This window comes from Dendrobates tinctorius, unplaced genomic scaffold (genome assembly GCF_039654945.1).
Source record: "Dendrobates tinctorius isolate UK_male_01 unplaced genomic scaffold, ASM3965494v1 ptg000016l, whole genome shotgun sequence".
Taxonomy (NCBI): domain Eukaryota; kingdom Metazoa; phylum Chordata; class Amphibia; order Anura; family Dendrobatidae; genus Dendrobates; species Dendrobates tinctorius.
This window is the reverse complement of record NW_027361684.1, coordinates 82,402,801-82,546,979: the sequence shown is the minus strand read 5'-3', so window position 1 is coordinate 82,546,979 and position 144,179 is coordinate 82,402,801. Positions and strand designations below refer to the sequence as shown.

Sequence of the window (144,179 nt, the reverse complement as noted above, 5' to 3'; positions counted from 1 at the left end):
CTCATATCCAGCCTATATTACTGTGAGAGACACTTCCGCAAGGGTAAAGTCTGACACTTGGAATAGGCTGCAATCTGAAAATAAAGGAATGAAGACTGCAGGCTGATTTGGGATTTTTGGGCTGATCAGCGACTGACATCTATATCTGCATGTACACTTACACATAGATAGCTGTCAGTCACTGATAGCACCGCCCACTGGACCCAAAGTCCCAGAAGGAGCAGAGGAATGAAAACAGGTTATACTGAATCATTCTGCTCAGCTCCCCCTCCTCTATAACATGGGGCCGGCAGATTGGGCGGCATTTACCTAGGGAACCAGTTTTTTTCTACTCCTCTTCTGATCTTTTGCTCGTTTACCTTTCCTCTCCACTTTAGCTCTTTTCTTTCTTCCACTGTAGTCAGGTAATTGACGGCCGCGTACTCAATAATGGATAGGAAGACGAATAGAAAGCTGATCCACAAGTAGACGTCTATGGCTTTAATGTAAGACACCTGAGGCATTGAGGCACTGACTCCCGTGATGATTGTGGACATGGTCAGTACAGTGCTGATACCTGTTCATTGGAAAGAATCAACACCAGGAATTCATTGTGGCAAGAAAACTGTGCTTTGTGTTCTGCTGACAAGCTGAATATATAATGGGAACCAGGCAGCCCCCATTGTGGTCGATAGGGCCCATCTGCTTCCATTATATAGCGGATCTGTATTCTTCTTGAGTTTTATTTCTCTGTTCTTGGAACAGAAGAGATAAACTAAATTAAAATACGCAAGTGTGACTAAAGCCTTATCCAGATCCATTTGTAGCATAGCACTATCCTACTTTGTATTAATAAATGTTATATATTTATTGTAAACTGCAATATTGATATTTTCTTGTGCAATCGTCCTACAAGGTGATCAATAATTTTATTAAAATAGAATTCAGTGTCAGTTATATTCATAGCATAATGTCCAGTAGATGGCCAACTTGTACTACAGAATTCAGTCACGGTTAGCGCCTGCAGTGCTATAATACTGGTTCTATGTATTTTTTTATGACGCTAAGAAAGTTGCCAATATTTAAGAAATTTTTTTTAATTTAAATGCAAGTATCATTTTTGTAAATGGGTTTTATTAAAAATTTTGCACCGTTTTACTTTTTTACTATTTTACTTTAGTTTCCCTGCACATTCACCATTGATGTTGTCTGTAGTCATCAATCAGTTAAAAGGAGTTCAGAAAAAAAGACAGAGTTCAAAACTGCCTGTGAGATAGACAAGGCAGGCTGACTGATGGTTTCTCAGTTACCTCCTTCTGCAGCCAGTAATAGACAATGCAACATCGAGGCTATAAAAAGTAAATGGTGCAACATTTTTAATCAAACCCAATTGCAGAAATGTTTTGTTTTTAAAAGCCTCAATTACAAGCATTTAAATAAGAAAATAAATTGTCCCCAGGGGTGAATAACCCCAAGGTGCTTTTCTGGGGAGTCACGCTTACCTAGTGATCCTCTGGCAGGTACAGCTCTCCTGTCAATCCAGAAAGAAACCCATGACAGCATCACCATGAGCATCGCTGGGAAATAGGTCTGAAGCAGGAAGAAGAATATGTGCCGTCTCAGGATGAAGTTGATGAAGAGTCTGTTGTACCATCCTATTAAACAGACGACATTTGTGAAATATTCATCCTGCCGGTTACAGGAGCATGATACAGGATTACTTGTTCTATGGGAAGAATCTTTAGGCTAAGTTCACACTGGGCATTTTTTCAGCATTTTTTTATGGAAATTTTCATCTGCGTTTTAAAGCACCAGCAAAGTCTATGAGGTTTCAGAAATCTCATACACACATTGGGGTTTTCATTACCATTATTTTGTGCTTTTCATGTTTCTTTGGACATAGAGCATGTCACTTCTTTCAGCGTTTTTCACCCATTAACTTGAATGGGTGGTGAAAAATGCTGCAAAAATGCAGGTATCAGGTTTTGATGCGTTTTTTTGTGCCAAAACCTGATTCTATGGAAAAGGACTTTTTTTTCAACACCAAAGTTTAATCAGTATCAGGGGCTGGCTGGCAAATTTTAGCCTGGGGGGAAAGCATAATGCAGTGGCCCACTGTGACGCGGGCAACGGCCCTTCTGTCACCCCTTTTTTCGAATATGAGCTGCCGGCACCGACATCAGGGGCTTATCTACAGCATTCTGTAATGCTGTAGATAAGCCCCCGATGTAACCTGAAAGACAAGAAAAATGAGTTAGATTATACTCACCCAGGGGCGGTCCGGGTCCGGACCGATGGGTGTCGCAGTCCTGTCCAGCGCCTCCCATCTTCTAACGGTGACATCCTCTTCTTTTCTTCGTGTCGTGGCTCCTGCACAGGCGCACTGCTCTGCCCTGTTGAGGGCAGAGCAGAGTCCTGCAGTGCGCAGGCGCTGGGAGAGGTCCGGTGCTTGCGCACCGCAGTATTCTGCTCTGCTCTGCCCTCAGCAGGGCAGAGCAGTGCGCCTGCGTCGGAGCCACGACAAGAAGGAAAGAAGAGGACGGCATAGCATGAAGATGGTAGGCGCCGGACTGCAACACCAATCGGACCAAGACCGGACCGCCCACCGGTAAGTATAATGTAACGTGTTTTTCTTCTCTTTCAGGTTACATCGGGGGCTTCTCTACAGCATTACAGATAAGCCCCTGATGTTGGTGCCGGCAGCTCAAATTCGGGGTGACAGATTCCCTTTAAGGCTTCGGTCTCCTGTAGTAGCACTTGAGTATAGCACATGTGTGACAGAAGTACACCTTCTAACAACCCATTTCTTAAAAATGGTTGAGGAACAATAAATACTTATCAATAGAAAAAAGGCTCTGTTAGGCTACTTTCACACATCAGTTTTTTGCCGTCAGGCATGATCCGGCTTTTTTTAGAAAAAACGGATCCGGCATAAATTTTGGAGAACTGTAGAAACGGATCCGTTTTTTTGCTGGATCCGTCTCTGTTCCTGGCGGCTGGCCAATTGGATCTGAGCATGCGCAGACTTAAAAAAACCGGATCCGGTTGCTGGATCCGTCTTTTTCTGGATCCGGCGCATTCCGGCGCCCATAGACTTTCATTGTAGCAAAAAGCTGGAAGCGCCGGATCCGGCGCTTCCGGCTTTTTCGCCGGAGACAAAAAACGTTACAGTAGACGTTTTTTCAAGACGCCGGAATGAGACAAGTTGCCGGATCCGGCAAAAAACGGATGAAACGCAATGCCATCCGGCACGATCCGGCGCTAATGCAAGTCAATGGGGAAAAACCGGATCCGGCATTGCATTTTGCCGGTTCCGTTTTTTCCAAAAAAAGCCGGATCGCGCCTGAAGGCAAAAAACTGATGTGTGAAAGAGGCCTTAGTGTATCACCACCGAAAACATAAGTATGTGCCCAATTAACAAATTTATTTCTCTCATTTGCTTCATATCAGCGTGTTAGCCAGGGGTCCACAGCATACCATATATTGATATCAGCACAAATCCTGCCATGCTTCAGGTCCAGCTCTCTGAACCCTTGGCACATTATACCACCACCGTCAGCGCATGGCAATAGTACCGTAATTTTACTAAATTATTGGTAGTGGTTGTAGTAGTGCCTATACAACCAGCCGATAATTAAAAGACCACCACATCAAATCCCTGTCCTGGGCAGCCCATTCTCCAGACCTGAACCTCACTGAAAACCTCTGGAATGTAATCAAGAGGAAGACGGATAGTCACAAGTAGTGTTGAGCTTTCCGATACCGCAAGTATCGAGTATCGGCCGATATTTGCCGTATCGGAATTCCGATACCGAGTACCGATACTTTTTTCGTATCGGATACCGGAATCGGAAGTCCAAAATGCAATGAGCCACTTTTGTGGCTCTGATTGGCTGCCGAAATGACGTCATCATGATGCGCTGTCTGTGCGCATCATGATGCGCCGTCAGTTCGGGCCTTCGGGGGGGCTGTGCCGACTGTCCGGGGGTCTGTGCCGGCCTGCCGGTGGTCTGTGCAGGCCTGCCGGTGGTCTGTGCAGGCTCCGGGGGTCTGTGCCGGCCTGCCGGTGGTCTGTGCAGGCTTCGGGGGTCTGTGCCGGCCTGCCGGGGGAGCTGTGCCGGCCTGCCGGTGGGCTGTGCAGGCTCCGGGGGTCTATGCCGGCCTGCCGGGGGAGCTGTGCCGGCCTGCCGGTGGGCTGTGCAGGCTCCGGGGGTCTGTGCCGGCCTGCCGGGGAGCTGTGCCGGCCTGCCGGTGGTCTGTGCAGGCTCCGGGGGTCTGTGCAGGCATCGTCCGATGCCTGCTACCATGACAGTGATTGACACATTAGCCAATGATGGGACAGTAGTAGTCCCATCATCCGGCTAATGTGTTGAATGTAAAAAAAAAAAAAATTTACATGCTACATACATGCTACATACATACAACATGCATACTACATATATACTACATGTAACATACATACTACATGCAACATGCATACTACATACATGCTACATACTACATGCATGCTACATACATGCTACATACTACATACATGCTACATACTACATATATACTACATGTAACATACATACTACATGCAACATGCATACTACATACATGCTACATACTACATGCATGCTACATACATGCTACATACTACATGCATGCTACATACATACTACATACATACTACATATATACTACATGTAACATACATACCACATGCAACATGCATACTACATACATGCTACATACTACATGCATGCTACATACATGCTACATACTACATACATGCTACATACATGCTACATACATGCTACATACATACTACATACATACTACATATATACTACATGTAACATACATACTACATGCAACATGCATACTACATACATGCTACATACTACATGCATGCTACATACATGCTACATACTACATACATGCTACATACATACTACATATATACTACATGCATGCAACATACATACAACATATATACTACATGCATGCAACATGCATACTACATATATACTATATATACTACATGTAACATACATACTACATATATACTACATGCTACATACATGCTACATACATGCTACATACATGCTACATAATACATATATACTACATGCATGCAACATACATACAACATATATACTACATGCATGCAACATGCATACTACATATATACTATATATACTACATGTAACATACATACTACATATATACTACATGCTACATACATGCTACATACATGCTACATACTACATACATAATACATATATACTACATGCATGCAACATACATACAACATATATACTACATGCATACTACATATATACTATATATACTACATGCATACTACATATATACTATATATATACTACATGTAACATACATACTACATATATACTACATGCTACATACATGCAACATATATACTACATGCATGCAACATGCATACTACATATATACTACATGTAACATACATACTACATGCTACATACATGCAACATACACACTACATGCTACATACATGCAACATACACACTACATACATGCTACATACATACACACTACATGCTACATACATGCAACATACATACATGCTACATACTACATACATGCTACATACCACATGCATGCAACTTGCATACTACATATATACTGCATATATACTACATGCATGCAACATACATATATACTACATACAATACATACATATAGACATACAGTACATATAACATAGAGTACATACTCACCGTCACTTGTCACTTTGATCCCCGAAGCCATTGTCCCCTTGAGGAATAAATATCAAAATAAAAAAACACCAATATACTTACCCCGATCCGCAGAAGTCCACGAGGGTCCCACGTCCATCTTGCGTGGAGAACAGCAGCATCAGCTGATGCTACCGTTCTCTACCAGCTCCAGGAATACAATGACGGAAGGTAGGTATCCTTCCGCACTGTATTCCTCCACCACTTAAAAAAAAAAAAAAAAGTCCCTAGTCTCACTTTATGCCATTGCTGCGTGGGAAATTCCCACGAAGCAATGGCATAAAGTGAGACTAGGGACTTTTTTTTTTACAGTGGTGGAGGAATACAGTGCGGAAGGAAGTCTATATGTATGTATTGTATGTAGTATATATGTATGTTGCATGCATGTAGTATATATGCAGTATATATGTAGTATGCATGTTGCATGCATGTGGTATGTAGCATGTATGTAGTATGTAGCATGTATGTATGTTGCATGTATGTAGCATGTAGTGTGTATGTATGTAGCATGTATGTAGTGTGTATGTTGCATGTATGTAGCATGTAGTGTGTATGTTGCATGTATGTAGCATGTAGTATGTATGTTACATGTAGTATATATAGTATATATGTAGTATGCATGTTGCATGCATGTAGTATATATGTTGTATGCATGTTGCATGCATGTAGTATATATGTATTATGTATGTAGTATGTATGTAGCATGTATGTAGTATGTATGTTGCATGTATGTAGCATGTAGTATATATGTAGTATGTATGTTGCATGTAGTATATATAGTATATATGTAGTATGCATGTAGTATATATAGTATATATGTAGTATGCATGTAGTATATATGTATTATGTATGTAGTATGTAGCATGTATGTAGCATGTATGTAGCATGTAGTATATATGTAGTATGTATGTTACATGTAGTATATATAGTATATATGTAGTATGCATGTTGCATGCATGTAGTATATATGTTGTATGCATGTTGCATGCATGTAGTATATATGTATTATGTATGTAGTATGTATGTAGCATGTATGTAGTATGTATGTTGCATGTATGTAGCATGTAGTATATATGTAGTATGTATGTTGCATGTAGTATATATAGTATATATGTAGTATGCATGTAGTATATATAGTATATATGTAGTATGCATGTAGTATATATGTATTATGTATGTAGTATGTAGCATGTATGTAGCATGTATGTAGCATGTAGTATATATGTAGTATGTATGTTACATGTAGTATATATAGTATATATGTAGTATGCATGTTGCATGCATGTAGTATATATGTTGTATGTATGTTGCATGCATGTAGTATATATGTATTATGTAGCATGTATGCAGCATGTATGTAGCATGTATGTAGCATGTAGTATATATGTAGTATGTATGTTACATGTAGTATATATAGTATATATGTAGTATGCATGTAGTATATATAGTATATATGTAGTATGCATGTAGTATATATGTTGTATGTATGTTGCATGCATGTAGTATATATGTATTATGTATGTAGTATGTAGCATGTATGTAGCATGTATGTAGCATGTATGTAGCATGTAGTATATATGTAGTATGTATGTTACATGTAGTATATATAGTATATATGTAGTATGCATGTAGAATATATGTTGTATGTATGTTGCATGCATGTAGTATATATGTATTATGTATGTAGTATGTAGCATGTATGTAGTATGTAGCATGTATGTAGCATGTAGTATATATGTAGTATGTAGTATATATAGTATATATGTAGTATGCATGTAGTATATATGTTGTATGTATGTTGCATGCATGTAGTATATATGTATTATGTATGTAGTATGTAGCATGTATGTAGTATGTATGTAGCATGTATGTAGCATGTAGTATATATGTAGTATGTATGTTACATGTAGTATATATAGTATATATGTAGTATGCATGTTGCATGCATGTAGTATATATGTTGTATGTATGTTGCATGCATGTAGTATATATGTATTATGTATGTAGTATGCATGTAGTATGTAGCATGTATGTAGTATGTATGTTACATGTATGTATATATGTAGCATGTATGTAGCATGTATGTAGCATGTATGTAGCATGTAAATTTTTTTTTTTACATTTAACACATTAGCCGGATGATGGGACTACTACTGTCCCATCATTGGCTAATGTGTCAATCATTGTCATGGTAGCAGGCACAGCCCGATGGGACTTGTAGTCCCATCGGACGATGCCTGCACAGACTCCCGGAGCCTGCACAGCCCACCGGCAGGCCGGCACAGCCCCCCGGCAGGCCGGCACAGACCACCGGAGCCTGCACAGCCCACCGGCAGGCCGGCACAGCCCCCCGGCAGGCCGGCACAGACCACCGGAGCCTGCACAGCCCACCGGCAGGCCGGCACAGACCACCGGAGCCTGCACAGACCACCGGCAGACCGGCACAGACCACCGGAGCCTGCACAGACCCCCCGGCAGGCCGGCACAGCCCCCCGAAAGGCCCGTACAGACCCCAGAGAGGCTGTACAAGGCAAAAATAGGGTTTTTCTTATTCCGATACCGGAAGTCCCGTAGACTTGAATGGAACTTCCGGTATCGGAATCGGCGATACACGATATTTTTTTTAGATCGGCCGATACCATCCGATACGATACTTTTAAGTATCAGACGGTATCACTCAACACTAGTCACAAGCCATCAAACAAAGAACTGCTTACATTTTTGTACCAGAAGAGGCATAAGTTCACCCAAAAGCAGTGTGACAAACTGGGGGAAAGCAGCCAAGACGCATGAAAGCTGTGATTAAAAATCATGGTTATTCCACAAAATATTGATTTCTGAACTCTTCCTCAGTTAAAACATTAGTATTGTTATTTTGAAATGATTATGAACTTGTTTTCTTCACATTATTTGAGGTCTGAAAGCACGCGAACCGGAGGCAGGGAGAGAAGCACAGTGACAGGGAACAGGATGAAGAGAGTATGTGGTGTTTTTTTCTTATGTGTATGGGCCATTTGGGTGGGCATGGGAATGCTATGGGGGTGACGACATGGTGCTGCACACATGGAGTGGGTGACGACATGATGCTGCACACCTGGGGTGGGTGACGACATAGTGCTGTACACCTGGGGTGGGTGACGACATGGTGCTGCACACCTGGGGTGGGTGATGACATGATGCTGCACACCTGGGGTGGGTGACGACATGGTGCTGCACACCTGGGGTGACATGAAGGGGTGATATGGTGCTGCTGCTGCACATGGTGTATATAGGGAGGGTGTGTGGGGCTCATGCAGTATATAAATGGGGAGGCTGTGTGGGGGCTCATGCAGTATATATATGGGGAGGCTGTGTGGGGCTCATGCAGTATAAGGGAAGGCTGTGTGGGTCTCATGCTGTATATGGGGAGGCTGTGTTGGGCTCACGCTGTATATAGGGAGGCTGTATGGGGCTCATGCAGTATATGGGGAGTCTGTGTGGGGCTCATGCAGTATATGGGGAGGCTATGCGTGTCTCATGCAGTATATGGGGAGGCTGTGTGGGGCTCATGCAGTACATGGGGACGCTGTGTGGGGATCATTCAGTATATGGGGAGGCTGTGTGGGGCTCATGCAGTATATAGGGAGGCTGTGTGGGGCTCATGCAGTATATGGGGAGGCTGTTTGGGGCTCATGATTTATATGGGGAGGCTGTGTGGGGTTCATGCAGTATATGGAGAGGCTGTGTGGGGCTCATGCAGTATATAGGGAGGCTATGTGGGGCTCATGCAGTATATGGGGAGGCTGTGTGGGGCTCATGCAGTATATAGGGAGGCTATGTGGGGCTCATGCAGTATATGGGGAGGCTGTGTGGGTCTCATGCAGTATATGGGGAGGCTGTGTGGTTCTCATGCAGTATATGGGGAGGCTGTGTGGGGCTCATGCTGTATATATAGGGAGGCTGTGTGGGTCTCATGCCGCATATAAGGGGCTGTTGGGGGCGCTCATACAATATACTGAAGGGGCTGTGCTCGGGTTCAAACGATATATAGGGGGGTGTTGGCATTCTTAACTCTGCTCAATATACAATTCTGATACAATTTATATTAATAAAATTATCAATAATATAATAATTATAAAATATCAATGCTAATATTGAGAAGAATTAATTTTGGCCTATTGGTTCGGCCCTCCACGACAGTCATGGTCTCTCATGTGGCCCCTCAGGAAAATTAATTGCCCACCCCTGTTATAGAGGGTCACATCCACAATACAGAGGGTCACATCCACAATGCAGAGGGTCACAAACATTATAGACGGTCACATCCACATTGTAGAGAGTACACACAGGGCTCCACACAGTACATTTCGGAGCAGAGATGCGTTTGTACGTACACCTCGTACACACGTGGCTCTGCTCCATACACCCCGTACACACGGCTCCACTCTGTACACCTCGTACACATATGGCTCCGCTCCATACACCTCGTACACACGTGGCTCCGCTCCATACACACGTGGCCCCTCTCCGTACTCCTTGTACATATATGGCTCCGCTCCGTACACCTTGTACACACAGGGCTCCGTTCAATACACTTCGTACAAACGGCTCCACTCCATACACCTTGTACACATATGGCTCCGCACGCCTCGTACACACACGGGCTCTGCTCCATACACATATGGCTCCGCTCCGTACACCTCATACACATATGGCTCCGCTCCGTACACCTCGGAAACATATGCTTCCGCACACCTCGCACACACGCGGCTCTGCTCCATACACCTTGTACACACGCGGCTCAGCTCCGTGCACCCCACACACATGCGGCTCCATACACCCTGTACACACGCAGCTCCGCTCCGTACACCCTGTACACATGCGGCTCAGCTCCGTACACCCTGTACACACGTGGCTCCGCTCCGTACACCCTGTACACACGCGGCTCCTCTCCGTACACCATGTACACACGTGGCTTCTCTCCGTACACCTCATACACACACGGCTCTGCTACATCCACCCTGTAAACCTCTCCTCACCCCACACATAAACTTTACCTCATTCAGCAGGATGACAAGCAGCACAGCAGTGTCCTGCAGTAACTGAAGGCCCTCATCATGTGACCCCCGACTCCTCCCCTCCTGTGACCTCATCACAGGTCCTGTGCACACAGGAGAAGAGATTAGAGAGCTACACTACTGCTCCAATCCCAGCGTGCCGCCGGCTGCCACGGCAACGCGGTCTCAGCCTGCAGTCAGTGCAGTGACTGAGTCCTGCCCCGCGCTGTGTCTGCTCTGTGTGTGGCCGACCGCTCACTCTCCTCTCCACTACCGTGGGCCGCGGTCATGCTTTTTTTCAATCATGTATGTACACGCTGCGGCTGCTGGGCGGGCGGGCAAGCGGCGCGGCCCTGTCTGATACTAATTAACTGGCCCGGGGGGCAAATGCCTCTCTGCCACCCGGCCCAGCCCGCCCTGCTCGAAGGCTCACTTTTCTGGGAGCAGGTAAACCGCTTTTAAAGCCGGAAATTCAGGAACAAGTTTTGGCTTACATTGCTGACTCAGTCTCCAGCTGTATTGCCTCCTCTTCTGAAATTTCAAAAAGTAAAAGCACTGAGTCGTCAGTGGAGGCTCCTGGTCAGGAACAACACCTTTCCTTGTGTCCTTCACCCCTACCAAAAGTGAAGGATGCGGCAGGCCACACTACAGATTACTCCATGGAGCTCTTTTCACATACCATGCCTTGGTTATCAAGTCAAATCGTGAATTCCCCAGACCAAGATGAATCTGACATGGAGTGTGGGTCTCCAGCCAGGGCAGTGGGGTTAATCAGCACCGGGCCGGTGTCTCAGAGGGATGTGTCACGATGGTGCTGACCCGGTCTGTGGGCCTGGGCGTCCATCCAAAGGGGTGAATAACGTTTATAGGTGAATGATACGTGACGCCACCTGTGGTTTCTGATCAGATTGACCAGCGCTGCAGTGTCGCTTCTCTGGGACAGATGTGGTGCAGCTAAGATGTAGATGACCTGCACAGGAAGGGCCGTAGTCACAGGGCAGATGAAAGAGTTGGTAGATGGTGTGCAGTGCAGGATGTAGCAGAGCCGTGCGCCAGGCGCAGGAGAAAGATGACAGACACAGTCGTGCAGTTCCTTTACCTGTACTTGGTAAGTGCCGTCCAGGACCCAGAGTACAGATGGAGAAGGAGTTGGTCAGACTGGAAGCAAATTAGGAATTCTCTCTCTGCAGATAGGTAGTGTGGCCTCTGTTCTAGCTCTTATCTGAGGTACTCGCAGTACTGAGTTCACTGAAGTGCCCCCTGTTGACTCTTTTGGAAATTTCTCGTATGGCAGGCAGCCGTAGCCTTTTCCTTCTGGCTCACACTGCTGGGGCCTCCGAGCCTTAGTTGGGAACAGAGCATTTACAGCTGCTACTTCCTCCAGTTTCTGCTGCAGGACCGTCAATGTCCCTACAAACTCGGAGACTGGAATCTGGACCATGCGCTCCAGCTAGGTGTGAGCCTTAACTCTGCTCATCCTCCAGCTCCCCTTCTCATGTCCACACACTTCCCCTTCCCTTCACAGACTGCCCTAACTTCCCTCCTCCCGACCACAGAGAGCAGCTCCTCAGCAGTCAGGTTCAGAGCTCTCCCTGCTGGCCTGGAGTGGGAACTGTGTTGTGTGTTGGTTTAACTGCTAGAGAGATCCTTCATTGCTCCCAAGTATGACATCACACTCCGTAGGAGGAAGGTAATGCCACTGTGGTGACCGTACTCCTGGGGGCGCCACAAGTGCACTGATGCCCAGCCACTGCTAGATGATTCTGCTGGTACATTGACCCAGACCACCACATTCCCCTCGCACTCTACACAGCCAGAATCTGACCCTGATGAAACTCAGGTTCCCCTTCCCGCATACTATATCACCTTACACGGTGACAAAGATTAAGGTGCAGATGAAAGTGCAGGTTCCTTGAGCAGGTGGGGCGGCATACTCATGGGCGACGGCACTGGGACAGGGCCTCTCATAGTACGCAAAAGTGTCTCTGCGGGAGGGCCCATCCGCTGTCAGACACACCGCCGTACTATGAGGGGCCCTGTGCCAGTGCCGTCGCCAATGAGTGGGCCCCCCCTGCTTGCTCAGGATCACAGCACTTGCAAAGTTGAAATACTTACCTCTCACTGCTCCACCGCCGTGACGTCTTCCGCGTTTCCTAACAGTGACATTCTGGTCAGAGATCGCGATGACATCATGTCTGTACGCCACAGTCCAAGTGCAGAGAGATGGAAGATGGGGACGACGAGGAGTCAGAGTACAGGGATTCCTTAGCGAGGAGACTTATTTAATAGCTTTAAAGGTTGGGAGCAATTTTTGGGGAGCACTATACTCTGGAGAATGATATATGGGGCCCACCATACACTGGAGCATTCAAAAGGTGGACATCAGACACTGGAGCAGCATTTACAGGGCCCATTATACACTGGAGCATTAGAAATGGGGACCATCATATACTGTAGCATTATGTGGAGCTCATCATATACTGTATCGAACATTATATGGGACCAATGATTCTGTATGGAGAAATATATGGGCCTCATTACTCTGTATGGCGCACGATGCGGTGGCCATAATACTGTATGGAGTAATATACTGTCCGTTTTTGGAGCTATTGGAGAATTTAAAATGGATATCAGTCATGTGATGTAAGAACTGAAGTATTTTTCATTGTACTATACCGCTATTTCTATGCCGCATCAGAGGATCATGAATTGTGGCATGTGTTAAAGGAGCCCAGTGACACTCTTTGGCCCTGGGCCTACGAAAATCTGGAGCCAGCCCTACCCCCCCCACAACTTTTGTCAAATAGCCCCCAGTTTTCAATGCCTATTATTATAAAGTAAATTAAGGTTGACAAGCAGAATTGATGTTTTTGGCATTAAAATGGGCACTGTAGGTGTGTTTCCTGTCCTCCACTCACTGCCGACTTTTCTTCCCCATTGACTTGCATTGGGCTTCGTGTTTCAGTCGGCCTTCGACTTTTCACGATAATCGGCCGATGGCGTTCGACCCGACTTTTGCGAAAGTCGGTTTTCATGAAACCCGACTCGTCTCGAAAAAAGGCAAAGTTGCTCATCTCTATCAGGCAGTCCTCCTAATCGAATAGTAGGGGAGTGTAAAGGTCTTCTGACTGAGCACTGTGCTATATATGTGTGTGACTTGTCCCCTATTGTAAGCTTCAACTGTGTGCAAATCTAATGCTAGGCAATCACCCCCTCTGTTATGATGAGTCACCGAAGGAGGAAAAAACAAAATACCAGCTAAGTCCAGAAAAACCAGTAAGGTTGGCAGCTATCGGATTGCAGACCCCTGAACCTATCCACAACAACTAGCAGTAGCCGTGGGGGGTTCCTACGGTGCCCTAGACCCCTCGATCACAGCAGGAGAACTATATAGTCTAAAGACAGAAAGGGGAAAAACTAAACTGCCCCAGAGCAGACTCCAAAGCAAAAGGCAGCCCCCAACATATAATGACGGTGAAGCAAGATAAAAACACTAACACAGATAGAAAGATAGGTTGAGCAAATGATGGGGCCCAAGCTAACTACATAGGACAGGATAGGAAAGCTGCTGTCTGCCATCCGCAAAAACCCTATCAAAATGAGCCAACCGACTGATAGGAAAAACAGGCCCTGAAGTCGCTAGGCTTCAAAAGACTATATCAGCACACAGGTATATTGTGAAGACAGAGCAAAATATCAACAGATCAGAGACAAAAATGGAGTTCAGCTCACCCCCGGCCGGGGATGGCAGAACTCCCAAAAAACAAGGCAAAACAAAAACAAAACTGAAGAGTACAAAGCAGAGCAGAAAAACTTAGCTTTGAGATGCAGGAATCAGACTGGTCTCTGTTATGATTGAGTCACAGTAGGAGGCAGACACAAAAATAGAAGCTACGTCCAGAAAACCAGAGAAGTTGGCAACTATCAGATTGCAGACCCCTGAAACTATCAACACAACTAGCAGTAGCCGTGGGGGGTTCCTACGGTGCCCTAGACCCCTCGATCACAGCCGGAGAGCTAAATAGCCTAAAGACAGAAAAGGAAATCTAAACTGCCCCAGAGCAGACCCCAAAGTAAAAGACAGCCCCAACATATAATGACGGTGAAGCAAGATGAAAAAACACACACACAGATAGAAAGATAGGCTGAGCAAACGATGGGGCCCAAGCTAACTTAACAGAACAGGAAAGGAAGGTTGCTGTCTGCAATCTGCCAAAACCCTATCAAAAACATAAGCCAACAAGCTGATATGGAAAAAGACCCTGAAGCAGCTAGGCTTCAAAAACTAAATCAGCACTCAGGTATTTTCAGAAGACAGAGCTAAAGAAATTCAGCTCACCCCAGCAGGGAATGGCAGAAATCCAGAAAAACAAAGCACAACAAAGTCAAAGCACAAATGCAAAAAGCCGAGCAGAAAACTTAGCTTTAGAAGAGCAGGAATTCAGACTGGTCTCCAAGGATCCCACAGCGAAATCACCCGAGGACAGAAGGGCGTCGGCGGCCTTATATCCAGTCAGTAACTCCACTCAGCCAGTCATCGTCCTTAGGCTCAGGTGTTTGATAATCAGGCTCACTACCTTTCTTTCCCAGAAGAGGGAGTTCATCGGGCCTCAGTAGTGAAGGGGAAAATGAACTCACAACAGTACCTCCCCCTTGAGGAGGGGTCACCGAACCCTCATCCATGCCACCAGGGCGATCCGGGTGAGCCCGATGAAAGGCACGCACCAATCTTTTGGCATGAATATCAGAGGCAGAGACCCAGGAATTATCCTCCTGACCATAACCCTTCCATTTAACCAAATACTGAAGTCTCCGTCTAGCCAGACAGGAATCCAGTACTTTCTCTACCTCATATTTCATGTTACCTTCAACCAATACAGGGTCTGGAGGTGCCACCCCCGGAACAACAGGTTCAACAAACCTCTTCAACAAAGATTTATGGAACACATTATGGATTTTAAATGTGACAGGAAGAGCCAAACGAAAAGAGACCAGATTAATAATCTCCAAAATCTTGTAAGGTCCAATAAATCTAGGCTTAAACTTAGGAGAAGCCACCTTCATAGCAATATTTTTTGATGATAACCACACCATATCACCAACCTTAAACTGGGGACCAATGGTCCTATGTCAGTTGGAAAACCGCTGGGCCTTTTCCTGGGAGAGAGATAACTTATCCACCACTTGGTCCCAGATCTGGTGCATTCTCTCCACCACAGTGTAAACACCTGGGCAGGCAGAGGGCTCCACCTGCCCTGAAGAAAATCGAGGATGAAACCCAAAGTTACAAAAAAAAGGTGACATCAAAGTGGCAGAACTAGCTCTATTATTTAAAGCAAATTCGGCCAAGGGCAAAAATGAAACCCAATCATCCTGATCAGCAGAAATAAAACATCTCAAATATGACTCCAAGGTCTGGTTTGTTCTCTCTGTCTGCCCATTGGTCTGAGGGTGAAAAGCAGAGGAGAAGGACAACTGAATTCCCAGCTTGGAACAGAAAGTTCTCCAAAATCTAGACACAAACTGAACTCCTCTGTCAGATACAATGTTCTCAGGAATCCCGTGCAAGCGAACCACCTGTTGCAAAAACAGGGGCACCAACTCAGAGGAAGACGGCAACTTAGGGAGTGGTACAAGATGAACCATCTTAGAGAACCTATCACAAATCACCCAAATAACAGTCATCCTTTGAGAGACAGGCATATCAGAGATGAAATCCATTGAAATATGGGTCCATGGCCTCTTGGGGACAGGCAAAGGCATCAACAACCCGCTAGAGCGAGAACACGATTTAGACCGGGAGCACTTCCCACAGGACTGCACAAAATTTCTGACATCACGAGACAAGGAGGGCCACCAAAAAGACCGACTAACCAGATCTCTAGTACCAAAAATACCTGGATGACCAGCCAAAGCAGAGCAATGAACTTCAGACATCACTCTCTTCTTCCACTGGTCAGGAACATACAACTTTCCACTGGGACAACGCTCAGGTTTGTCCTCCTGGAACTCTTCCAGAGCACGTCTCAAATCGGGCGAGATGGCAGAAAGAACTACCCCTTCGCCTAAGATGGTAGCAGGCTTGGTCACCACAGGAGAATCAGCAAAGAAGCTCCTAGAGAGGGCGTCTGCCTTAACATTCTTAGTTCCAGGAAGAAAAGAAACCACAAAATCAAAACGTGTAAAAAACAAGGCCCACCTAGCCTGTCTAGGGTTCAAGCGCTTAGCCGACTCTAGGTAAATCAAATTCTTGTGGTCAGTGAGGACCACGACTTGATGCTTAGCTCCCTCCAACCAATGTCTCCACTCCTCAAATGCCCATTTCATGGCCAACAGTTTCCGATTCCCCACATCATAGTTACGTTCAGATGGAGAGAACTTTCGGGAAAAGAAAGCACAGGGATTCATTTTAGATGTTACAGGATCCTTTTGGGACAAAACAGCTCCTGCACCAATCTCAGAAGCATCCACCTCTACCTGGAACGGAAGTGAGACATCAGGTTGCCGCAAAACCGGGGCGGAGGTGAATCTTCGCTTCAGCTCCTGAAAGGAAGAAACAGCCTCCGGAGACCAATTTAACACATCAGCACCCTTCTTAGTCAAATCAGTCAATGGCTTGGCAATACTAGAAAATTTTGCTATAAATTTCCGATAAAAATTAGCAAAACCCAAAAACTTCTGGAGGGCCTTCAAAGAAGTGGGCTGAACCCAATCGTAAATGGCCTGTACCTTGGCCGGGTCCATTTCAATAGTTGACGGGGACAAAATAAATCCCAAAAAAGAAATCCTCTGTACTCCAAAAAGGCATTTAGATCCTTTGACATACAGGGAATTCTCCCTCAAGATCTGGAACACAGTCCGAATATGTTCCACATGAGAATCCCAATCCTTGGAGAAGATCAAAATATCATCCAGATAGATAATCAAAAATTTATCGACAAAATCTCGGAAAATATCGTTCATGAAGCACTGGAAGACAGAAGGGGCATTAGTGAGCCCAAAAGGCATCACCAGGTACTCAAAATGTCCCTCTGGAGTATTAAACGCCGTCTTCCATTCATCCCCATGCTTAATGCGAATAAGATTATACGCCCCCCTGAGGTCAAGCTTGGTAAACCAGCAAGCACCTTTAACTCTGGAAAATAGATCAGAAATCAGGGGTAACGGATACTGATATTTAACAGTAATTTTGTTGAGGGCACGATAATCAATAAAAGGTCTTAATGATCCATCCTTTTTGGCTACAAAAAAAAAAACGGCACCTAAGGGTGACGAGGATGGTCTAATATGACCCTTCTCCAATGCCTCCTTAATATAGGATCGCATAGCCTCGTGCTCGGGTACAGATAAATTGAAGAGCCGACCCTTGGGAAATTTACACCCCGGGCTCAGTTCAATTGCACAGTCATAACTCCTATGAGGAGGCAGAGACGCAGACTCATTCTCACTAAATACATCATAAAAGTCCGCCAAATAATCAGGAACATCATGCGACTGAGGAGAGGTGGAAAACACTGGAGCCTCACTAAAGGCACACCGACAACCCCAACTCACCACAGACACAGATTTCCAATCCAAAACTGGATTATGAATTTGTAACCAGGGAAACCCCAGAACAATAGTATCATGCAGATTATGCAACACCAAAAATCTGCAATTTTCTTGATGGTCTGGGGCGACCCGCATTACCACCTGGGTCCAAAACTGAGGTTTATTTTTAGCCAAAGGAGTAGCATCAATACCCCTCAAAGGGATAGGCGTCTGCAGAGGTGTCATCGGAAATCCACAACGTTTAGCAAAATCCAAGTCCATTAGGTTTAGAGCTGCTCCCGAATCCACAAAAGCCTTGGCGGAAAATGTGGACAGGGAGCAGATCAGAGTAATAGCCAGAAGAAACTTAGGTTGAACACCACCAAAAGAAAACGTGTGTGCAAAGCGTTTCTCTCGTTTAGGACAGACAGAAATAATATGCGAGGCATCTCCACAGAAAAAACACAACTTATTACGCCTTCTGAACTGACGCTGCTCTCGGGACAAAACTCTATCACATTGCATAGGTTCAGACATTTGTTCAACAGGTGGCAACACCTCTCGTGCAGTTTTGCGTTCGCGCAAACGCCGATCAACCTGAATAGCTAATGACATAGAATCGTCAAGACCAGAGGGAACATGAAATCCCACCATAGTATCTTTTGCGGCTTCTGACAACCCCTTCCGAAATAGAACAGCCAAGGCATTATCATTCAAGGTAGTAAGTACTGCCCATTTTCGGAATTTTTGACAGTACAATTCTGCAGAATCTCGACCCTGGTTCAATGCCAGCAGGGTCTTTTCAGCCTGATCAATGGCATTAGGTTCGTCATACAACAACCCCAAGGCTTGAAAAAATGCGTTAACATTAGTCAGAATAGGATCATCTGGTTTCCAAGAAAACGCCCAATCCTGGGGATCGCCTCGCAGCAAAGAGATGACAATTTTAACCTGCAGCGCGGAGTTCCCCGACGAGTTAGGCTTCAAGGCAAAAAATAATTTACAATTATTTTTGAAATTCAAAAATTTAGACCGACCCACAAAAAATACATCAGGTGTAGGAATCTTTGGTTCAGCAGCATGTGAATGAGCAAGGTAGGCGGAAATTCCCCGCACTTCCGCAGCGAGCTGCTCCACACGATCAGACAATTGCTTTATCTCCACTGAGAGAAAAAAAAAATTCCCCCTACGGCCTCAGAGATATAGAGGAAAAAATATACACACTTTTTTTTTTTTTTAACAATTCTTTCCTACTATTGAGTACCCTAGGATCTGCGGTATGGCGGGTGATTCTGTTATGATTGAATCACCGTAGGAGGCAGACACAAAAATAGAAGCTACGTCCAGAAAACCAGAGAAGTTGGCAACTATCAGATTGCAGACCCCTGAACCTATCAACACAACTAGCAGTAGCCATGGGGGGTTCCTACAGTGCCCTAGACCCCTCGATCACAGCCGGAGAGCTAAATAGCCTAAAGACAGAAAAGGAAATCTAAACTGCCCCAGAGCAGACCCCAAAGTAAAAGACAGCCCCCAACATATAATGACGGTGAACCAAGATGAAAAAACACTCACACAGATAGAAAGATAGGCTGAGCAAACGATGGGGCCCAAGCTAACTTAACAGAACAGGAAAGGAAGGTTGCTGTCTGCAATCTGCCAAAACCCTATCAAAAACATAAGCCAACAAGCTGATATGGAAAAAGACCCTGAAGCAGCTAGGTTTCAAAAACTAAATCAGCACTCAGGTATTTTCAGAAGACAGAGCTAAAGGAATTCAGCTCACCCCAGCAGGGAATGGCAGAAATCCAGAAAAACAAAGCAAAACAAAGTCAAAGCACAAATGCAAAAAGACGAGCAGAAAACTTAGCTTTAGAAGAGCAGGAATTCAGACTGGTCTCCAAGGATCCCACAGAGAAATCACCCGCAGGGCAGAAGGGCGTCGGCGGCCTTATATCCAGTCAGTAACTCCACTCAGCCAGTCATCATCATTAGGCTCAGGTGTTTGATAATCAGGCTCACTACCTTTCTTTACCAGAAGAGGGAGTTCATCGGGCCTCAGTAGTGAAGGGGAAAATGAACTCACAACAGGTCTCCAAGAATCCAGCAGGAAAATCACCAGCCAGGAAGAAGGTAGAACCCGTTTGAAGGAATTCAGCATTTATTTATTACTTTGTTTTTCCCAACTTACATAACTTTTCCTTAGGTAATGTACTTAGCCATTCCCCTTTGTTTTGTGGTTGTAATAAACATGTGACTTGGCATCTGAGAGCACTTATTTTTGTGCTAGCCCTGGTAAATTTGTCACCAACCCTCACAAATTTGCAAAAATTACAGTTACCACATTTAAAGGTGCCATTTTTTCTGTGATCAAACCATGCGCACACCTTCTTTTTCGGAGTATAGATGCTGTGCACAAGTTGATCTCTAATGGACCTGCCCCTTCTAAAAGTAATAGTTGTGGTAACTGCAAGAAAATAAGCAATATCAGTGTCTGCCGTTAGAATACTCCTACTTGTCTTTCGAGAAATCTTTCTTTCAGTTGCCTAGCTTGGGTATGGAAAGTTTCAGGACGAACAACTCCTCCAGACTCTTACATATTGTCTGAAGGGATGATCACTATCTCATCTCAATAAGTTATTAGTTAACGTTGGTTTTTGAAGACTTTTGTCTGATGTCATCCATCCTCGTTAATGTCCAGGAAGTCTATTGCATTCGGATGTAAATCTTAAGCCTATTTCATTGATATTAAGCTCCGGAATGAAGTTGTCAAAGGAGGTCACATCACCGGTCCATAGTATGATAATATTGTCTATGTAGCACCCCCAGAATAATATCTGCAACACTAGAATGACCACTCATCTCCAAACACCATCTTGTCCTCCCACCAGCACAGGAGCAAGCTTGCATATGTGGGAGCACATGGGATCCCCATGGCTGTGCCCCTGACCTTTTACTAAAACCTGTGGTCAAATACAAAGCAGTTGTGTGTTATGAATTTCAATAGTCTACAGACAAATTCACTGTGTGGAGTTAGGTTTTACTCCTCTGGATCTCAAGTAAAACTCTGTAGCCCAAATTCCAACCTCGTGTGGAATGCTTCCACATAGATAGAAGCCAATTGTACATTGTTGTCTACTATCAGATCCTCTATCTTCAACAACAGGTCTGCTGTATCATGTATGTAGGAGAGTAATGATGTTACAAACTGTCTCAGTAGCCTATCGATGTAGTTCCCACAATTCTGAGTAATAGAGTCATTCCCAGACACTAAGAGTCAGCCTTTCAGGGGGTCCAGCCCGTGGGCGGACATACTGTCGGTTCAACCGGTGCGACTGCATCGGGGCCCAGAGGCTCCAGGGGGCCCCTGCAGGGAAGCTAATGAGGGCAATCTGGCCGGTTTCTCTGGGCCCGAGGCTCCGGAGGGCCCCTGGCCAGATTGCCCTCATGTGCGGTGGGCAGGAAGCGATCCCAGCAGCTCCGCTGCCTGCAAGAGAAAATAGCATGAGCGGAGCTGCAAGGGTCCTTCCTGCCTGGCGCTAGCGCTTCCTGTCTCTGACACAGAGAGCAGTCCCGCTGAATGACGTCATCATTCAGTGGTGCCACAGGTGTGCCAGAGCGAGGAAGCAGCCGGAGGGCGGAGGCGGTGATGCTGCAGACTCAGACAGGTGAGGTGCTGTCACTGCTGTGTGTGTATGTGTGTATGTATGTATGTGTGTATGTAGTGTGTGTATGTGTGTGTGTATGTATGTAGGTGTATGTAGTATGTGTGTGGATGTGTGTGTGGATGTGTGTGTATGTATGTATGTATGTGTGTAGGTGGAGGAGAAGGCCATGATGGGGTGATGGGGAGAAGGCCATGATGGGGGTGATGGGGAGAAGGCAGTGATGGGGTGATGGAGAAGGCAATAATGGGAGTGATGGTGAGAAGGCAATGATGGGGTGATGGAGAAGGCAATGATGGGGAGAAGGCAATGATGGGGTAATGGAGAAGGCAATGATGGGGTGATGGGAAGAAGGCAATAATGGGGTGGTGGGGAGAAGGCAAAGATGGAGGTGGTGGAAAGGGCAATGATGGGGTGGGGGGGAGAAATGATGATGGGGAGAATGCAATGATGGTGGTGGTGGAAAGGGCAATAATCGGGGTGGTGGAGGAGGAGGAAATGATGGAGGTGGGGAAATGGGCAATGATGGGAGTGGTGGAGGAGAAAGCATAGGTAGTGGTGGAAGAGAACAGAATGATGGAGGTTGTGAAGAGGGTAATGATGGGGTGGAGGAGAGGACAATAATGGGATCTGGGGGAGGAGGACAATGAGGGGTGTGGGGGATTGAGATGGGAAGAGGGGGGACTTACAATGGCCTTAGGAACAGGGGGAGGAAGACATTATAGCTTATTATGTCTTACACAGTTCCTTAGTATATAGTATACACACTTATTATGTATAACACAGTCCCTTAGCATATAGTGCACATACTTATTATGTATAACACAGTCCCTTAGCATATAGTGTACTCACTAATTCTGTATAACACCATCCTTAGTTACATAGTTTCCTCTTTTATTATGTATAACACCGTCCCTTATTACGTACCATCCTCTCTAGTTATATATGGTGCCGTCCCTTATTATATAGCTTCCTCTGCTGTTATGTATTGCTGTCTCTTACATAGTGTATTCTTGTTAATTTTGTTATTCACAGCACCTTTTTTTATTACATAGTCCCCTCTCTTTTTAGATATAAAATGACTGCTGATCGAGGAGCCGGTGACCAGACTACCAGTCCATCAGCTTCTCCATTAGAAAGGACGCTTTCCATGCTCCATCAGCCATCATTGCATTATACAGCTAACAAGACAGGACGGTATGTAATAAAAAACAGAAAACAGGCTCTATATAATCTAATATGTATGGGACGGTACTGTACATAACAAGAGGGGGCACTGTGTAAGGGACAGCAATATACATAATAAAGGAGACTATGTAATATATATACATGCATGTGTGTGTGGTAATATATATATATATATATATATATATATATGTGTAACTTTGACGCCACAAAAGGGGGGCCCAGACACATTTCTTGCACAGGGGCCCCAAGCTGTCAGTGTCCGCCCCTGGTCCAGCCACTCATGAATTTTAGGGATTGCGTAAAAGACTGGGATTGTGGGAGTCCGTTGGAACATGATGTCTTTCTCATTCTTGGAGATAAGTTTAAATTCCTGAGCTGAGGTCAGAAGGGAATGTAGTTTGACCTTTAAAGCATCGGTTGAATATCTGCGTAAAATGCCATAGGTCAGTTAAAGTAATAGCCCCTTCCATTAGTAGAGGAAATTAGGATCAGAAAATTCTTCAGCCTAAGAGATTAAACAGTTACAGTTCGGATGTTATGTGTAACCTCATTTCCCATGAAAACTTACCCTGATGAATTACCTTACCACGACACATTGACCCTAAGGCCTGTTTCACACTTCCATTTTTTGACGTTAGTCAAAATTCGCCAATTTTGGAAAAAAACGGATCCGCCCCTTTTCTGATGGATCCGTTTTTTTCCCCCATAGACTTATATCAGCGGCGGATCTTCACTGACGGTCGTCCGTCTCACCCGTTTTTTGACGGATCCGTCAAAATTTTAGCAGCTCCCGGGCGGATGAAACGGAGTCTGAAACTTTTTTTCAGAGTGACGGTCCACTATTTTGTATTGCGCATACAGGGCAGATTCGCTCTGGCAGGGATTTTAACCCCTCAATAGCATTCCGGAAAAGCCGTGCAAAGCAAAAATTCTCTCTCTCTCCTTTTCCAGGACACGGTTCCTTTAATTTACCCTCTCCTTTTCCAGGTTCCTTTAATTTACCAACTTCAGCAGATCCGCAAAACAACGGTCCGGTGGCATAAGTTGGTGTCACAACGGAAACGGATCCGTTTTTAGCATCTTTCACGGATTGCAACTGACCAAAAAAAATGGAAGTGTGAAACAGGCCTAATGGGTATGAGTGTCTTGTGATAACTTATTTACTCTTATCTAGGAGTTATATCTGTTAAGAATATGAAAGACTTTACCAATATTGTCACATCCCTTTAGTATAACTCTTTTGTTCAGATTTTTAGCCCCACATTGTTGACATATACCTGTTTTTCTGTCACAATAACTTTTCTATATATCACACATAGTGTCTTTTGAACTAAACGCCACTTGAAAATTGAGGGTGTACTGCACGTCCCTTGGTGGGAAGGAGTTCATCTTGAGCTCTGGTAATGCCCTCTGGTATCTGGCCTGATGCACCTCCAGCCATATGGAAGATGTGGCGCTTCCATTGGTGCTTCATCTGATGGGGTTTGGACACATGATCCACCGAATTGAAGTGGAACGCAGAGACGCACAACTTGACGCACTTCCAGCTGTGTGGAACGCATGGTGGCACACATAGACGTTTAGTATGACTCAATTACGGGCATGCGCTTTAATAGCTGGAGCACACAATGACACACAGACCGGTGGTAGCCCTATTAGCAGTGTGTCTCAAGCCTCTCTATGATGGCACACACAATGGTAGACTGCATGAATAATTGGAATGCCTACTATTTAGGTGAGTTTATATAAAGGTATTCGAATTAATCTAGCAGCATGCAGATCATCCTGAGGATACACATTCTCTCCAACTGGAGAAGCCTTACCAAATGGTGTCTCTATATACGATATCATCATCTGGTTAACTAGTTAAGGGTCTTCATGCTCTGAATGTATTACCTGAAGCATCACTCCTGATGAACCTTGAGAAAAGGGGAAGAGTGTTGAGTTCCATGTAGGATAATAAGCTTTATAGTTATGGTAATGAGCTTCATTTAAAACTATATATGAAGAAGCTTTCTGTGTAACTGGCCCATTATACTGTACATGACTCCTGAACACGATGGAGTTTTGTATTTGTTTTTGCATTTTTTTTATTTATGAAGTCCTATAAAGACTGAATTCAAACTATTATCCTAGGTTTAGCTGGCCAAATTGGGTCTGTGGAGGTCTGATGTACTATGTGTATCACTTCATTAATTGTTTTATCCAGAGAGATAATGGAGAATGAGTATGTTTTCCAGTACAAGGAGGTGCAAGCACTTGCTGTCCAAAACCAAGGACATGAGCCAGCATATTTGTTAGTATAAGTGCAATGCATAAGAGCACATTCATGCTGTAGTCATTAACAAGGCAAAACTAGAATATCACCAACAAGTAGATACCATTCACTAAGTACATAAATAATAATACATGTAAATAACATAGGGTACAAAGTTGATACTATTTTGATAAAAAGAGCGTAAAAGCCATACTACCGCAACAAAGTGTACCCAATCAGGATGGTCCCTAACATTAGCATCTGCCCTCACTATGCGCCAGCAGGCCTCAAAATAGACAAAGTGCAGAGGAGGACCTACACTACACCATTTCTTTCCAGCCCGTGGACAGCTAAGTAGAGAAGGGCCTGCAAGTTCATAGAGAGGTGAGATACTATAGTTAAGGATCATTCTCAATGTTTACACCATGTGGTGGCTTGGGTTTTACGCTTTTTTGATCAAAATAGTTTCAGCTAAGTACCCTATGTTATTTATATGTACTTTTACTATGTATTTATTTACTGCAGGGTACTTGTTCATTGTTTTTATTCTCGGTTTTGTTGTTAACATACAGTGTAAGTAGAGGAATATTATTATCATGGAAAAGGAAAAGCCCAATTTTAAATGCCATTGATAAACCTGTAACCATCCTGATTACAAACTGAATTTTCCTCCAATAGTGTTCTAAATTTCTGCAAGACCTAAAGATATGCAGGAAATCTTCTATTTCCACACCACATCTACAGCATAGCATACTAACAGAGGGTATTAGGGTATGTAGACGGGATGGCACGGTGGCTCAGTGGTTAGCGCAGCGCTGGGGTCCTGGGTTCACATTCCCACCAAGGACAACATCTGCAACGAGTTTGTATGTTCTCCCCGTGTTTGCGTGGGTTTCCTCCAACATACTGTTAGGGAATTTAGATTGTGAGCCCCATTGGGGACAGCGATGATAATGTGTGCAAACTGTAAAGCGCTGCGGAATATGTTAGCGCTAAATAAAGATTATTATTATTATGGCACCCTGTTCTTTCTGGAGAGTAATTTGTACCACAATATGTATTTTTTGTACATCATAAACCTGCCTGTTGAAATCTTGAATAGATGGAGATTTTGTGTCAATGTGAGACATGAGACAACTGTTCAGAAGATAAGGTCATACCCAAATTTCTCTCATATTCTGAGATGTATTTTGGGGATTCTTAGCTTGGGGTGTTTTGTAACAGAGTATATACAGTTGTTAAACTTGTACTTTAAGAAAGTACTTCGGGGTGCCAGCGTATTGAGAAAATGGGACATCTGTCTTATTCTCCCCGTCCCTAAAGGAGCGAGATCAGACATAGCAAGCAATGTAAGTGAGGATGGCCAAGTCGAGGATTCTCCAAAATTAAAGGCTCATAATTTATTTGAGCAAAGCCAGAAGTTAAAATATGATGCAATGTCCAAACCAAGTGAGGGTTCTCTTTGGCCAGTGGTCCTCAACCTTTCTGACCTTGAGAGCCACATTCAGCTCTGAGGGCCCCGTCACACATAGCGATGCACCAGCTATCCCGACAACGATATGACCTTGTCAGGATCGCTGGTGTGTCGCTACATGATCGCTAATGAGTTGCCAAACAGGCAGATCTCAGCAGTGATCAGGACAGCGACGACGCGGGTAACAGGCGCACACGTCGCGATGCATGCTGGTCGGCGGGAGACCAACGATCAAAAAAAGGTCCAGGGCATTCAAGCACGATCAGCGATACTCGGCGGGGGGGGTGGTCGCTGATCCCCGTCACACACAGCGATATCGCTGGTGAGATCGCTGTTGCATCACAAAACTTGTGACTCAGCAGCGATCTCGCTGTGTGTGACGGGGGCTTGAGACAGGCTGCCGCCACTCTCACAATAGTAACACCCAGAGCCCCCATTAACAGCTACAATGATGGCCAAAGCTTTTACACAGAAATCACACAGAGCATACCTAGATCCAGGGTTTCCAACTTTACCCTTTCAGGTTCCTCATATCATGCACTCCCAGCACACTGTCGCATCCAGCTTCAAGTACCTTTTTTGACAGGTAGTATCATTCTGTCTCCGCTTACCTTACTAAATTTATGTCTCCAAACCCATGACCAGTATATGAGTATCGAGATCTTCTCTTCTGTGCAGGACTAATCACAAAAGCGACCATCTGGAAACTAGGAGCTGTTTGCTAGATTTGGTGCTAATGCACTAAACTGGCAGACAGTAGCTAGCCACACATCCGGGGCTCATGAGCCACAGGTTGGGGACCCCTGTCTTAGACCATCTTGCTGCAGTCATCTTACATAGATTTAAGTAGAGAGGAAGTGTTTTGTTGGGAGATGGAAGATGGATCTTTGGGAAACCATAATCAAAGTTATTTTAGTGCAGTGGAGGTCCAGTTAAAATTAAATGGCTCTCTGAAGATATTTACCAGTGTTTTTGATAGATTATGATTCATTGCTTTTTATTTACAGAAGTTGATTTTAAAGTTGAACAGCTTTGTAAGGGTGTGTGCACACGTAAGCTTTTTTTGCGTTTTTACAGGCAAAAACGCTTAAAAAAAACGCTTACAAGAAGCATCCCATTCATTTTAATGAATTCTGCACTTTTTGTGCATATTGAAGCATTTTTTTCCGCGAAAAAATGCATCGTGGTAAAAAACGCAGCATGCTCATTAATTTCGCTGAAAAATCCACATTTCTAACTATTTTCTATGAGACTGGGGACGCTCCGGAAAAAAACGCGCAAAAAACGCGAGGAAAAAAACGTGCGTTTTCTGGGAAGGAGTCCGGTATTCAGTCAGGAATTTTCTGCATACGTGGGTACATAAAAGATTAGGCAAGAAGACCGTTCGATTGGTTATAAAAAATAGTAGGTTATCAGCATAGGCTACAACCCATTATGTGGGGGACTTGACTTGAGATGCCAGAAATGTCTTCTTTGGCTCTGATGTAGTGGATGAAGGGTTCTAGTGAAATAACAAAAATCATTGGAGAGAGGGGACAAACTTGACGTGTCATGTTAAGAATTCTTATCTCAAATGTGAGATGGAATATAGACCTTGACTTCAATGCGGGTACTGCAGACAAGGTTAAGTCATTCTGTTGACTGTCATTAGACACTACCCAGCCAACCGATTAAGGACACTGGGCCATCAATCACATCACACATTGAGTAAGTGCTCTCAAAATGTGGATCACTTTCTCCGTTGGACTAAGCTTAATATAAGATGATAAGTGCAGTGTTGCAGGGTGGCATGCAGACTACAGCAACTGCTTTGAAAAATTTTTTGGCAAAATCACAAATTATATGTTTTTAAGCCATGGTTTCTGGGTGATAGTCTTCTTTTGAATCAAATAATTTTTATTAAACAATAGATGGAGGCCCGATGCTATCGCATCGGGAGGGCACAGTGCTCTGCACGCGGGATTTCCGATACAAACAGAGAGATATACTCACCTTCCGATGACCCACGATCTCCTCTTCATGCTCCCAGCATCTTCTGGTCCCAGTAATGCTTAGCGTGAAGGACCGGATATGACGTCACTCTCGTGAGAGCGCGACGTCATCAGCGGTCTTTCGCGCAAAGCATTACTGGGACCAAAAGATGCAGGTAGCGTGAAGAGGAGGGAAAGCGTTCGGGGGCCATTGGAAGGTGAGTATATCACTATTTTTTATTTTCATTCTATTTTTTACAGGTTTATGGTACCCAGGGCCTGGAGGAGAGTCTCCTCTCCTCCGGACCCTGGGTACCATCCGCACATTGAGCGCTGCACGGGTCATCTCCCAGCTGCATCGCCGCTGACCTCCGTGCGGCAGATGACCCGCAGCAACCATTGGGAGATCTGAAGCGCTAGCCGCTGATCTCCCGACGGTTGCGCGGGTCATGCGGTAGCGGTGGCATGCGTCGTTCGAATGCCGTGCCAATTCGCGGCCGGACTGCGCCTGTCGCTGATGGCCGGCCGCAACCAATCAGCGATGCGGGATTTCCATTACAGACAGAATTAGACAATTATATAGTAGATTTTCAGAAACAGAAAAAGTAGTGATAAAATACAAACTTAACTTTCAAAACCCTATCCCAACCCTTTTCATCCCACTCTCAGATTCAGGAAAAAGTCTTTCAGTTGGTTATTCGATATTCCTTCAATGGGATGTCCAAATATCCTTCATTTGTTGTATTGAAAAAAACAAAGCAGATGAGAGGGCGGTCCAAGTGAAGAAAGTCATAACACATAAGCGGTGGGAGAAGAGGTATTCAACTCACCTCTGGTAGTTTCTTTTCCGGTCCGCTCTGTGGACGGCATGGGACTTATGAGGTTATTCTGATTGATAACCGGATCCCAGGTGCCTAACAGGGCTAGCCAGCTGTCAATCAGAATGACCTCGGAAGTTCCAGCCCGTAGCATCAGCAGAGACAGCTGAATCCCCGACAGGAGCATCTGTGACCACTCTGTGCCGGGTGAGAATGGTGCCATACACAACAGGCAGGTAAGTGGCAATTACCTTCTTGTTAGTACTTGGTTACATTTTTTGTTTTTTTGTAAAGTTACAGATACCCTCTTTAAGTGGAGTTTATCTCTAATGAAAACCAAATCTCTCAAGAAAGAGCATACAGTTAATATTTGGAATGTATTCTTGTATATTATGAGGATTAGCATCCTTTTCATGAAGAGCAATTAGCTTTCTGGCCTGGTGAAGCAGATATAGAATAGATAGTTGATGGGCCTCCTCATAACCAACATATCCCAGTAGGCAAACGATAGGATCTAATGAAACTTCACATTCAAACACATTGGATATGAGATCTAGGAATGTCTTCCAGAAGTTGTTAAGTCTAGGGCAACGTCACATGGGATCGCAGTTGCTAACTCAAACCAATGAAATAAAGATTTAAATACCACTCAGAATTTAATAGGAAAAGGCCAAGGTGTTTATTCTGGGTTAACAAATAATTTCATTAAATACTTTATAAACCTTCAATTAAAATCAACCAATAAATTACTCATTGAACAAAATGTCCATGGCTGGGTGACCACCCATAAATAAGCACTGCAACAAACATATATATTTACAAAAAACAGGGGAGGGACGACGGGATGATGCTCCTCTTCACTATCCTGAGGTACCACTGTGCAGCTCGCTAAATACCTGCGCTGGGCCCACCAAAATCCCCACTTCCAGTGGGAATCATGCTGCCAAGCAAAGATTATTCTTGTGACCTGCAAAGCAATCTTTTATAATTAATAATAAAACTAACTAACACCTTAAAGAGACAGTAAGAGTGTGAAGGGGGAAAGAAGGAGATAACTACCAACCAAAAGAAGGGATTGGAAGTAAGAAGTGTACAATAAAGCAGAATGAGATGAAGGAGAAGAAAGAGGGCAGCAACGTGATCCCATGGGCCCCTTTTACTAGGCTCTACAGGGACTTTTCATTACATGATATACTGTATGTCAGTGTTAGTGGTAACATATCTATAACATTGTGAGTCTGCTTTATTGCCAATGGTATGTAACCGAGGGGGGTTTTGGGTGAAAGTCTAAATAGCTCATACTATAATCCGCCAGCAATCGTGGTTGTTGGTTATGGGCAGCATAGATTTTGTGCCCTCTTATATAATAGTTGGAATAATAGTAGATTGCCTTATTGTTCTTTATTGTCCCCCCGCTATTCCCCAGCTTCTCCCCTCTGTCAATCCCTTCACTGGCTCCCAATTGCCCAGAGACTCCATTACAAAACCCTAACCATGACATACAAAGCCATCCACAACCTGTCTCCTCCATACATCTGTGACCTCGTCTCCCGGTACTTTCCCGCACGCAACCTCCGATCCTCACAAGATCTCCTTCTCTACTCCCCTCTTATCTCCTCTTCCCACAATCGCATACAAGATTTCTCTCGCGCATCACCCCTACTCTGGAACTCTCTACCACAACATATCAGACTCTCACCTACCATCGAAACCTTCAAAAGAGCCTGAAGACCCACCTCTTCCGACAAGCCTACAACCTGCAGTAACCACCGATCGACCAAACCGCTGCACGACCAGCTCTACCCTCGCCTACTGTATTATCACCCATCCCTTGAAGATTGTGAGCCCTCGCGGGCAGGGTCCTCTCTCCTCCTGTACCAGTTATGACTTGTATTGTCTAAGATTATTGTACTTGTTTTTATGTATACTCCTCCTTACATGTAAAGCGCCATGGAATAAATGGCGCTATAACAATAAATAATAATAATAATAATTGTTCTTGGAAAAAACAGCTTAGAATATATCAATCAAATATAAACAGAAACAATTTAGCAGTTAAACAAAATATAATCTTTATTACAAAAAAAAAATCACAGTGAGACGAAACAGTACAAGAAAGTAGCCCCTTAAAAAAACCCTTAAAAACAGTTTTATGACTAGCATATACAAATATGATATAAGTTAGTACATCTAATATACATAATAGAAAAATGCACAGCCATATTTAGAGTAATTACAGGCAATGGTATGTGAATAAAGAAAGGTTTTTGCTGCTAGATATTAATAATCTGCAAAGAGCATTGTCAAAAAAGCCAATATGGGGCAGCAAAACTTTATCAACCAGGTATAACAAAAAACACAGACCATGTGCCATTATGACAGTTTGAACCACAGTGCCCAGCACCCCAAATCTATTTTGCTTCCTCCCCTGCCCAGGAGCTGTGGTATGATCAGACCATGGTCCTGTATGGTCAGACACAGCCATTACACAGTACACAGCAGGGACTCATGTATAAGATTATCTCAGCACAGGAACATACAGTATTTTTAACACATCTAATTTTGTATGTACATAGACAGCTGTCGCTGTAACCGGGACCCTGGCACTGATTGACAGTCGGATCAGCATTAGAGCTGACTGTCAGTTAGTAACTGCTATGCTCTATACACAGAGCGGTGACTGAAACTGTGCCTGTGCCACCCCCATAACTGAAACCTGAACCCCATATCTGCAGGTTAAGTCTATGTGCACATGTTGAGTAAAATGTCTGCACCATTTCTGCAGCTCTTGGCAGGAAAAAACGCAGCTGAAAAAAAACGTTTGTTTTTTGCCTGCATTTTTGACTGATTTGGCTATGTGCCCACGTTCTGGGACTGGCAGAGCTTTGGATGCAGCATATGTTCACTGTGTTCAAAGTGCTGTCATCTGTAGAACGCAGTTGCACAGTTGAAACCGCATATGTTCACTGAACCGTGCGAATTCACTGAGTCCAATGAATTGTATGGGTGACATTTCTCTTGTGGAGATTCATGACGTGCCGCGCCGCATGTCCTTCTCTGTACCACAGGACTAGTGTATAGCAAATGTGGTGCCAATATTCAAAAAGGGGACAAAAACTGAACTTAGAAATTATAGGCCAGTGAGCGTAACCTCTACTGTGGGTAAAATTCTGGAGGGTTTTCTAAGAGATGCTATGCTGGAGTATCCAAAGAAGAATAACCTCAGGACCCAATATCAACATGGGTTTAAGAGGAACCATTCCTGTCAGACTAATCTGATAAGATTTTATGAAGAGGTAACTTCTGGATTGGACCAAGGAAACGCAGTGGACGTGGTGTATATGGACTTTTCAAAAGCTTTTGATACGGTGCCACAGAAAAGGTTGATACATAAAATGAGAACAATAGGGATAGGGGAAAATATGTGTAAGTGTGTTAAGATCTGGTTCAGGGATAGGAAACAAAGGGTGGTTATTAATGGCGCACACTTGGACTGGGTCGCGGTTAGCAGTGAGGTACCACACGGGTCAGTATTGGGCCTGCTTCTTTTTAACATATTTATTAATGACCTTGTAGGTGGCATAGAGAGTAGAATTTCAATATTTGCAGATGACACTAAACTCTGCAGGGTAATCAATACAGAGGAGGACAATTTTATATTAAAGTAGGATTTATGTAAACTAGAAGCTTGGGCTGATAAATGGCGAATGAGCTTTAATGGGGATAAATGTAAGGTCATGCACTTGGGTAGAACAAACAAGATGTATAATTATGTGCTTAATTGTAAAACACTGGGCAAAACTGTCACCGAAAAAGACCTGGGTGTATGGGTGGACGACAAACTCACATTTAGTGGCCAGTGTCAGGCAGCTGCTGCAAAGGCAAATAAAATAATGGGATGCATTAAAAGAGGCATAGATGCTCATGAGGAGAACATAATTTTACCTCTATACAAGTCACTAGTGCGACCACACTTAGAATACTGTGTACAGTTCTGGTCTTCGATGTATAAGAAAGACATAGCTGAACTGGAGCGGGTGCAGCGAAGAGCGACCAAGGTTATTAGGGAACTGGGGGGAGTCTGCAGTGCCAAGACAGGTTATTACACTTGGGGTTATTTAGTTTGGAAAAACGAAGGCTTAGGGGTGATCTTATTACAATGTATAAATATATGCGGGGACAGTACAAAGACCTTTCTAATGATCTTTTTTTACTCTTAGACCTGTGGGGGGACAAGGGGGCATCCTCTATGTCTGGAGGAAAGAAGGTTTAAGCATACTCACAGACGCAGATTCTTTACTGTAAGAGCAGTGAGACTATGGAACTCTCTGCCATATGATGTTGTAATGAATGATTCCCTACTAAAATTTAAGAAGGGAATGGATGCCTTTCTTGAAAAGTATAATATTACAGGGTATATACACTAGTTTCCTTAATATTGCTTTGATCCAGGGAGCTAGTATGATTGCCGTATGTGGAGTCGGGAAGGAATTTTTTCCCCAATGTGAAGCTTACTGTTTGCCACATGGTTTTTTTTTTGCCTTTCTCTGGATCAACATGTTAGGGCAAGTTAGGATAGGATATGGGTTGAACTAGATGGACTTAAAGTCTTCCTACAACCTTAATAACTATGTTACTATGATCCGCAGGCATCTGTGGACGCATAGTGGACATGGGATTTCTTAAAATCCCATCCACTATGTTATAAAAGCTCGTCGCTGCACAAGTACATAGCTTCCAACCTGCAGCGTTTACTGATTGTGGTACATATTGTAAAAGTTAAGTTAATAGTGAAAAACGCAGGGCAAAAACTCACAGAGAATTGACATGCAGCAGATTATTTTCTGTATGAAATCTGCAAGTCAAAAATACTCAACCTGAGCATGACACTTCAGGTTTGTCATTCACTTTGCTGGCATCACGATTGCTTCAGGTTTATCTAGAAAGTCTGAGATCAATATCAACCGAACAATCAATATTATATAACAATGTATTAAGGCATCATGGCCAATTGGCCAAAGATTGGAAAATCTATATATCTAATATATAAAGCTCAAAGTGTGTATGTATGTGTGTGTGTGTGTGTATGTGTGTGTGTATGTGTGTATGTCCAGGATAGGCATCCGCACCGTCGCAACTACAGCCACAAAATTTGGCACAGTCACACGTCTGGACCCCGAGAGCGTCCTAAGCTATGTTGTGAGGCGAAATTTTAAACCCGCGCGTTCCAATTCACCAAACAATTTTGCCCCCATCTACATACTGGGGAAAAAGTGTGTGCGCGTCAAGCCCCGCCCCTCATTATGATGTCACAATGCCCCTATTTGCATACTGGGGAAGCAGTGTGTGCGTATCAAGCCCCACCCCTCATGATGTCACAATGGTTGCCATGGCGACGCTGATGTCATCAAAGGTTGCAAGCCCTGCCGCCGCTCATTATGTCATAATGGTTGACTATGAGATGGAGGATGTGTGATGGGTATATGGGCACTGGACTATGGGATGGAGGATATGTATGATGGGTATATGGGCTCGGGACTATGGTATGGCGGATGTGTATGACGGGTATATGGGCACTGGACTATGGGATGGAGGATATGTATGACGGGTATATGGGCACGGGACTATGGGATGGAGGATATGTATGATGGGTATATGGGCACGGGACTATGGTATGGAGGATATGCATGATGGGTATATGGGCACGGGACTATGGTATGGAGGATATGTATGACGGGTATATGGGCACGGGACTATGGGATGGAGGATATGTATGATGGGTATATGGGCACGGGACTGTGGTCTTGGAGGATATGTATGACGGGTATATGGGCACGGGACTATGGGATGGAGGATATGTATGATGGGTATATGGGCATGGGACTATGAGATGAAGGATGTGTGATGGGTATATGGGCACTCGACTATGGCATGGCGAATATGTATGATGGGTATATGGGCATGGGACTATGGGATGGAGAATATGTATGATGGGTATATGGGCATGGGACTATGGGATCGTGGATATGTATGATGGGTATATGGGCACGGGACTATGGGATGGAGGATAATTATAATTTTCTATAACTAACCACAGTTAGTTACTATGCCCGGGCAGCGCCGGGCTCTTCAGCTAGTACAGTATATAGTTCTAGTGGACAATCTCAAACATATATCTCCTAAAAGAGATGCCGAGTCAAAGTCCACCAATAAAAATAAGTAGCACAATACATTTATTAAGAAAACAGTACAAAAGCAAAAATCAAATGACATAATTAAAAAAGTCAATAGTAACGACATAGGTGTTAGTAGCAACTGATCCACAAAAATATGGCTGTTAAATGTAATGCAGGTAACCTAGACACATACAGTGGGGAAAAAAAGTATTTAGTCAGTCAGCAATAGTGCAAGTTCCACCACTTAAAAAGATGAGAGGCGTCTGTAATTTACATCATAGGTAGACCTCAACTATGGGAGACAAACTGAGAAAAAAAAATCCAGAAAATCACATTGTCTGTTTTTTTTTCATTTTATTTGCATATTATGGTGGAAAATAAGTATTTGGTCAGAAACAAGCAATCAAGATTTCTGGCTCTCACAGACCTGTAACTTCTTCTTTAAGAGTCTCCTCTTTCCTCCACTCATTACCTGTAGTAATGGCACCTGTTTAAACTTGTTATCAGTATAAAAAGACACCTGTGCACACCCTCAAACAGTCTGACTCCAAACTCCACTATGGTGAAGACCAAAGAGCTGTCAAAGGACACCAGAAACAAAATTGTAGCCCTGCACCAGGCTGGGAAGACTAAATCTGCAATAGCCAACCAGCTTGGAGTGAAGAAATCAACTGTGGGAGCAATAATTAGAAAATGGAAGACATACAAGACCACTGATAATCTCCCTCGATCTGGTGCTCCACGCAAAATCCCACCCCGTGGGGTCAGAATGATCACAAGAACGGTGAGCAAAAATCCCAGAACCACGCGGGGGGACCTAGTGAATGAACTGCAGAGAGCTGGGACCAATGTAACAAGGCCTACCATAAGTAACACACTACGCCACCATGGACTCAGATCCTGCAGTGCCAGACGTGTCCCACTGATAAGCCTGTACATGTCCGGGCCCATCTGAAGTTTGCTAGAGAGCATTTGGATGATCCAGAGGAGTTTTGGGAGAATGTCCTATGGTCTGATGAAACCAAACTGGAACTGTTTGGTAGAAACACAACTTGTCGTGTTTGGAGGAAAAAGAATACTGAGTTGCATCCATCAAACACCATACCTACTGTAAAGCATGGTGGTGGAAACATCATGCTTTGGGGCTGTTTCTCTGCAAAGCGGCCAGGACGACTGATCCGGGTACATGAAAGAATGAATGGGGCCATGTATCGTGAGATTTTGAGTGCAAACCTCCTTCCATCAGCAAGGGCATTGAAGATGAAACGTGGCTGGGTCTTTCAACATGACAATGATCCAAAGCACACCGCCAGGGCAACGAAGGAGTGGCTTCGTAAGAAGCATTTCAAGGTCCTGGAGTGGCCTAGCCAGTCTCCAGATCTCTACCCTATAGAAAACCTTTGGAGGGAGTTGAAAGTCCGTGTTGCCAAGCGAAAAGCCAAAAACATCACTGCTCTAGAGGAGATCTGCATGGAGGAATGGGCCAACATACCAACAACAGTGTGTGGCAACCTTGTGAAGACTTACAGAAAACGTTTGACCTCTGTCATTGCCAACAAAGGATATATCACAAAGTATTGAGATGAAATTTTGTTTCTGACCAAATACTTATTTTCCACCATAATATGCAAATAAAATGAAAAAAAAAACAGACAATGTGATTTTCTGGATTTTTTTTTCTCAGTTTGTCTCCCATAGTTGAGGTCTACCTATGATGTAAATTACAGAGGCCTCTCATCTTTTTAAGTGGTGCAACTTGCACTATTGCTGACTGACTAAATACTTTTTTTCCCCACTGTATACCTTAGATAACAATATACTCATATCCATTAATGGCACATCTGATTGGGAGACGATATGATGGATCACTCACAACTATATTTGTTATACATCAAGTATTAAAGTGCTATTGCATAAATTCTAAATCCCTTATACTATGTGAGTGGGTTAGATCTAACAAATCAAATGTGGATGCATAGAAACCACTATACCTCTAAATATAGATGGTTTTAGATATTATAATCACTACAGTGTTATAATTGCACAAAGTGGAGGAGATACATAAAACGGGATCATCTTACCAATCAAAAGCTGTGTGGATCAGAACAAATAGCATCCCCAATGTGTATTTCGTGTGGGATTCCTCAGGGGCTTATCTGAAAAGTTTACAAGGAAAAAATCGCACCAAAAAAATACTAAATCTGCAACGTGTGTGCACATAGCCTAAGGCTACTTTCAGACATCAGTTTTTTAGCATCAGGCGCGATGCGGCGAAAAATGTAAAAGCCGGATCCGGCGCCGGTTGTCACCGGATCCGGCTTTTATCCCATAAACTAGCATTATCGCCGCATTGCGCCTGATGGATATGCGGTGTGTCCGGCTTTTGCCGGATACGGCAAAAAATGCCTGTCTGGCGTCTGCAAAAAACGTTCCCTGCAACGTTTTTTTGCAACGCCGGAATGGTTTTTTACACAGCGCATGCCGGGACACTGTGAGTGTTAACCCAACAAGTGCCCGGAAAGAGAGAGATCTCTCTCTCTGACGCCCGGACACTGAGTGTTAACCCCACATGTGTCTCTCTTTTTCTAACCGCCACCCCTTCCCCCATACCCTTCGGTGGCTGTCTCTCTCGTCCCCGATGTATCTTCCTCCTGCGGCTCCTTTAAATCCTGTCCGAGCTGTATCAGACGCCGCATACACATCCGGTGTCACCGCTGCAGGCCGGATCCGGCAGCTTGGTTTTTCGCCGCACGCCGTCGGACCCCACACACCGGATGTCTGAAAGTAGCCTAATAATGTTTTTTTATGTGAAAGGTTCCCTTTAAGTTTGGACAATATAATTGTTAGTAGGCTTTTCTATAGAGATTATTTGTTAGCATTCATGTCAATATTATCACAGGCTGGAAAAACAACAGATATATACATTAGATAACACATCATTCAAGTTAGGTGATTTTACAGCTCATCTCCTCCTCCTCCCAGCACAATGACCTCTGCACAGGTCACAGAGGATGGCCACATCACTCTCCCATAAAAGTCAGCTAACATCTCCAGTCTACAGTTTCATATGGTCCATTTCGCTACTGTAAAACATATCTCTCAATGCTGATAACTCCAGTGCAGGCAGAACTGATCTCTTCATAATCATGTACAGAAAAATAAAATACAAAAAATCTACATTCCAATTAGGGAAAATAAAACAAATATGTATACACATCCAGTTTTAAATAGTAAAAATATACACATTTTTTTATTAAAAACTATGGCTTTAACACCTTTTTTTTCAAGCTTTTCGATGCCTTTTTTATTTTTTAACAATGAAAACGTCTGTGTGCAGACTGTGCAATAATTCACTAGGATCTTTAAAGTAACACTTGGCCTAGTGATTTTGTCCTAAAGAAATTTCCGTAATAACACCAACAAAATCATGCCGAAAAAAGGTGCAAAACGCTGTATGTAAATCCAACCTTAAAAAAAGAAAAAAAAAACATGTTAAAAGCTGGCCAAATTTTTAGTGTTTTTGTAATTTTATTATTATTTTATTATTTTTTAATTTATTTTAACAATCTGCATATTACAATACAGAAGGTCAAACCTTCATTATATATACACATTGTGGCTTGTCAGCATGAAAACTATCCTAAAAATACAGTGCCAATGTAGTCTAATCAGATTATGGCTTTCTTTTATTTAAAGCTTGTTTGAAGGTGAGGGTAATTATCTTCTAGGTGTAAGACCTTTGGTTAAAACATTTTGTAGATGATCCCCAATGTGTTAACTGACGAGGGGCAGTACCCCGAAACACAGTGTCTGCAAATTGAGATTCTGGCTTGGCTTTTATTCTTAGTCATGTAACAAGGCTCGTTAAAGGGTCGACACTGACTTTTAGGATTGCTACTTCCAATAGGTGGCACTAGAGCTCTAGTCCTCTTCCACTCTGGAGACAATTTGCATAATTAGCATATTTCCCAGAGGAGCATTTCGGCTTTAATTCTCCTCATCTCGACATGTTTAGCATGTCATTCTCCGCAAGGAGAAATTATACTTCTTGGATATCGGTCAGACGCCTCTCTCACAGCCAAAGCAGATCTCACACTTTGCACTGACGAGGGGCAGTACCCCGAAACACAGTGTCTGCAAATTGAGATTCTGGCTTGGCTTTTATTCTTAGTCATGTAACAAGGCTCGTTAAAGGGTCGACATTGCCTTTTAGGATTGCTACTTCCAATAGGTGGCACTAGAGTTCTAGTCCTCTTCCTCTCTGGAGACAATTTGCATAGTTAGAATATAAAAAACAACTCTTTCCTCAATTATCATACTATATTTTTCAGACTATAAGATGCACCTCCATATACAGTAGGGCGCGACCCATATTTTACCAAGAAAAAATAAAGAAAACATATTTTGTACTCTAGTAACCTAAGGAAGTGGAGGAGCCAATGGCACTAAGTATTGCATACTGAAAGAGGCCGGCCCTCCCTCCTTCATATTACATACCATTCAGCCAATGACCGAAAAAGCCTTTTATGCTTTCTACCTAATAAACTGCTTTTGCATAGTTCATCCTGCTAAAGATGAAACAATCTGCAATGCACTTAAAGAGTGACTGCAAACTTATCATTCTGGACAGGACAACCCCTTTAAGTATTTTGCCCAACATATCAATTTGACGTGATGCTTTTTTCATCTTTGGAGGGTGCAGCCAGGCCCTGTAGTATTGGTGTTGGGAATTAGGTTGTCTGTCCTTGTGGAGTGCATGTACTTAATGCATGTTAATCCACCTCTAACAGTATGGGCATGTCCATGATAATAAATGGGAAATGTTTAAGAACATCCTAAATAGGCACTGTAAATGGTTTATACTTTGTGGGAATAAAAGGACAAGAAATAGGAAAAACCCAATGTGACTAAGGAATAAAAGGACAAGAAATAGGAAAAACCCAATGTGACTAAACAAAGACGTAAGAGGGGCAATTAACAGTATAAAGAAAGCATTTAAGCTTCTAAAGCAGGATGGCACTGGTGAAGCTCTAAAAAACTATAGGGATAAAAATACTTTATCTAAAAAACTAATTAAAGCTGCCAAAAAGGAAACAGAGCAGCACATTGCTAAGGAGAGTAAAACTAATCCCAAACTGTTTTTCATCTATATCAATAGTAAAAGAATCAAAAGTGAAAGTGTAGGCCCCTTAAAAAATTGTGAGGAAAGAATGGTTGTAGATGACAAAGAAAAACCTAATATATTAAACACCTTCTTCTCCACAGTATTCACGGTGGAAAATGAAATGCTAGGTGAAATGCCGAGAGACAAATAAAACCCTATATTAAGGGTCACCAATCTAACACTAGAAGAGGTGCGAAAATGGCTAAATAAGATTAAAATAGATAAATCTCCGGTTCCGGATGGTATACACCCATGAGTACTAAGAGAAATAAGTAATGTAATAGACAAACCATTATTTTTTATATTTAGGGACTCTATAGTGACGGGATCTGTTCCACAGGACTGGCGCATAGCAAATGTGGTGCCAATATTCAAAAAGGGCTCTAAAAGTTAACCTGGAAATTATAGGCCAGTAAGTCTAACCTCTATTGTTAGGAAAATATTTGAAGGGATTCTGAGGGATGTTATTCTGGATTATCTCAATGAGAATAACTGTTTAACTCCATATCAGCATTGTTTTATGAGGAATCGCTCCTGTCAAACCAATCTAATCAGTTTTTATGAAGACGTAAGCTATAGACTGGACCAAGATGAGTCATTGGACGTGGTATATCTTGATTTTTCCAAAGCGCTTGATACCGTGCCACACAAAAGGTTGGTACACAAAATGAGATTGCTGGGTCTGGGGGAAAATGTGTGTAAATGGGTAACTGGCTTTGTGATAGAAAGCAGAGGGTGGTTATAAATGGTATATTCTCTAACTGGGTCGCTGTGACCAGTGGGTTACCGTAGGGGTCGGTGTTGGGACCTATTCTCTTCAACGTATTTATTAACGATCTGATAGAAGGTTTACACAGTAAAATATCGATATTTGCAAATGATACAAAACTATGTAAAGCAGTCAATACAAGAGAAGATAGTATTCTACTACATATGGATCTGGATGAGTTGGAAACATCGGAAGAAGGAATCAATATCACCATTACACACTGAACGGGAAACCACTGGGTAAATCTGGCATGGAGAAGGACTTGGGGATCCTAGTTAATGATAAACTTACCTGTAGCAGCCAGTGCCAGGCAGTGACTGCCAAGGCAAACAGGATCATTGGATGCATTAAAAGAGGTCTGGATACACATGATGAGAGCATTATACTGCCTCTGCAAAAATCCCTGGTTAGGCCACACATGGAGTACTGTGTAAAGTTTTGTGCACCGATGCTCAGGAAAGATATAATGGAACTAGAGTGAGTACAAAGGAGGGCAACAAAATTAATAAAGCGGATAAGGGGGAACTGCAATACCCAGAGAGATTAGCAAAATTAGGATTATTTAGTCTAGAAAAAAGATGACTGGGGGGCGATCTAATAACCATGTATAAGTATATAAGGCGACAATACAAATTTCTCTCCGAGGATCTGTTTATACCAAGGAAGGTGTCGGTCACAAGGTGGCATTCTCTACGTCTGGAGGAGAGAAGGTTTTTCCACCAATGTAGAAGAGGATTCTTTACTGTTTGGACAGTGAGAATCCGGAATTCCTTGCCTGAGGAGGTGGTGATAGCGAACTCAGTCAAGGGGTTTAAGTTTGGCCTGGATGTCCTCCTGGAGCGTAACAATATTGTATCTTACAGTTATTAGGTTCTTTAGAAGGACATAGATCTGGGGATTTATTCTGACGGAATATAGGCTGAACTGGATGGACAAATGTCTTTTTTCGGCCTTGCTAACTATGTTACTATGTCACCAATAGGCTGTAAGGAGGCATGGTGCACTACACGTGTCTATTTGACTAGTGCCTTTTACAAGACTTGTGCATGTGTAATACCAATCAACCGCCTCCCTTTCCCCATGGATGGTAGGTGTCTGAGCAGTTGATCATTAGAATTTTGTACCTATACTACCTGCACCATTATCATGTTGATCTATTGCATCCTGCAGACCATTAGTAATGCGACCAGTTATAGGTAAATATGGCTGTTTTTTTGTGATGATTTGCTAATCTAGTAATACAACCTACATAAGGATTTATCAGTATACAGTATATTTGAGACTTCCTACAGGCAGCATACAACCAGCCAATATGCATGCTCCTGGCGGTCTCAAAGTTGCAGGATTATGTTCACATCCATAGCAGATCTTTAGGCCAATGTTAGGCTCCCAACTGCCTTGTCAATTCAATGGTACTACACAATTAATTTTTTGTGATTCCAATGGGCTTAAAAAGGGTACCCATCTGCAAGGAATTTGTATGTTCTCCCCGTGTTTGCGTGGGTTTCCTCCAGGTTTTCCAGTTTCCTCCCACATTCCAAAGACATACTGATAGGGAATTTATATTGTGAGCACCATTGGGAACAGTGATGATAATGTATGTAAAGCGCTGCGGAATAAAATAGTGCTATATAAGCAAAAACATAATATCAACTGAAGTCAGCTGCAGAAAAGCATCACAAAGGAAGAAACACAGTATTTGGTGACTTCCAGACTTCAGACATTCATTGCCTGCAAAGGATTCTCTACAAAAATATTAAGGCTGAGTTCACACGTCGGTTTTTTTCGCATTTTCGCGGCAGTTTTAAATGCGCGATTTTGCTGCGAAAACGCGAAAAATAAGCATCCCATGCATCCCTATGGGATTCCGCAATGCTGTGCTAATGCTGCGGTTTTTACCGCGGCTGAATCGCTTCGCGGTAAAAAACGCAGCATGCTCATTAATATAGCGGAATCGCTGCGATCCCGCACCCATAGGAATGCATTGTTCTGCTTATTTTCCGCATGTGGCTGTGAACACCATGTGAAAAGTAAGCAGAACATTTGCGGATGGTACCCACGGTCCGGAGGAGAGGAGATTGTCCTCCGGGCTCTGGGTACCATATCCCTGTAAAAAAATAGAATTTAAAATAAAAAATATTGTTATTCTCACCTTCCGGCGTCCCTTCCCGCCTCTCTCCATGCTCCCGGTCCCAGTAATCCTTTGCAAGAATGACCGCGATGACGTCCGTTCTCGCGGGATCGTGAAGTCTCGAGATCATTCGCGTGACGTCTTCGCGAATGACCACGAGACGTCGCGATCCCGCGAGAACGGACATCATCGCGGTCATTCTCGCAAAGGATTACTGGGATCGGGAGCGTGGAGAGAGGCGGGAAGGCTGCGCGGGACGCCGGAGGGTAAGAATACCAATATTTTTTATTTTTTTTATTATTTTTTGCATCCTATCTTTTACTATTGATGCCGCATAGGCAGCCTCAATAGTAAAAAGTTGTTCACACTAGTCAAACACTATGTTTGACAAGTGTGACCAACCTGTCAAGCAGTTCTCCAAGCGATGCTACAGAAGCTAATTACGCTTGCAAAACGCTAGTTTTTCCGAGGGAAAATCGCGGGAATTTAAAATGTGATTTTCCCGCGGAATGGAATCCGGAATTCTCGCAGTAATTTCCACGAGAGTTCTGCTAAGTGTGAATGTAGCCTTAATATGAATATTTTTTTTATGGTAAAGTTCATTTGTCCAATTACTTTTGAGCCCCTGAAATGAGAAGGGAGGCTTTGTAGAAAAATGTTTGCAATTCCTAAATGTTTCACAAGATATTTTTGTTCAACACCTTTTAAATAACCTGAAAATCTACATTTCAATTGCATCTCATTTGTTTAATTCTAATAAAGTGGCACACAGAACCCAAATCGCGAAGATTCAGTCACTGTCCAAATATTTCTGGACTTAACTGTATATTCACTTTTAAGAAACTAATATTCTTTTCTTCTAATTATCCTGGTATGATTAGCAGAAACTAACCTTCTTCATTAAATGGAAAAGGAGTCTCCTCCAATCTTTCAAGCTTCTTTATGTCTCCTTGTCCAAACATGTTGAGATCTTTATTTTGGCATTCAAAGTTCTTATTATTGCCAACCTCTTCCTGAAGGAGAATATAGATTTCTGAATCAGTCATTTTCTTCTATCTGTAAGTGTTCATGCAGTCTTGCCTACTTTGTGTCTTGCTCACCTTTTTAGTCGATGCTGAACCTTTCCCCTCTATCTCTAGATATAGTTCTTGAATCAGCTGCTGTATCATTAGTCTCTGAACTGTACATTGGGATAAAAAGTCATCTTTAGTCCTTGAAGACCTTTGAGGAGCTATGATCTTTGATTGTAAAACTTCTGCCACTGGTTCATCAACAGTCCAGTCCAACAAGAGAACCTGAAATGTTTGTAAAGGCGGAAATGATCATACAATTACTGTACTGTTACTGCTAGTGTCATGTTTTCCATACTTGATTGCATCCATCACATAAAATAATTTTCTATTTTACACTCAACCAGTGATATCTTGGCTGCGGTGAAGCGGTGTCCCAGGGTCGCTGCTGGAGGAGGCAGGAGTGGGGTGATGCTGCAGGTCACATGCTGGGATGAGGGGGTGTCTGATGTGCAGTCCGCCGCTGCAGGTGTCCGATGCTGCGGAGTGTCCGATGCTGCGGGGGCTCTGTCGACATTTTGTGAAAGTCAGCGCTGAAACCTCATTTCCCGAGATCTTGATGCCAAGATCTCCATCTGCGCATGCGCCGTCATCCGGTGGCCATTTTCCCGGAGTCCACTGCACAGGAAATCACGGAACTGCCGGGGGCTTTGGCTTTTCACAAAATGTTGGCAGAGCCCCCCGCAGCACCAGAGACCCCAGCAGCACCGCCGGAGACCCCAGAAGCACTGCCGGAGACCCCAGAAGCACCGTTGGACACCCCAGCACCACTGCCGGACAATCCCTCATCCCAGCCTGCAGCAATGGTACCGGTAAGGTATATACGCATTATAAGACGCACCCCCATTTCTCCCCCACATTTAGGGGAAAAAAGTGCGTCTTATAATCCGTAAAACAAGGTATCTTCAAACTGGGCCCCATTTACCAAAGTCTATGATCTATTTGTATGAAAGGCTAACTTGTTGTGAGTCAATTACTAGCATTGAAAGTGTGACACAACATCTTAGGCACGCTGCCACTGAAATGGAAGGCTGTTTGCTTAGAATGTGTATTCTGTCAAACATTACAATGAAATTATTTGACTGTTTCCATATTTCATGTTGACTATAGTGATTGGGGAAATGCAGAAGAGCAGCAATAGGTCACTGTAACGAAGGTTAGAAACGGGGTTAAGTAGAGTTAAAGAATTTATTCAATAGTTTTTTTGCATGTTAAAATGTGCAAATAGTGGTTTTAAAATTGAAAAAGATATTTTATGATACTTCTCCACTTCACTGCTCCTGTCGTCCATTGAATTCCCTGCTCCCTCTTCCGGCATGGAATGTCAAGTGACCATTGATGCAGTTTTGCACCATCAGAGCCGGAAAAGAGAGGTAGACTATCTCACTGACTGGCTGCAGCAGTTACGCAAAAGTCTCTTGTTGGAAGAAGTAAGTTGAATAAAAGTATTGAAAGTAGTGTGGAGGAGTGATGAAGGTTTAATATGTGAATATCTTTCTTTGGTTTGTTTTTCACTTTAGACTGCGATCAGCCCAAGGATGTATTTTAACTGCAAATTGACCTTGGATAAAATATTGAAGAAAGAAATAAGATGTTCCAGAGAGCTAGTAAAAGGGAAGTTTAGTAGATGGAGGGATTTTGTTTAAGAAACAAAAAAGGCTCTATTTAGCAGAAAAAATAAGGGGATGGTTTTTCCGGTAGTCAAAAGAGGGTGAATCAGTTGTAGTTTTTGTTTTACCTGGAACCCTTGAAAAGTACTCTCACATTTATACAGATAGAAACAACTTGGCAAACATCAAATTGTTGCAGCTGACTGGTGACAACTTGCTGGCTTGGTGATGGTGGAAAAGTGGGATAATGCTAGTGAGCTCTACGTTTTAGTGGTGGACCCTTCACCTAAGGCCATGATGGATTTATGAGACTAAAGTTAGGGCAGTTAGGAAACCTTTGATGCAGCATGACACCTGTCAGTGAGGAGGACACAATTGTTGGTCCTAAATTTCATTCTACGATGACCGATGGATCAACCAGTTGCAAGTATGGCCTAGTATGTGTGGTGTCATTAACCCCTTTCCTACAATGGACATAATATTCCATCCATGTGACCTGGGACCTAAGTCCCATGGACGGAATATTACGTCATAGTGATCAGCGGCGCCCGCCCACGTGGTGAGCGCCGCTGATCGTGGCTGGGTGTCAGCTGATTATCACAGCTGACACCTGGCACAATGTGTCAGGGGCGGTCACGGACCGCCCCCGACATGATAACCCCTGGCACACCGCGATCAAACACGATCGTGGTGTACCGGGGGTTAAAGGGAAGCATCAGCAGGGAGGGGGCTCCCTCCATGCTTCCCTGAGCCCCTCACAGCAGCGTAATGTGCAGCGCTGCTGCGGGGGGCTCCTTCCCTACAGGTCCCTGAATCCAAGATGGCGACGGGGATCTTCGGGGGCCTGCAGGGAACTGGCTTCCTCATGCCTGCAAAGCGCAGGCAAGGTGGAAGCCTGCAGCACTGCCTGTGACAGATTGCTGATCTGTCACAGTGATCTGTGATGTGACAGATCAGCGATCTGTCACAGGACAGTGATGTCCCACCTGGGACAATGTAATAAAGTTAAAAAAAAGAAAAAAAAAGGGTAAAAATAATTTTAAAAAAATCGCTAAATAAATTGGAAAAAAAAAATATTCCCTAATAAATTCATTTTTTGGAAATAAAAAAAAAAACAATAAAAGTACACATATTTGGTATCGCCGTGTCCGTAACGACCCGCCCTATAAAACTGTCCCATTAGTTAACCCCTTTAGCGAACCCCTTAAAAAATAAAAATAAAAAACGAAGCAAAAAATAATGATTTATTATCATACCGCCGAACAAAAAGTGCAATAACGCACGATCAAAAAGACGCATATAAATATCCATGGTACCGCTGAAAATGTCATCTTGTCCTGCAAAAAACGAGCCATGACACAGTGTCATCAGCAAAAAATAAAAAAGTTATAACTCGCAGAATAAAGCGAAGCAAAAATAATTATTTTTTATATAAAATTGTTTTCATTGCATAAAAGCGCTAAAACATAAAAAAAGGCACAAATGAGGTATCGCTGTAACCGTACTGACCCGAAGAATAAAACTGTTTTATCAATTTTACCGCACGCGGAACGGTGTAAACGCACCCCCCAAAAGAAATTCATGAAACGCTGGTTTTTGTTCATTCTGCGTCCCAAAAATCGGAATAAAAAGCGATCAAAAGATGTCACGTGCCTGAAAATGATACCAATAAAAATGTCAACTCGTCCCACAAAAATTAAGACCTCATATGACTCAGTGGGTCAAAATATGGAAAAATTATAGCTCTCAATATGTGGTGATGCAAAAACTATTTTTACAATAAAAAGCGTCTTTTAGCGTGTGACAGCTGCCAAAAATAAAAACCTGCTATAAATAGTAAATCAAACCCCCCGTTATCACCCCCTTAGTTAGGGAAAAATAATAAAATTAAAAAAATGTATTTATTTCCATTTTCCCATTAGGGTTAGGGCTAAGGCTAGGGCTAGGGTTAGGGCTGAGATTAGGGTTAGGGGTGTGTTGGGGTTAGGGTTGGAGTTAGAATTGGGGGGTTTCCACTGTTTGGGCACATCAGGTGCTCTCCAAACGCATCATGGCATCTGATCTCAATTCCAGCCAATTCTGCGTTGAAAAAGTCAAATGGTGCTCCTTCCCTTCCAAACTCTGCCATGCGCCAAAACAGTGTTTTACCCCCACATATGGGGTATCAGCCTACTCAGGACAAATTGCAAAACAACTTTTGGGCTCCAATTTCTCCTGTTACCCTTAAGAAAATAAAAAATTGGGGGCAAAAATATCATTTTTGTGGAAAAAAATGTTTTTTTTATTTTCACGCCCGGGCGTTATAAGCTTCTGTGATGCGCTTGGGGGTTCAAAGTGCTCACCACACATCTAGATAAGTTCCGTGGGGTGTCTAGTTTCCAAAATGGGGTCACTTGTGGGGAATTTGAATAGTTTAGGCACATCAGAGGCTCTCCAAACGCACATGACACCCGCAGACCATTCCATCAAAGTCTGCATTCCAAAACGTCACTACTTCCCTTCCAAGCCCGACGTGTGCTCATACAGTAGTTTTCTCCCACATATGAGGTATCAGTGTACTCAGGACAAATTGGACAACAATTTTTGGGGTCCAATTTTTCCTGGTACCCTTGGGAAAATAAAAAAATTGGGGACTAAATGATCATGTTTGTGGAAAAAATACAATTGTTTTATTTTCACGCCCGGGCATTATAAACTTCTGTGAAGCCCTTGGGGGTTCAACGTGTTCACCACACATCTAGATAAGTTCCTCGGGGGTATCTAGTTTCCAAAATGGTGTGATTTGTGGGGGTTTCCACTGTTTTGGTACATCAGCGGCTTTCCAAACACGACATGGTGTCCGATCTCAATTCCAGCCAAAAAAGTAAAATGGCGCTGCTTCCCTTCCGAGCTCTGCCATGCGCCCAAATAGTCATTTACACCCACATATGGGGTATCAGCGTACTCAGGGCAAATTGCACAATAACTTTTAAGATCCTGTTACCTTTGGGAAAATAAAAATTGAGGGTGAAAAGATCATTTTTGTGGAAAAAATATGATTTTTTAATTGTACTGCTGTACGTTATAAACTTCTGTGAAGCCCTTGTGGGTTCAAAGTTCTCACCACATATCTAGATAAGTTCCTTGGGGGGGTCTAGTTTCCAAAATGGGGTCACTTGTGGGGGGTTTCCACTGTTTAGGTACATCAGGGGCTCTCCAAACTTGACATGGCGTCCGATCTGAATTCCAGCCAATTTTGCATTGAAAAAGTCAAACGGCGCTCCTTCCCTTCTGAGCTCTGCCATGCACCGAAACAGTGGTTCCCCCCTACATATCAGGTATCAGCGTACTCAGGACAAATTGCACAATAACTTTTGCAGTCCAATTTCTCCTGTTACCCTTGGTAAAATAAAAAAAATTGAATCTGAATTATTTTTTATGTGAAAAAAAGTTAAATGTTCATTTTTTTTAAATATTCAAAAAACTCCTGTGAAGCACCTGAAGGGTTAATAAACTTCTTGAATGTGGTTTTGAGCACCTTGAGGGGTGCAGTTTTTAGAATGGTGTCACTTTTGCGTATTTTCTATCATATAGACCCCTCAAAGTGGCTTCAAATGTGATGTCGTCCGTAAAAATAAAATGGTGTTGCAAAAATGAGAAATCGCTGGTCAACTTTTAACCCTTATAACTTCCTAACAAAAAAAAAATTTTGGTTCCAAAATTGTGCTGATGTAAAGTAAACATGTGGGAAATGTTACTTATTAAGTTTTTTGTGTACCGTATGTCTGTGATTTAAGGACATAAAAATTCAAAGTTGGAAAATTTTCACAATTTTTGCCAAATTTCTGTTTTTTTTCACAAATAAACACAAGTTATTTGAATGAAATTTTACCACTATCATGAAGTACAATATGTCACTTGAAAACAATGTCAGAATCACCGGGATACATGGAAGCATTTCAGAGTTATTACCTCATAAAGGGACAGTGGTCAGAATTGTAAAAATTGGCCCGGGAGTTAACGTGCAAACCACCCTTGGTAGTGAAGGGGTTAACAGACATAGCCCTACTGACCATGGGGTGAAATGTAGGTGCTTGACTTATGTTTAACATTTTCTAATGCTTAATAAAATCAGGGTGTAAGCTACAAAAATTATTGCATGAAAAATAATGATGTTTGTAGTTACAGATTGGGGGGCCAACGGGAGTAGCATGTTTCTTCTTTATGGACACTGACCATGCATGCATTTCACAAATCGTGTATTGGCATCCCCTTTTTTGGATCAGATACATCAATCTTTCATTTATGTTATATCCGGGTGATATTTTATAAAAGTCTTTTATAGAGCACTCCCTTTATGAAATAGCAAGAAAATATCAATTATATAGCAGACTATTACCTCTTTCATTTTTTGTCCTTCCCTTACAAGGCCAGGCACATGTGAAAAATCGGTAATTAGATCATGCATCTTTTCTCCAAAAGCTTTCAACCACGAAAATGAGACCTTCATATCAAAAGAGTGCATGAACTCATTTCGGCACTTTATTACCTCCAAAGAGAAATAATAAATACAAAATTAAAAAAAGGGTTCAGTTTTCTTAAATGGGCAGTAATTAAAGTGTGAGTAAATTGTCAAATCCATTATGTAGCCCTTCAGCAAGTAACACCAAACTACAGAGCCACTGTGAGAAGAAAGAAAGAAAGAAAGAAAGAAAGAAAGAAAGAAAGAAAGAAAGAAAGAAAGAAAGAAAGAAAGAAAAAAGGAAAGAGAATGAAGCAGCACTCTGAGGTTTCCAAAAAAATATTGACATTATTCACCCATCATTCAGTGACCGGAATGATACAGCGCCTTGACTGAGCCATTTACATTTATCAAGATATATAAAGAACCCCACATATTTCAATTATTTGATCAATTATTCAGGATGGCAAGTTTTTAATTGTGTTAATGTATACAAATGCTGATGTTTTGGATCTGAATTTCATCAGTGTTTGGTCAGTGTCCATTTTAACATCAGTATGTCATTAATGTTTTTCACATATGGATAAAGTAAATAAATTACAAAGCTTATCCTATCCATCCATTCCGATGTTAATCAAAGACAACAGACAGATTGCACATGGATGCCATGCATGTGCTGTCCACGACTTTCATGAACCCATAGATTTGTATTAGTAATTTTGATCTGTGAATATGAAAAAATATACATATATCTGTGATTTCTTAGTGGACACAAACACTGTAGAAAAATACAGACATGTGAATAGTACCATAGACTTTAATAGGTATGTTTTCTAGTTGTGAAAATCATAGACAGAACAAATACATGATTCAAAGACGTCTGAATGAGGCCTTAAAGAGCTTTTTATTTGCCTTCACAAGACAGGGATATCTACATCGACTTTTCATACAGTTCCCTTAACCAGTTCACAACATTTGACGTAAGTTTACATCATGGTTGGGAAAAGGTTCCTGCAAAATGAAGTAAGCTTAAGTCATTGCAATAATGACACTGCCCAGAGCCATTTAATCCCTTAAATACCACGGTCAAGAGTGATCACAACATTTAGAAGGCTGGGAGAGGGAGGGGGATCCCTCTCCCGCCCAATTGGCACCTCCACGACGTGACACAGTAGTTGTGACAACCGGACAACCACAACATGTTCGTGGTAGTTGTGACAACTAAAGGTTACAACATGATCTCTACATCTGCTAGCTACGGTGGCCTGTTAGACCATGCCGGCAGCATAATCTAAGAGGCGTTCTGTCAGTGCAGCAGTGACAGGTATAATGCATTGCAGTACATTATATCAGTGATCAGAGTAGTAAAAGTTAAAGTCCCACTAAGTAAAAAGTGAAACAAAAAAGAAAGCGAAGCCGCACTCTGGTTCTCAAAGAAAATTTTGACTTTATTTACTCATCAATCAGTGACAGCAACGATTCAGCCCCTCCATGGAGATATATTTATAACAGCAGTGATACGGTGTTACAAGATTTAAAAACATTACCATATATATATAACTACATCAATGTAAGGCTGGTTTCACACTTGCATTGGGCAGAGCTGCGGAGGGCTGAGTAGTCCATTAAGCCCCGCCCACTGCTGGACCTCTTCCATTCAGCTCCGCCTATGTCTGCCTGCGTCCTGAGTACCTATCTTTACAATTGTGTATGCAGGCCATGTGGATGTATGCAGATGCCTCCGCTTGCGTCGTTTTGACGCTGCGCCGAACCGTGTCGAACGCAACATGTTGCATTTTGTTACAGTCAGTGCAGCGTCAAAACGACGCCAGCAGAGGCATCCGCATACATCAAAATGGCCTGCGTACCCAATGTTAAAGATAGGTACGCAGGACGGAGCTAAATAGAAGGGGTCCGGCAGTGGGCGGGGCTTAACGGAGGACGTCCACAACCCTCCGCAACTCTGCCCAACGCAAGTGTGAAACCAGCCTAAATAAAGCACCTACGGAAGAAGCAGTGCGAAACGCGTGTCGGGGCAGAAGGGATGCCCGGAGATTTCCCTCCAGCAGACATTTAAGGTAATTACTGATATCTTATTCACCCTGTGTTTGAGGCTAGCGCTGTTTTTTTAGGATACATTCAAGGAGGCAATGCTGGGTATTATTAGTTCAGCAATATATGTCTGGTTAGACAATTTGCATATTTAACATATACTGTTTTGGTGGGGTCATATATCCCCTCTTTTTTGTTTGTATCTTTAAAATTAAATATGGGTATACCTTAATTGTCCAAGACAGTGGCTGTTATGGGTGTTTTCCCATGGATTTTTGCAGTCCCTTTTTAATGGTGTGACACCTTTCGATGTACTAATGTGTCTTTTGTATTTTATGTCAATAAAGATGTGTTTTTATTAATTTATACCATTGTGTGGTACCTGAAAAAATCTTTTCTTAAATTGTGGTTACCATAAAAGTGATTATCATTGTTTGGTGGTATATAACCTTAAATGGGGATTGGTGATTTTTGGGCAATTTATGTGATTACCTAAATAATGGCATCAAAGTCTAATTTACAAAATTAATCACTAAATATAAATAAAGTGTAATAATTACTTATACTAATTAATGTAATAAGGAGGGCAGCACTAACCCAAACATAAAAGCTAGAAATAAGTTAAAATAAGATATTATCTGCATACTGTATATCCTTAGTCACAAAGTATCATCAGATGTAGATGATCGTCTATCACACTCTATAATTCTCTTATATATAAATTGAAAATAGAGAACATTTAGTAGTAGTAACCTTTTTAAAGAATTATCAGGTTTTTTTTTCTATATTTTTATGAGCATTGAGAAATGTAAATGTTACCTCTTTAACTCTCAATATGTTTGATACTCTGAAATGATCACAATTATTTATCAAGTTGAGAAGAGATGCTGCATCACATTGCTGGGGTCCATTCATTGCTTGTCCACAGGGCATATACACCTACAAAACAACCACAAATCACTGCATAAACTGCTTGTGAATTTAGAAGCTATTATAGACTGATACTGCCACAGTTATCTTCGCACATTTTCGGTGCAGATTAGGCATAAGTTTTCAAAATCTCAATTCGAATGTGCTTTACATGATCAAATCATTATTGTGCCCTATCTGTTGTGAATTTCAAATAAATTGTTACACAAATTTTAGACATGGTTGTTCATAGATTGGTGAACCTCTGACTATCTTTGCATCTGAGAGACTCTGCCTCTCTAACATTCTCTTTTTACACTCATGTGACTTAGATTAAAATTTATATTATAGCTGTTTTTCATTAGTAAGAGATTTCCAAATGATTTAATTCTTGTTTTCATTACCTTTTACACAGTCACAACTTTTTTGGGGGTTGTAAGCTACACAGTGTTATCCGTCTGTTCTGACCCTTGTCCAGTTATAAAAAAAAAAAAAACATACAGAGCACTAGATGACTCATAGACATCTAAAAGAGGCCTTATGTATTCACACTGTCAAGGTATGCTGACTGGATAGAAAAACTGATTTGTTAGCTGCTGACATGGATCTGTCAGAAATAATGTTGTGTTACACAGTGAGATAAAGACATAGGACCTGATTCCTCAAGGTGACAAAATTCTGGAGCATAACACCTTGAAATGTCACAACATTCTTGCGCTACTCGAAGTTTTGAAAATGTTTAGCAAATTTGGTCATTTCTACAGCAGTCTCGGCCAACTTAGCCAAAGTGAGCCGAGTTGGAACATGACAAAGCCCACCAGGCAAATACATCAAAACTTATTCCACTTTAGTGACTGAAGTACATTTCTAGTGGAGGTGCAAGCCAGTCATAGGATGAGCCTAATTCTTATAGGATGAGCCTAATTCACTAATTGGTGTATGCGTTTTAACGAATTAGGTGAATCTTAATCCATTGGTCTCTTCACTAAAGGGAACCCATCACCATGAAAATGCAATCCATTCTGCTGTCATCATGTTATAGAGCAGGGGGAGCTGAACAGATTTATATATTGTTTTATGAGAAAACATTCAGTGTGACCTTTGTTTTAATAACTTAAACCTCTTCTCTTTCTGGGGTCTTTGGTCCAGTGGGCGGTCCTATCACTGACTGACAGCTTTCTCTATATAAGTGTGCATACAGAAGCAGGTATCAGTCACTGATCGGACCGTCACTGGACCAAAGACCCCAGAAAGAGCAGAGGTTTAAATGATTAAAACAAAGGTTATACTGATATTTTTCTCATAAAACTATATATCAATCTGCTCAGCTCCTTCTGCTCTATAACATGGTTGCTGCAGATTGGATGGTATTTTCAAGGTGACAAGTTCCCCTTAAGACTCGTATAAAAAACGATAATGCCTTGGGCCCATACAATGGCTATAATCATTGCATTCTCTCTGTCATACTATAAAGTCCCCATGAATATGGCACAAAAGCAATCAAAACCCGCCAACTTTGGCTGTATCGGCCGACTATTGTGTTTGGAGGCCTCACAACGCTCTCCGACAGATGATAACAAGGAAGATAAGGATCAGGTGGACAGGTAGAATTTAATTGCAAAATTCTGTTGTTCTGCAAGCAGATAAGCCACTGACAAATGATACTGGCAGTAGCTTACTCTAGTCTTCCCACAAAGTAGAACTGTGCTTTCATGTCCATGAAGTGGAGTCAGAAAACTAGCTGTCACCCAAACAACAGTTATCTAAAGTGCATGGCCGGCTTTTCCCTTAAAGAAGCACTCCCGTCAAAGTTTTTATCCTCTTACTATATTGCAATCATTATATAGCACTGTGCACTTACAATTTTACATGTTGCTCCTTAACCAGATAACTATTTTCTCCAGTCTATGTAGAAACAGAAAGTCTCTTGTCCCTGCATTTATCATTGTCCTCTTCAACTCTTGACCAAGCTGCTCCACTCGTCCCCCCTGCCAGGGACTTTTGCAGTGACTTATGGCTGATACAGGGAATATTGATCTCCTGGTTATACATAGAGCTTAGAGGGATTTAGCTAGTTAGTTTTTAATCCAATGAAGTCATAGACCTAAAGGAAAAAAGAAGAATTAAATGGGTAGAAAGGCAAAATGGGCAATTATAAGTATAAAGTGCTGTATAATGTGAAGGCTGTGATATATTAAGAGTATTAAAATGTTGATGGAAGGAGTGCTCCTTTAAGGCTGTGTGCCCAAGTTGCATTTTTTAAGCATTTTTGATGTGTTTGTCGGGGTCAAACTGCATCAAAAATGCTTAAAAGAAGCATCCCATTCATTTTAATGCATTTTGGCCTTTTTGTGCCAATGGATGCGTTTTTTACCGCTAAGGAAAAGCTTAGCGGTAAAAAACGCAGCATGTTCATTAATTTCTGCTTAGGTCCGCGTTTTTGGCTATTTCCTATAGTCCAAAAGACGCGCGGGGAAAAAAAACGCATAAAAAACGCACTTTTTTTGCGCAAAAAACACGCAACAATCGCGGGAAAAAAACGCGCGTTTTCTGGGAAGGAGACCCATTTCCTGAGCGTTTAAAAATGCTACTGTGGGCACATAGCCTAATAGTTAGAGCTATATATGTATCACATTGTGTAAATTAAAGGGTACAATCTTGTATACAGTATACAGTTCACATTGCAGTATTGCATGCAGGTTACATGAGTTTATCAGAATATGTTACAATTATATAACATCAGTATGCAATTCACTCCTTGATGACAAGACACATTACCTTAGCTACTTCCCAGTAGTGCGTAGCCCACAATGACGGATCGCTGTTTCCCCAGTATATATCTCCATTTTTGTTGTTATGATGAGACAGAATGAGTTCTTGCCATTCTGTACAAACAGGACATTTGGGCTCAAACTTGTAAGATAAAAAAAACAACAGTTTAGGTAAACTTCTGAAAGAAAATGATGGTGCGGCCATTTCTGTAAATCTAAGGCTGCATGCACACGTGGTGGATTTGTTTGCTGGCAAACCTGTTGCAGATTTATTTGATCGATTGTGGCAAATTGGCAGCAAAATCTGCATTCGTTAATAAATTTTGTTGTGGAATTATTGTAAACTTCACCCTTTGCATAAGAGGAAGAGTGGAAACCTGCAATGAATTCGTCAAAAAGAATAGATACAGTTAGGTCCATATATATTTGGACAGAGACAACATTTTTCTAATTTTGGTTCTAGACATTACCACAATGAATTTTAAACAAAACAATTCAGGTGCAGCTGAAGTTCAGACTTTCAGCTTTCATTTGAGGGTATCCACATTAAAATTGGATGAAGAGTTTAGGAGTTTCAGCTCCTTAACATGTGCCACCCTGTTTTTAAAGGGACCAAAAGTAATTGGACGATTGATTGACACCATGGACCGGTGTGGGCAATCCCTTCCTTATATCATTCTCAATTAAGCAGGTAAAAGGCCTGGAGTTGATTTGAGGTGTGGTGCTTGCATTTGGAAGGTTTTGCTGTAAAGGAAACATGCGGTCAAAGGAGCTCTCCATGCAGGTGAAACAAGCCATCTTTAACCTGCAAAAACAGAAAAAACCCATCCGAGAAATTGCCACAACATTAGGAGTGGCAAAATCTACAGTTTGGTACATCCTGAGAAAGAAAGAAAGCACTGGTGAACTCATCAATACAAAAAGACCTGGGTACCCACGGAAGACAACAGTGGTGGATGATTGCAGAATAGTCTCCATGGTGAAGAGAAACCCCTTCACAACAGCCAACCAAGTGAACAACACTCTCCAGGAGGTAGGCGTATCAATATCCAAATCTACCATAAAGAGAAGACTGCATGAAAATACAGAGGGTTCACTGCACGGTGCAAGCCACTCATAAGCATCAAGAATAAAAAGGCTAGACTGGACTTTGCTAAAAAAACATCTAAAAAAGCCAGCACAGTTCAGGAAGAACATTCTTTGGACAGATGAAACCAAGATCAACCTCTACCAGAATGATGGAAAGAGAAAAGTATGGCGAAGGCGTGGTACAGCTCATGATCCAAAGCATACCACATCCTCTGTAAAACACGGCGGAGGCAGTGTGATGGCTTGGGCATGCATGGCTGCCAGTGGCACTGGGTCATATTTGTCTCTGTCCAAATATATATGGACCTATTATTATTTCAATTTACTTTGGGTAACCCAAAAATAAACACCGCGGCCTTTACGCCAACTTCTGTTGTGTCTCAGATTTCTTTATTTACATGATATTTAGACTGTAATTTATAGGCAAATATGAGCCCATGAAAGCTCTGTAATGCGCAGGCGCTGGGCCTCTGTGACCTTTCCAGATGCCTGTGTACTGCAGGAATTTGCTCTGCCCTCAACAGGGCAGATAAGTACGTCTGCAGAGGAGCGCGATGCCGAGAAGCCATGAAGCAAGCAGGAGGGCGGCATCGAAAGATGATGGGAGGTGCCGGACCAAGACCTGCGACACACATCGGACCGGACCACCCCACATGTGAGTATAAGGCTGTATGCACACGTTGCGGATTCCGCTGCGCTTTTTTCCGCGCGGAAAAGCAGGTAAAACCGCAGGTAAAGTGACCTGCGGTTTTCCTGTGGTTTGGTCTGTGGTTTTGCCCTGCGGTTTCACACCTCTACTATGTTAAAGGTGTGAAACCGCAACGGAAACCGCCCAAACAATTGACATGCTGCGGTTTGTAAACCGCAGCAAAACCGCTCAGAAAAAAACGCACCGTCAGCACAGCGTTTTTGAAACCCCATAGGGTTTCATTGTACTGTGCTTTGTCAGCGGAACTGCTGCGTTTCCACAGGGGCAAAACCGCTGCGGAAACGCAGCAGAATCCGCACCGTGTGCACACAGCCTAATTAAAGTTGTTTTTCTTCACTTTCAGGTCAGATCGGGGGCTTGTCTACAACATTATAGAATGCTGCAGATAAAGCCTTAAAGACGGTGGCCGTAACTCGTATCGGCCAAACCTAGTGACAGGTTCGCTTTAAATACGAAGACCATGGTTGGCAAGTGTGTGGGTATTTGAAGGTCTTGTGCATGCTGCTCGGGCAACAACCTGGGTATACCAAATACCCTTGTTTTCTGTGTCTGTAGGACAGTCAAGACCGAGAAAATCACTGGACAAAGAAGAGTTGGCAGCTGAGGGTGCTCACAGTTGGTGAAAAAAAAGGTCCTCCAAGAAACTTTGGTACCTCCCTATACTGTTCTTCTACCACCTCTCCACATAACATTGGGCTTGATGAAGCAATTTGTAAAATCACTTCCAAGAGATGGGGAATGCTTCAAATACTTGGTCACAAAGTTTCCAAGCCTCTCGGAGGCAAGATTGAAGGAAGGTGTGTTCGTTGGACCAGACATTAGGAAGGTTATAGCTGATAAACAGTTTGTCAATACCATGACTGATCCTTAAAAAGATGGGTGGTTTCCATTTAAAAAGGTCGTAGAGAAATTTTTAGGTAATAAACAAGATTCTGACTACAAAAAGATCGTCGGACGAATGCTGAAAGCATTTCAAGCTTTAGGTTGCATGATGAATTTGAAAGTGCATTTCCTCCATTCCCACCTTGACTACTTTCCTGAAAATTTGGGAGCTGTGAGTGAAGAGAAAAGTGATCGATTCCACCAGGACACTAAAGAGATGGAAAGAAGATACTGTACCAGGGAAAATGGAGCATTACAATGATGGCAGACTACTGCTGGATGCTTCATAGAGACATTCCAGATGCTACGTACAAGCGTAAATGTACCAAGAGGAACCTCACAGGGAAAAAAAAAAATCGATGTTAGTGAGCGATAGTGAGCTCATTTGAGTTCAAAAATTATTTTCATGAAAAATTTGTAATAAAAGATTAATTTAATAAGTCTATTTTCATTTATTTAGCGGTATTGCCTTATTTAACATAGTTACCTAAATTCTCAGAAGATATGATGTACTATGCCAAAACGGAGATCATTTTCTGATTTGGTGCATCAAAAAACATAAAGATTACGTAGAATAACCAAAGCAGCTCTGCAAATGTTATTTATTGCTGACCTGTGTTATTGTTGTACCTGTACCCGTTCCCTTTATCCTCCCCATCCATAGAATAGATTTGTGGCTTTTTTTAACCATACATTGTAATTGCTACTTATCTATGTTCCAAATTAGCCATTGTACTTTCGTAACAGAACACCTACACCCAGAGAGTGTAGCAACTGTTGACATTTGTTGCTATATTTTTTGTCTACACGGATTAATAAGTAATCAGCCTTGGGAATTGACAAACTGGAATGAGTTTACAACAATAAGTGACAACCGAGAACAGATTAAGTAGGTTGTTAGGATAAAAGTAAAGGTAAAATAGGGTCTGTGGGAGGAATTTTACACAATTTTTATGTAGATTGATGACCACCCAGATCTTTAGAATTTCTCTCGTAACCTTTTCAAGCTTCGTACGACACAGGACAACTTCTTCCAAGTTGTTTGCGTAGAGGCATGATTCACACCAATCTTTCTTTAGAAGTTCAAATTTGTCAAAACACTTTCCTCCCTCCATTATGGATGTTTACTTAATGTATCAATAAAAGACAGGAAGGATAAAACAGTGCTTTATTACTTTTGTTAGATTGTGTTTGTGTAGAACTGTGACTTAGGTAATCATCAGATCACAATTTATTAGTAATCAATACAAAAATCAAAGTGTTTAAGTGGGTTAACAAACAATGTAAACCCTGCCCACATGAGCAGCGAACGCTTCTTTTTGGGGTGGTGCAGCGACTGTTCTCCTGGAGCTGCCTATGCACAGTAGGTCATGGCTGCTGCACTTTGCATAAGGCAGTGATGAAATTCACAAAGCTTAGCATAATGAAGAGTGCTACGTCATCTCGAGAGCACAGCCGCTGATGACAAACTCATCTGGTCTGCTGCACTCTGCGTATGCAGCAACCCGGATAACAGAAGATGAGTAGCCAGTGAGTGAAGACAGTATTGAATCAAGTGCGGCGGACTTAATCCAGTACTGTCTTCATTCATTTTTAAGAGGCGCTTTTAAAATTTTACTCCTTTTCTAATTGTAACTAGGGTTAGGGCTAGAGAATTTTTTAGGGTTAGGTTTTGGCTATGGTTATGTTTAGGGTTAGACTTACTTTTCGGCTTAGGGTTCTTTTACACTAGCCAGGTTTTTTTGCGGCCCGTTTTTACAGGCCGTATTGCCGTGATTTTTGCGGTCTCCTGCAAAAAACGGGCCGCAGAAAACCTTCTCCCTGTTGTAACAAATTGGAGGGAAAAAAACGGCAATTCGCAAATACGGTGTACCGCAAAAACAAGCTACCGTTCATTGATTTTGCCATACGGCACACGGCGCTCCGATGTATTTTTGCGGGCCGTTTTTGCGGCCCCATAGAAATCTATTGGGGCCGCAAAAATGGCCCGCAAAAACATGGCAAGTGTAAAAGAAGCCTTAGGGTAATAAAATTGATATATAAAATATGTAATAAGAAAAAACATAAAAGCAAGGTACAAAATTAGGTCTAGCTTTTTATGTTTAAAATTTTAGCAAAGAGCAGAAGAAAATAGTAGATCAAGGATGAAACTATTAGTAGATCAGTATTTTTCTCAGATTTTCATAAATGTCCTTGGAGGTTAAGAAGCTCAATATTGGACTGGTGTAAGGTACTCAGGTAGTCCTAGCAGTTTTCGGGCTCAATATACTTGCCCTACCCTTGGTGCTGGCAACCCACCCTATGCCACTAAGACCAGAGCTTGCGTATTGTGGCAGGTGAAAGTGTTGGTCTGTGCCCCCGATTTGATTTGGGGTGGCTACTAGAAGGCAAGGGATGTATTTTCCTTACTGACTTATGGAAGGCAATGAAGCGGTAACAGTATCGCCTGAGTCTAGGAGTTCACCTGTATCCTCTTCCACTTTGTATGATATTATAGGGTCATTTATCAAGTGATCCAAATTTTTTTTCCTAAAGAGCTACTTTAGTGAATAACAAAAAAAAAACAAGTTTTGCATTTTCATCTTCATCAGTTTTTTTTTTTTTATAGATTTCTTAAGTTTTGGAAAAGTCTGAATTTTGGGCTTGCAAGATGTAACTTTTTTTAATCATATCTATGGTTAGGAATAAGATAAAGAGGAGGGAGAGGCACCGTTTTATTTAGAACGGCACAGGTTTTAATTTGATATGTCACAAGATTATGGTTGTTGATATTTTGTTTTTGAGGAGTCAAATTCAACATTTTGAGGCACAATTTTGAAAAAAAACAATGTGTTACAAAATTTCCGAAATAAAAAGGCGTATGTGTTACTTGGGTTCTTGGTTACGTTTTTACAAGGATTGAATTTGGGCTCTCCTTGGGATCCTGTTGTATAGCTATATGTGGGTTGATAATCTATATAGTAAGAGTTTCGTACCCTACAGAGTTACATTGCGCCCCCCGTAAGTCGGCCCCATCACCCGTGTAAGTTTATGAACAGGTGGGAGCTGCTGGCATCACTGTTCTTCTAGGGTGCGCCATCTGTGGCTGGCACCTGTACACTTCTGGCAAATCCTGGCTAGCACCTTCCTTACCTGCTTCCCCTTCGCCCTGCAGCCATCTCCTCTGCTTTGGCAAAGTGATTCTGTCTGCCAGCTGCTGGTGAAATGCCTGCATCTCCAAGGTGATGTATTCCTGCAAGGGGTTCTGCAGCAGCAGCAGGCAGTGCCCGGCCTTCATCCAGTTCTTGTACTCTCTGCAGTGCAGCCCGTGCAGTGCCATGTTACCTGGGAACTCCTGTAATGCTGAGCTGAGACTCCAGGGTAGTAGTGATGTGACTGCTCCTCCCCAGAGAACACAGGGGCAGAGCTGCCTCCAATGTAATACTGGCGTCTGACCACCCGGTGGCAGCACTGGCACGGTGTGATGTCAGTGTCCACAGGCTCCTCCTCCACAGAATGACAGCAGCAGCAGAATACAGGAAGCCGGGGCGGGACACCGAGGAATGCCCAGCCGCCTGTACACAGCACGGAGCCCATCCACTGCCTGGACACCTGCACTAGTGCCTGAGCGACATGGAAGACCATCAGCACAAGGCAGAGGTAATGTGTGTGCCCTGCACAGGATGCCTGGCATCAGCACCACAGGGCATCACACGGTGGCCCAGAGATGACCAGAACCTGACATCCCCTCTATTACTGCATTGCATGAATATTATTGTTTTATCACACTTCCTAATGGCAGCTCTGGAGATCCAAGCTGTGTGATGGGGACACTGATGTGTCTTGTTAGCTGTGCTGAAAGTTCCTTCTTCCACTATATATACAATGTGCATAATATAAGCCACTGTTCACACTTCATCCTCCTGTAGAGACGCTTCTTCTATTGTGCTGTCAGGGTGGGCAGAGTGAGGATGTCCTTATAGGCTGACCCATACACAATGGGTATGGGGGGTTGTAGCCAACAGGGGTTGTAGCCAACAGGGGGGTTGTAGACGACCTGTCACATCTGCTGACATGGCCGACATAATAAGTACTTAGATTCCTCCCAGATACTTTTGCAGCATATTTTCTTAACAATGTGTATTGTGTTTGTGTAGTCATTTTAGCTACTTTCAGATTAAGACCCTTGTCAGGCATCAGATAAATGCAGACAGAGATCGATGCACAGTAGGGTGAGAGGTGGCATCTACCATGGGAAGAGCCTCAAGAACTTCAGCAATGCAGATCTGAAAGAATGAATTCACACGAGGCAAAACCAAAACATGAGGATGAGCAGCCCTGGTCGGCTCTTCTCGGACCTGCCCCATCTATAACTACATCCATTGGAGATTTGCTGCTACAGTTGGGTGAGATGATCATCTATCCGTAGTATAGGTGATAACTTTTAAGTGGGAGGAGGTTTGTTTGCTGAGATCCCCACCAATGGCCAGTCCTGGGCAATTTTTATTGTCAGTGGGGCAAAAGAGGTGTGATTTCAACCTTGGTGTTTTTTTTATTTCTTCATATTTTTAAAAACTTTTTTTTAATTTCTTTTTACTTTATTGAATAGTTCCCTTGAAGCTGCAATCGTCTTCTCGCCTGTGTTACACAGCAGGGCTTCAGCACTGAAATCATGCTTTCTTATGGAGTATAATAATGGCAGGCATGGAGTCTTCTGCAGACTCCTGGCTGCCATGACAATCCATCGGCTTCTCCCGATCATGTGACGCTGGCGCCTGTGGGCGGCATTTGTGATGCGCTTCTGGGTAGCGCGTGTTAAATCCCGCCGTCAGAGATTGACAGCGGGATTTATCTTGTTAAGAGCCCTGGATGGATCGTTTATTCATTCACTGCTGGTAAAGGCATATTTGTGGTGAAAATTGCAGGCTCAGCGTCACACTCGGGGACACTATATATGACGTAAATATTCATCATATGTGTTAAAGTGGTTAGGATGAATTTTTCGGGGCGGGGGGGACAGACTCCCTTTAAAATTGAGTAAAACGAGGAATAACGTTTTAAGAGATCGGAATATAATTTATTCTCAAATTTTGTCACTTTTTTACACCAGGTCTGCCAACTTTGATGAAATATGGATAGAATACAAATTGAATACTGATGCATCTTGTTGTATTATACATCCATATTGTAGATTTGGATTACGGATCCATAACTATACATCGGTGTATATAGAGGCCTCATCCAGCCATGTCATCCAAAATATAAAGTTATTTCTGCTGAAATGCAGAGAGGCAAAAATGATTATATTTACTACATCATTAAAGTTTGAAAGTTATCCCGTCTGTGGGATAAGGGATAGCTTTCTGGTGGCTGGGGATCTGACCACAAGGGCCCCCAGCGATCACGAGAACCAGAAGAGCCCGTTTGAGTGGAGCAGTGTTGGCAATTTGCACACTACCTCTCCATTTAACCTAATAAGAGTGCCAAAGGCCAGCCGCTCTCTCTGGTGGTCCCATTGACCACCGCTCCATTCAGACGGTGCTCTACAGTGCCCTGGTTCCCTGGATTGATGAGGGTGCGATCACAGTGGCTAGTGGATAACTTTCAAACATGAGAATAAGGAACCTGTCACCAGATTTGGCCAATATAAGATACGGTCACTGCCTTCAGGGCTTATCTACAGCATTCTATAATGTTGTAGATAAGCCCCCGAGCCGACCTGAAAGAGAAGAAAAATAAGTTTTATTATACTCACCCGGGGTAGCAGTACGGTGCAGTCCGGTCCGATGGGTGTCGCAGGTTCGGGTCTGGCGCCTCCCATCTTCTTATGATCACTGTCCTTCTGCTTGCTTCATGGTTCCCCAGCATCGCGCTCCTGCGCAGGCGCACTTATCTGCCCTGTGGAGGGCAGAGCAGATTCCTGCAGTGCGCAGGCGCTGGGCCTCTCTGACATTTCATGGCGCCTGTGCACTTCAGTACTTTGCTATGCCCTCAACAGGTCAGAGAAGTACGTCTGCGCAGGAGCGCGATGTCGGGGAGCGATGAAGCAAGCAGGAGGACAGCATTGCAAGAAGATGGGAGGTGCCGGACCCAGACCTGTGACACACATCAGACCGGACCGCACCGGACCCCCACCCATTCCCCGGGTGAGTATAATACAACTTATCTTTCAGGTCGGATCGGAGGCTTATCTACAGCATTATAGAATGCTGTAGATAACCACTGAAAGGCAGCGGCCACATCTTATATCGGCCAAAGCAGCTGACCAGTTCCCTTTAAGGCCCAAATAGGCTTTGTTAATAAGGGGTTAACAAATGTGTATGTGTGTACCTTTGTACCTATGTCTACTTCCTAATTTTTTTTTCTGAGGCTAAAATTAGACGCGTCGTTTTTTTGGGGCAGTTTCTAGGGTCGTTTTTTGATCCCAAGTCAAGCGTGAATGCAAAGGGAGACATTTATACTTTCTGCTGGATCGTGATGTTAATTAAAAACTGCATAAAAAAACTCTGTTACCAACTTCAGCCTCGTTGGTCAGTTGCCTGTGTTTTAAGTGTAGCATGCTAAAGGGATAATATTTTTTTCGAGATTCTTTTCTCGATTTGATAAGCACCACACAAGCTAAAAAAACCCACCAAAAACAACTGCAAGTAGATGCTATTGAAACAGTTGGAATTTTATCAAACACATAAGACGTGTGTGATGGAGCCCTTATAATTACAACTTTTTTCTAATTAAACCAAGCAGTCTTAAAATACACATTTTGTCCACTCCAGGGCTTTTGCATGACCATCATGTGAAAATGCTTGCAGAGATTAAATGTCCCAGTCTTTTTATTTAGAAGATGTTTTCTCATTAGAGCTCTTTTAATTGGAAGATTATGTTTGCATATTTTATTGTGACGTTATATGTCCTGATTTATCAAGCTCAGCATTGCTCACACTGGTCTTGATGAGACGTGCCTGAGCCAGACGCTCCTGATTCATTAAAAGTTGCACAATCGGGAGCGTCTGAAAACTGGTGAGCGCCTCGCTAATTACCTTACTGCACTTGGGGACTGGAGTAAGATTTGCTGAATCAGGCTCATAGTCTGTTTTATTTGATGGAGCCATACACACAAACCATTATTTGCAATAAATTTGGAATACTGATGGAAGATTGGATCTCTTATTTTTACTGCAATCTAAGTCTATTTAATATATTTATTTTAAGAAATATGAGGCTGTTGCTGATGTAACGCGTTCCCCGAAAATAAGCCCTTGAATGACTTTTTACAGGATTTTTGGAGGAAGCTTGAAATATAAGCCCTACTCCAAAAATAAACTAGTTACAAAGCGTGATGTCACCACTGGTCTTTTAGCTGCAGGAGTCTAGAGGAACTGAAGGAGAGACAGTCTGGTATGCAGGGTCAGTATTTGGGGAAGCGGGAGAAAAATTGGACAATTTCTCAAGGCCCTCATTCTTTTTGCGGACCCCAGGATTTCTATTCCGAGGATAAGACTGCTTAAAGACGTTGTGTCACTACTTGGACAACTTCTTCTCATACCTCTCGCTTGGCCTCAATAAAATAATAAAGCTTATACTCACCTCTCATGATGGCACCATTCCAGTGTTGTCAACACTCGCTCTCCCCGGGACACTTGTGCGATTTTGTGACACTGGCGCCCAATCTGCATCGGCATCACTGTCCCGACCTTCTGACAAATCGAACATGAAGAAGAAGTAAGAGATCAGCTGCAGCCCAGACTTCCTATTCATGTTTGATTATTCCGGAAAGCGGGGACAGTGATGGCAGCACTGATTGGGCGCCAGGCATCACATGTCACAAGAACTGCACAAGAGCCCCCGAAGAGTGAGTTCCGACATTCGGGAACGGCGCCAGCACAAGAGGTAAGTATAAGCTTTATTGTTTTATGGGGGGGTCAAACATTTTGATCGAGAAGGGGTTGTCCTAGTAGTGGACAACCCCTTTAAGGACCTTTGATGACCATGATGTCACCAAAGGTCTTTTAACTGCAGTCATCTAGAGGAACTGAAGAGGAGATAGATTGGTATGTACTGTGTATGTACATACATGTGTATGTTCAGTGTGTATGTGATGAAATGATTATATTTGAATTAATGTAGATTTTTTTTCTACAGGAATAATCTGGATTGTTGTTCATTTGAGTTCATTAAGACATCCCCTGAAATTAAGTCTTAACCCATCTTTCAGAGAAAAAATAATATAAGACTTAATTTTGGGGAAACACGGTAGGCATCATAGTTTGGCAAGCTAAGCAAACATGAGGTACTTGGCAATATATCTTGTTAGGGAAATAGGCTTCTTTCTCCACCTATGAGCCACTTCTCTTGTCTTATGAGCCCATTATTCACTCAGAAATGTAGCAAAAATCTACTTTGCTTGATTACGGCAAGATGGACTGCCTGCTCACTGAGGAGTCAATTTATACCTGATATTTGAAGCATGTGGAGAGAATAGTGGTAGAGGAAGGATATTTGGAGAGAGGGAGGCAGAGAGACATGCTCTGATGGAACTGTTGCTTTCTAGTAATTGTTTATCACATCAGTGCAGTTTCATTATTTTGATGTTTTAGTTTAGCAAACTTAGGCTAGTTTCACACTTGCTTTTTTTTGCAGCGCGTTTTTCCCGCAAAAAAACGCATTGAAAAAACGCATACATAAGCATACAACTGCTGCGTTTTTTTCAAGCATTTTTATGAGCATGCATGAAAAAAACGCAGCGTTTTTATGCGTTTGTATGCGTTTTTACCGCGTTTGCGTTTTTTTCAAACATTTTTAGGTGGCCCCTCACACTACCCAAACCATGACTTTACTAACCCTAACCCTGACCCTAACCCTAACCCTGACCCTAACCCTAACCCTGACCCTAACCCTTAACCAAATCATACTTAACCCTAACCCAAACCCTAAACCCTAACTAACCCTAACCCTAACCCTGACCCTAACCCTAACCCTGACCCTAACCCTTAACAAAACCATACTTAACCCTAACCCTGACCCTAACCCTAACCCTGACCCTAACCCTTAACCAAACCATACTTAACCCTAATCCTGACCCTAACCCTGACCCTAACCCTAACCCTGACCCTAACCCTTAACAAAACCATACTTAACCCTAATCCTGACCCTAACCCTGACCCTAATCCTTAACAAAACCATACTTAACCCTAACCCTGACCCTAACCCTGACCCTAACCCTGACCCTAACCCTAACCCTAACCCTGACCCTAACCCTTAACAAAACCATACTTAACCCTAATCCTGACCCTAACCCTGACCCTAATCCTTAACAAAACCATACTTAACCCTAATCCTGACCCTAACCCTAACCCTGACCCTAACCCTAACCCTGACCCTAACCCTTAACAAAACCATACTTAACCCTAATCCTGACCCTAACCCTGACCCTAACCCTTAACCAAACCATACTTAACCCTAACCCTGACCCAAACCCCAACCCTAACCCTGACCCTGACCATAACCCTAACCCTAAACCCCCTTAACTAACCCTAACTCTAACCCAAACCCCTAAATTCCATGGTTAAAAAAAAAAACGCATATGCAAAAAAACGCATACATGAGCATGCCAGTGCGCACATATGCGCATCCATAGGCTATAATGGCCATTTTTAGCGCAAAACATGCGCATATGTGCGCATGCGCTTTTTTGCAGGGCCAAAAAATGCAACATGCTGCGTCTGGAAAATACCAACGCACACCCCAAAAAAACGCAGCGCATGAAAATCACATACATGCGCTTACCAGCGCGCAGGTATGCGCACCCATGTTAAATATAGGGGAAAAAACGCATGCGCAGGTATGCGTTTTTTTCCAGCGCTAAAAAACGCAAATGTGAAACCAGCCTAAAAGGGAATTTTTCAGCAGGATTTTGCCTTTTAAACTGTTTACATGTGCATGTAGCTCTTTCAAAATGAAGTCCAGCAATACCTTTACAAGGCAAGTGCATTCCTCCATGACTGAGAAATTAGCATTTTAATTGATATGGAAATGAGGCTGTAGATCTTTAGCCTTTGTCAATCCAGCTCTATTCCCCTTCCAGTCCTAGCTTCTGACGAAAAGGGCTCGCACTCATCAGCTGAATAAAATTGGCCCAATGTTGTTCCTGAAAAGTAGAACGAGTGTCATGCAAGTACAATGCAATTTTTTTCAACTAGCATCCTTGTGACATGCATATGCAATCCATATGCCATGCGTTTTTAACAACAGCTTTTACATACTTTAATTCTCTGTCATTTTAAAGCTAGTTTTCTAAGTAATAAAAAAAATCTTAACTACAGATGTACATAGATGGAAATATATCAGTGAGATATATAATCAGTGCTTTGTGTGTGAGATTACATTACATGAGTCTTAACCAGCTGAGCGAAAGCAGACAGCTGAGGGCTGGTGTTATTAATCTAGAAAGGGGCCGCTATCAATAGATCTTCCCAGCTTGTTAATAACAGCTCACAGCTGTCTGTGTAGCCTTTACTAGTTATTAAAAAAGAAAAAAAGGAGCTACCCCACAAAAAATTATGTTGTGTCCCAGAATAATAATGTCATGATACCAGTGCTGGGTGACCGGCACTTCTGGGGTTAATGTTCTGATCTCAGTGCAGACTCTCACCTGCACACCTGGGACCTATTATGGTGGCCTCTCATTGGTTCTGGGGAGGCTTCTTATAGCCTCAGGAAGCTCCCATCCCCCGTCAGTTATACTTTCACCCTTGGCATTGTGTGGTGACCCCTGAGTGTGTGTGTTAGTGCTGTGTTCTGGTTGCATGATTCTCTGTGTACGACTTGGTCTGTTCTCTGGATATTGCTTTGGATTCTGCTTGGTACCTTCTACGTCTTGGTTTTATTCTCTGCTTGGCCCTGACTATCCGTTCTGTCTCATCCCTGGTACTTTACTGATATCTTGTGTATGACCTTTGGCTTTGTCTGACCTCCCGTCTGTTTATCCCTCCTGTACCTCGCTTGCCTGTATTGTGCATGACCTCCGCTTTGCCCGACTCTGAGTTTTCTACCTTCTCTGAAAGCAGGATGCTAAGCCCCGCCCCCCTTGCAGTCACATGACCGTAGGTCCTGTGCCGGCTTGCTAATCTTCTACATTCAGGTCCTGTGCATTTTTATTTTCCGGCTGTTCTTGTCCCCAGGGTTCCTACGGTGCGGGTGAGTCCCTGCTTAGCGGAGGCTGTACGCCGGCGCTGTCAGGACCCTGACAAATAACACCTGCCCCCAGCTGCCTGTTTTACTTCAGCTGGGGGGGCGGGGTCCACGCCTTTTTTTAAAATTTATTTTTTAGGTAAAAACATGTATAGTAAGCTACACGCGCACTGCACTAATTATACATCTCAATCTTTTTATCTATTTTATGTATATATCTGTACCATATATTCTATTCTTACAGTTCACGCTGTGAATTTACTGTACTTGGCTGAAGAAATGTCAGGTTTCCTTTGAAATGGGTGTGTAAAAATCGGGCGGCATACGCGTGGTCCATGTGCCGTGTGATTTTTTTTCTCGCACCCATTGACTTGCATTGGGGAGTCTCATCTTATATACGCGGCCACTCACAGCATGCTGCAATTTTTTTTTCTCAGTGCAATCCGAGCTGAGAAAAAAATCGTAGATGAACACATAATGATTCAATAACATTAGTCAGAGCGCAGTCTGATTTTTTTTTTGTCGGATTGTACTCGTCTGCTTTAAATTCAGATGAATATGAGCCCAAAGACTGGCTATGTCAAGGTACATTACATGGTGAATCCTAGTGGTGTCTGATATATTCTATATACCCATAATGGGGACTTTAGTGTTACCCCCTGGTTTCCCTCAATTTGATGGCAAACATAGGTCTGCATGCAACACAATTCATTATGTCAGACATTACCGAACAACTGCGAAAGGCAGTGACTGGCATTGTGAACATATGAGAAACTCGTTAGATATGTCATTTAACTTTTCCATTCCCCAAATAAACACTCCGCTTTTTATTATTACAGAACCCATTCAACGGAGATGAAGCAAGCAGTATTGTCAAAGAGGTAAATCTGTTTTATATGCATTACAGGTGTTCATAATGGAGATTTTATAAATGCTTGACTGGAAAATTACTTACTGTTGTACAGAGAAGGAGTAAAAGTGTATGACTTGGTGTGGATGGTTTTAGAAACCTTAAAGGGAACCTGTCATCTGTTTTGGCCACTGCCTTTCAGGGCTTTTCTACTGCATTCTATAAGGCTGTGTATAAGCCCCCAATCTGACCTGCAAGATAAGAAAAATAAGTTTTATTATACTCACCCGGGGGGGCGGTCCGGTGCGATCCGGTCTGATGGGTGTCGCAGGTCCGGGTCCGGTGCCTCCCATCTTCTTGCGATGCCGCCCTCCTGTTTGCTTCCCCGCTTCCGCCATCGCAGTTCTGCACAGGCGGACTTCTCTGCCCTGTAGACGGCAGAGCAAAGTACTGCAGTGCGCAGGCGCCAAGAAAGGTCAGAGAAGCCCAGCGCCTGCGCACTGCATTACTTTGAGAAGTTTGTCTGCGCAGAAGCGCGATGTCGGGAACAATGAAGCAAGCAGGAGGGCGGCATCGCAAGAAGATGGGAGGACCCGGACTTGCGACACCCATCTGACCGGACCGGACCGCCCCCCCTCCAGGGTGAGTATAATAAAAGTTATTTTTCTTATCTTTCAGGTTGGACCGGGGGCTTATCTACAGCGTTATAGAATGCTGTAGATAAGCCCTGAAAGGCAGTGGACACATCTTATAGCGGCCAAAACAGGTGACAGGTTCCCTTTAATGACTGCTCTCATCTGATCATTGTGTCCTATCCTGATGGAACAACCACTTCTACCTTTTACTCTGTCCATGGAATTTGCGGTAAAAAAAAGTTTCTATAGACATAAGTTAGAATAATAACATAACTTGGATGCTAAAACCAAACCAATGGAGTCAGATGTGAGAGGATGGGCGGCAGTTTCTAATATCTCTAATTTATCTGCAAAACTTCATATTCCTTTTAGCTCCTAAATCTGCATAAATAAAGAAAATGAATATGGTCGAATAGTTTGAGTAAAATGTCAAAATAAAATGATTTCTACTAGAGTTGAGCGAAACGGGTCGGTCAAATTCATAAGTCGCCGACTTTCGCTAAAGTCGGGTTTCAGGAAACGAAACCCGACCATAGCGTGAGGTCGGCGACCAGAGTGCCAAAGTCGCGTTTCAAATGATGCTTCCAGCGCCCTTTTTCAGCCAATGATGGAGGACACACACTGTGGGCAACGCGATGACATGGGCAGCGGTCACCACCATCTTTGAGAAGGGCGTGCAAGGGATTGGCTTGCGTTGTGTGGCGTCACAGGGGCTATAAAAGGGCGTGTATACCGACCGCCATCTTACTTCTGCCGATCTTAGCATAGGGAGAGGTTGCTGCTGCTGATTCTGAATAAGGGAGAGCGTTAGGCAGGGAAGAAGAAAAAAAAACTGCTTCTGCTGGTAGCGATTTTCACTGTACAACACAACAGTTTGTGTGTAGTGACAGGGGAGGATATATTTTTGTGCATCAGCTCTGTTGGTTATTAGGCTGCCTTATAAGGCTCCCTGATAGCTGCATTGCTGTTTGCACACTGCTGTGCAAACTGCTTTTTAAAAGCAAAAATACTTTTCTTTCTCTTTTCTGCACAGTTACCAAGCGTTCATTTTTCCACACTTTTGTGTGCAGCAGTCCTGCTTATTAGGCTGCCTGCTACCATACTTGGACTGAGAGCATCATTGTCAGCCTCCTATAATCTCTAGGGAGATTCAAATTCTCCCCAATACTATATACACCTTGTACTTTGTCATACACCAGCCAATTTCAGTCTGTTACATTGAGGTGTAATCTATAGTGGGCCTGAGATAATAGTTCAGCCTCCTAAAATCTCTAGGAAGATTCAAATTCTCCACAATACTATATACACCTTGTACTTTGTCATACACCAGCCAATTTCAGCCTGTTAAATTGAGGTGTAATCTATAGTGGGCCTGAGATAATATTTCAGCCTCCTAAAATCTTTAGGGAGTTTCAAATTCTCCCCAATACTATATACACCTTGTACTTGGTCATACACCAGCCAATTTCAGCCTGTTAAATTGAGGTGTAATCTATAGTGGGCCTGAGATAATATTTCAGCCTCCTAAAATCTCTAGGGAGTTTCAAATTCTCCCCAATACTATATACACCATGTACTTTGTCATACACCTGTGGGGAGGAGGACTCCCAGACAGTAAATGGGCAGGTACCCAGGGGACCGCCATCAGGGTTCCTGAGGGAATGATACTGGGAGGACAGTAAAAGGAAAGACTTGACTGAAGTTGTCAGGGAAGGGGGCGCGCTGAAGTGGCAGTTGACAGAGAGCTGGACGTCAGACAGGAAGTGGTGTGAGAGAGAGAGGACCGAGAGAGCGGACGGTGTGTTTTGGAGAGACCGACAGGGGCCTGTGGAAGGGAAGCTGCGCACTCACCGACAAGTGACACGTGAGAGTTTTTCACCGGCGGCCGCTCCCCTCATACGGTCGCATACAGCCGCCCCCGCTGTTTCCCGCCCTGTTGTGACAAGTCTGCGACCTCCAGTGACGGCTGCGACTACAGACCATTCCTTTACCGCGGTCAGGACACTGCCCCCCTGCCTTCTCCCACAGCTGCAGCCCTGTCATCACTGGTCCCAGGGGCCGCCACCTCACTACCGGCGGCAGTAGAGGCCCCCGTCCGGTTTGCTAAGGGACCCTGAGCAGAGGTTGGTGAACGGTTATAGTTAGAGACTGCGTCATAACTCCGCGGTGAGACGAGAGCCGCAAGGAGACGCCTGTTGCGCCACATCAGCACCGTTTCTTCAGGGCCTGTTGCGCCCCAACGGCACCGTTTCTTCAGGGCCTGTTGCGCCCCACCGGCACAGATTCTCCAGGGCCTGTAGCGCCCACCGGCACCGTTTCTTCAGGGCGTGTTGCGCCCCATCGGCACAGTTTCTTCAGGGCCTGTTGTGCCCCACCGGCACAGTTTCTTCAGGGCCTGTTGCGCCCCACCGTCACAGTTTCTTCAGGGCCTGTTGTGCCCCACCGTCACAGTTTTTTCAGGGCCTGTTGCGCCCCATCGTCACAGTTTCTTCAGGGCCTGTTGCGCCTCATCGGCATAGGTTCCCCAGGGCCTGTTGTGCCCAAACCTTCCCGGGACTCCGAGGTGTCGAGGTGACAGCATCAGCGACCTCTAAGTGGCCACATCTGCGACTTCGAGCGACACATGGAAGGATAAGTGACCTATAGTAATAAGTACCCTAGTTTGTCATACTCCGTCTTTCGACACCCGGACTAGCCGGGTTGCTCCCAGTTAATATAAAGATATTGTTTTATTGTTTTGAGTCCCTGCGAGGACAAATTGTTGTTACCTCTGTTTACTGGTTCAGCATAGCCACCAGCGGCTCCAAGTTATAAAAGTTGATTATACAACCCATACCCTGTCTGGGGTCTCGTCACTGCGTGCTGAGAACGTGCTCAGACCCTACACTTGGCGTAGTCAGCAGGATGCAGTCTCCGAGCACTGACAGTGGTGGCCCAGATCAGGGCGGAGCTGTAAACTCTACAACTAATGAGGGTCTCCGTACCAGCATTTCATTGGGGGCCATGCTGAACAACCTGCCTAGATTTTCCGGCTCCAATACTATGTTATGGAGCTCGACAGAGTGGATGCGGGGGCTCTTTCGGATGCACCCAATGACCCCTGACTTGGAAGCCGAAGTGGCACTCATGGCCCTAGATGGGGAGGTGCGTAGGTCAGTGATGTTGAAACCTTCGGGGCACCGCAACACTTTTGAAAAAGTGTTACAGATAGTGGAACAGACCCACGGGGATCCCACTAATGTGGGAGGGTTGAGGACCCGTATGTTTAGTCGGATGCAGGCAGAAGAAGAGACGATCATTCAGTACATGAATGTCCTCCAAGAATTGCATACGACTATTGAAAGAAAAGACGGGGTAGGGGTAGGACCTGTTGACATTACCCTACGTGACCTACTGGTGACTAGACTGCGAGATCCACTAATAAAGCAGGCATTACGCAAGCAGATCAGAATGAACCCTGTTGTGAGTTCATTTTCCCCTTCATTACTGAGGCCCGAGGAATTCCCTCTTCTGGTGAAGAAAGGTAGTGAGCCTGATTGTCAAACACCTGGGGCTGATGATGATGACTGGCTGAGTGGAGTTAATGACTGGATATAAGGCTGCCGACGCCCTTCTGGCCTGCGGGTGATTTCTCTGTGGACTTCTAGGAAACCAGTCTGATTCCTGCTCATCTAAAGCTAAGATTTCTGCTTTGCCTTTTTGCATTAGTGTTTTCTTTTCCTTGCTTTTCTGGATTCTGCCATTCCCTGCTGGGATGAGCTGAATCTCCTTTTGCCTGTTGCTCTGTCTTCAGAATATTCCTGAGTACTGACATAGCTTTTTTGAAGCCTAGCGTCTTCAGGGCCTTTTTTACTGTCAGTTGGTTGGCTCCTATTTTCATAGGGTTTTTCACGGATTGCAGACAGCAGCCTTCCTGTCCTTTCCTATCTAAGCTAGCGTGGGCCCCATCCTTGCTCAGTCTATCTTTCTGTCTGTGTTTTGTTCTTTCTTCTTGCTTCACCGTCATTATATGTGGGGGGCTGCCTTTTGCTTTGGGGTCTGCTCTGGGGCAGTTTAGATTTCCCTTTCTGTCTTTAGGCTATGTAGTCCTCCGGCTGTGATCGAGGGGCCTAGGGCATCGTAGGAGCCCCCACGGCTACTGCTAGTTGTGTTGATAGGTTCAGGGGTCTGCAATCCGATAGCTGCCAACTTCTCTGGTTTTCTGGACTTGGCTAGCGTTTCTATTTTTGCCTCCTACGGTGACTCAATCATAACACAACCCCCAAATAGACTTTTCAGAAGTGGGAAGTCAGGCACGGGTTCGGGAGCAAGAACAGAAGATGGCGGTCCTCGTGGGGAAGGTCCGAGGTGTGGAGGCCTCCTCGAACGCAGTGGAGGAACCTCAGTGGGTGGAGGAGATGAAGCGAGAATTGAAAAATATTAAGGGCGAGTTGGCCAAAGTAAAGAGAAGAACCGAAACTGGGACTGGATGACCTAGCTTTAATCCCGGCCCCTGGGGGTCACGCTCCCCGCGGGGTGGTCAGTCTATGCCGGCCCGGTGTTATGAGTGTGGAGAACTAGGTCACTTCGCCCGAGAGTGTCCGCGGTGTGGGAGATACCCACCCCGGCGGCCATTAAACTAAAGGGCTCCGGGTTGGGGGGACGCTGCTCGGAGCCGAAAACCACAACTAGGGGTGGTGGAAGTCCCGAAGATTTGGTAGCAAAGTGTCCGGTGCTTTGGGCAGAAGTGGAGGGCCGGGCCGTCCGGTGTCTGGTGGACACGGGGTCACAAGTAACCACTATACCCGCAACGTACTTTCAACAAAACTTTCCGGAGGCAGCAAGGCCTCAGTGGGGGCCCATGATCAGATTAATAGCCGCCAGCCAACTGCCGGTCCCGATTGCCGGGGTAGCGTGGGTGCAGGTGACGTTGTGCGGTAAACCCCTTGGTCGCAGAGGGGTGGTGCTAACGCAAGGAGAAGCTGATCCACGACACCCCGTCACCCTAGGCATGAATATTTTATGAGAGTTTGGCAACCTGTTGCTTAATGATCCCACACGAAAGATACTGAAGCAGTGGGGTTCTCGCACAGCTCAAGGATAGGTATTCCAACAGCTGGTGCGAGGTGCGCGGGTGCATCAGGACTGCCGGGAAGGCAAGGCTCTAGGCAAGGTCATCGCGTCAGCGGCTCCCCTGCTCGTATTACCTCCTGGGCAGACTGTGGTGGCCCTACCAGTTCGAGCCTCGATACCTTTTGGAGGGTGTGGAGGTGCATGTGGAGCTGTGTCACTCGGAGCGCTTGCCTCCTGGCATACTGGTGGCCCGTTCCCTGGCTACCGTGCAAAAAAGAACCGTCCTGGTACGCTGCGTTAACTTTGAAGACCGAGACACCGTTTTAAAAGCATGGACTGAACTGGCCAAACTATTAAGGCCCTTAGAGGAAGTGCTGCCAGCCCCGGCGGTTCAATTGTGAATACACCCCGAGGAATCGTGGGAAGTCACGATTCGCACCCTACAGGCCACCGAAGTCTCGGCTCAGGAGAAGGGTCAAAATATTCGGGAGCAGATGCGAGCCGAGCTTTCCGGGTTAACTGCAACCCAGCTCTGACAGCTAAAAACATTGCTTGGACAGTACCACGAAGTATTTGCTAGTCATGAAGAAGATTTTGGGTGTACTACTGCCATTACTCATGAAATTCCCACAGCAGGAGCGGCCTCTATCCGGGAACGATATCGACAGATTCCTCCACAACTCTATCAATTAGTAAAAACTTTGCTGGCCCAGATGCTGTGAAAAGGGGTGATACGAGAAAGTCAAAGCCCCTGGGCGGCTCCAATCGTGTTGGTCCGGAAGAAAGATGGCACACTACGGTTCTGTGTGGACTATCGGAAACTGAATGCTTGCACTATTAAAGACTCGTATCTACTGCCCCGCATAGAAGAATCCTTGTCCGCCTTGGGAAAAGCAACATACTTTTCGACCCTGGATTTAGCCAGTGGGTACTGGCAGGTGCCCATGTCAGAAGAAGATAGAGCCAAGATGGCGTTCATATTGCCCATGGGACTATTTGAGTTTAATCGGATGTCGTTTGGACTGGCCAACGCCCCCCGGAACCTTTCAACGGTTGATGGAGCGGTGTCTAGGAGATCTCAATTTTGAGGCCACGTTGATCTACCTGGACGATATCATCGTCTATGCCGCCACATTCGAGGACCACCTAAAACGGTTGGGCAGGTACTCAGCCGGCTGCAAAAGTACGGGTTGAAGGTGAAGCCCCAGAAATGCCACCTGTTTCGCTCCCAGATTGAGTATCTGGGTCATGTCGTTTCGGCAGAGGGTGTGAGGCCATCCTGGGAGAAAGTTGCTGCTATCCAGGAATGGCCTACCCCCAAGACGGTAAAAGATGTGCGTGCTTTTCTGGGGTTAGCCGGATATTACCGTCGTTTCGTAAAGAATTTTGCACGTCGAGCTCGAGCCCTGCACGACCTGCTAAAGGGGGCTCCCGCTGGGGCCAATGGGCGAAGAATCCAGTGGCAACACCCTCAGCAAGAGGCCTTCCGAGACCTCAAGGCTGCGCTCTCGGATGCCCCAGTGTTAGCTTATGCGGACTTCTCACAACCGTTCATCCTACACACTGACGGGAGTCTTCACGGGCTGAGGGCTGTGTTGTCACAAGTGCAAGACGGCCAGGAGAGGGTGATCGCATATGGAAGCCGCTCACTCCATGACTCCGAGCATAACCATGCAGAGGGGTAAATAACGTTTATAGGTGAATGATACGTGATGCCACCTGTGGTTTCTGATCAGATTGACCAGTGCTGCAGTGTCGCTTCTCTGGGACAGATGTTGTGGTGCAGCTAAGATGTAGAAGTCCTGCACAGGTAGGGCCGTAGTCGCAGGGCAGATGAAAGAGTGTGACGAGGTCAGCTTACGCTGAGTCGTTTTTCTTTAGAGTGGACCCTCTGGGTCGTGGCACCCACCCACCTAGGGCGAGCTGACCTTATGAGGAACCACCCCCTATACAGGGAGTGTCAGGGGCAAGACCAAGGGGGTGAGCCACCACGACTGCTGGCACCAGACGGCCGGCTTAGGTAGACACTAGTTACGAGTGTCTGACGACAAGGGCGTGCAGGAAACAAGACAAGACGTAAGTTCAAGGTATCTTCATTAAGACAAGTTCAGGATAACATTCAGTGCAAAATGTGACAACAAGCAAAAACGGCAAGGTGCGTGCGTGGCACGCCATGGTCCATGGAATAGTACGTGCTAGAAGGCTAGCCGGGTTACCGGCAAGGACACGATGGCATCGGACTCCAGACAGCTGGCAGGGATCAGGGAATCAGGCTGTAGACTTCATGCTTACGATCTCTGGCAGTGATGGCAGGTTCCGGGAATCCAGCAGGCAAACCAGGGTACAGGCAAGGAGGCATGACAGATCTCCAGGCATGGTACGTGTTAGGGAACACGCCGAGGTCCAAGGCAGGATTCCAGGCAGGGTGCGTGCTTGGGGCACACCAGGGTCCAGGGCAAGGTGCAAGGCAAGGTGCGTGTGTTGTGTAGGGGACACGCCAGATACAAAGTGCGAAACACGGTGTGTGTGTAGGGGACACGCCAGGGTTTAAAGTTCAACATACAAGACAGGATGCGTGTGTAGAGACACGCCAAAGCACAAGGGACAAGGCAGAGTCCTGCACATGCAGAGGTCACGCCAGGGTCATAGTTCAAGGCAGAGTCCTGCGCATGCAGAGGGGCACGCCCGGGTCAGGTTTCAAGGCAGAGTCGTGCGCATGCAGAGGGGCACGCCCGGGTCAGGTTTCAAGGCAGAGTCGTGCGCATGCAAAGGGGCACGTCAGGGTCAGGGTTCAAGGCAGAGTCCTGCGCATGCAGAGAGACACGCCAGGGTCAGAGTTCAAGGCAAAGTCCTGCGAGTGCAGAGGGCACGCCAGGGTCAGGGTTAAAAGCAGAGTCCTGCACGTGCAGAGGGCACGCCAGGGACCGAGTTCAGGCTAGGACCTGTGCGTGCGAGAGGGCACGACAGGGTACATGGCTAGACCTGTGCGTACTTTTACAGAAGCATGGGAGGTATGCCACGGGGCAGGCGAGGGCCTGCGCGTGCTAAGAGAAGCACGGAGAGCATAGTGCAGATACAGCGTAGGTGCAAGGAAGCACAGAGAGCACGGCTGGGCACTGGCTAGCTGGTCGGGCTGCAGCACAGACAGGCGGGCAAGACTCCAGTGAACCCGGCTGGGGCATAGCAGGCGACACAGCTGTCACTGACCGACGAGCACGACTGAGGCACAAGCAGGCGGGCACGGCTAGGGCGGGCACGACTGAGGCACAAGCAGGAGGCTAGGAAGGCCAGGCGCATGCAAAGGGCACACGAAGAAGCAAGGCAAGGCAAAGCAAGAAACAAGGCAAAGCTAGACAGGGTACGGAACCAAGAGCGGAACGTAGGCAGAAACACAGCATCAGGTCAGAGCGAGAACAGAGCTAGCAGCGGAATGTAGGCCGAAGCCCAGAGCCGGGTCAAGGCAGAGCCTTGAGACTAGCCTGGAAATGTGCAAGAGAGCACCAAGGGTAAGAGAGGAGGAATGGTGCGTGTGCCAGGAGGCACTACAGAGCACCATAGGGAAGAAAGGAGGAATGGTGCGTGTGCCAGGAGGCACAACAGAGCACCATAGGTAAGAGCAAGGAAGAACAAGCAAAGACAGAGTACATAGGAAGGACCACAAGGCAAAGCATAGCAAATGCAAGACATGGCAAAGCAGGCAAGGTAGAGAACACCGGAAGGACTACAAGTCCAAGCATGACAAGGACAAAACATGGCACAATGGACAAACACAAGACAGGACACGAGACAAGAGGCAGCGTACAAGCACAGAGCGTCTGCAGAGCAGAGTGCAGGGGCACAGAATACAGGGAGCGACCGAGCAGACCAAGCAGCAATGCAGGGAAGCAACACAATACTCAGGCCCCGACCATAGGAAGGGGCGATCTGATATAGCACCATAGCACCTGCAGTTCCGGGTCAGGATCAGGGAAGGACTTCCGGTTCAGATCCTCCAGGATCATAGAGAGCGTTGCTAGATCAGACTGGGCTGAACCATAGAGAAGGTCACATGATCAGGGGTTCCAGGAATACATAGAGGATTGCCGAATCAGACAGTGCTGGAACATAGGAAAGGTCACATGATCAGGGGTTCCAGGAATACAGAGGATTGCAGAATCAGAGCAGAGACGGTTGGTTACCTAGCAACGGCGTGCAGCCATGAGGTAAGGCGCGCGTGCACACCACTCCAGGCATCTTGCAGCACGAGACTTAATGGGCAAGATAATTCAGTACACGTGCACACCGCTCCAGGACTCAAGCGGCACACCAGACATGGCGGGCATGATAGTTCGGTGCACGTGCACACTGCTCCAGGGGTCATGCGGCAAAACAGACCTTGCGGGCATGACGAACATGACAGGCATAATGGACATGGCGAGCATGACGGACATGGCGGGCATGACAAAGAGTTGGTAGATGTTGTGCAGTGCAGGATGTAGCAGAGCCGCGCGCCAGGTGCAGGAGAAAGATGACAGACACAGTCGTGCAGTTCCTTTACCTGTACTAGGAAAGTGCCGTCCAGGACCCAGAGTACAGATGGAGAAGGAGTTGGTCAGCCTGGAAGCAAATTAGGAATTCTCTCTCTGCAGATAGGTAGTGTGGCCTCCGTTCTAGGGCTTATCTGAGGTACTCGCACTACTGAGTTCACTGAAGTTCCCCCTGTTGACTCTCTTTTGGAAGTTTCTCGCATGGCAGGCAGCCTTAGCCTTTTCCTTCTGGCTCACACATGTCACTGCTGAGGCCTCCGAGCCTTAGTTGGAAGCAGAGCATTTACAGCTGCTACTTCCTCCAGTTTCTGCTGCAGGACCGTCAGTGTCCCTACAAACTCGGAGACCGGAATCCGGACCATGCGCTCCAGCTAGGAGTGAGCCTTAACTCTGCTCATCCTCCAGCTCCCCTTCTCACGTCCACACACTTCCCCTTCCCTTCACAGACTGCCCTAACTTCCCACCTCCCGACCACAGAGAGCAGCTCCTCAGCAGTCAGGTTCAGAGCTCTCCCTGCTGGCCTGGAGTGGGAACTGTGTTGTGTGTTGGTTTAACTGCTAGAGAGATCCTTCGTTGCTTCCAAGCATGACGTCACACTCCCTAGGAGGAAGGTAATGCCACTGTGGTGACCGTACTCCAGGGCGCCACAAGTGCACTGATGCCCAGCTACTGCTAGATGATTCTGCTGGTACATTGACCCAGACCACTACATTCCTCTCGCACTCTACACAGCCAGAATCTGACCCTGATCAAACTCAGGTTCCCCTTCCCGCATACTATACCACCTTACACGGTGCAGATGAAAGTGCAGGTTCCTTGAGCAGGTGGGGGGGCATACTCATGGGCGACGGCACTGACACAGTGCCCCTCATAGTACGCAAAAGTGTCTCTGCTGGTGGGAGGGCCCCCCTGCCGTCAGACACACCGCCATACTATGAGGGGCCCTGTGCCAGTGCCGTCGCCAATGAGTGGGCCCCCCCTGCTTGCTCAGGATCACAGCATTTGCAAAGTTGAAATACTTACCTCTCCCTGCTCCACCGCCATGACGTCTTCCGCGTTTCCTGACAGTGACATTCTGGTCAGAGAGCTCGATGACATCACGTCTGTACGCCCTCTGCCTAAACAGTTCAATTGCAGAGAGATGGAAGATGGGGACGACGAGGAGTCCAGAGTACAGGGATTCCCTAGCGAGGAGACTTATTTAATTGTTTTAAAGGTTGGGAGCAATTTTTGGGGAGCACTATACTCTGGAGAATGATATATGGGGCCCACCATACACTGGAGCATTCCAAAGGTGGACATCAGACACTGGAGCAGCATTTACAGGGCCCATTATACACTGGAGTATTAGAAATGGGGCCAATTATATATGGAGCATTATTTGGGCCCATAAGACAGTGGAGCTTCATCAATGGGGACCAGCATATACTGTAGCATTATGTGGAGCTCATCATATACTGTATCGAATGTGACGTTCAGGAACCGACAACGTCCGAGAGTGGACACCCTGGGTCGCGGATCTGGAGCCCCTGGGCCGAGCGCGCCAGGTGATGACCGACCCTTATACAGGGATCGTTAGGGGCAGGACCGCAGGGGTCAGAACTGCGACAGCCGGTACCAAGAGGGACGGCTTGAGGGACAAGCTAGGACAGAGAGAGGGCAGAGATACCGGACAGAGACCAGGGTACCAGAGTGAGGAAACCTTGCTACCTTACTTGTAAGGTAGCAAGACTACGCCACAGGAGGCGAAGGAGTACAGAGGAGGAAGCCACGGGAGGGAATATAGGAGCGGACGGGCAGAGGACAGGGAACCCAGGAGGGAAGGGAAGCCCAGGAAGAGAGGAGGGGGACCTGGAGGTACGTAAACCAGAAAATAGGCAGGAGGAGCATTGGGAGAGAGGAACGGACATGACAAGGCTGAGGCAGACAGAGGGGAACTGAGCGAGACACAAGGCAGGAGTACTATAGAGGAACTATAGCGGCCAGAGAGTGCGAGGATGCCACACAATCATCAGGCATCTTCCCCATAGGGAGGACGCCTGAAATACCTAATGGCCAGGAAGTGAGTAGCAAACCCCGCCTTCAGCGACGCCCACCGCTGGATGAAGAGAGCGGGCGTGCCCACGGCCTAAGGACAGAGCGCGGGGATACAGCAGAGCGGGAGGCCGGGTAAGAGAGTGCGCTGACGGAGGAGCGTCGGTGGGGAGAGGCAGCGGCGGATGCCGCCGCTGATTAGGCATCGGCGGGCTCGGCCGCCGATGTCACATCGAACATTATATGGGACCAATGATTCTGTATGGAGAAATATATGGGCCTCATTACTCTGTATGGCGCACTATGCGGTGACCATAATACTGTATGGAGTAATATACTGTCTGTTTTTGGAGCTATTGGAGAATTTAAAATGGATATCAGTCATGTGATGCAAGAAGTGAAGTATTTTTCATTGTACTATACCGCTATTTCTCTGCCGTATCAGAGGATCATGAATTGTGGCAAGTGTTAAAGGAGCCCAGTGACACTCTTCGGCCCTGGGCCCACGAAAATCTGAAGCCAGCCCTCCCCCCCCCCACAACTTTAGCCAAATAACCCCCAGTTTTCAATGTCTTAACTATTATTATAAAGTAAATTAAGGATGACAAGCTTAAGTAATAAGAATTGATGTTTTTGGCATTAAAATGGGCACTGTAGGTGTGTTTCCTGTCCTCCACTCACTGCCGACTTTTCTTCCCCATTGACTTGCATTGGATTTTGTGTTTCAGTCGGCCTTCGACTTTTCACGATAATCGGCCGATTGCATTCGACCCGACTTTTGCGAAAGTCAGGTTTCATGAAACCCGACTCGACCCAAAAAAAGGCAAAGTCGCTCATCTCTAATTTCTACACATAGAAATGATCACCAAATAATAAACATATCTTTTACGCCAGTGTTCTGGCACAAAAAGTTTTGTAAAGTCAAATAACTTTGGTGCAACAGGAGATTTTTTTTGCCTGCTGTCATGATACCAGTGCTGGGTGACCGGCACTGCAGGGGTTAATGTTCTGACCTCAGTGCAGACTCTCACCTGCACACCTGGGACCTATTATGGTGGCCTCTCATTGGTTCTGGGGAGGCTTCTTATAGCCTCAGGAAGCTCCCATCCCCCGTCAGTTATACTTTCGCCCTTGGCATTGTGTGGTGACCCCTGCGTGTGTTAGTGCTGTGTTCTGGTTGCTTGATTCTCTGTGTATGACTCGGTCTGTTCTCTGGATTTTGCTATGGATTCTGCCTGGTGCCTTCTACGTCTGTTTGGTTTTGATCTCTGCTTGGCCCTGACTATCCGTTCTGTCTTATCCCTGGTACTTTACTGATATCTTGTGTATGACCTTTGGCTTTGTCTGACCTCCCGTCTGTTTATCCCTCCTGTACCTCGCTTGCCTGTACTGTGCATGACCCCCGCTTTGCCCGACTTTGAGTTTTCTACCTTCTTTGAAAGCAGGACGCTAAGCCCCGCCCCCTTGCAGTCACATGATCGTTCACATGACCGTAGGTCCTGTGCCGGCTTGCTAAACTTCTACATTCAGGTCCTGTGCATCTTTATTTTCCGGCTGTTCTTGTCCCCAGGGGTCCCTACGGTGCGGGTGAGTCCCTGCTTAGCGGAGGCTGTACGCCGGCGCTGTCAGGACCCTGATACCTGCTATTTGAACTGATTTCTACTTAAAGGAATTGTCCCATCTTATGATATTGATGATATTCAATATTAGATTGTGGTGGGCCGACACGTGGCACTCCCACTGATCAGCTGTTTTGATCTTTTTTTCATAACTCAGTAATACACATGAAAATAAGCAGCATTTGAACCCCAAAGGTATTTCAGTTTTTGAATTTCTGTTTTTTGCTCCCCTTTTTCCCAGAGCCATAACTTTTTTTATTTTTCTGTCAATATGGCCATGTGAGGGCTTGTTTTTGTGGTGGGACCAAGTGTACTTTTGAACAACACCATTGGTTTTAATATATCGTGTACTGGAAAACGGGAAAAAAATTTCAAGTGTGGGGAAAAAAAGTGCAATTCCACTTTTTTTTTTTTACGATGTTCGCTAAATGCTAAAACTGACCTGTCATTATGATTCTCCAGGACATTATGAGTTCACAGAAACCAAACATGTCTAGGTTTTTATTTATTTTGGCGGTGAAAAAACAAATTTGTTTAAAAAATGGCGCCATTTTCCGTGACCTGTATTGTCTCCATTTTTCATGATCTGAGGTTGGGTGAGGGCTTATTTTTTGCATGCCTAGCTGACGTTTGTATTGATACCATTTTGGTGCAGATACGATCTTTTGATCGCCCGTTATTGCATTTTATTGCAATGTAGACCAAAAAAATGTAATTCTGGCATTTTTTTTTTTTTTTTTTCTTATCCCGTTTGGTGATCGAGTTAATTCTTTTTTTTATATTGATAGATTGGGCGATTCTGAACGCGGCGATACCAAATATGTGTATATTTGATTTTTTTATTGTTTTGTTTTGAATGGGGCGAAAGGGGTGATTATAACTTTTATATTTTTTTTTTCATATTTTTAAAAACTTTTTTAATACTTTTTGCATACTTCAATAGTCACCATGGGAGACCAGAAGCTGAACTACTTTGATCGTCCCTGCTACATACAGGAGATGATAAGACCGCCTGTGTGTATCAGAAATGCTCACTTGCTATGAGCTCCGTCCACGGGGTGGCGCTCATAGCAATCCAGCAGTGACAACCATAGAAGTCTGCTTCAGACCTCTGGTTGTCATGCTGACCCATCGGTGACCCGCAATCATGTGACGGGGTAACCAATGAGCGGGATTTGCGATGCTCTTCCGGTAAGCGCAAGTTAAATGCCACTGTCAGAGATTGACAGCGGCATTTAACTAGTTAACAGCTGTGGGTGGATCTCGATTCCACCCGTGAGTGTTGCGGGCACATGTCAGCTGTATAGATCAGTAGCCCGCACCAAACGGGGGAGTCCGACGTGGGCGTACTATTGCTCTCAACGTCGGAAAGGAGTTAGTTCATCTTATCAGAGAAATCCAGTTTTTGTCCTGGACTGATTATTATTATTGTTATTATTATTATTATTATTATTCATTTATTATTTATTATTCCCCTCTTTAGGAGCTTTTGCAGCTTAAATGCACGGATTCAAAGTGCTCTGCATATATACCAACATTTCCATAGCATTAAAAAAAAAGTGTGCGGCACTCACCATTGCATTCGTAGAGAGAGTCCTTTATTCCATTAGACGGTTACAGGACATTAACTGTGGCGTGCAGGGTACGGAGGCATGTGGAGAGAGAGTGGGAGTGGACTATGGCCGTTTCGCGTGTCAACGCTTCAACGGGTCCAGGTGTATATGGTGTGCACCTATGTTTTTTTTAGACACTTTACTTTTTTCTCAACTGTTTTTGAAAAATATCTCCAATTTGGCCATGACTAAGAGTTGTAAAACATGCCAGATTCATGAAAGCATCCCTCCTACGAGGTGGCACAGGGAAAAGTATCAGTCATATAAAGCAAGTTGTGCCACATTTCTCATATATTGTTTGCATTGTGATAAATCTAGCAGTTTCAACTAGTCTATCTCTGAATCAGATTTAAAGGGACTAATTTGTCAACATGTTTTTGTGTTGTAATCCGAGAGCAGCATGATGTAGGGATAGAGATCCTGATTGCAGAGATATATCACTTACTCTTCTGTTTGCAGCAGTTTTGATAAGATAATCGTTTTCTCTGCTGCAGATCTACCAGTTCTCTGAATGCTATACCCTTTGTAACCCTGCCAACATCATTGATTGACAGGTTGCTGTGTACACTGTGCACATAAAGAAAGCTGCCAATCAGTGGCGGGTGTATGGTTACACAGCAAAAGGACTAGGAGGCACAAGACACCTTATCCTCTAGTGATAATCTCCTGCTGATAAAACACTGATTTTAATGAAACAACAACACACAGCCCAGTAAATGACTTATCACAGTTAGGGTCTCTGCCACCTCACCATCTGCTTTCAGATTGCATTGGAAAATCCCACTGGACGATTTCCTTTAATAAATCTACTAGATTAATTGATTTGTGTATGTATATGCCTAAAATTCCCTAGGTATTAAGATTTAGCAGAAAGACAGCATTCGTAAGTTACAATGAGTGTTATAGGAACATTAACTAAACGCTTGCAATATAATGATGTCTGATACACTCCTAGCAGGTTCATTGCATTAAACATGACTAGACTTGGGGAAATAGACATAGGATGGAACGCTTTACCATGGTGAATATTAATGGTAATGGCAGTTGTACTAATGACTGGACACTGTCCTGTGGGACTGAGAATGTACGGCTTTCTTTACATTACGGCAGCGGTATATGAATAGTACTGCATATAAAGAAATTCTTTTGGGAAATAAAACATAAATGAGGTTTATTTTGGTTTAGAATAGTTTCCCAGGTATACGTTTCTTTGCTTATGGACTTGCTCTAAGTGAAGGGACAGACTTCAGTGACGCCTCTCTGCTGCTGTTCCTTTTTTTGCTGACAAGCTGCAGCAGTGATGTCAGTGGTTGTGCTAAAATCCTGAAGATTTACTTTTCTATATAAGTTTAATCCAGCACTTGAGATTATGGTCTATCCAATACTAATTCTTCTATTAGTAAAACATGGTTAATAACAGGGAAACCTTGGAGTGACGTGCTGGCCAACTTTTCTCCTTTTGAGTATATTTTATTAGACATTCATTTTAGGGGGATTTTTATTATCCACCACATTTCTCCAGCAAAGTTTTAAAAACAGAGTCATCTTTAGACCAGAATGAGGACTTTTTTTTTCTAGGTCATGTAAAACATCCAGTTTGAAAAAAAAAAAAAAAACACATGTGCTGGAAGAATAGGACAATGTCCTATGAGTTCATTTTGACCATTCACCAATAGTTTGTCCTACTTAAGATTTCTAGAAATCACATATTTCTACATACATATATTTTTTTAAATTTATGTAACATTGTAGTAAAAAAACAGAACAAAATCTAAAGCAGAAAATAAGAAATCTGTACCCGTAAGCTACTACCATGTGGGGTCATTCTGGAGATATTTTTTAGGATAGCAAAATACAAAATCTCAGCTAAGACATTGTGGTGGTGGAAGTCTCTTGTCAGCTTTCAGCACGGCACACAAGCATACATCACACACACACATTCACACAAGCATATATCTAAAAAGCATACATCACAAGTATACATCACACAAGCATACATCACACACAAACACAGCACACAAGCATACATCTAAAAAGCATACATCACAAGTATACATCACATACGCACAGCACACAAGCTTACATCACACAAACATGGCTCACATGCATACATCACAGAAGCATGGCACACCTGCATACATCACACAAGCACAACACACAAGCATACATTACACAAGCAAGGCACACAAGCATACATCACAAAAGCACGACACAGACATCACACAAGCACAGCACACAAGCAGACATCACAAAAGCACGGCACAGATGTCACACAAGCACGGCACACAAGCATACATCACAAAAGTACGGCACAGATGTCACGCAAGCACAGCACACAAGTATATCACAAAATCACGACACAGACGTCACACAAGCACGGCACCCATTTCACACACGCGCGACATATACTTCACAAAAGCATACATCACACACGGCACACAAGCATACATCACAAAAGCATGGCGCACAAGCATACATCACAAAACCACGGCACAGACGTCACACCAGTACAGCAGACAAGCATACATCACAAAAGCATGGCGCACAAGCATACATCACAAAACCATGGCACAGACGTCACACCAGTACAGCACACAAGCATACATCACAAAAGCATGGCACAGACGTCACAGAAGTATACATCACAAAAGCACGGCACAGACGTCACACAAGCACGGCACACGTCACACAAGTGCGACATATACTTCACAAAACCATACATCAAACAGGCACCTGTCACACAACACAAGAGCACAGCACAGATGTGGAGTGAATGCAAATATACGATACACCCAGCACAATCCGTACAATTAGTACTGCACAAATCACATCATACAAGCCCGTAACATTGTTGAGAATACTCATGTAATCCTGTGCTGATCTCCAAGTTCTCTTACCTGGATGGCAGACTCTGCCCAGTTAGTTAAGCCCCTCTCTATTGGCGATAATCCCTGACTCCATTCAGTTGAACAGTCTGTTCTTAGCTAACTATGTGAACCCCTCTCATCACCCTGTGCGCAGCTACACCACCTACATGTAACACAGACTGTGGTAAAAACTTAGAGACTGAAGCAGCCTTATCGCCGACCCTGATGATCAGCATCTGATAGCAGAGCAGATCCCTGTATGTGCTGAAGTAGCTGCATGCCAGCATGGAAATAGGCAGTGAGAGGTGATGTCCTCTGTCCAAAGTACAGAGCTCTGTGTATAGAGAGACGTATAACAAGATGGGCAGACAGTTCTAGTGTTTTACTGTACAGTGTGTGTTATCAGAAAGCCTGTGACTGTGGTGTAGCCGTATTACCATGGGATTGCAGCGCTCTCAGTATCTGTGTGACTGCACCAGGGCAGAGGCGCGCTCACGAGTGAGGGCAATGCATTATGGGAGGTGATGGCAGACGATGTGTGACGCTAGCCTCGCCCACACGGCCCTCCCAAAGAGAACAATAAGTCATATGGCACCAAAAAAGCCTAATCTTAGCTGCCATCTGATCCATCACGAACAACCAGAGCAGTCTATTTATTTTCTTTGATGAAATGATATTCACACTTGAACTTTAGAACACATCAATGTATTTTGGACAAATCCAGAGGCATGCAAAAGTAAAAACTTTATTTTAACATTGTTACATATGAAATTGTAGAAAAGATTGTCTACAACACGTTTATTGCTGTATTCAAAAAATTACAAAAAATACACCAAAAGAAAGCCCTGTTTATCCTAAAAAAATAAACATAACATTATTTCAAAGTTATAACCTGTTACATAAAACAAAGGCAAATTGTATCATTTGCTTTCTGCCCAGAATACATGACGGGGAAGGGGTTAAGGACATGATGTTTCTGATAGACACGTGACATAATCCTACATCAGAACAATATCTCTATTCATTTTCTGCATCTTAGTAGGCGATTCATGGCAGCTGAAAAGACTGAGCACTGGAAAATGATTTTCAATGCTGACTTTACTACAAATACATAATCTTCATACCAGTATGGATGCAGGAAAAATACATATGTTTGTACCATGTTAGCCAGTAGATAGAAGAATATTTAGAATTGAGAGTCCTGAGTGGTTGATACCTTTTAATGGCTAACTGATAACACATTGCAAGCTTTCCAGACTACTCAGGTCTCTTCATCAGCCAAAGACTAATACAACATCTGAAGAATCACATATTTATACACAACACAGCACAGAAATAACGCAATAGATAAGACAAGTGACGTGAAGCAGAATTGTCATTATGGGAGAGGGAGAAACATAAATATTGGAACAGTTCATAGATATAGAGTGTGAAAGTTTTATTGTCCTCTGATTTGGGTCTTGTTCTGTGTTGTGTGACGCCCCCAGAAGGTCTGAAGAGCAAATTCCTTAATTGATGTAAAAAGACATAAATCCATGCGACACATTCATTCCTGCACTGAGTGTGTCAAAAGTTGTCATAAATTTATACTCCCAGACCGTCCTGTCTCTCTGAGACTTGAAGTTACCTTTTATGACAAGTAATTTAATGTCCATCATGGAATGATCGGGGATACAAAAATGTTTTGCCACAGGTAGATCCATTCTTTTTTCTCTTATTGTGTGGCGATGAGAATTCATCCTTGTTCTCAGTTTATGCCCGGTCTCCCCCACATACAGACCCCCAGTTGGACATTTAGTACAAATAATTAGGTACACCACATTAGATTTTATGCAGCTGAAAGTACCTGGGATCCTGTAGTCCTGATGTGAGTTGGGGATATTTATCTTGTCCGTGGTCATTATAAATGGACAGGTTTTACATTTTTTCTGGTTGCAAGGAAAGGTTCCTGCAGCTGTTGGAGAGGACAGGGAGCTTCTGACAATGATGCTTCTTAAATTTGGGGGCTGCTTAAAACACAGTAGTGGGCGGTCTGGAAAAATGGATTGTAATTGGGCATCTTTTTGTAGTAAAGGTTGTAATTTCCATGCAGCTCCCCCTTAGCACCTCCAGATTTGGATTGTATTTGACCACTAGAGGCACCCAGTTATTTTCATCTTTAGCTTTGTAATGTAGCAGGTGATTCCTTGATATTCTGGAGGCTCTTGTAATTTGGTTTTCACTTGTTCTTGGATGGTAGCCCTGATTCAAAAAGGTGTTTCTGAGGCGACCAAGGTGTTTGTCTCTATCCATGGGGTTGGAACATATACAATTGTATCTGATGGCTTGGCTGTAGACAATAGAGTTTTTATGTGTTTTGGGTGGAAACTGTCCCATTTAAGGTATGTTGGACGGTTGATTGGCTTCAAATTTAAGAAGCATCATTGTTAGAAGCTCCCTGTCCTCCCCAATAGCTGCAGGAACCTTTCCTTGCGACCAGAAAAAATGTAAAACCTGTCCATTTATAATGACCACGGACAAGATAAAGATCCCCAACTCACATCAGGACTACAAGATCCCAGGTACTTCCAGCTGCATCACATCTAATGTGGTGTACCTAATTATTTGTACTAAATGTCCAACTGGGGGTCTGTATGTGGGGGAGACCTGGCAAAAACTGAGAACAAGGATGAATTCTCATCACCACACAATAAGAGAAAAATAATATACCCGGTCATAGCATGATGGACATTAAATTACTCGTATTAAAAGGTAACTTCAAGTCTCAGAGAGACAGGAGGGTCTGGGAGTATAAATTTATGACAACCTTTGACACACTCAGTGCAGGAATGAATGTGTCGCATGGATTTATGTATTTTTATATCAATTAAGGAGTTTGCTCTTCAGACCTTCTGAGGACGTCACACAACACAGAACCAGACCCCAATCAGAGGGCAATAAAACTTTCACTCCTTATCTATGAACTGTTCCCATATTTATGTTTATCCCTCTCCCTTAATGACAATTCTGCTTCACGTCACTTTTCTAATTTATTGCGTTATTTCTGTGCTGTTTTGTGCATAAATATGTGATTCTTCAGATGTTGTATTAGTCTTTACCTGATGAAGAGCCCTTAGTAGTCTCGAAAGCTTGCAGTGTATTACCATCTTTTCAGTTAGCCATTACAAGGTATCAACCACTGAGGACTCTCAGTTCTAAATATTTTTCTACCAGTATAGATGGTCATTTACCCATTTACTGTTGATACAAATAATAGTATCTATGACTGATTTCATGGGTTCTGCTCTTTTTGACAAAAAGAATAGAGTTACAGATTTGGTTTTTCTTATTGTAACAAAGCAAATAAAAAAAAAAAAAAAAGCAAAATTGTAAAACTAAACTACCAATGTGAACATAACTAACTTTAGCTGAGCATGGTATCAAACTTATTATGCAATAGTAATTTTACCTGTAGATAGTCAGCAGCTGCATTCACAAATTTTCAGGCTTAAGGTACTGTCACACTAAGCGATATCGCTAGCAAAATCGCTATAACTTGTGACGTTATAGCGATATTGCTAGCGACATCGCTGTGTCTGATACTTACCAACGACCGGCTCCCCCGCTGGTCATCGCTGATCGCGCGAGAACGTCCAGGACTGTTTCTCGTCATCAGCTTTCTGCGGCGCTTCCTGTGGAGAGACGAGCGACGAGCATGGAGCCGGGCGGGAGGACGCATGATCGCCTAGTGTGACAGGTAAGTAGCGACCCCCGTCCCCAGCGATGTCGCTGGTGAGATCTGCCTGTGTGTCAGCTCACTAGCGACCACTTAGCGATGTACCAGCGATCCTGACCGCGTCATATCGCTGGTCGGGATCGCTGGTACATCGCTAAGTGTGACAGTACCTTTAGTTTATCCTGTAATTAGGTCTATTATGCTAATCCCAGTTACAGGGGAAAAAAGAAAATATATTTAAAGGGAACCTGTTATGTTAAATAATGCTATTAACTTGTAGATATGGGGTTAATGCAGTTCTGACACTTAGAGCCCCACAGCCAAGAGGAAATTAACTTTATTCCTCCCGGCAGCATTCGGCTTCCAATCATAGGGGTGGCACTGGTACAGCTTCAGTCCCCACTATGTGTATAGAGAGCGACGGCGGTAAACGTGCCCCCCCCGTACCAACTGACAGCCAATTCTAATGATGAGTGAGCGGTCAGTCAGTGATGCGGCGTGGTTACAGCCGCCACTATCTATACTCAGAGTGGGGACTAAAATCGTGCTTGGGCAACCTCGTGACTGGAAGAGAGAGGCTGTCCGGAGGAATAAATTTAATTTCCTCCCGGCAGTGGGGCTCTCAGTGCGGGAGCCACTCGGTGTCAGAACACTATTAACCTGCAGATTAACCTTATATCTGCAAGTTAATAACGTTATATTACACACATGGTCAAAATTGTTGGTACCCCTCGTTTAATGACAGAAAAACCCACAATGGTCACAGAAATAACTTGAATCTGACAAAAGTAATAATAAATCAAAAATCTATGAAAATGAACAAATGAAAGTCAGACATTGCTTTTCAACCATGCTTCCACAGAATTTTTTGAAAATAGGCCTGGACAGAAATGATGGTACCCCTGAAAATATTGTGACAAAAGGGACATGTTAAATCGCGGTGTGTCCACTAATTAGCATCACAGGTGTCTACAATCTTGGAATCAGTGAGTAGACCTGTATAGAGGGCTACAGATACTCACTGTGCTGTTTGGTGACATGGTGTGTATCACACTCAACATGGACCTGAGAAAGCGAAGGAAAGCGTTGTCTGAGGAGATTAGAAAGAAAATTATAGACAAATATGTTAAAAGTGAAAGTTATAAGACCATCTCCAAGCAGCTTGTTGTTCCTGTGACTGCAGTTACACATATTATTCAGAAATTTAAGCTTCATGGGACTGTAGCCAACCTCCCTGGACGTGGCTGCAGGAGGAAGATTGATGACTCATCGAAGAGACAGCTATTACGAATGGTAACAAAAGAGCCCAGAAAAACTTCTAAACAGATTATTATTATTTATTTATTTATATAGCACCATTGATTAAAGGTGAACTTCACGCTCAAGGAACATCAGTGTCAGATCGCACCATCCGCCGTTGTATGAGTCAAAATGGACTTCATGGGAGACGACCAAGGAGGACACCATTGTTGAAAAAAATCATAAAAAGCCAGGCTGGAATTTGCCAAACTACATGTTGACAAGCCACAAAGCTTCTGGGAGAATGTCCTATGGACAGATGAGACAAAGATGGAACTTTTTGACAAGGCACATCATCTCTATGTTCACAGATGGAAAAATGAAGCATATCAAGAAAAGAACACTGTCCCTACTGTGAAACATGGAGGAGGCTCTGTTATGTTCTGGGGCTGCTTTGCTGCATCTGGCACAGGGTGTCTAGAATCTGTGCAGGATACAATGAAAACTCAAGGCTATCAAGGTATTCTAGAGAGAAATGTGCTGCCTAGTGTCAGAAAGCTTTGTCTCATTTGCAGGTCATGGGTCTTGAAACAGGATAATGACCCAAAACACACAGCTAAAAACACCCAAGAATGGCTAAGAGAAAAACATTGGAGTATTCTGAAGTGGCCTTCTATGAGCCCTGACCTAAATCCTATTGGGCATCTTTGGAAAGAGCTGAAACATGCCATCTGGAAAAGGCAACCTTCAAACACAAGACAACTGGAGCAGTTTGCTCTTGAGTGGGCCAAAATACCTGTCGAGTAGTGCAGAAGTCTCATTGATAGTTACAGGAATCGTTTGATTGCAGTGATTGCCTCAAAAGGTTGTGCAACAAAATATTAAGTTAAAGGGAACCTGTCACCCCCCCTGGGCATTTTTAAGTTAAAGAGCCACCTTCAGCAGCACTAAGGCTGCATTCTGTGAAGGTGGCTCTTCTGTTTCAGACCCCTAGTAACGCTGAAATATCGACTTTTATAAATAGGTCCTCATACCTGTAATGTGTCCCATAGGTATGGTGTGTCCACCTGAATCAGCCGCCCACCATCCGTCAATCATGCCCTGTGTAACTCCGCCTCCTCCTGTTTTGTATTCCGGCGCCTGCGCTGTGACAAGAGTTCTCGGGCATCAGGCTATTGCGCCTGCGTGTTGAGGAGGCCCCAGATCCCGCCCCGCAGTGTGGTATGGTGTACTCACACTGCGGGGCTGGGGCCTCCGCAACACGCAGGCGCAATAGCCTGATGTCGGTTCTCGGGCAGCGCGCACTGCGCATGCCCGAGAACTCTTGTCACAGCGCAGGCGCCGGAATACAAAACAGGAGGAGGCGGCGGCGCACAGGGGCATGATTGACGGATGGTGGGCGGCGCCCAGACACAAAACAAGGGGCATGAGGAATGGATGGTAGGCAGCTGAAGGTGGCTCTTTAACTTAAAAATGCCCTGGGGGAGGGGTGACTGGTTTCCTTTAAGGGAATTCTGTGGAAGCATGGTTGAAAAGCAATGTCTGACTTTCAGTTGTTCATTTTAATTGATTTTTGATTTATTATTACTTTAGTCAGATTCAAGTTATTTCTGTGACAATTATTGGCTTTTCTGTCACTAAACGAGGGGTATCAACAATTTTGACCACGTGTGTACATGTCAGGTTTCCTTTAATTGTTGAAATTTCCCCCAAATGTATTTTATTAGGAGCACAATGTGTGAAATAAATGAAAGAATAAAGAAAGAAAAAAAATAAATCAAAGCTAAAAAATATAAAGTCTGCCAGTCTAAATTACTGATTTTAGACACACCCCTAACAATAAAAAAAATATGTCCAAGATATTAAATTAATTCTTATGTACAGGGGAACACTATTTAATATGTATTATAATTGTCCTATGTGGTTGCAAAAAAAAATAGAACAAAATGTGAAAAACAGACAATTTTCCATTTGCTCTAAATTTTGTTTTCCCCTTAATATTGTAAAAAAAAAATATGAATATAAAAAATTGCATAAAAATTAGGCCTCTCGCATCACAAAAGAAGAAGAAAAACATATTTGAATAAATGAAGTAGGAAAAATGTTAAAACTCTTAAGAAAACTTGTAGAAAAATAAATGAGATGGTTGTAAGTGGCAGAGGGTGTAAACTGTTTCAACTGGTGTTGAACTGGTTAAAAAAGATCGCAGTATCTGCATGCACGAATGCTAAAACTGTTTGTTCATCATACATACCGTATATCTTAAAGCTAATATGTGTTTGTTTCCGTGATGCAGTGTGTAGACGTCATCCTTGGCGGAGTAGATTATGACGACAGTAGAGTCAATGAGTGGATGTCTGCCGTGGTTGAACAGTCTTTAACCCATCTAGTAAAGATGGAAAAAGCCTTTAAATATATTGGTAAGTGACGACATGCTGCTTATTTTGCACAGAGCCTGCACACAATGCTAGCTGCAGCATGTACTAACTACACAATTTATAAAAAGTGCATAAGGCTTAGTGGGAGGCGACGGGCCAACCACGTCCCTGCAGATTCACATTAAGCTCTATTACGGCTACCTTCACTTATCCGTTTCTGTTTCAACATCCTTTAAAACTGGACCGATTTTCTCTGATACATCATCCATTTTACATTTGTGTTGCATCTGTTTTTTTCTTGTCTCTTTTTAGCCCCTTACCGACATCCACCATACGTTTACGGCACAAGTTGGGAGGAGCTTGGCCCGTACCCGGCAGGTAATGGCTGTGTGTTACAGCCAGGACGTGTCTTGGGAGCTCTGATTGCAAGTGTTAACCTCTTAAATGCCACTGTCAAACTTGACAGTGGCATTATCAGCACACCGGTATTGGTGCATGTTGTTCTGTGCACCCATTGGCGCTTGCATGATTTGATCGCGAGGCATTTGTGGGTTGCTATGACAGTCTGCTACCCTGATTTACACAACTCCTGCAAGAAATTGGAGTGCTATACCCTACAACACACTGTGAATGAGAATGACATTCTACTTGTTAATAAAATTACAAAACTTTATTTCTCACTCATGTAAAAAGATAGAGGTAGAAAAACGCCAAAAAATTAATAGGATCAAGGGAATCAAAAAAGCAAACCAAAGAAAGAAAAGAACCCTTATAAAATACTTTTTAATTCAATGATTAAAATATCAGAATTCAATATCCAAAAAACAAGAGTGTTAGGATCAGACAATTGCTTATCCACAAAAATCTAAATACGGTACATACACAAATGACAAAAAGGGGAACTAGTCTCACCCTAATGGGCCCTAGCACTGACCCTACCTGACTGCGGAGGTTGGCACTCTAGTTGTTAATGATGTGGCGCTCCCGCTCAACGTCGGTAGCCCTAGGGACCCTAGAACACCGTACAGACAAACAAAAATTTGGATACACAGAAAAAACCCACGTGGGCAGGCACTGGTAAAGGTCAGAGAGACCCAGCGCCTGCGCACTGCAGTACTTTGCCCTCAACAGGGCAGATAAGTACGCCTGCACAGGAGGGCGATGCCGGGTACAGATGAAGCAAGCAGGAGGGCGGCAGCGCAAGAAGATGGGAGTGAATATAATAAAAGTTATTTTTCTTCTCTTGCAGGTCGGATCGGGGGCTTATCTACAGCATTATACAATGCTGCTTATCAGCCCTGAAAGACAGTGGCCGCAACTGGTATCAGCCAAACCTGGTGACAGGTTTCCTTTTAATTAATATTTGCCTTAGTGCTCCATTTTAATTAATTAGATAACACCTTCAATATTATCAATATATATTTATAAATAGTAGGGCTGTCCAAATACACTGATCAAAAACACAAACTTTTTTTCCCCATTTTTCATTAGCTGACCTCAAAGATTTAAGGCTTTTTCTAATTTACACAAAAGGCCTTATCATTCACATGTTTATCTATATCTGTGTTAGTGAGCCCTTCTCCTTTGCCGATATAATCCATCCTCCTCACAGGTGTGGTCATGAACTAGGGGTGCTGTGACACCTGAAACGCGTTGATAACGCAATATTCCGTTCTACCTATGCTGATGATTTTATCCTCTATTTTGTAATGGTTCTGAGTGAATAAATAATTATTTTTTCACTTTATCGTGGAGCTGGATTATCTTATTTTAATTTTACATGTCATGACACGGTGGCTCTGTGCTCCGATTCCTAAGAAGTCTTAACCGGTGAGCTGGATTTTTCTATATTTACTGTTATAAAACTGCACATGTTAGAGTGTCCTTTTATCGTGGCCAGCCTAAGGCATCTGTGCAACAATCAAGTGTCTAATCAGCATCTTGTTATACCACACCTGTGAGAAGGAGAAGGGGCTCACTAAGGCCGGGGTCAGACTTGCGAGCAAAATGCGAGAAACTCATGCATCAATACCTGGCACTGCCGCCGGCACTCGGGACCGGAGTGTGCAGCTGCATAGAAATACATGCAGCCACACACTTCGGTCCGAGTGCTGGCGGCAGTACTGGGTATTGATGCGAGTGACTCGCACAAGTTTCTTCCATCACACTTGCAAGTGTGACCCTGGCCTAACAAAGATGTACACAAATTTGTGAAAGGCCTTTTGTGTACATAGAAAAAGTCTTAGATCTTTGAGTTCAGCTCATAAAAAATGGAAGCAAAAACAAAAGTGTTGCGCTTATATTTTTGTTCAGTGTAGATAAGTGTGCCAAGTAAATAGAGAATGGGAGATCTTGTAACTGGCTCATAAATAAAAGCATCTGCTGCCATCTGCTGACCAGAATGCTTAATGCTTAAAGTCCGGCTCTGTAGATTAAAAGTCCTCTTTCTCTCTGAAGAGGCAATTTGCATATTAAATTTCCCAGAGGAGCATTGCACGGCAAATAAGCCTCCTTACCTTGACAAGCCAGAGCTGGTATGTCACTCTCCACAAGGAGAAACCTTACCCCTTAGACCTCAGTCCAGAGCCTCTCACCTAGCCAAATCAGATCTCATACTTTGCACTGACGAGGGCCAATAGCCCAAAACACCGTGTCTGCAACTTGAGATTCTGATTTGGCTTTTATTCTAAGTCTTAGGCTACGTTCACACGTAGCGGAACTCTCGCGGAAGTTACCGTGAGAATTCCGGATTCCATTCCGCGGGAAAATCGCATTTTAAATTCCCGCAGGAAAACTAGCGAATTGCAAGCGTAATTAGCTTGCAAAATGCTAGTGTTTTCCAAGTGATCTGGAGCATCGCTTGGAGAACTGATTGACAGGTTGGTCACACTCGTCAAGCATAGTGTTTGACAAGTGTGACCAACTTTTTACTACTGATGCTGCCTATGCAGCATCAGTAGTAAAAGATAAAATGTAAAAAATAATGAAAAAAGTAGAAAATATTGTTATTCTCACCTTCCGGCGTCCCGCACAGCCTTCCCGCCTCTCTCCACGCTCCCGGTCCCAGCAATCCTTTGCGTGAATGACCGCAAGCAGTCGCGCTCCCGCGAGATCTCAACGTCATCGCGGTCATTCTCGCAAAGGATTACTGGGACCGGGAGCGTGGAGAGAGGCGGGAAGGCTGCGCGGGACGCCGGAAGGTGAGAATAACAATATTTTTAATTTTAATTCTGTTTTTTACAGGGATATGGTACCCACAGCTCGGAGGACAGTCTCCTCTCCTCCGGACCGTGGGTACCATCCGGAAATGTTCTGCTTACTTTTCGCATGGTGGGCACAGCCACATGCGGGAAGTAAGCGAAACAATGCAATCCTATGGGTGCGGGATCGCCGCGATTGCGCTAAATTAATGAGCATGCTGCGTTTTTTACCGCGAAGCGATTCCGCCACGGAAAAAAACGCAGCATTAGCACAGCATTGCGGAATCCCATAGGATTGCATGGGATGCTTATTTTTTGCATTTTCGCGGCAAAATCGCGCGTTTAAAACCGCCGCGAAAAAAGCGCCAAGTGTGAATTCAGCCTTAGTACAAGACTCGTTAAAGGGTTGATTGTGACTTGTAGGATCGCTGCTACCAACAGGTGGCGCTGTAGAGTAAAAGTCCTCTTTCTCTCTGAAGAGGCAATTTGCGTAATGCTTAAAGGGGACTTATTATACTGAAAACACAGTCATGGTCAAAAGGTTTGAGAATGACACAAATTTGGGTTTTTAGAAAGTCTTTGCTGCTTCATTGTTGCTAGATTATTTTAGTCAGATGTTTATATGGTTACTGAAGTCCTGACTATCATGCTTGCAATGTGATGGGGTTTCATCAGAGAAAGTAACTTTACCCCAGTCCTCTGCAGTCCAGTCCTTGTAAACACTGCAGAATATCTGTCAAAATATTCATGTAGCACATAATATATTTCCAGGTAGGGAACATACCATTTTTTTCTATTCTCCCTATCAATTAATATAGATTAGTTAAGGGTGGAGTACTCCTGGTAGAATTGTTGAACCCAAAGACACCACTGCTGGAGTAACCACAAACCACCAAAACAATCATAAAAATAATTTTTTTTGAAGCATGATTAAAAGATTTGATGCGTACATAATATAGCAATTTAGTAAGGAGGAAAAAGTGATGGAGGAACATCATTATCCCATAGCACACACCAGTAAAGCATAATTACATCTGATTCACATGAAAAAGCAATGATCCGGTAACCTATCCAGTGGGTACAAAGGATCTCAAGTCCACGGTAAAGGCAATCCAGACTTGGTAGTAGATCCTCATGTTCATAAAATATACAACTTTTATTTGTACCTCGTTAAAATCATGTGCCCAAAAATGCCAATCAGAGGAAAACCTTGATTGTTAATCTTTTTTAGGCGATTTTCCTCTGATTATATCATTTTTTTTGTCACATGATTTTAACTGGCTGCAAATAAAAATGTTATTTTATAAAAAGTGCTGGATACACTACTAACTTTTGATCTGATTCACATTGCCATAGTATAATGGGCAAATGCTAACGGTCCATCTATCATGTAGTATATGGTATAATAATTATTTCACATTGATGCTTATGTAAGTACTTGCCCTTGAGAAAGCAAACATGTGAAGTGGGTGTTAGGGCAGTGTGGAGGGTCCATCATCCCTGATACACCTTGAGTAAGCAGTGCATTTGTCATGAATCTGCACTTTTATATGTATGTACATGGCCTTCAATGTGCTATAATAATATATAATACATGACAGAGTAGATTTCTTTGTATTTTCCCCACTATATTATGACAATATGAATCAGATGCAGTTATGCTTTACTTGTGTATGCTGATCAAGGATAGATGGAAAGAATATATGGAGCACTTCGGCAAGAAAAACTCAGTGATACTGGAAGAAACTGACACTGGAAATGATAGCGAACTGAACATCTTGAAACACGAAGTCGTTGCTGCAGTAAAGCTTCTGTCAATAAATAAAGCAATGGATGTGGGTAGTCCTATTCCGAAGACGGGAGATGTTACCGAATGTGTAAACTATCGGACTATTGCACTCATACCTCATGACATCCAAATACTACTGAAGCCTTACTTTGACAGAGAGCTGACAGAGGAACAAGCAGGATGCCGAAAAAGCAGAGGAACAAGAGATGTGAATGCTAACATTAGATGGATAATGGAAAAGATGAAAGAATACTACAAGGAGATCTATTTCGGCTTCATCGACTATAGCAAAGTCGACTGTGTTGATCATCAGAAACTTTAGAATACCATGAAGGATATAGGTGTGCCATCTGATCAGTCTCATTAGGAACTTTTAGGCTGTGTGCCCACGTTGCGTTTTTGTTAGTGTTTCTGCAGCGTTTGAGCCGGATCAGACGCTGCAGAAATGCTTAAAAGAAGCTTCCCATTAAATTTAATGCATTTTTGTGCCAATGAATGCGTTTTTAAACACTCAGAAAACGCTTAGCGGCTAAAAACGCAGCATGCTCATTAATTTCCGCATTGCTCCGCATTTTTAGCCATTTCCAATGTTCCAGAAACCGCACGGAAAAAAACGCATCAAAAACGCGCGGTTTTTGTGCACAAATCGCGCAAAAGCCGCGTGGAAATAAAACGCGCGGTTTCTGGGAAGGAGTCTGGTTTTCTGAGCGTTTAAAAACGCTAGCGTGGGTACATAGCCTTACATCATCCAAGAAGCAACAGTCCGAGCGGAACATGGCGACGCGGCATGGTTCAAAGTAGAGCAAGGCGTCAGACAAGTTTGCATCCTGTCACCTTTTATTTCCATTTTGGACGATTACTATTCTATTGGTTTCTCTTTCAAAAGTTCCAAAATTAGAAATGTGTTTTAGCATTTGCTTGATGGCAGTAAGATGTTATCACTAGTCACACCTTTCTAACGCTTGACCATATACAAAATAAACATAGAATCTAAAAAAAACAAAAAACCTCACCAGTATCCTGTCATTCTGATCTCTTGCCCCTCTTCTTTTCCCACTTCCCCCATTGTATGTATCCTCTTAAGACTTATTCACTCTTTGATGGGACTTCTGTGCCGACTAGATGTGCCAACTAGGGACTTTGGGCACCTACCTGATTCCTTGAACTAGGAGCGCCTGGCTATGCTCATAATTTAAACGTTATCTGATCCCTCCCCCACCCACAGATGTGAGGGGCCGAAGTGTAGAGGAAAACACTAACCAGACAGACAGGGTTAAACAGACAGCGATAAAATGGTGACCGGTCTGCAAACCCTGTCTTATGAGGAAAGGTTGCAGGATTTGGGAATGTTTAGCTTGCAGAAGAGAAGACTGAGAGGAGACTTAATAGCTGTCTACAAATATCTCAAGGGCTGTCACATTATAGAAGGATCATGTTTATTTTCATTTGCACAAGGAAAGACTAGAAGCAATGGGATGAAACTGAATGGGAGGAGACACAGATTAGATATTAGAAAAAACGTTTTGACAGAGTGATCAATGAGTGGAACAGGCTGCCATGAGAGGTGGTGAGTTCTCCTTCAATAGAAGTCTTCAAACAGAGGCTGGACAGACATCTGTCTGGGATGATTTAGCGAATCCTGCTTTTGAGCAGGGGGTTGGACCAGATGGCCCAGGAGGTCCCTTCCAACTCTACGATTCTATGACTCTATGAAAAGAAAACTACAATCATGAAAATACTCTCACAAAGAAACAGAGTGGTAAACAAAGGAGGTATAGGAAGGGGATCAAATGTGAGAGGATAAGGGTAACACGCAGCAATCGCAAGAAAAACTGTCCATCCTCCAACTCCAAACACTGAACGTTTTCCTGCACCACCAAACCAGGAAGTAGAACTATCACTGGCAACTACCAAATGCCTGTGACAAAAATATATGTCAGGGGGGAGTGGTCATCACCGAACAGCTGAGGCAATTCAAGATGGAGAGCTCCAGGAGATCAACTGAACAAGGAAAAACTGTTTAATAGGATGGGGAATGAGGTAACTGATGTAACTGCTCAAAACAGCTGATTTTATAACAAAAATTCCTCCCGCTTTTTTAGTGGCAACCAATCAAAATAGCAAGTCAGACCAGAAAAAAACATAACTTCCTCGTGCATTGCACAGCTTACCAGAGGTTTATTAACCCTTCATGTTCCTTCATACCAAAATACATATCACCATTAAATAATCATCATATGGGGCTGTGTTATCATGTGTATTCCACCAAGGGGAGGGCGTTCAGGAGTTGGTGTAACCAGACGCCGTGACCTTTTGGCTCCTCTCTCTCGCTAGAATTTTTGTAAAATTCAAGGAGAATTCAATTCTACTCAAATACATTTGCTCATCTCTACTTGACAGCATATAATAATGGCGTTAGTACAAGTTTCCTTCCATAAATGCAATTACTTATAAAGTGACAGGGTGTGTCCCGCTTGTAGGCAATCATGTGTTCCGCGGTTTGCTCATCATTATTATTGTTGGACAGTATTTCATATCCACGTCACTGGTTTGGCAGCTATGCCTTTTCTTCTTCTTACTGCTTATATAGAAGTTAAAGCTGCCATCACCATCAATTCATGGAATATATGTATTAGCGAATTAGATATTACTGTGCCTCAACTCCCCTATAAGAAAACTCTAGTAGGTACCTGTCTCACTAAGCACCACACTTACAGTCAGTCTGAATGACCGGCATGTGATTGCCTGTGTTGGCATTTGATGATATGAACATATCTGGGGCATTATTTAGTAAAGAAAAATCTAGTTAGTTTTCAAGCATCACTTGTCGCAGCGGCGATCCTTTATAGCTATTGATTGGCTCAGGAGCATTTCTTAGTATTTCCTTTTGTGTCAAGATGGGGCCATGAGGTAGAAAGCATGAAGGAAGGGTCGACCCGGACTTGATGGAGAATCAGTGAGGTATTTCTTTCTTTCTTTTTTTAACACATTCTGAGCCATTGATAAAACTGTTTTACTCACTAGGCAACCTCTTTAAAATGAATGACCTTAACTTGTCAACCCGTGTGCCCAAGTCAAATGCCACCATTTTCCCTGAAATAAACATTTTTTTTACCCTTTTCTGACATATTGGTAAAAAAAAAAATTGTACCTGTTGGACAAGCTTTATAACAGATACCATTGCTGGGGTAGCAACCACAACGATCCACGTAAGAGTTGTGTTGCGACATTTTTTCTGACACTTTAGGTAAACTCAAATAGTGTGTGCATTGTGAGGTCAAACAAGAAGCCTCTGATTGTTGGAATGGGGCACGGTCTGAGCAGATAAGTGAAGGGTTGGCCATATTAGGGTTGGGATCTAAAGACCCGACACAGGGAAAACCTCTTGGAGACACTGCGATGTGACACAGGTCCAGTGACAGGTACACAAGGACCGATACCTGGCTAGAGGTGTAACAGAAGGTCATCTAACACCGTAGCTCATGTTGAGTTTTGAGCTGGTAGACCCAGTGTGTAGGGGCTCAGCTTCCCTCATGTGAACGATCCACAGCAATTAAGCCATCATTAGTAATATCCAACCCAATGTGGTTTTTTTGCAAAAAAAAAAAATACATCAGTTGGTTACTGTAATTAAGACTCTGATTATGACCACTAAGCCTTGTAGAAACTGTACCCATTAATCTGTGCTTTCTCGCAAGATAATAGTTATTTTTTTACTGGTCCTCCGCACACATATCTTTCCTACACTTTAAAAAAAATAAGGCCTAAAACTTTTTACCAGCTTACTGATACTTAATTGCAGGAAACAATGTTGGGTATTGTGGGTAAGATGTATTCTTCTGTATATTGATGTTAGCAGTGGTTTAATGCAGAAAATGTTCCATTATTTAGCTAAAGGAGTTGTGCGGGATTAAAAATGTTTTATTCATAGGGTTTCAACTCTAGAAAATAATAATCTCACCTATAGCCATGCTTCAGCACTGCCTCTCTGACACCGCTCAGGCCTTTATTGACAGGCTGCAGTGTTGACATCAGGACTACAGCCCACATGACCACTGAAGCCAATCACTGGGCACCGCTGTTCGCACAGTCTACCTCGGCTGAGCCCAGTGATTGGCTGTTGCAGTTGTGTGAGCTGTAGTCGCGACAGCAGCACTGCAGCCTGTCAACACACATAAGGGTAGCAGACAAGAGAGACAGCGCTGGACCTGAGAAGGGTGAGCTTGTTACGTTCTACGGCTCCAGTTATGTTCATAAGTATTTTGATTCCTTAAAATTCTTTTCAGTAGTGATTGACGCTTAACTAAGACTGACCATTACAAACTCTTATGGTTGATATATTTCAGTAACCTGTACAGTGATGCAGAAAAGAGGAGGTGGTCTACACACTGCAAGTTCCTCCTTTTGGGATAACTCCACTGACGGTAATTTGGAATACTAATCACTGAAAACATGTGTAAAGGTGACCTTCCGGCTAAAAACAATGCAGACAGGGCTCTGTTTCTTCTTATTCACAGAGTCATTAGTAATTCCTGTGCTTCCCTATGGGTTTGGTTATAGTAGTATTACGTTGTTATTATCTTCAGGAAGCAATGTTTCTTGATTTAGAATCTGACAGAGAAAAAATGTGAGCTTCCAAGTGAAATCACAGGCTTAAAGAGGTACAGTAGGGCTCCATAGAAGTTTGTATGTGCTTTACTACAGCCCCAAACAATTCACACGGAATTAAAGGGATTGTCCAGCAAATGAAAATGACTTTTTAAAGGACTCAGACTGGTATTTAAAAGTAAAAGAAATAATACTGACCCTTACTGATCCCCCCCACAGCTCCCATTACTATACTTACCTGATCACTGCTGATCTGCTGTTCCAGTTCTTGTCTTGCTCAGCCAATCAAAGGCTCGCTTGTCACAACTGCAGGTAATGACTGGGTGGGTGGGAATATGTAGACATTCTAGAACAAGCAGTAGAGAATACCGTCTGGGACAGGCAAGCTTTGGAACAGGAACTACTGAGGGCTGGTAAAGGTGAGTATTCTTTTTTTACTCATTTTTATTTACCAACCTTTTTAACCCCTTCATTACCTTTGGCGTTTCGGTACGTCAAAGGTTGTGTCTGTGCCTTTCATGCGGACTCAGATGCTGAGCATGCATTTTTCCTTGCACATGACTGACAACTGATCGGATCAGCTGTCATGTGCCTCTAAACAGCCGCCGTTGGATCCGAGATCCTAACACTGCTGTTAACCATTTAAATGGTGCTGTCACTGACAACGGCATTTAAAACGGGCCGGCGAGAAACGCGTAACAATTCCTCCCATCGGCGCCCCCATCACGTGATCAGGGGGTACTGCAGAAGACCCCCTTGCCTGTCATCATGATTTTTGCTATACATAGCTTTTACTCTGCTATGTGTAGCACAGGCGATCGGATGATCGCAACTTCAAGTCTCCTAAGGGAACTATTGAAGCCAGTAAAAACTAAAAAAAAAATTTAGAAAATAAAAAAAACAAGATCAAATCACCCCACTTTTGCCCCCACTGAAAATAACACCATTAAAAAAAATAAAAAATACACATATTTGTATCGCTACTTTTAGATCTATCAAAATTTAAAGTAAATTAATCAGATTAGTAAACGGTGTAACGCTAAAAATCAAAACTCCAGAATTACATTTTTTTGTTGCCGCAATAAAATGCTGTTACAGGCAATCAAAACATCATATCTAAACTAAAATGGTATCAATAAGCTTGGGGCACAATAAATAAGCCCTCACCCGGACCCAAATCATGAAAAATGGAGATTCTACAGGTCTCTGAAAATGGTGACATAAGCAAATTTTTTTTATTCTTACAAATTTTTTTTCACCACTTGAATAAAAAAGAACCTGTACATGTTTGATGTTTGCATACTCGAAATGACCTGGATAGTCATATTGCTTGATCAGTTTTAGCATTCAGTGAACACGGTAAATAAAAAAGCCAAAAAACAATTGTGGAATTGTATTTTCTTTTACAATTTCACCACACCTGGAATTTTTTTCCCTTTTTTCAGTACTCTGTAAGGTAAAATCAATCATGTCATTCAAAAGTACAACTTGTACTGCAAAAACAAGCCCGTACGGCTTCTGATCCAGCTGCTCTGCTCCCGGCAAATGAGCAATTGTAAGGGGCTGCATACACTGGAAGATGAAGATTGTCGTGGGACCTCCATTTGGACTACAGCATACCGGTGTTTTCTTTTTAATTAAATGGGTGAAAGAGGGAAATTGTTGGGGAGGGTTTTTTTTTTCAAATAAAGATTTTTTTTATTTGTGTTTATTTCTTTTGACTACTGGGTTAGTAATGGGATTGTCTGACAGATGCCTCTTCATCACTAACTCGTGGACTTGATTTCAGCGCTGACATCAACCCCACAATCCTATTCTGAAAAGAGAAAAAAGTCATCTCACCATTTTGGAGATCCAACAGGGATGCCTGCAGTGCTGCATGGTGAAGTATGCAAAGAAAAAAATGGGATCGTATCCATTGTACAGGTCATCCTTAAAAATAGAAAACTTTATTAAGTAATATAAATATCCATGAAAATCGCAACCATATACATGGGGTTGCATAAATGAGGAAACGCGTTTCGGATTGTAATCCTTAGTCATTGCATACCATTGCAGTCATAATGCAGTCTAATAGATGTGCCATTTCTGGGGAGGCTGAGGGCTGGTCTTATTAGGCTTATCATTTTTTTTTAGGGTTCCCGATGTTTAATAACCAGCAAATGCAAAGCAGATAGCTGGTGGCTGATATTAATAGGCTGGGAAGGTCCATGGATATTTGCCCCTTTCCAGCATAATAAAACTCAGAGCTGTCTCCTTTCCCTTGGCTGGTTATTAAAATTAGGGGGGACCCCATATCACTTTATTTATTTGTTACAAAGTACAGTAAATTGCAAACGCAAGGCACTGCCCCACCTGGGCCTCCGCCTTCTGGTTCAAGATTATTTTTTTATGTTATTTTAAGTCATTTTCCTATCTATATTTGTTTGAAGGGCAATTGTCTAGCTCTTACGCCCATTTTGCTTCCTTTTGCAGCCTCCTAGCCCTTACTACAACCATTTTACAGCCATTTACACCTTGAAAGTTTGGGTTCTCATTCTATTAGGTTTAGATCAAATTTGAGTCAAGTTCTGCCTCCTAAACGAAATTTTGGACTCAAGTTAATCCGAATCCGACGAACCCGAACTTCCATGGGTCCGCTCATCCCTATGTTATCAGAGGGACTCAAATAGAGTTTTGATCAAAAGTACAGGCTAATAAGGACAGGACGTGTCAAGATAAGTGATTTTCCAACCTGTAAGTAGATAAGGAATGACTATGGAGTCTAGATGTATTGCTGATCTCCTTTTGCAATTGTGCATACAATGTTGAACTTGGGATTTATTGGAGAGTAACCATTGTTAAACTGTAAAGAGCTGCGGAATATGTTGGCGCTATATAAATAAAGATTATTATTATTGTCTGTCTGAATGGGCTTTTACCCATACAAGGTGGAAAGGAGGGGTCGCACAAAAGAGGGTATAAAGGAGATGAAGAGAGAAAATCCTGAGCATAATACCATTAGGGTTGGTCCTATATTTGGATGGAGGAAGACCTCTATTTAGCCCCAACTATGGTGTAGTTGAGAGTGTTGTGGATAGAAAAGACTATCTCATAGTGACCAGCTGCTGGAATTCCCTGTCTGCGCCAGTCAATTACCCATAACAGATGGGAGCAGGATTATGTCAGACAACTCAGAGAGGCCAATGCCCCCACCTTTCTTGGGGTGAAAGAGAATGATGTGAGTTATTTGAACTAGCTTCCATTCCCTGCCCTGGTAATGATTGTGAGCATCTTGAGGAATGTTTTGAAGAATGCACAAGAATGTGTAGTGCTTGGAAACCTAATATTTTAGAAAAGATGTTTATTATAAATATAGAACATCTTGCAAACCCATGTGAATTAGCCCATTGTCCAAGACCCCAGGTCCTAATTCGTATTCTGGGGACGTGAGGCATGGTTCACCAGATACATTGTAGGTAGTAAGCAGGATACCGAGGAATTTAATAGAATTGATGGACCACCAAAACATCTGACAGCTCCCAAACTGTGGATTGACTACAACTTTTGTATGTTAGTTTTGCCTCAACTTGTAGTTCCTAGGCATGACAACTACTTTGCCTTTTATTACCCAATTTATTTCAGCAAGAGATGGGGAATCAAACCATATTTCTGTCTCAGAATGTAGCATAGATGTTGGTGTGTAGATGCTTTTTGGAAACTTTCTTCAAAATTTGAAGTGTCTCACCCAATGCTAGATACATCACTAGTGAAATAGAATGGTGACAAGCATCTTGCATGTGATAAATGTGTCAGCCAGTGGTTAAAATTGGTACTTGCAAGTTGTAAAGTATTTTTCCGGTTCCACTTACTAATTAACCTGTTCTATCCTTTTCAGGCAGCTGCACAGTGCGATGGGAAAACCGGACGATGTACTGCGTTGTCAATGTGTTTGCTGTAGCCATACACCTATAACTGAATGTCAGGAAAATGTTTGCTTTTTGCACGCTTAATTAAAAAAAAAAAAGTAAATAAAAAAAAGACACTTGTGGGGAAATCGATTATCTGTATTACCAAACAATAGCAGCTTAGATGTATAATCTAAAGGCAGGATAAGCACAATTTCTCTTGTACCACTGAGGTTCCATCTAGGAATAACACGCTACTGCCATAGCCTGCCACATTATGTATTACTCACGTATAGTATATACTAAAAATGTAATCAACAATCAATATGCAAACTCTCAGGAATAGAACTATATAAACTATTAATAAAAGAAAGCACCATGAAAACACAATAAACAGGATATATTAGAACGATTTTCTATTTTGTTCATTCAGTGATATCAGTTAATGCTTCCATCATTTGGGAATTACTGCAAATGATAATTTATGTTTAGCCTTATAAAAAACATCTCGGCCTGGATTGCTAATTATGTTAGGAGGATAATATTTTCCATTCTTTTAACTTTTGTTATTGCTTTACATTAATCATGTAATGCCTTGAGCGCCTTACGGCCTGGTACCATTTACTTGCTGTTTGACGTTTGCACTGCTGTATAACTTGAAAATATGGTAATTATATTAATTCATATATATTATAATTTAAAACAGTTTTATATTGATGAAAGTGAATAAAAATGGTATCATGAATGTTGCAACATTTGTATGGATCTTAAGTTAAACCATTAAATATAAATATAACTAAGTGTGAAATTTGATTTTTTTTTAAAAAAAAACCACATATTGTATTCCCTTGCATTGTTGAAGGGAAGTGCTCTAAAATGTACATATACATATATACCATATTTTTCGGATTATAAGATGCACTTTTTCCCCCAAATTTTGGGGGAAAATGGGGGTGCGTCTTATAATGCGAATATACCTTACCATGGTGGAGCAGAATACCAGGGTCGCTGCTGGAGGAGGCAAGATTGGAGCGTTGCTGCAGACCACAGGCTGGGATGACGGGGTGTTCGGTGGTGCGGGGGCTCCACCGACATTTTGTGAAAGCCGGGAGCCCCCGCACTTCAATGGCTTACTATGCGGTAAACTTCGAGAAAATGACTGCCGGGGGTTGCGCATGCGCAGATGGAGATCTCGGGAGATGAGATCCCAGTGCCAAGATGTCCATCTGCGCATGCGCCGCCCCCAGCAGTCATTTTCCTCGAGTCCACTGCATAGTAAATCATAGAAGTGCGGGGGCTCCCGGTCTTGAAAGTCCAGAGGCCCCTCATTAAGGGGAGGGTACTGTCATGATCCGTGCTGGATCATGACTGATATAATGCACAAAGTAACCTTTTTTTTTTCCTAAGCTGTGCTTTAGGTGTTTTTGCCTCCGGTGGCCATTAGGATTATTGCACTGTGTGTCGTTTGTTCTAGGTTTTCCCCCCTGTGGTGGTGAGCGTCATTGCACTCTAGTTTCTGTTGTTAAGTGCACATGATTAATGCAGGTGTGATTGCTCTATAAAAGAGTGCCAGGTGTGGTAATCACTGTTGGTGATATTGTTTGGCTTTTCCAACCATGCTGGGTGAAGGAAGGAGCTGTGAAGAGTCCAGGAGACTAGTCAGAGTCCTGGAGTAGCAGCTATGGTGTCAGCGAGTAGTTTGTGTAAAGCATGTGTCACGGCACCGCCAGACTCAGGGCCTGCTGTCCCGGCCTCGGTCAGTAGGAGGCGCCGGACTATCACATCACCGCCGGACTCAGGGCCTGCTGTCCCGGCCTCGGCCAGTAGGAGGCGCCGGACTATCACATCACCGTCAGACTCAGGGCCTGCTGTTCCGGCCTCGACCACTAGGAGGCGCCGGACTGTCCTATCACCGTCTGACCCGTGGCCTGCAGTCTCGGCCTTGGTCTCTGGGAGGCGTTGTGCTTCAACCCCGAGTGGTGGCGGCGATAGTCATGAGGCTCCTGCGCAGGCGTCCGCTGGACGCAGGCTTCGCTCCTCGGTCAGTCATGAAGGGGCTGGTGCATTACCATCCAGCCTGGTCCTGGGGGCAGTCCGGATGACATCATCGGGCCACGGGCCTGTAAGGGATGACCTGATCCCTCAAATACCTTGGGACTGCTCTTGCAGGCCGCCGGATATATTCTTGGTTCCCCTGCGTGTTACTGTGTGAATTGCTGTTTGACTGACTGACTTTTGCCTGGACTTCTGACTTTGCTTCTGCCTAACGATTCTGTACCTCTGCGACTCTCCTGGTTTATGACACTGACTTCGGCCTGGATTCTGACTCTGCTTCTGCCTAACGACTTTGTACCTCTGCTGCCCTCCTGGTTTATGACTCTTACTTTGGCCTGGATTCTGACTCTGCTTTTGCCTAACGATTCTGTACCTCTGCTGCCCTCCCGGTTTATGACTCTGGCTTCGACCTGGAATCTGACTCTGCTACTGTCTACTGTTTTTATACCATTTCTGCCTGACTGGTTTAGTCTCGGATATCATTGCCTCTGTGTCCTGTATTGGAACACCTTTCTGGCGACCGTCCTGCTCTGGTCATTGCTCCTATTCAGACAGCGCCTCCTGGGCTCTGCTATAAATCCAGATCCCTGTATAGGGGTAAAGGGTCTCAGTGTTTCTCGGGGTGCTGTCTGGCTGCAGTCCAGACCGCAGGCAGACGTCACATTATATCCGGCCATAAAAATAAAACGGCTTTTTGTGTCTATACTTAACACAGATAAAAGCAGTTTTCCTCACCTTTTTTTTTCCTTCCTCTTGACTGAGCTGATTCTTGGCCCAAACACCTGTTACATTGCTCAGCCTGGGAAGTCACTCTCAGGCTCAAACATGCTGCAGCCTGGAAACTTCAAGGAAAATGCTGGCTGTTGGAAATCCACATTCCTGGACCATCACCCCCTGGACAGCGTTGGGGGTCAGGTATTGCCCGCAAATGCGGCCAAACTGTTGTTACCAGTTTCCCTTTCTTTTGCTAAGAAACGTCTGTGTGTGAAGGCTTATGTGGATTGTGGTGCTGCCGTCAACCTTATGGATTTTTTATTTGCTAAGAGCCTTGGTGTACCTCTGTCAAGGCTTAAAGCGCCTATTCAGACTACTGCTATTAATGGTACATCTATATTCCAAGGAGGCGTGGAATTCGTTACTGCCGAAATTTCTATGTCAGTGGGGACGTTACATAACGAACAAATGTCATTTTTTGTTATATACAATTTGTCAGATCCAGTGGTGTTAGGCATGCCATGGTTGCACCAACATAATCCGGTTATTGACTGGCGCATAGGTGACGTTGTGCGCTGGAGTCCATGGTGTCAGAGTAACTGTATGTCTTTTTCAGTGAACCAGATTAAAATTAAAACACCTTCTATTCCCTATGCGTTTAGGGATTATGAAGATGTTTTCTCTATAGTGGAGTCGGAGAAACTACCTCCTCACAGAGAATACGATTGTCCTATCGAATTGGTCCCTGGTGCCCGTCTCCCTAAGGGGAGAATATTCAACCTCTCTGGTCCGGAGCGTGTAGCCATGAAGGAATACATTGCAGACAGCCTTCGAAAAGGCTTCATTAGACCTTCCACCTCACCTGTAGGAGCTGGGTTTTTCTTTGTAGAGAAAAAAGATGGTGGACTCAGACCATGCATTGACTACCGTGAGCTGAACGCCATAACGGTAAAGAATCAATACCCGCTGCCACTCATTCCTGATCTGTTTAACCAGTTACTGGGAGCTCGCTGGTTTACTAAGCTTGACCTCCGGGGGGGCATATAACCTGGTCCGCATAAGAGATGGGGACGAATGGAAAACGGCCTTTAATACACCCCTTGGCCATTTTGAGTACCTGGTAATGCCCTTCGGACTCAGTAACGCTCCTGCAGTCTTCCAGCACTTCGTCAATGATATTTTTAGAGATATTTGTGGGGTGTATGTCGTCGTATATCTGGACGACATTTTGATTTATTCTGCTGATCCTGTGACTCATGCTCAACACGTCCGTTCAGTACTGCAAAGACTGCGCGAAAACTCTTTGTTCGCGAAATTTGAAAAATGTGTTTTTTTTGCCGAAGAGGTGCAGTTCTTAGGATACATGGTCTCAGGCAAGGGGTTCCGCATGGATCCCGCCAAGATTCAACCCATTAAGGATTGGGTACAACCCAAATCGCTGAAAGCACTCCAGCGATTTTTGGGATTTGCGAATTATTATCGCAAATTCATCAGGGGATTCTCAGAGATTGCCAAGCCACTCACGGACCTTACCCGGAAAGGGGCGGACGTGACTAATTGGAATCCTGAGGCAACCAGGGCTTTTTCCACACTAAAAGGGTGCTTCGTGGCCAACCCGGTGTTGATTCAACCAAACTTGGACCACCCGTTTATTGTGGAGGTGGATGCCTCCGAAGTCGGAGTGGGAGCAGTGCTCTCACAAGGCTCTGCATCCCTCACTCAGCTTCGTCCATGTGCCTTTTTCTCCCGCAAATTCTCTGCCACGGAGAGAAACTATGACATCGGCAACCGAGAATTATTGGCAATTAAGTGGGCCTTCGAGGAATGGCGCCACTTCCTCGAAGGCGCCAAACACAAAATTACTGTTATTACCGATCACAAAAACCTAACCTACCTAGAGTCGGCTAAAAGACTAAACCCTAGGCAGGCCAGGTGGGCCTTGTTTTTCTCCAGGTTCGATTTTTTAATCACCTTTCGCCCCGGAACCAAAAATGTGAGGGCAGATGCCCTCTCCCGCAGCTTTTGTCACACACACACCGAGGACTATGAACCAGCTCCCATATTGGCAAATGGCATTGTTGTGTCGGCAGTATCTCTGGACCTTCTGGAGGAGATCCGTAGGTCATCAGAACAAGTTCCTGACTCTACGCCCCCCAAAAAATTATTCGTCCCAGCTACTTTTCGCTTACGAGTGTTAAAAGAATCTCACGACTCCGTCCTGGCAGGCCACCCTGGTCTTAATAATACCACTAGGCTGGTAACCAGGAACTTTTGGTGGCCAAGGACTGCAAGGAGTACGTCTCAGCGTGTGAAGTCTGTGCCCGCGCCAAGTCCCCCCATAACCGTCCTGCCGGCTGGCTTCAGCCCTTGCCCACCCCTGAAAGTCCATGGACCCACATCTCCATGGACTTCATTACAGACCTGCCACCTTCCGAGGGGAAAACTTGTATTTGGGTGGTGGTGGACAGGTTCAGTAAACAGTCTCACTTTGTTCCCCTGTCCGGCTTACCCAACTCTGAAACCTTAAGCAAGTTGTTTGTTCTTCACGTTGTACGTCTGCACAGCGTTCCGGCAAATATCGTATCCGACAGGGGTACCCAGTTCGTCTCGAAGTTCTGGAGGGCGTTCTGTAGACGTATTGGTGTTGAGTTGTCTTTTTCCTCGGCATACCATCCCGAGACGAATGGTCAAACTGAGCGTGCCAACCAAACGCTGGAGCAATACCTCCGCTGCTATGTCTCAGCACATCAGTCAGATTGGGTGGAACATTTGCCATTGGCAGAGTTCGCTCTCAATAATAGATACCAAGACTCCATCAAAACCACCCCCTTCTTCTGTAACCTCGGTCTACATCCGCGCTTTGGATCATTTTAGGCCAAGATGTCGGAAATCCCAGGGGTTGAGCAAAGTATACATCGTCTAAAGACTATTTGGTCCGAAGTAAACTCTAATTTAAAAGGGGCTGAAATTAGACAGACTTCGGCAGCCAATAGACGACGATCCCAGGGGCCGCACCTGGGAGTTGGTGACAAGGTTTGGCTCTCTACAAGAAACATCAAACTTAAGGTACCGTCAGCCAAACTGGGTCCCAGGTTCATCGGACCATATGAAATATTAGAGGTAATTAACCCAGTAGCGTTTCGGTTAAAACTCCCGCAGTCTTTTAAAATTCCTAACGTTTTTCATAAGTCCCTCCTCAAGGTATACCGCTCCCCAATTCGTCCCGTCCGGTCCCCTCCTCCAGTTTTGGTCAAGGGCGCCTTAGAGTACGAGGTCCAAGGCATATTTGATTCCCGTCTAGTGAGAAACTCGGTACAATACGTGCATTGGAAGGGCTACGGCCCAGAGGAGAGGTCCTGGGTCCCCGCTAGTGACATTCGTGCAAAGCGGTTGATTAGCAGGTTTCACCTCCTCCACCCTGACAAACCGGGTTTTGAGGGTCCGGAGGCCCCTCTTAGAGGGGGGGGTACTGTCACGGCACCGCCAGACTCAGGGCCTGCTGTCCCGGCCTCGGCCAGTAGGAGGCGCCGGACTATCACATCACCGCCGGACTCAGGGCCTGCTGTCCCGGCCTCGGCCAGTAGGAGGCGCCGGACTATCACATCACCGTCAGACTCAGGGCCTGCTGTTCCGGCCTCGACCACTAGGAGGCGCCGGACTGTCCTATCACCGTCTGACCCGTGGCCTGCAGTCTCGGCCTTGGTCTCTGGGAGGCGTTGTGCTTCAACCCCGAGTGGTGGCGGCGATAGTCATGAGGCTCCTGCGCAGGCGTCCGCTGGACGCAGGCTTCGCTCCTCGGTCAGTCATGAAGGGGCTGGTGCATTACCATCCAGCCTGGTCCTGGGGGCAGTCCGGATGACATCATCGGGCCACGGGCCTGTAAGGGATGACCTGATCCCTCAAATACCTTGGGACTGCTCTTGCAGGCCGCCGGATATATTCTTGGTTCCCCTGCGTGTTACTGTGTGAATTGCTGTTTGACTGACTGACTTTTGCCTGGACTTCTGACTTTGCTTCTGCCTAACGATTCTGTACCTCTGCGACTCTCCTGGTTTATGACACTGACTTCGGCCTGGATTCTGACTCTGCTTCTGCCTAACGACTTTGTACCTCTGCTGCCCTCCTGGTTTATGACTCTTACTTTGGCCTGGATTCTGACTCTGCTTTTGCCTAACGATTCTGTACCTCTGCTGCCCTCCCGGTTTATGACTCTGGCTTCGACCTGGAATCTGACTCTGCTACTGTCTACTGTTTTTATACCATTTCTGCCTGACTGGTTTAGTCTCGGATATCATTGCCTCTGTGTCCTGTATTGGAACACCTTTCTGGCGACCGTCCTGCTCTGGTCATTGCTCCTATTCAGACAGCGCCTCCTGGGCTCTGCTATAAATCCAGATCCCTGTATAGGGGTAAAGGGTCTCAGTGTTTCTCGGGGTGCTGTCTGGCTGCAGTCCAGACCGCAGGCAGACGTTACAGCATGGTGGAGTGGCAGCTATGGTGTCAGTGAAGAATTCTTGCAAAGCTTGGTGGAGTGGCAGCTGTGGTGTAGAGCTGCACTCAGTTGCTGGACTCTTTGCTGAAGTTGCACTCAGGTGCTGGACCCCGTTGCTGGACAGCTGCACCCAGGTATTGGACGCGGTGGGAGGAAGATGCACTCAGGTGTCGGACTCTGTTGCTTGGAGCATTAGCGACAGAGCAAAGCTAAGTGGTGTTACCCTGTTTGTCACTTTCCTCAGTGTGTGTTTTGGTACAGTGGTGGGATTAGTTTCCGCACCGACCATTTCCATAGTGAGGGTTAGGTGCAGGGCGAGCGAGTGGTCTTAGGTATCCTGATCAGCGCCCAGTGCGGAACCGGCCTAGAGACCGTTAGGAAGGTTAGGGACACTGACTCGGGATTGCAGGAGGTCTCCACATCCCCCTTTCCCTATCGCAGGGCCCACCGTTGTAAATGTTTCCCTATCCCTTGTGTCTGGTTGTATTAGTTACCGGCCTGCGGGCCGCATCACACTGGACAGTTACACGGGCCGCGTCCTGTCACACAGGACGGGGCACGTGACACTGGCTTTTGCAAAATGTTGGCGGAGACCCCGCACTACCGAACACCCGCAGCATCACACACCCGAACACCTCCCAGTCTGGGGTCCGCAGCATCACCCCACTCCTGCCTCCATCAGCAGCGACTTTGGGACCCCGCTTCACTGTAGCCACCACCCCCGGTAATCAATAAGACGTACGGCTTGTAAGAAGCACCACTATTTTATTAAAAAAAGGTTTTTTTTTTCCTATTTTACTCCTCAAAATTTGGGGTGCGTCTTATAGACCGCAAAATGCAGTATATATAATATATATATAATACCCTCACATGTATTTCACATGAATACTGCCCCCCACTGATATATTTATATGCTGCTTAAAAGAATTAAGGGAACACTAAAATACCATATTCTGGATCTCACTGAATGAAATATTCCAGCTGCACATTTTTATTCATTACATAGTGTAATGCGTTTAGAACACTAAAACATAACAATTATTAAAGTAATTCATAAGAAAGTGTGATTGGCTTGGAGTTACAACGTGTTGCTTCAGTGTTCCCTTTATTTTTTTGAGCAGTATATATAGTGCTATAATGTGGCTGCTGAGGGGGGAGGAGTGGAAACAATAGACATATCTATTCAATTGCTGAAAAACTGTTTCTGCTTGAAATGAACCTTAGCCAGTGGGTGGGGAATAATTTAATAGACTGACATCATTTCCTCTCACATGAAACTGGACATGCCTGCTACGATTCTATGATTCTATGATTTAAATCCCCAGCTCTGCCCACATGGTCTCTCATGCCTTTGGCATCATGGCAAGCATATTTGGCTGAGTATCCCCTGTAACTCCTTACTTACTAAGCCCTGCATACCCTGAACTCCTGCATAACAAGGAGTTATATATATGGAGGGGTAATAAGTATTTGATACACTTCTAATTTTACAGGTTTTCCCCCGTACAAACAATATAGAAGTAATTTTTATCATAGGTACACTTCAACTGTGAGATGGTATCTTAAAAAAAATTTCAGAAAATCACATTGTATGCTTTTTAAATAATTATTTAGCATTTTATTGCAAGAAGTAAGTGTTTGATACAATAGAAAAACAGATCTTAATATTTATTACAGAAACCTTTGTTTTCAATTACAGAGGTCAGATGTTTCCTGTAGTTCTTGACCAAGATTGCACACACGGCAGCAGGGATTTTGGCCCACTCCTTTATACAGATCTTGTTCAGATCTTTCAGGTTTTGGGGCTGTCTCTGAGCAACATTGAGTTTCAGCTCGCTCCAAAGATTTTCTATTGGTTTCAGGTCTAGAGACTGTCTACTCCACTCCAGGACGTTGAAATGCTTGTTATGAAGCCACTCCTTAGTTGGTCTGGCTGTGTGTTTCAGGTCATTCTCATGCTGGAAGAGCCAGCCACTATCCGACTTCAAGGCTCTTACTGAGGGAAGGAGGTTGTTGGCCAAAATCTTGCGATACATGATCCCATCCATTCTCTCAAAACAGTGCAGTCGTCGTGTCCCCTTTGCAGAAAAGCACCCCCAAAGTATGTTCCCCCACCATGCTTTATGGTTGGAATGGTGTTCTTAGAGTTTTACTCATCCTTCTTCCTCCAAACACGGTGAGTGGAGTTGATACCACAAAGTGCTATTTTGGTCTCATTTGACCACTTGACCTCCTATGCCTCCTCTCGATCATCTACATGGTCATTGGTGAACTTCAAACAGGACTGGACATATGCTGGCATGAGCAGGGGGACCTTGCGTGCCCTGTAGGATTTTAATCCATGATGGCGTATTGTATTACTAACGGTAATGTTTGAGACTGTGGTCCCTGCTCTCCAGGCCATTGACAAGATCCTCCTGTGTAGTTCTGGGCTGATTCTTGACCTTTTGTAGAATCATCCTTACCCTAAGAGGTAAGGTCTTGCATGGAGCCCCAGACCGATGAAGATTGACAGTCAACTTGTGTTTTTTTTCCATTTTCTAATACACTGTGTGCAGAATTATTAGGCAAATGAGAATTTTGATCACATCATCCTTTTTATACATGTTGTCCTACTAAAAGCAGTATAGGCTTGAAAGCCAACTGCCAGTTATGTAAATCAGGTGATTTGCATCTCTGTAATAAGGAGGGGTGTGGTCTAATGACATCAACACCCTACATAAGGTGTGCTTAATTATTAGGCAACTTCCTTTCCTTTGGCAAAATGTGTCAGAAGAGAGATTTGACAGACTCTGAAAAGTAAAAAATTGTGAGATGTCTTGCAGAGGGATGCAGCAGTCTTGAACTTGCCAAACTTTTGAAGCGTGATCACCGAACAATCAAGCGTTTCATGGCAAATATCCAACAGGGTCGCAAGAAAAATAACTGCCCCTGAATTGAGGAAAATCAAGCGTGAAGCTGCCAAGATGTCATTTGCCACCAGTTTTGCCATATTTCAAAGCTGCAACGTTACTGGAGTATCAAAAGCACAAGGTGTGCCATACTCAGGGACATGGCCAAGGTAAGGAAGGCTGAAAAGCGACCACCTTTGAACAAGAAATATAAGATAAAACATCAAGACTGGGCCAAAAAATATCTTAAGACTGATTTTTCTAAGGTTTTATCGACTGATGAAATGAGAGTGACTCTTGATGGGCGAGATGGATGGGCCCAAGGCTGGATCAGTAAAGGGCAGAGAGCTCCACTCCAACTTAGATGCCAGCAAGGTGGAGGTGGGGTACTGGTTTGGGCTGGTATCATCAAAGATGAACTTATATGACCTTTTCGGGTTGAGGATGGAGTGAAGCTCAACTCCCAGACCTACTGTCAGTTTCTGGAAGACACCTTCAAGCAGTGGTACAGGAAGAAGTCGGTATCGTTCAAGAAAAACATGATTTTCATGCAGGACAATGCTCCATCACATGCATCCAAATACTCCACAGCGTGGCTGGCAAGTAAAGGTCTAAAAGAAGAAAAAGTAATGACATGGCCCCCTTGTTCACCTGATATGAACCCCATAGAGAACCTATGGTCCCTCATAAAATGTGAGATGTACAGGGAGGGAAAACAGTACACCTCTCAGAACAGTGTCTGGCAGGCTGTGGTGGCTGCTGCATGCAATGTTGATCACAAACAGATAAAGCAACTGACAGAATGTGTGGATGGAAGGCTTTTGAGTGTCATCATTAAGAAAGGAGGCTATATTGGTCACTGATTTTTTTTTTTGTTTTTGAATGTCAGAAATGTTTATTTCTAAATTTTGTGTTGTTATATTGGTTTACCTGGTGAAAATAAACAAGTGTGATGGGTATATATTTGTTTTTTATTAAGTTGCCTAATAAATCTGCACAGTAATAGTTACCTGCACAAACAGATATCCTTCTAAGATAGCCAAATCTTAAAAAAAACCCACTCCAAATTTCAAAAATATTAAGCTTTGATATTTATGAAAAAAGAAAAACGCGGATGGCACCGCTGTTACCATTAGGCCTGGGTCACACTAACCGACGCAAAATACAGTCCGTAGTTTACATGCGTAATACGGATGAATGACCCCTAAATAGTGCTCCGCATGTCATCCGTAAGCAAGGTATGGTTGCGTATTTTGCGCATGTCAGCATCCGTATGTAATCCGTATGGCATCCGTATGCAATCCATATGGCGAGATTTTCTCGCAGGCTTGCAAAATGGATATTTAACGGTTTTGAGGCCTGCAAACTATTTAAATCATTAGCCTGCACCCTATTGCCTCAGGAACAGGTGGCTGCCTCTATTCTGTCCATTTGTGACCTTGCCTTCACTAGGTGTGTTGATGTTGTATGTGCAACATGGCAAACAGTCTGAGTTTCAACACAACTGAGCAGGTTCTCTTCAACTGGCTTTTGTCACACCGCTTTGGCCAACCATACGCAGTGATAGTGGATCCGCGGAGGAGGAGACGCATGTGGGTCCATCCACTTTTGAGGCAACGACTCACAAGAGGTCATTTTCACCGCCTCTATTCTTCTATGCGGGAGCATCCTGTAAAATTTTACCAATACTGTCGCATGAGCCTTGCAACATTTGATCGACTCTTGGAGACAGTGCGCCCTGGGATAACCTTTCAGGACACAAGGATGCGCAAAGCTATATCTGCAGAGGAGCGACTTCTACGCACAATACGGTATGTACTACACAACCACATTCTCTATGTTCATAATGTGTTGGTCAAAGTATGTATTTTTGGCTTATTGGACTAAGTTTAATTCCCTAATCTTAGTCCACATATGTTTCAACTTAGAGACGAGAATGTTACGTGTAATATGTACTGAATATCATTTAGTAATTGTGCAACCAAATATGTGTGTGTTAGTCGCTCTGTATTCCTAAAACAAGTTTGGTATGTATGTACCTGGTTTTTTGGTAATTTGTGCATTCTAAAATCTTCCTTTTCTGTTGTTCTTCAGCTTCCTGTCCACTGGCCTGTCTTATGCCGCCCTCCACCATGAGTTTCTCATTGGAAGATATACCATTTCATTTCATTGTCAGGTCAACATGTATTGAAGTCTGGACAAGACTACATCAAGTTGTCATGCCCGAGCCCAGGATGGAAGACTGGTTGAGGATATCAAGGGACTTTGAGGAGGAATGCCAGTTTCCTAATTCTATTGGGGCCCTTGATGGCAAACATCCGGGTGCGTAAGCCGCCGAACTCTGGCTCCCAATTCTTCAATTATAAACAATACTTTTCTGTTGTATTGTTGGCTCTGGACGACCCTCAATACAAGTTTATAATTGTTGACATTGGGGCCTATGGAAGGACGGGAGACTCTTGAGTCTTCAATACTTCCATAATGGCTCGGCAGCTACGCACCAACCAGTTGGATCTACCACCACCACGCCAGCTACCAGGCTCCACTCAAGAATCAGTCCCTTATGTCCTTGTGGCAGATGAGGCGTTTCAGTTAACACGCAATGTCATGAGGCCATATCCCCGGCGCAACCTTGACCACAGGCGCAGAATTTTTAACTTGCGCCTATCACGTGCTCGGCGACTGGTGGAGTGTTCCTTTGGCATTCTTTGTGCCAAATGGCAGGTACTCCAATCTGCCATTCAGCTGAGTGAACAAAATGTTAATGAAGTAGTTAAAGCCTGTGTGGTTCTTCATAACTTCACCAGGATACATGATTGTTCCTCCTCTGCTGGTGTTGTGCGTAGGCCGGACAATGTGCGTAGGGTGACACCACCTATCAACCCTCAACGTAGACCGCTCTCTGGGCTCAAAGTGCGTGATATTTTCACTAATTACTTTATGTCACCTGAGGGGGAAACTTCTTGGCAAGAGCATGTATCTATGTTATAATTTTTGGTTTTATGTGTGTATAAATATATATATTTCTACCCCTTCTGATTCTATGACTGTTTAATTGCATTGGTAAGCGTATGTTAGTATGCTGACACGGTTTTTGAGAATTGAGACAGAGACGTAAACTGTAGTAGACAAATTTTTACTTTTGCCTTTTTTTTTTGTTTTTTTGTAAAGGCAAACATATTATTGCCATATGATAACTGTGGCAATGGGCCAAATTGGCCTTTTTGAAGATGTGAACATTTTAGAAAAATACAATTTTCACACATATCCCAAAAAAACAGAATGCAATAGCAAAATTGCTACATTAGACATTTTGAATACAAAGGAAAAAAGAGTTGGTCTCCATCAGTCAAATTATCTAAAAAAGATAAAACTCACATTTATTAGGAAGGTTTTCAAATCATATTAATAAACCACCATGACAGGCAAGGCTACCTTACGCGTTTCTGACACATATTACATGTCCGTAAAAAAGACAATATTTCACCGCGCTATACTGGGAAAGTCAAAGGATCAAAATACACTACTCACTTGATAATGTATAGAAAAGGCGTGGTGTCCTTATTCAATTAGTCACTTTTTAGGCAGCTAACGATATTCCCAAATCAAGGCGAACAGCCTCAAGAACATCACGCTCTCTCTATGTATTATCAAGTGAGTAGTGTATTTTGATCCTTTGACTTTCCCAGTATAGCGCGGTGAAATATCGTCTTTTTTACAGACATGTAATATGTGTCAGAAACACGTAAGGTAGCCTTGCCTGTCATGGTGGTTTATTAATATGATTTGAAAACCTTCCTAATAAATGTGAGTTTTATTTTTTTCAGATAATTTGGCTGATGGAGACCACCTCTATTTTCCTTTGGATTGGGATTTAGAGCACCAGTTGAAACACACTGGACATCTCCTGGCCTCAGACCGCTTATGGACACTGATGTACGGTATGCTTAAAGAATTTGCATGTTTTTATGCTCTTATAAATTGTGGTAAGTTGGGGAAGTAGAAGGCGGAAGAGCAGCCTGTGGTTGCTGCTGGCTACTTTGGCCAACATCGCCCTGTGTGGGGGCATACTGTTGCCCATTCTGTGGGTAGTGTCCTTCCTCCTGGGATTGTTGGGGGTACTGGCCAGAGTAATAATGAAGAGGGGCATCTTGTTGGCTCGGGTAGGCCCGTGTCTCATACCCACCAATAAAGCCATGTCATCCCCAACCAGGTTGGGACCAGCCTCCAACACTGGGTGGGAAAAAGTGGCCATATTGGTGGGGTTGGCTAGAGGCAGACATATGTTGCTGGTGTTGTAAAGGTTGGGTAGGGGGAGGAAGGGGGTGAGGTGTAGGCCCACGTATTTGAGGATCCTCAGATCCTGCTTGAGCAAGCATCTGTGTGGGTGGTCTCATGCGCATTAGATTTCTGGGGGAAAGCTGCCACATCTCCAGATATTCAAACAGCTCATATGGGGTATTGGGGGGTGTGCTTGCATCAAGCAGGATCTGAAAACATCCTCGAATACGGAGCCTCACCTCACGGGAAAGGGCACATAGATAAAGGGCCAGGCTATGTGAGTATGCCTCCTCCCCATCATCTGTATTCACTCTAGCCAGATAGTTTAGGACCCCTGAGTCCACATTGGTCCGGGTATCTTGGGCAGGGATCTGGCGCCTTCTTCGTCCTCGCTGGGATGTTCCAGCAGGCTGTGGGGAGCCCCGGATCTGGGCAGTTGGGCTGCTGCTCATGTTGCCCTGCTCCTCCAGTATGGCTGATGGGGCAGCAGCAGACGGTCCTGTTGGTGGGGTTTGTGGCGCAGGCAATGGGTTCTCGAGAGGATTCTTCACCCATGCTTCTTGTAGGGGGAGAAGATGGGCCAGCCACCTCATCCCCTACAGGATCAATGACGGGCTCTGTATCTGAGCCCGTTCCTCTATCCGTAAGGTTGGACTGAGTTCTGTTATGAAATAGAACAGAGCCAAAAATACATCAATATTTTTGGCCCTGTAAAGTGTCGGTGTAATGTGGTGTGAGGTATCTACTTACGGTCTCAGATCCAGAATAGGGGAGAGGAAGGAGAGGCGGTCATAATAGATGTATTTTCGCTTGATGTAGCCCGCATCACCACTCCTGGACCGCTGCTGCCCTTCCTGCCTGTACTGATCGCGGATGCTGCGCCAGCGTCTCATCACATCTTCCACTGCAATGTGACAGGAAATATTCTCAATTTCACATATTTGATCGGTCTAATTTGCTACCAGTAGTCTAGGCATGTGGCCTTCTGGGGTGTGCTTTCTACCCAGGGTGGCATATCTAATTGGGGCATCCAGGCCAGATACACAGGGTCACAAAAGTTCATGTATCAAGTAACTACACTTAATAACTTGGTTGGCTAGGAGGATGAGGAGCTTGTGGGCTGGGCCAAACTATGGCAGTGTCAAACCACGTGTCACATCAAAATCTACCCGCCTCATGAGGAAAAAAGTACAAGCACAGGAAGGGGGGGCTGATTCTATATGCATTTTTTGCTGTGAGGTAATTTTAATTATTTTTTGGCTTGTACTTACTCAGTTTCTGCTGCTCCTCACGTGGCCGATCACCAAAATCATGGAACATCTGGCGACATATGTGCCTCCATGACGCCTCCTTTCTTGCCCGGTTTGCATAATGGGCATCACATTGGTCCAAGAGTTCTGGCCGCTCCTGCACCAGTACAATGAGCATCTCCACATTTAGGAAAAATGGCGACATGACGCTGCTGTACTCCGTGGAGGCGTACTTCCTGGATGTCTGGAGCGCTTTTTGAGCTCATTTGCATGTCTAGGCTTCCTGATGATGGATTGGCCCATTTCCTGTCACCAGCCAAAAAACCTGCGTATTTCTCGCAAGTCACACGTGTGGTCCGTGTGTAATCCGTATTTTTTGCGCACCCATAGACTTGCATTGGTGTACTACAGGCGTAGTACGCTGACAATCGCAGCATGCTGCGATTGGCACGGACCGTAGAATACGGACGAGAAATATATGGCTGTTGGGAGCAAACCCATAGAGAATCATTGGTCCGTGTGTAATGCGTGCTTTTAATGCCTCTCACTTGTCCGTATTCCTCTCTAGTGTGACTCCGGCCTTAGACTTCTGGTGGTGTGTGGTATCCGAGCACTCAATGCTGGCAGCTGCGGGTGCTGGTCTGAAAATCCACAATGTAGAATATATCCAGGAAAGAAATAAGACCGCACTCCTGAAGCTGATGAAATATCGCTGGATTTATTGATACATGCTGTACATGTCGGCCGGGGGAGTGATATAGGAGGAGGGAAAACAGCTTTGATATTTATGAGTCTTTTGGGTTGAATGAGAACATAGTTGTTCAATAATAAAAATAATCCTCTCAAATACAACTTGCCTAATAATTCTGCACACAGTGTAGTTGCGCCAACAGTTGTTGCCTTCTCACCAACCTGCTTGCCTATTGTCCTGTAACCCATCCCAGCCTTGCAAAGGTCTACAAATTTTGTCCCTGGTGTCCTTAGACACCTTTTTGATCTTGGCTGTCGCGAAAAGTAGGAGGGCTTCTTAAAAAAAAAAACAGTGAGCCAGAATTCTTGCTGGTGGGTAGGTGATCAAATACTTGTTTAATGCAATAAAATGCAATTTAGTTATTTAAAATCACACAAATTAAATTTTCTGGGTTTTATTTTTAAATTCTGTCTCTAAGGCTATGTGCACACGCTGCGGATTCTGCTGCGGATCCGCAGCGGTTGTACATTGCCATGTAAGCCTATGGGTTTGCAAAGCCGCTGTACACACGCTGCGGAAAAAAACATGCGGAAAAGCACCTTTTTTTTCCGCAGCATGTCAGTTATTTTAGCGGTTCTGCAGCGGTTTTGCACCCATTGACTTGCATTGAGTCACTGTATTCCGCAGCAAAACTGCAGATGAAAAAAGATCTGCGGTTTTTGCTGTGGTTTGGGGTGTCAAAACCGCTGTAGAAGGAAGTGATGTTAGCAAGAGGAAGTGTGTGTGCGGAGTGTAGTATAGGGATGAAGACGTCGCCATGGAATACCGTCGCATGGACATGGATGTAGGGCGTCTGATAGATTTGGTATGTATGTTTGTATGTTTGTGTGTGCGTCTGTCTGTGTGTGTGTTTGCGTCAGTCTGTGTGCGTCCTGAGTGTACATGCAACGGTAGGCCCCCTATTGTGCTCAATCGCCGCATGGGACCGCTGCTCCCATCCGCCTGTAGGATGGGAGAGTAGTCCCTGGGGCGATCGCAGTGGCGTATCCAGGGGGGGCAGCCAGGGCAGTTGCTCCGGGCGCAGGCAGCAGGGGGGCGCAGTCGAGCCGCCCGGCCGCCTAATGCAGCGGTCCGCAGTATGCCAGTATCTCCCCCCCCCCCGGCGGCTGTGTTCTGCCGCTACCAGTCCTGGGAGTCGGCGGTTCTCTGTGTCAGCTGTCAAGCTGACAGCCGACGCAGAAAAGGAGGCCGCGCCGACTCCCAGGCAGCAATTGTACTTAGCGTCTATAGACGCCAGTACAATTGAAGCTCTGACCGCCGCGTCAGCAGCATGATCAGGTCATGTGATCACGCTGCTGACGTCACTCCCGGCGCCCAGAGCGAACGCTGGTGGTAAGTGTGCTCCTCTGTGGAGCTGAAGAACCACCGAAGATGGGGATAGGGGTTAATGAGCGGAGATGGGGGTTAATGAGTGGAGAGGGGGGTTAATGTGGGGGTGGGGGTTAATGAGTGGAGATGGGGGTTAATGAGTGGAGATGGGGATTAATGTGCGGGGGTTAATGAGTGGAGATGGGGGTTAATGAGTGGAGATGGGGATTAATGTGCGGGGGTTAATGAGTGGAGATGGGGGTTAATGAGTGGAGATGGGATTAATGTGGGGATGGGGGTTAATGAGTGGAGATGGGGGTTAATGTGTGGAGATGGGGGTTAATGAGTGGAGATGGGATTAATGTGGGGGGTTAATGTGGGGATTGGGGTTAATGAGTGGAGATGGGGGTTAATCAGTGGAGATGGGGGATTAATGAGTGGAGATGGGGGTTAATGTGTGGAGGGGTTAATGAGTGGGGATGGGGGTTAATGTGTGGGGGGATTTGGAGTGGGGGTACATAATGTGTGGGGGGATTTGGAGTGGGGGTACATAATATGTGGGGGGATTTGGAGTGGGGGTACATAATGTGTGGGGGGATTTGGAGTGGGGGTACATAATGTGTGGGGGGATTTGGAGTGGGGGTACATAATGTGTGGGGGGATTTGGGAGTAGGGACGAGGGGTTATTGAGTGGGGATGGGGGGTACTTAATGTGTGTGGCGGATTGGGGATGGGGGGGATTTGGAGTGGGGATGGTATTTAATGTATGTGGGGAGATTTGAGGACACAAAATGAAGAGTATGTATGAGGGCATGTATGAGGAAACAGTATGGGGGATGGGTGCAGACAGGGGTGCGAACGGGTGAATGCATGTGGACACAGTATGGGGAGTCGGGGATATGTGTGAGCAGACAGTATAGAGAGTGAGGGGGTAAATATATGAGGAGACAGTATGAGGAGGGAGGGGAATAGTGTGTGGTGACAGTATATTGCAGATATTTGTATTTAGGGGCATTATAATGACACTTCTATCTTTAAGGGCATCATGTGGGGATTTGCTGCAGAAGACCGGAGAAGATGGAAGTCTGCAGAGACGAGATGTGGATGAGAAAACTCATCATGGGGTCTGGACAAGAAGAAGAAAAGGAGAACAACTCCAGAGATGACGTCATCTATAAGGTACCTGGATGTAAATATTATTTGTGATATTGACTAATTCTCATGTTTTTTATTTATGTCAGGAGCATTACAGGGGTTGTCCAGGTCTGTGCTGAGTCTGCAGACATTCTATGTGACTGCAGACTTCTGAATTCTCACAGTGCTCACTGAACACTGTCAGGATTCTCTCATGCCGGTAATTTACAGTGGGGAAAAAAAGTATTTAGTCAGTCAGCAATAGTGCAAGTTCCACTACTTAAAAAGATGAGAGGCGTCTGTAATTTACATCATAGGTAGACCTCAACTATGGAAGACAAACTGAGAAAAAAAAATCCAGAAAATCACATTGTCTGTTTTTTTTCATTTTATTTGCATATTATGGTGGAAAATAAGTATTTGGTCAGAAACAAGCAATCAAGATTTCTGGCTCTCACAGACCTGTAACTTCTTCTTTTAGAGTCTCCTCTTTCCTCCACTCATTACCTGTAGTAATGGCACCTGTTTAAACTTGTTATCAGTATAAAAAGACACCTGTGCACACCCTCAAACAGTCTGACTCCAAACTCCACTATGGTGAAGACCAAAGAGCTGTCAAAGGACACCAGAAACAAAATTGTAGCCCTGCACCAGGCTGGGAAGACTGAATCTGCAATAGCCAACCAGCTTGGAGTGAAGAAATCAACTGTGGGAGCAATAATTAGAAAATGGAAGACATACAAGACCATTGATAATCTCCCTCGATCTGTTGCTCCACGCAAAATCCCACCCCGTGGGGTCAGAATGATCACAAGAACGGTGAGCAAAAATCCCAGAACCACGCGGGGGGACCTAGTGAATGAACTGCAGAGAGCTGGGACCAATGTAACAAGGCCTACCATAAGTAACACACTACGCCACCATGGACTCAGATCCTGCAGTGCCAGACGTGTCCCACTGCTTAAGCCTGTACATGTCCGGGCCCGTCTGAAGTTTGCTAGAGAGCATTTGGATGATCCAGAGGAGTTTTGGGAGAATGTCCTATGGTCTGATGAAACCAAACTGGAACTGTTTGGTAGAAACACAACTTGTCGTGTTTGGAGGAAAAAGAATACTGAGTTGCATCCATCAAACACCATACCTACTGTAAAGCATGGTGGTGGAAACATCATGCTTTGGGGCTGTTTCTCTGCAAAGGGGCCAGGACGACTGATCCGGGTACATGAAAGAATGAATGGGGCCATGTATCGTGAGATTTTGAGTGCAAACCTCCTTCCATCAGCAAGGGCATTGAAGATGAAACGAGGCTGGGTCTTTCAACAAGACAATGATCCAAAGCACACCGCCAGGGCAACGAAGGAGTGGCTTTGTAAGAAGCATTTCAAGGTCCTGGAGTGGCCTAGCCAGTCTCCAGATCTCAACCCTATCGAAAACCTTTGGAGGGAGTTGAAAGTCCGTGTTGCCAAGCGAAAAGCCAAAAACATCACTGCTCTAGAGGAGATCTGCATGGAGGAATGGGCCAACATACCAACAACAGTGTGTGGCAACCTTGTGAAGACTTACAGAAAACGTTTGACCTCTGTCATTGCCAACAAAGGATATATCACAAAGTATTGAGATGAAATTTTGTTTCTGACCAAATACTTATTTTCCACCATAATATGCAAATAAAATGAAAAAAAACAGACAATGTGATTTTCTGGATTTTTTTTTCTCAGTTTGTCTCCCATAGTTGTGGTCTACCTATGATGTAAATTACAGACGCCTCTCATCTTTTTAAGTGGTGGAACTTGCACTATTGCTGACTGACTAAATACTTTTTTTCCCCACTGTACATACATGCGGTCACATGCTGACTAGACGTGTGGCCTCACTCAATGAAAGTGAACGGAGCGAGGCCGGGCACGTCTAGTTGGAATGTGGCCAGAAGTATAAAAATCACATACTTGTGTTGTCATGACTGTATATCGGCAAGGGAGAATCCTAAATGTGTGCAGTGCATTAGTTGTGAGAATTCAGAAGCTGCAATGTCAGGATTCAGCTCTGCAGGTTCCAGTACTCATCACATGGACACCTCACTCATATGCGATTTTCATAGTTATGGTCCTGTGACAACGAGCTTCTCTTCCTGCTTTCAGTTTTTAACTGAACATTGAGAGCATTAGGGAGAGCAGCTCGTGGGTACATGACTAACTGTGCAAGTCGCATATGTACTTGGGGGGGGGGGCGCCGAACCAAATTCTTGCCCCGGGTGCCAGAAAGCCTAGATACGCCTCTGGGCGATCGAGCACAATGAAAGTGTTAAAACATGTAACAAAACACATACATGACATACAATACATGTATACATGACAGACATGACATACAACATACATCATAGAATACATACTCACCACATACAGCACATCTTGTTCCCCGAAGCCCTCGATCACCTAGGGAAAAAATAAAATAAAAAAGCACCAAAATTCTTCCTGTCCGCAGAAATCCAAAAAACAAGTGTCCCGCGGTGATCTCTGCTGTACTCGGGTGATACACTGCAGGAGCACCGCAGTGTATCCTGCAGTGCTCCTGCAGTGTATCGCCGAGTTTCCCAGAGTTCTGTCGCTCCGGGACCTCGCTTTCCGTCTCTGAGCTGCGTGAGAAAATTCCCACGCAGCAATGCCGTAAAGCGAGAGTACCGCAGTCAATGAACTCCGGTAAACTCTTGCGCATGCGCAGTACACACTGCAGGAGCTTAGCTCCTGTCCTTGTGTTTCTGCAGCCATGGAGAATGGTCACATCTCCTGATGTGACTGTTCTCCATGGCAGATCGTCGTGGGACACTCGTTTAATGGACTGCGACGGAACGGTTTTTTTTTTTTTATTTTTCTCTAGGTGATCGAGGGCATCGAATCGGATTGAGTGTATAATAAAATAATTGTCAAAAACAATGTTTTTTATTTCATTAAAAAAAATTTTTGAATTGTGTCTGTGGTTTTTTTTTACATTTCTTATATGGGCTTAATAATGGATCGGCATCTTATTGACGCTTCTCCGTTATTAACCGGGGTTAATGTCACCTGTCAATCAAAGGTGGCATTAACCCCTTTATTACCCCACATCCCGCCACTGCAGAGCAGGAGTGGGAAGAGAGGGGCTAAGTGCCGGAATTGGCGCATCTTATAGATGCACCATTTCTGGGGCGGCTGCGGGGTGATATTTGTAGCCGGGGGGGCAATATCCATGACCCCTTCCTAGGCTATGAATATCAGCCCACAGCTGTCTGCGTAGCCTTTCTGGCCCTAAAATATGGGGGACCCACACGTCAATTTAGAGCCAGAAAGGCTACGCAGACAGCTGCGGGCTGATATTCATAGCCTGGGAAAGGGGACATGGATATTAACCCCTTCCCAGGTTGGAAATATCAGCTCGCAGTTGTCTGCTTAGCCTTTCTGGCCCTAAAATATGGGGGACCCCCACGTCAATTTTTTTTTGGGGGTCCCCCTTTTTTTTAGAGCCAGAAAGCCTACGCAGACAGCTGCGGCCTGATATGTACAACCTGGGAAATGGGACCTGGATATTAACCCCTTTTCCCAGGTTGTACATATCATGACGCAGCTGTCTGCATAGGCTTTCTCGCCCTAAAATATTGGGGGACCCCGACGCCATTATTTTGCATTTTGAGGCCCTTGTTTTTAGAGCCAGATAAGGTACGGGAAAGGGGACCTGGATATTAACCCCTTCCCAGGTTGTACATATCAGGCCGCAGCTGTCTGCGTAGCTTATCTAGCTCTAAAAACAAGGGCCTCAAAAAACAAAATAATGACGTGGGGGTCCCCCATATTTTAGGGCCAGAAAGCCTATGCAGACAGCTGCGGCATGATATGTACAACCTGGGAAAGGGGTTAATATCCAGGTTCACCTTTCCCGTACCTCATCTGGCTCTAAAAACAAGGGCCTCAAAAAACAAAATAATGATGTGGGGGTCCCCCCCATATTTTAGGGCCAGAAAGCCTATTCAGACAGCTGCGGCATGATATGTACAACCTGGGAAGGGGTTAATATCCAAGTCCCCTTTCCCAGGTTAGGGATATTAGGCCGCAGCTTTCTGCATAGCCTTTCTGGCCCTAAAATATGGGGGGAACCCATGTCAAAATATTTTTTTTTTGGCCTACATATTAACTTTATAAAGCTCAATGTGTGTGTATGTTTCTATGTATGTATGTGTGTATGTCCTGGATTGCCATCTGCACCGTTGCAGCTACAGCCACAAAATTTAGCACAGTCACACGTCTGGACCCTGAGAGCGTCATAGGCTATGCTATGAGCTCAAAATTAAACCCCTCAAGTTCCAATTCACCAAACAATTTTGCCATTGATAAGCAAACAGTGGTCTTTCCTTTCTGACCTCTGCATTTCTCACATATAGTGGTTTACCCCACATATGAGGTATTCGTGTACTCCATGCAAATTACCCAAAAAATTGCTTGGCTAAATTGTCCCCTTTGTGTTTGTAATGTTTACGAACATCAGGTTTGCACAAATGCAAACCTAATAGCACCTGCATAACATTGCATTAAAACTGTCACTACTTCCCTCCCGAACCACGGTGTGGCCCTTTGGGTTACTTTAGGGTTATAAATGGCTGTATGGTTTATGGCTGTATTATGAGTAGGGGTTTAAGATAAGAAGATTTTGAAATAGGTTTATGAAATAAATTGCGGTTTTGGTATAGTATGTAATAACATAATTCTATACATTGTAAGTCCGTGAATATCCCACAATATGGGACCAGGCCAAGGACAGTTTTAAAGATCGGTACTTTAAAGAAATCTGCTGGAACAAGATCTTTGTCGACCTGTACCCGAAATGGCATTCATTCCCAAGTTCCAAGCAGTTGCAAATCGGTAATTATAATGTTATTGTACATATTTGATTCCATTTGTTAAGAAAGGGATAATTAATTAATTTATGTTTTCTTTTGCTCTTTTTGGAGAGAAAGATTTGAAGCAGAGGTGGCGGTCCGTTAGGGATCGATTTCATAAATACATGGCAAACTTGTAGAAAAGTGGATCTTCACCACCTAGGAGGCACAATTTCCCTTTCTTCGAAAAGCTGCAGTTCCTTGTAACCAGCTGTACATTGCGGAGGTAACTATTTTTTTTTTTAGGCTTATAAACTGTTGGTCATACACAGCGTTGAAACATTTCTTTTTTTTTTTTTGAACAGTACTCACGGGAACATTTGTCCTGCAGAGGAAGAGTCCGAAGCTGGGGCAGGTTCCTCTGGAGCTGTTGACAGATCTTCGCCATCGGTAGCAACCGCTTCTGCTGGGGCAACTTCTTCAGTAGCTGCTGGCCCATCTGCAGCTGCTGCCCCATCTGCAGCTGCTGGCCCATCTGCAGCTTCTGGAGCAGCTGTTTTGTTGGTACCAAAAGAACTGCCTATCCGGTGAGAGGTGAGCCAAACAAGAAAAAACAAAAAAACAAGTTGAGGATAAAACGGTCAAAGCCGCAACAGAGACACTGGAGTTGCTCAAAAAAACAACTTCAGAGGATGTCTTTGACTTTTTTGCCATAACGATAGCTAATAAGGCTCGCTCACTGACGTCGGATAGGCAGTCTATTCTTATGAGCCTGGCACAGATGAGTCTGACAGCTTTGGAGGACCCTGCCCCAATCGCACCATACAATAACATCCTCATGGGTCTTTTCGGACTCTTCCGGCCCACACAAGTACCCCAGCAGCCCTCAAACTTTGAACCAACCCAAAGGAATGGACCATCAACACCAGCCCCATTAAATTCAGAACCGTCATCATATGTGTACGGATACTGCCCAGAGTATCAGTACTTATAATCTTATGTTTTGTAAACACCCTGTTGGTTCTAGTTTAAATGTTAACCTTTCTACCTCTGTTCTATGAAAAATAGCCATATTTTGAAGGCTCACTCAGCACTTTGGCAGGAGCACTGATAATGTTGAATGCTCCAATGAGAGAAAATACTTGGTGATTACAATGACAATGCTAAAGAGGTCTCCCAACTCTCTTAAATGCCCTGTATGTATCAAAATATAAATCTATCGCATGATTGTCCTCTGCAAATTTGTGATATTCACAAATATCAAATTTTTGTCACATAATTTATGCATCCATTTTGAATAAATGAGTATGCTTGTCATGCTTTATAGCTTGTTAATAAAATTTTTTGATATGTTCTACTTTCTTGTCAGGGCTATATGAGTGCATGACTATATTATGTTGGATATGTGTGATTGTATATGTGCAAGTGACTATGTGATGGAGGATATGTGTCCTGACATTGACTTAGCTGTGTCCGCCTGTTGTGCCTCAGCCGTGCTCGCCTAAAGTGTTTCCCTCCTTTCTGAGCCTCAGCCTGACCATCTAGCCAGTGCCCCATCCGTGCTCTGTGCTTCGTTGAACCCACGCTGTCTCAGCACTGTGCATTGCGTGCCCTCTTGTTAGGCATAGGCCCTCGCCTGTACCCTGGCGTGCCGCCTAGCATGCGCAGGCCCTTGCCCTAGCCAGAACACTGGCGTATACCTTATCACGCTCCTTTACTTGGACCATGGTGTAACCCCTACCACACACCCTGCCTGGAAACTTGCCTTGTACCTTGGCGTGTATTGTAACACGCACCCTGTGTTGAAATATGTCGTGCCTCCTTGCCTCAACCCTGGATTGCCTTCCGGATGCCCGGAGCCTGCTGATCGCTGCCAGAGCTCCCGAGCCTGATTACTGCGGCCTGATGTCCGGAGCTGTTGGCCTCAATCTGATGTCCAGATACTGAAGATAGTTGCCAGATGTCCGGAAACCAATGCCATATAGCCCTTGTTTAAACACTTGTGTGCCACCTGGCACATACCATGCCTTGGACCTAGTCATGCCCCTGCACTGTGTAAAGTTAAAAAATGGAACCAACCCAGTCAATTAAAAACATAACACACCTGAAATAAAAATTTAAAAATTTTTATTACATCAAAAGACAAAGATTCAATTTTTAAACCAAATTCAACAAAATGAAAGGTACTTCTTTGGTGTTGCTCCATCTTTTTCCATCCTTCACTGCTGTTCAGGCTGCTCAACACCGGCACAGGAGTATTGCCAGTGCACGGCACCTTCAGGACTCATAAAATAGTCAGCAAAAGTTTCTCTCACACGCACACCCAAGTTGAATGGCCTTCCCGCATTGCGCACTAGATTAAATTGTGGCTGCTGGTACTCCACATCTATGTCGGTACTGTACTCACGAGTGTAGTTGCGGAGTACACAGCAGGCCTTAATCACAGTGTCAATGGTGTCAGGATCCAACTGGATGGCAGTGTGAAAGATCCTCCACTGACCAGTCATGATCCCGAAGGTGCATTCCACATATCTTCGTTCACGACTTAGCCGATAATTAAAAATCCTCCGCCAGGCATTCAGTCCCCTTCGTGGGTATGGGCGCAGCAGGGTTGTCATTAAGGGAAACGCCTCATCCGATACCATCACAAAGGGCACTGGATGTGTGGAACCCGGCAAAGTTTTGGGGCTGGGAGCGTTCCACCATCTCGAAGAATTTGCTGACCAATCTGTGATGTTTGCAACACCCGAGAATCCCAGTACTGCCATAGGCACCAACGTCAATGGCAACAAATTTGTAATGTGCATCAGCCACCGCCATCAGGACCACCGAAAAATACTTCTTATAATTAAAGAAGCGTGATCCTGATCGTGGTGGCCTCTGCACTCTTACATGGTTACCATCAATTGCACCTATGCAGTTTGGGAAATTGGCCACAGACTGAAAGCCTGCTGCAACCTGCAGCCAAGTCTCCTTGGTTGGGGAAGGCATCACATGTCCTGCAACTTCTGCCAGATGACGGCACATGTGCACCTTACAATTTGAGAGTGTGAATTTACCAACTCTAAATTGGAGGTGTAGGGATGTGTAGCTCTCTCCTGTGGCCAAAAATCTGCAAAGAAACCAAAAAAAATTTAGAAATGTCACACAAACATGTAATGGAACCTGGCATCATTTATGGGCGCTATAAGATGTGGCCAACACCTTGTGTTATCTTATAGCTGCCAAAAATGCAGACAGGTTATATTATTTCTCAAAAACACCAGGATATGTCCAGTACAGCAAAACACTGTACCAAAGATATCCATGTCAGTGTGTCTGGGTGTGTACGGCACGTATGTGGCAGCCATGTGCTGCACCATTCACACATGAATGGCTTGCTGGGAAAAAGCGCTCAAGAAAGTGAAGTTACACGGTGGCAGGTGGTGAAAACAAAGCCCATTCTTCCCTGATGGCGGTTAAATCCTGCAGACCAGGGGAGAATGAAGCCACCATCTTCAGCACCTGCCACCAGGCAACAGAGCTTCCTGTTGTGCTTCTTCACTAATGTCAGCAGTTCATGTGGAAACTGTCACGACACATACCAGACACACTGATGTGTGAAAGAGGCCAAATGAATGACATACAAAACATAAAAAATTTACTTACCGCAAGGTGATGAGCAGCCTTTCTTCAGCAGTGATGGCCTTCCTCATAACCGTACAGTGGCATGCAAAAGTTTAGGCACTCCTGGTCAAAATTACTGTTATTGTGAACAGTTAAGCAAGTTGAAGATAAAATGATCTCTAAAAGGCCTAAAGTTAAAGATGACACATTTGTTTTGTATTTTAGGCTAAAAAGTAATACACATTATAATTTTTTCACATTTTAAAAATTACAAAAAGAAAAATGGTCCGATGCTAAAGTTTGGGCACCTTTGGAGATTTGTGTGCTCAGATAACTTTGACCAAGGTTTCAGACCTTAATTAGCCTGTAAGGGTTATGGCTTGTTCACCCTCAATGATAGGAAAGGCCAGCTGATGCAGATTCCACAGGTTTAGAAACACATAGCCTCCTCCAACCTTGTGCGAAAAAACAGCCACCATGGGTTCTTTTAAGCAGCTGCCTAGCACTCTGAAAATGAAAATGGTGGAGGCCCAAAAAGCAGGAGAAGGCTATAAGAAGATAGCAAAGCGTTTTCAGGTTGTCCTTTCCTCAGTTCAATATGTAATTCAGAAATAGCAGTTTACAGGAACAGTGGAGGTCAAGATAAGGTCTGGAAGGCCAAGCAAAATTTCAGAGAGAGCTGCTTGTAGGATTGCTAGAAAGGCATATCAGAACCCCCACTTGACTGCAAAAGACCTTCAGAAAGATTTAGCAGATTCTGGAGTTGTGGTAATTGTTCTACTGTTCAGAGACACCTTATCAAATATGGCCTTCATGGAAGAGTCATCAGAAGAAAACCTCTCCTGCACCCTCACCATAAAATTCAGCATCAGCGGTATGCAAAAGAACATCTAAACAAGCCCAATGCATTTTAGAAACAAGTCCTGTGAATCATTGAAGTTAAAATAAAACTCTTTGGTGGCAATGATCAAAGGTATGTGCAGGGAAAAAATTGCATAGAATTTCAGGAAAAGAACATCTCTCCAACCATTAAGCATGGGGATGGATCAATCATGTTTTTGGGTTGTGCTGCAGACAATGGCACAGGGAACATTTCACAGGTAGAGGGAAGAATGGAGTCAATGAAATTTCATCAAATTCTTGATGCAAACATAACACCATGTGTAAAAAAGCTGAATTTGAAAACAGGATGGCTTCTAGAAATGGATAATGATCACACACATCAAAATCCACAATAGACTACCTCAAAAGGCGATAGCTAAAGGTTTTTCAATGGCCCTCACAGTCCCCCCGATTCGATCACCATTGAAAATCTGTGGCTAGTCCTCAAAATAGCAGTGCATGCAAGACGACCCAGGAATCTCACAGAAATGGAAGAATTTTCCAAGGAAGAATGGATGAAAATCCATCAAACAAGAATTGAAAGACTCTTGGCTGGCTACTAAAAGCGTTTACAAGCTGTGATATTTTTAAAAGGGAGTGCTACTAGGTACTAACTATGCAGGGTGCCCAAACTTTTGCATTGGCCTATTTTCCTTATTGTAATTTTTAAAATGTAAAAAATGACAATATATAATTTTTTTGGCCTAAAATACAGAGAAAATTTGTCATCTTTAACTTTAGCCCTTTTAGAGATCATTCCATCTTCAACTTGCTTAATTGGTCACAATAACAGTAATTTTGACCAGGGCTGCCCAAACTTTTACATGCCACTGTATGTGACAACGTAAGATGAGGTCCTAATATTTCCAGGAGTCGGTCAAATGCCGGGATGCTTAGTCTGCAGAAGGATATGAATTTGTCCGGAAATCTGGAAATTGTACAGGAAAAGCATAAAAAAAAAGGATTAGTGTTTGACATGCACATTATAATGTGGATAATATATTTAGAAATTTGGCTTCTTACCTCCTCAAATCATTGTAGAGCACATAAAAATAGCCCTTTTCTGTACGCTCCCCTACTATTGGGTGAACCCACATTTTTCGTGCTCGTATTCTTCTCTGCTGCTGCACCTAAAAAAAATATAGCGTTTAGTACACAACACAATGATAAACCAAAGGCTGTGTTCCATCATATAGCGGCATTACCGCTACGTTACGGATGCGTTTACGCACCAATATGCTGCCATAGACAAGCGCATTGCTAACGCATGACATAATTTGGCTAGGTTCACATAGCATTAGGGAGTCATTTCAATGCATGCGTTAAACTGACTGCGCTAACGCAACTTCTTTTATGACTGCATTATGCGATCGCGCTAGCAGTGACGGCCCATTGAATGCTGCAGTCCACATCCAAGGATCTGTGACAGAATGACAGCACATCGCTAGCGCATGCCAATTATGACATGCGTTAGCAATGCGCTTGTCTACGGCAGTCTATGTGTGCATTAACGTACATGTCGCAATGTAACTGATGCATTAAACACACGACGCAATGTGAACCCAGCATTTGCAATGTTATGTCATTCTGTGCCGAAACCCTCACACGCGGTCTGCAGCATCCGAGGGTCCGTCTGTCAGTGCTGTTGCAGATGCTGCATCTGCACTAGTGGAATCACATAACGCAATCAAAAATAATTTGTGTTAGCGCAGTCCATTTGCATGGATTGATCAGGCTGCTGAAACGTAATGTGAACCTAGCCAAAGACATGTCAGTACTTTTTGACATCTACTTTTGCTTACTTGGTGTGTGTGTGGTGATTATAGATATTCAGCAGGGACTCAAGAATCCGAATTCTATCAGGCCTGCGGAGCCGTAGAAGGGCACTGTGTTCTAATGTGCGCTGGGCGCTCTGCTGGCTGATCTGCTGTTCAGTGCACTGGGCGCTCTGCTGATGATTTTCCCATCCACTCATTGTGTTATTAAGTCAAGATGGAGATTGGAAGAAGAAGGGGCTGGACAAGGAAGTGACATCATTTTTTTTTTTCTCCAGTCTTGTTTGTAAAAACTTTATAGCTCTCCATTCCTTCAAAAACCGCTGACAAAACCGCAGAAAAAAACGCATTAAAAACCGCAGCAAATCCGCAGCAAAACTGCAGCAAAACCGCAGAAAGGAGAGACCTGCGGTTTCTGCCAAGAGCTGCGGTTTTTGGGCAGAAAAAATCCGCAGATAAATCTGCACTGTGTGCACATAGCCTAACAGTTGAAGTGTACCTACGATAAAAATTATAGACCTCTCCATTCTTTGTAGGTGGGAAAACTTGCAAATGTATCAAATACTTATTTTACCCAGGGTATCCCGCACAGTGAAAAAAATAGAAATATTCTTGTACTGCTGTTTGTTCATTCTGCCTCCTAAAATTTGGAACAAGGCTCGGGTTTCCATGTAAATCCCAAAAACTGCTGTAAGCAAGACACCGCATCACACGTACAGTGGTCTGAAAAGTTTTTGCCCCTCTTCCTGATTTCCTATTCTTTTACATGTTTTCAGATCACCAAACAAATTTAAATACTAGACAAAGTTAACACAAGTAAAAAGGGTCCTGTGTGAAAAAGTGATCCCCCTTCAAACATAAATTAACTGTGGTTTATCACCTCTTTGGGAAGCTGAGTTCAATTTCCATCCACATCTGTTTTGCCAGAAAATATCTTGATGATCCCCATGACTTTTGGGAGAATACTCTATGGACTAACGAGATGAAAGTTGAACTTTTTGGAAGGCGTGTTTCGCATTACATCTGGTGTAGAAGTAACATAGCATTTCAGAAAAGGAACATCATATCAGCAGTAAAATGTGGTGGTAGTGTGATGGTCTGGGGCTGTTTTGCTGCTTCAAGATCTGCAAGACTTGCTGTGGTAAATGGAATCATGGATTCTGCTGTCTAGCAAAAAATCCTGAAGGAGAATGTCCTGCTATCTATTCGTGACCTTGAATTTGAAATCGATTGAGATGCTGTGGCATGAGCTTAAAAAGGCGGTTCATGCTCGGAAACCCTCCATTATGGCTGAATTACAACAATTCTGCAAAGATGAGTGGGCCAAAATTCCTCCAGAGCGTTGTAAAAGACTCACTGCAAGTTATTGCAAATGATTGATTGCAGTTGTTGCTGCTAAGGGTGGCCCAACTGGTTATTAGGTTTAGGGGAAATCACTTTTTCACACAGGGCCCTCTAGGTTTGGATATCTTTTTCCCTTCATTCATAAACTGCATTTTGTGTTTATTTGTGTTATCTTTGTCTAATATTTAAATTTGTTTGGTGATCTGAAACATTTAAATGTGGCAAACATGCAAAAGAATAGGAAATCAGGTAGGGGGCAAAACTTTTTTCTCACAACTGCACCTGTGTAACTTGCACCCTGTGCAGGTCTCATCTGTGTGCATTATTAATGCTAGGCAACTAGCCCCCTCCATGAATTGGGAGACTGTTAGTGGTAGTTTCAGCAATATTTTGCACCTGTGCTGCCAACATCCTTTATCATGGGGGCCTGCTGCATCCTGCTAGTGCATTGATAATATGACCTGGTGTTTGTAAGGTTGTAACTTTTTCTAAATTTTTAAACCTTTGAACATGCTAACAAAATAGAATGACATTTGAAAAATGGGGTAGGTGTAAAGTAGATATATGGGAAATATTTATTAATTATTTTGTACAGCATGACTAACTGGTTTAAGGATATAACAATTAATAGTTTTCAAAGTTTTAAATTTTTTGCTAAAATTCTGATATTTTCAAAATTAAACGCAAAACATGTCAGCCTAAACTTACCACTATAATAAAGTACAATGTGTCACAAAAAACCCATTGTGGAATTGCACTTGGAATTTTTTTCCCGTTTTCCAGTGCGCACGTTTCATGTGGCAGAACAAATCGTGCCATTCAAAAGTACAACTTGTCCAGCAAAAAAGCTGTATGGCTGGAAAAAAAAAGTTATGGCTCTTGGAGGGAGTAAAAAATGGAAAATAGCACAGGGATGAAGGGGTTAAACTGGCCACTCATGTCTGCAGAGCTGAGTAAAACAGTTTTTATTTTTTAATTTCTTTCAGTTGTGGGGATAATAGCTTGTACAATTTAGATTTTAATTTATGATAAGTCCAAGGGGGTATTACCAAAACTTTGTCTCTATGGAGCTTGTACTTCTTCTTTATGACATTGACCAATCATGACCAGGAGGAATCATGTAGAGGAAATAGTAACATGCTCCTAGAACAGGCCTGCACAACATACGGCCTGCGGAGCTATCCGGTAGTGGTCCTCCTAATAATAATAATAATCTTTATTTTTATATAGCGCTAACATATTCCGCAGCGCTTTACAGTTTGCACACATTGTCATTGCTGTCCCTGATGGGGCTCACAATCTACTGTAAATTCCCTATCAGTATGTTTTTGGAATGTGGGAGGAAACCGGAGTACCCGGAGGAAACCCACACAAACACGGGGAGAGCATACAAACTTTCTGACGCAAATACATTTGAACACTGTTGCGCTGGAGCAAAGGCAGTGGAGTGCTTGTCAGCACCGCCCCGACTTGCAGCAGTTTGATGACATCATCATATTGAAGCAGGGGTCACAAGGCAAAGGAAACGTTGGCCACTGGTAGGCGCTCCATGGAGCAGAAGTTAAATGTCATGTTATTTTAGATGAGGGGCCGGGGGAAGTAAGGGTAATGTTATTACGAGACAATTTGGTACATTATAGAGACCATTATGGGGCAATTTAGGACATTATGGGGCAATTTGGGACATTACAGAGCAATTGAGGACATTATGGGGTAATTTGGAACATTAAAGGGGACATTATGGGGCACTTAGAGGGGATTGTGTAAGGGGGCATAGTCTGGTGAGGGGCAGTGTGGTGGGTGGGACTTGAAAAGAGACAGTTTGGGACATTATTGAGGACATTATGAGGCAATTAGGAACATTATGGGGCAATTTGAAACATTAAGTGGAACATTATTGGGCAAATACGGAGGATTGTGAAAAATGGCATTGCATAGGGACTTGGAAAGAGGCAGTTTGGGGGAGATATGGAAAGGGGCAGTATGAGGGAGGACATTATGGAGAGGTATTGTGAGGAATATTATGTGGAGGAGATATATGAAAGGGCAGAAGAGGAGTGTGGGGGATATTATACAGAAGGTCAGTGTGGGGGAATATTTTGGAGTGGGGCAGGGTAGGGGGGATATTAAACAGATGGGCAACATGGGGAAATAATTTGGAGAGGGGCAGTGTATGGGAGTATTTTGGAAAGGGTCAGCGGTGGATATTTTGAAGAGGGG

The 144,179-nt window shown here is 43.9% G+C and overlaps 1 protein-coding gene and 1 pseudogene across 2 annotated transcripts; one reads left to right on the top strand and one right to left on the bottom strand.

Annotated features, from left to right (window-relative positions):
* Positions 1-37,656: 37,656 nt before the first annotated feature.
* On the bottom strand, positions 37,657-62,838 carry LOC141080633 (uncharacterized protein CXorf38-like; annotated as a pseudogene).
* Positions 62,839-62,912: 74 nt separating this feature from the next.
* On the top strand, positions 62,913-111,433 carry DYNLT3 (dynein light chain Tctex-type 3). Of its 2 annotated transcripts, none has more exons than XM_073566002.1 (5): positions 62,913-63,094; positions 71,461-71,502; positions 97,068-97,191; positions 106,485-106,562; positions 108,536-110,617. In XM_073566002.1, exons 1-5 carry the CDS (start codon positions 63,068-63,070, stop codon positions 108,700-108,702), a joined length of 438 nt encoding a protein of 145 aa, XP_073422103.1. In that variant the 5' UTR covers positions 62,913-63,067; the 3' UTR covers positions 108,703-110,617. The 2 variants fall into 2 exon arrangements, with proteins under 2 accessions (XP_073422103.1, XP_073422104.1); XM_073566003.1 differs by lacking the exon at positions 108,536-110,617 and adding an exon at positions 110,624-111,433 and having other exon boundaries at positions 62,927-63,094.
* The last annotated feature ends 32,746 nt before the right edge of the window (positions 111,434-144,179 follow it).

Bases quoted from the DNA above. Each gene is read 5' to 3' on its own strand.
- DYNLT3 (XM_073566002.1), top strand. From the start codon at position 63,068: ATGGAAGACCATCAGCACAAGGCAGAG. The intron at 63,095-71,460 runs GTAATGTGTGTG...TTATTATTACAG, and splicing joins ACCATCAGCACAAGGCAGAG to AACCCATTCAACGGAGATGA. The intron at 97,192-106,484 runs GTAAGTGACGAC...GATATATTTCAG, and splicing joins AAAAGCCTTTAAATATATTG to TAACCTGTACAGTGATGCAG.